This window comes from Lutra lutra, chromosome 8 (assembly GCF_902655055.1).
Source record: "Lutra lutra chromosome 8, mLutLut1.2, whole genome shotgun sequence".
Classification (NCBI taxonomy): domain Eukaryota; kingdom Metazoa; phylum Chordata; class Mammalia; order Carnivora; family Mustelidae; genus Lutra; species Lutra lutra.
Window position 1 is genome coordinate 34,719,513 of NC_062285.1, and position 144,179 is coordinate 34,863,691.

Genomic DNA, 144,179 nt, shown 5'->3' on the forward strand with positions numbered 1-144,179 from the left:
GTGTGTGTGTGTGTGCACAGGCGCGTGTGCTTGTGCTCTGAGTGCTGTGTGGGGTGTTCACTGGTTTTCACAGTCTATGTGTTTGTGTGGCATATTGTGGGTAGCCGTCTCTAGGGGTCTTTCCCGTGTTGGTGTCGTAGGTTTGGTGTGACTCTGGAGGGTATTGTGTGTTCCGTTTCTTGAATTTCTTCGTGGTATACATGCTTGGCGTCGTGGGACGTTTTGTGGGTCCTGTGTGTGTCCTGCCTATGTAGTGGTGTGGTGCATGGGTGAGGTCTGCCTGTGTGTGTGTGTGTGTGGCGTATTCCGTTTTTGCGGAGTGGAGTCCAGTAGGCATTGTTTGGTTGTTTGACCACGTGCTCTTGTGACATCCGTGTTGTGTGTGTGAGGTGTACGTGTGATGTGTTTGTGGGTCCAGGCGAGTGGTTTGTTCCGTCCATGAGGTAGGAGTGTGGTGTCGGTCGTGCGTGTTAGTTTTGGTAGGATATGGACTCTGTGTGGCTTCGATGTGTTTGCATGTAACATCGACGTTCCATACCCGTGGTCAATACGTGAAGAACGTATGGGGCGTTTTGGGTGTGACTCTGTTGCATGGAGATCGATGAAGTGGGTGTGAACGCTGTATGTGTGCCGTGAACGGTTTTGGAAGGGTGTGTGTCGTACATTGTGTTTTGCACGCATTGTGTGTGTGGGTGTGTGCGTGGGTGTGTGTGTTTGTGAGTGTCGTGAATTTGGGGCTTGTTTTCTATGTTTCCCTGCAAGGCTTATGCTCCGTTTGTCCTGCAAGAGACACAGGTGTGGCCGTTGTGGGGTGTGGGATGCATCGGGGCCCTCTGTGTGGTGACGGGGTGGTTATATGCATTCGTGTGCGTGTGGTGTAGGTTTGCGGTGTGTGGAGTACGTGCCGTCTGTGAATTTTCAGTGTGACGAGTGAGGGACGTGTCTATGTCAGTGTTCTCCCAGGGAGGGGTGTGTGTGTGGTGTATGCCTGTATGGGTAGCTCTCTCTGTAGCCTACGGGTGTAGGTTGTATGTGTTCTGTTTGTGTGATCTCGGTGTGATGTCTGCAGGCGATGGGTTGTGCATGGTGGGTATGCGCAGTTGTTGCTGTGGTGCGTGATGGAATGCGTCTGTGTACAGGGCCATGCAGGGTCTCGCGGGGTGTGCCTCGCTATGTGTCCTATCCAGGGCAGTCAGTGAAAAACAGCTTGTGTTTGGGGATTGTATGGCTAATCCTTGGTGGCCTAAGTGCTGGAACTTACATGGAGCCTGCACTGGGTTGGAGGACCATGGTTTGCTGGGGCAATATCAGACACCAACTGTGGTGGCTGAACTGAGAAAGAAAGCGAGGATTCATCAAAACCGGGGACCATTCTGTGAGAGTGAGAGCTCCATGAACCCTGAATGGGAGCCAGGACACAGTTCGAAATATGGAAGGGGACGGGAGTGCCTTTTATGGGGATCTGCCCAGAAAGGGACACAAACAGAAAATTCAACCAGGGAAGGGGACATCTAAGTTCGTTTCCCCTTGCCCCAAGAATCAGGCCAGCTCTCATCCAAACCGCTCCTTTGGCCCATACACCAATGTTTCCTGCCGAGCCTCTTCAGACACCTGCCTTTTCCGCATGTGCCAGGTGTTCCGAAACCCAACTGGGAGGGGCCCTGTGCTGCCACAGAACCACAGTCCTGAGAAGTCTGTGGGTGTCTCCTCTTTCATGGGACCATATGGCTCTTTGACACGGACACGGAATGATTCGTAGGGCCCCTCTAGTTTCATAAAAGAGAAAGAGAGAGCAGCACCTGGTGGGCTCAGTGCCTTCAGTATCTGACTCTTGGTTGCAGCCGAGGTCACGGTTTTCTGGGTGGTGGGATGGAACGTCCTTGTCCTGCTGCGTGCTCTGTGGGGGAGTCTCCACGAGGATTCTGTCACTCTGCCACTCCCCCACGTCGTGCGCTCCCCCCCCAACCCTGCCTTTCCAATGAAACAACGATGTTCACAATGGAAACACTAGCCCAGTCTCCGTACGAGTTGACTTTGTCAGGACTAAGACACAAGTCTGGATTCAGGCGACGGGAAATCTCCACTGGCTACACCAGAGAGTTGGTCAGCCAGAGGCTTCCATTCCACTTTTAGAAAGAAGAGGAACCACGTGCATCTGGCCTTGGATATTTCCCTGCCCTTCAAGCCCATGAAAGAGATAGCAGTCGTTCTGGGGAAGCAGTGGGGGATTCCTCTCTGTGGAAGCTCCTGTGCCTGCAACTGGGCCTTCGGTCAATATTCCCTCATTATGTTCGGAAAAAGGCCTCACCAGGACCGGCAGAATCCTCTGCCCGCCCTCGACATCCGGTCTTCAGATCGGAGGCATCAGAGGCAGTCAAGGAATAGAGTCAGCGGACCACCCATTCCAGTCCTTACTCCATGCAGCCATGCAGCATGCAGTCACAAGCAGGGGCCAAAGATTCCTTGGCAATATCTGACTCTGACTGCTCACGCGGAGCACAGGACCACCAGGGAGCCTGGCCACCTACTCGTGAGAGCTGGCTGTGTGCATGAGAGCTCCATATCCCAGGAATAGAAGCCAAGGGAAGGTTCGAAATTCAGCAAGCTTGGGAGAAGAGCTACAGGAGGGCCACTGTGGTCCATTCCAATGGGAATGAAGTCAGTCTGACAATTGTATTAACTCCGTTCCCCTTGGATTTGGAAATGTGACCAGGTGTCTCTGAGAACCTCCAGCCCAGCCTCTGATGCCATTGGACAATCCCCTATCCCTCCCCATGTCCATGTATTTCTGAGACCAGATTGCTGCGGATCCTGGGGCCCAACAGAATGTACAGGCCCAAGGTCTCGGCCAGACTCCCGGGTTTCCTGAGACACAGGATTCGAATGGCCTCAGGCCTGAAGCCTGTATGGAATGAGAAGCAATGCACGGAAGAGGATAGCGAGGGCCAGATTTCTTCAGTACACAGGAGCCTGGGATGTTGTCCAAAAAAAATGGACTAGCAAGCACACTTTCCTAGCGAGCTCCCCATATCATGAATAAGAAACATCTGTGGGCTCGCGAAAAGGGAACGCCCAGAGGCTACACCTGGGAGCCCTGTCAGCAAGCGGCCTGGGTCTTTTCTGCCAAAAGACAATGAAAGCTTCTGGCCCTGGCTCCGTATCCTGTCCTTCCCATACTAACTCCCATTAGGAGGGACTCAGGGAGAGCTGGGGTGCTTTGGTGGGCGACCCTCAAGAGTATGGCACTGGGACTCAGTGCACTCTACCAGGCAAGGGCTCTTGCAGAGCAGGCCCTGCCTTGCAGCATTCTGGCCAGGCGTGAACAATCTTTTCTTCCTCATGAAGGCATGTCAGTCAGCCTGGGGAAGGAGTCAAGTGGCTATGCATAAGCTGGCTGACACCAGCCATCCAAGAAGGAAGCCGAACTCTGTGTGAGTGTGTGTGTGTGAGTGTGTGTGTGCGTGCATGACTGTGTGGTTGGTGTTGTTAGTGGAGGGTCTTGGTTTTGCGGTGGTGCGTTTGTGTTTTGGATGGGTGGTGGGTGAAAGAGATATGTGTTCTGGATGGAATAGGTGCCGTGAGTGCGGAGCATAGAGTCGTGTGTGTGGTCTCCCTGATGTGAGTAGGTGTGTGTGTGTGATCTCTAGGTTCTCTGTGTCCTGTGTATATGGTTTGTGATGGACATGGGCCAGAGAGGACAAAGATGAGTGGTATGAATCGGTTGGATGTGTGTTCCAGAGGTGGTTTCAGTGTGGTGTGTGTGGGAGTGATTTTGCTGGGCATAGTTTGGATGGCATGAGGTGTGTATTGGCGCTGTAGGGATGGCGTCTGCTGCAGGTGGCCTATGCCAGTGAGAGATATGTAGCATGTGTCTACTGTCCTTCTGGGGTGTGTGTGTGTGTGTGTGTGTGTGTGCACAGGCGCGTGTGCTTGTGCTCTGAGTGCTGTGTGGGGTGTTCACTGGTTTTCACAGTCTATGTGTTTGTGTGGCATATTGTGGGTAGCCGTCTCTAGGGGTCTTTCCCGTGTTGGTGTCGTAGGTTTGGTGTGACTCTGGAGGGTATTGTGTGTTCCGTTTCTTGAATTTCTTCGTGGTATACATGCTTGGCGTCGTGGGACGTTTTGTGGGTCCTGTGTGTGTCCTGCCTATGTAGTGGTGTGGTGCATGGGTGAGGTCTGCCTGTGTGTGTGTGTGTGTGGCGTATTCCGTTTTTGCGGAGTGGAGTCCAGTAGGCATTGTTTGGTTGTTTGACCACGTGCTCTTGTGACATCCGTGTTGTGTGTGTGAGGTGTACGTGTGATGTGTTTGTGGGTCCAGGCGAGTGGTTTGTTCCGTCCATGAGGTAGGAGTGTGGTGTCGGTCGTGCGTGTTAGTTTTGGTAGGATATGGACTCTGTGTGGCTTCGATGTGTTTGCATGTAACATCGACGTTCCATACCCGTGGTCAATACGTGAAGAACGTATGGGGCGTTTTGGGTGTGACTCTGTTGCATGGAGATCGATGAAGTGGGTGTGAACGCTGTATGTGTGCCGTGAACGGTTTTGGAAGGGTGTGTGTCGTACATTGTGTTTTGCACGCATTGTGTGTGTGGGTGTGTGCGTGGGTGTGTGTGTTTGTGAGTGTCGTGAATTTGGGGCTTGTTTTCTATGTTTCCCTGCAAGGCTTATGCTCCGTTTGTCCTGCAAGAGACACAGGTGTGGCCGTTGTGGGGTGTGGGATGCATCGGGGCCCTCTGTGTGGTGACGGGGTGGTTATATGCATTCGTGTGCGTGTGGTGTAGGTTTGCGGTGTGTGGAGTACGTGCCGTCTGTGAATTTTCAGTGTGACGAGTGAGGGACGTGTCTATGTCAGTGTTCTCCCAGGGAGGGGTGTGTGTGTGGTGTATGCCTGTATGGGTAGCTCTCTCTGTAGCCTACGGGTGTAGGTTGTATGTGTTCTGTTTGTGTGATCTCGGTGTGATGTCTGCAGGCGATGGGTTGTGCATGGTGGGTATGCGCAGTTGTTGCTGTGGTGCGTGATGGAATGCGTCTGTGTACAGGGCCATGCAGGGTCTCGCGGGGTGTGCCTCGCTATGTGTCCTATCCAGGGCAGTCAGTGAAAAACAGCTTGTGTTTGGGGATTGTATGGCTAATCCTTGGTGGCCTAAGTGCTGGAACTTACATGGAGCCTGCACTGGGTTGGAGGACCATGGTTTGCTGGGGCAATATCAGACACCAACTGTGGTGGCTGAACTGAGAAAGAAAGCGAGGATTCATCAAAACCGGGGACCATTCTGTGAGAGTGAGAGCTCCATGAACCCTGAATGGGAGCCAGGACACAGTTCGAAATATGGAAGGGGACGGGAGTGCCTTTTATGGGGATCTGCCCAGAAAGGGACACAAACAGAAAATTCAACCAGGGAAGGGGACATCTAAGTTCGTTTCCCCTTGCCCCAAGAATCAGGCCAGCTCTCATCCAAACCGCTCCTTTGGCCCATACACCAATGTTTCCTGCCGAGCCTCTTCAGACACCTGCCTTTTCCGCATGTGCCAGGTGTTCCGAAACCCAACTGGGAGGGGCCCTGTGCTGCCACAGAACCACAGTCCTGAGAAGTCTGTGGGTGTCTCCTCTTTCATGGGAGCATATGGCTCTTTGACACGGACACGGAATGATTTGTAGGGCCCCTCTAGTTTCATAAAAGAGAAAGTGAGAGCAGCACCTGGTGGGCTCAGTGCCTTCAGTATCTGACTCTTGGTTGCAGCCGAGGTCACAGTTTTCTGGGTGGTGGGATGGAACGTCCTTGTCCTGCTGCGTGCTCTGTGGGGGAGTCTCCACGAGGATTCTGTCACTCTGCCACTCCCCCACGTCGTGCGCACCCCCCCAACCCTGCCTTTCCAATGAAACAACGATGTTCACAATGGCAGCACTAGCCCAGTCTCCGTACGAGTTGACTTTGTCAGGACTAAGACACAAGTCTGGATTCAGGCGACGGGAAATCTCCACTGGCTACACCAGAGAGTTGGTCAGCCAGAGGCTTCCATTCCTCTTTTAGAAAGAAGAGGAACCCCGGGCGTCTGGCCTTGGATATTTCCCCGCCCTTCAAGCCCATGAAAGAGATAGCAGTCGTTCTGGGGAAGCAGTGGGGGATTCCTCTCTGTGGAAGCTCCTGTGTTTGCAACTGATCCTTCGGTCAATATTCCCTCATTATGCTCCGAAAAAGGGCTCACCAGGACCGGCAGAATCCTCTGCCCGCCCTCGACATCCGGTCTTCAGATCGGAGGCATCAGAGGCAGTCAAGGAATAGAGTCAGCGGACCACCCATTCCAGTCCTTACTCCATGCAGCCATGCAGCATGCAGTCACAAGCAGGAGCCAAAGATTCCTTGGCAATATCTGACTCTGACTGCTCACGCGGAGCACAGGACCACCAGGGAGCCTGGCCACCTACTCGTGAGAGCTGGCTGTGTGCATGAGAGCTCCATATCCCAGGAATAGAAGCCAAGGGAAGGTTCGAAATTCAGCAAGCTTGGGAGAAGAGCTACAGGAGGGCCACTGCGGTCCATTCCAATGGGAATGAAGTCAGTCTGACAATTGTATTAACTCCGTTGCCCTTGGATTTGGAAATGTGACCAGGTGTCTCTGAGAACCTCCAGCCCAGCCTCTGATGCCATTGGACAATCCCCTATCCCTCCCCATGTCCATGTATTTCTGAGACCAGATTGCAGCGGATCCTGGGGCCCAACAGAATGTACAGCCCAAGGTTTCGGCCAGACTCCCGGGTTTCCTGGGACACAGGATTCGAATGGCCTGAGGCCTGAATCCTGTATGGAATGAGAAGCAATGCACGGAAGAGGATAGCGAGGGCCAGATTTCTTCAGTACACAGGAGCATGGGACCTTTTCGAAAAAGTAGGGACTAGCAAGCACACTTTCCTAGCGAGCTCCCCATATCATGAATAAGAAAGAGCTGTGGGCTCGGGCACAGGGAACGCCCAGAGGCTACACCTGGGAGCCCTGTCAGCAAGCGGCCTGGGTTTTTCCTGCCAAAAGACAATGAAAGCTTCTGGCCCTGGCTCCTTTTCCTGTCCTTCCCATACTGACTAATATTAGGAGTGTCTTAGGGAGAGCTGGGGTGCTTTCGGGGATGACTCTCGCGTGTTTGGCCTTGGGACTCAGTGCACTCTACTGGTCAAGGGCACTTACAGAGCATGCCCTGCCATGCCGCATTCTGGGCAGTCGTGAACAATCTTTTCTTCCTCATGAAGGCATGTCAGTCAGCTTGGGGAATGTGACAACCTGGCTATGCATAAGCAGGCTGACACCAGCCAACCAAGAAGGAAGCACAACACTCTGTCTGTGATGTGTTGTGTGTCTGTGTGTGAGTGTGTGTGTGTGTGTGTGTGTGTGACTGTGTGGTTGGTGTTGTTTCAGCGTGGTTAGAATCTGACAGTTGTTCTGACTCTTGAAGTGGTTGTGTGTTTTCCATAGTTGTGCTATACCAATGAATGTATCTCTGTGCTAGAGGTGCATTGAGTGCAGGCAGTGCCGGACTCCGATGGATATGGTATGTGTTTTGTGTGTTTTACGTGGCATTGGTGTGTGATGGAGATGTGTTTCCTATGGTGGATATTTGATGTTTCTCCAGTGCATAGGTGTGGGGGTATGTGGTGTGTATGTATGATATCCATGCACTGTGTTATTAGGGTATGTGTTGTGTGTGGGTTGTCTGTGTTCTTTTCTTCTGGTGTGTGCGGTGCAGATTAGGGTTTACTATGTTAGCTGAGTTTGGGGTATCTACGGTGTGTGCGTGGTGTGTGGGGGTTGCCCATTTATGTGGTCTCTGTGTGGTATGCTTGTGGGAGATGCCTGGTGTGCATGGTGAATCGTGGTGTATGTATGGTGTTTGTGTTGTGTGTGCAAGATGTACTTGTAGGTGGCTTAAGTGTTGTGTGCCTCTGGTGTAGAAGTGGTGTGTGTCATGATGGGACTCCTGTATATGGAGTGTATGCACGTAATTTATGCTGTCTGTGCATTGTGCATTGATCCATGTAACAGATGGCTGTATGTGTTGCTCTTGGCCTGGGTTCACTGTGTGTGTTTGGCATATGCCTGGGGTGTGTGTGATGGATAAGAGGAATTCCTGTGGTACATGTGTAGTGATGTGAGGTGTGGGTGAGTGTTAGAGTTGTGGTATATAGGCAGTGGATGCACGGATCGTGGGTGCCGAATGTGCCGTGATTCCTTTGTTGCCGGTGGAATTGTGTGAGGGGAGCAGGTGGACTGGAGGGTCTTGGTGGTGCGGTGGTACGTTTGTGTTTTGCATGGGTGGTGAGTCAGGAGATATGTGTTCTGGGTGGAAAGGGTGTCGTGAGGGTGGAGCATTGGGTCGTGTGTGTGGTCTCAATGATGTGTGTAGCTGTGTGTGTGTGTTCTCTAGGTTGTCTGTCACATGTGTATATGGTTTGTGGTGGACATGCGCCAGATGGGATAATGATGAGTGGTATGAATGGGTTGGATGTGTGTTCCAGAAGTGGTTTTAGTGTGGGGTTTGTGGGAGTGATTTTACTGGGTATAGTTTGGATGGCATGAGGTGTGTGCTGGCACTGTAGGGATGGCATCTGTTGCAGGAGACATGTGCCAGTGAGAGATGTGTTGCATGTGTCGGCTGTCCTTCCGGTGTCTGTGTGTATGTGCTCTGAGTGCTGTGTGTGGTGTTCGTGGGTTTTCACAGTCTATGTGTGGGTGTGGTTTATGGTGGTTCCTGTCTCTAGGGGCCTTTCCGTGTTGGTGTTGTAGGTTTGGTGTGACTCTGGAGGGTATTGTGTGTTCCGTTTCTTGAATTTCTTCGTGGTATACATGCTTGGCATCGTGGGACGTTTTGTGGGTCCTGTGTGTGTCCTGTCTATGTAGTGGTGTGATGCATGGGTGATGTCTGCCTGAGTGTGGAGGGTGTATATCGTTTATGAGGAGTGGACACCTGTAGGCTTTGTTGGGTGTTTGACCACGTGTCCTTGTGACATCCGTGTTGTGTGTGTGAGGTGAATGTGTGATGTGTTTGTGGGTCCAGGCGAGGGGAGTGTGCCATCCATGAGGTAGGAGTGTGGTGTCGGTCGTGCGTGTTAGTTTTCGTAGGATATGGATTCTGTGTGACTTCAATGGGTTTGCGTGTAACATCGACGTTCCATCCCGTGATCTATACGTGAAGAACCTATGGGGCATTTGGGGGGTGACTCTGATGCATGGAGATCGATGAAGTGGGTGTGAAAGCTGTATGTGTGCAACGAATGGTTTTGGATGTGTGCGTGGTGTGCATTGTGTTTTGCACGCATTGTGTGTGTGGGTGTGTGCGTGGGTGTGTGTGTTTGTGAGTGTCGTCAATTTGGGGATTGTTTTCTATGTTTCCCTGCAAGGCTTATGCTCCATTTGTCCAGCAAGAGACTCAGGTGTGGCCGTTGTGCGGTGTAGGTTGCATCGGGGCCCTGCGTGTGGTGACGTGGTGGTTATATGCATTTGTGTGCGTGTTGTGTAGGTTTGCTGTGTGTGGTGTACGTGTCTTCTGTGAGTTTTCTGTGTGACGAGTGAGGGCCGTGTCTGTTAGTGTCCTCCCAGTGAGGGGTGTGTGTATGGTGTATGCCTGTATGGGTGAGCTCTCTTTGTAGCCTATGGGTGTAAAGGTTGTATGTGTGCTGTTTGTGTGATCTCTTGGTGTGGTGTCGGCAGGCAATGGGTTGTGAATGATGGGTATGTGCCGTTGGTGCTGTGGCGTGTGATGGAATGCGTCAGTGTACAGGGCCTTGCTGGGTCCCGCGGGGTGTGCCTTGTTATGTGTCCTATACAGTGCAGTCAGTGAAAGACGGCCTGTGTTTGGGGATTGTATGGCTAATCATTGGTGCCCTAAGCTCTGGACCTTACGCAGAGCCTGCACTGGGTTGGAGGAACATCGTTTGGTGTGGCAATATCAGACAGCAACTGTGGTGGCTGAACTGAGAAAGAAAGCGAGGATTCATCAACATCGGGGACGATTCTGTGAGTGAGAGCTCCATGACCCGTGAATGTGATCCATGACACAGTTCGAAATATGGAAGGGGACAGGAATGCCTTTTATGGGGATCTGCCCAGAAAGGGAAACAAACAGAAAATCCAACCAGGAAAGGAGACATCTAACTTTGTTTCCCCTTGCCCCAGGAATCAGGCCAGCTCTCATCCAAACCGCTCCTTTGGCCCATACACCAATGTTTCGTGCCGAACCTCTTCAGACACCTGACGTTTCCGCATGTGCCAGGTGTTCTGAAACCCAACTGGGAGGGGCCCTGCGCTGCAACATAACCACAGTCCTGAGAAGTCTGTGGGTGTCTCCTCTTTCAAGGGAGCATATGGCTCTTTGACACGGACATGGAATGATTCATAGGGCCCTTCTAGTTTCAGAAAAAGAGAAAAAGAGAGCAGCACCTAGTGGGCTCTGTGCCTTCAGTATCTGACTCTTGGTTGCAGCCGAGTTCATGGTTTCCTGGGTGGTGGGATGGAACGTCCTCATCCTGTTGGGTGATCTTTGGGGGAGTGTCCACGAAGATACTGTCACTCTGCCCCTCCCCCAAGTCGTGCGCACGCCCCCAACCCTGCCTTTCCAACGAAACAACGATGTTCACAATGGCAGCACTAGCCCAGTCTCCGTACGAGTTGACTTTCTCAGGACTAAGACACAAGTGTGGATTCAGACGATGGGAAATCCCCACTGGTTACACCAGAGAGTTGGTCAGCAAGAGACTTCCGCTCCTCTTTTAGAAAGAAGAGGAACCGCGGGCATCTGGCCTTGGATATTTCCTCGCCCTTCAAGCGAGTGACTAGAGATAGCAGGTGTTCAGGGGAAGCAGTGGTGGATTACTCTCTGTGGAAGCTCCTGTGTTTGCAACTGGGTCTTCGGTCAATAGTCCCTCATTATGCTTGGAAAAAGACCTCACAGGGACCGGCAGTGTACTCTGCCCGCCCTGGACATCCAGTCTTCAGATCGGAGGCATCAGAGGCAGTCAAGGAATAGAGTCAGCGGACCACCCATTCCGGTCATTACTCCATGCAGCCATGCAGCATGCAGTCACAAGCAGGAGCCAAAGTTTCCTTGGCAATATCTGACCCTGACTGCTCTCACTGAGCACAGGACCACAAGGGAAACTTGCCACCGACGAGTGAGATCTGGCTGTGTGCATGAGAGCTCCATATCCCAGGAATGGAAGCCACGGGACGGTTCGAAATTCAGCAAGCTTGGGAGAAGAGCTACAGGAGGGCCACTGTGGTCCATTGCAATGGGAATGAAGTCAATCTGACAATTGTATTAACTCCGTTCCCCTTGGCTATGGAAATGTGACCAGGTGTCTCTGAGAACCTCCAGCCCAGCCTCTGATGCCATTGGACAATCCCCTATCCCTCCCCATGTCCATGTATTTCTGAGACCAGATTGTATCGGACCCTGTGGCCCAACAGAATATACAGGCCCAAGGTCTCGGCCAGACTCCCGGGTTCCCTGAGACACAGGATTCGAATGGCCTCAGGCCTGAAGCTAGTATGGAATGAGAAGCAATGCATGGAGGTGGATAGCGATGGCCAGATTTCTTCAGTACAGAGGAGCATGGGATGATGTCGAAAAAGAAGGGACTAGCAAGCACACTTTCCTAGTGAGCTCCCCATATCACGAATAAGAAACAGCTGTGGTCTCGGGCGAAGGGAACGCCCAGAGGCTACACCTGGGAGCCCTGTCAGCAAGCGACCTGGGTCTTTTCTGCCAAAAGACAATGAAAGCTTCTGGCCCTGGCTCCTTTTCCTGTCCTTCCCATACTGACTCCCATTAGGAGGGTCTCAGGGAGAGCTGGGTTGCTTTGTGGGACGACTCTCAAGTGTTTGGGACTCGGACTCAGTGCACTCTACCAGTCAAGGTCTCTTTCAGAGCAAGCCCTGCCATGCATCATTCTGGGCAGGCGTGAACAATCCTTTCTTCCTCATGAAGGCATGTCAGTCAGCCTGGGGAAGAGACAACCTGGCTATGCATAAGCAGGCTGACACCAGCCACCCAATAGGAAGCAGAACTGTGTGTGTGTGTGTGTGTGTGTGTGTGTCTGACTGTGTGGTTTGTGTTGTTTCAGCGTGGTTTGAATCTGACAGGTATTCTGACTCTTGAAGGGGTTGTGTGTTTTCCATAGGTGTGCTGAACCAGTGAGTGTATCTTTCTGCTAGAGATGTATGAGTGCATGCAGTTCACAAGTCCGATGGATATTGTGTGTGTTTTGTGTGTTTTACGTGGCATTGGAGTGTGATGGAGATATGTTTCCTATGGCGGATATTTGATGTTTCTCCAGTGCATATGGGTGGGGCGTAGGTGGTGTGTATGTATGATATCCATGTGCTGTGTTAGTGAGGTATGTGTTATTTGCGGGTTCTTTCTGTTCTTTTTTTCTAATGTGTGTGCTGTGCAGATTATGGAGGACTAGGTGGGCTGAGTTTGGGTTATCAATGGTGTGTGCGTGGTATGTGGGCATTGCCCATTAATGGGATCTCTGTGTGGTATGCTTGTGGGAGATGCCTGGTTTGCTTGGTGAATTGCGGTGTGTCTATGGTGTTTGTGTTGTGTGTGCATGGTGTGCTTGTGGGTGGGCTAAGTGTTGTGTGCTTCTGGTATAGAAGAGGTGTGTGTCGTGATGTGACCCCTGCTTATGGAGTGTATGCACATAATTTATGCTGTCTGTGCAGTGTGCATTGATCCATGTAACAGATGGCTGTATGTGTTGCTTTTGGCGTGGGTTCACTGTGTATGTTTGGCATATGTCTGGGGTATGTGTGATGAATATGAGGAATTCCTGTGGTACATGTGTAGTGATGTGAGGTGTGGGTGAGGGGTAGAGTTGTGGTATGTAGGCAGTGGATGCACTGCTTGTGGGTGCCAAATGTGCCATGATTCCCTTATTGCCTGTGGAGTGTATGTGAGGGTGTAGGTGACTTGAGTGCTCAAGTTGAAGGGGAGTGTCTTGTTGGTGGGGGTTGCATTTGTATTTTGTATGGATGGTGGGTGCAGGAGATATGTGTTCTGGGTGAAATAGGTGTAGTGAATGTGGAGTTGTAGTGAGTGTTGGGTGGTCGTGTGTGTGGTCTCAATGATGTGGGCAGGAGTTTTTGTGTGTGTTCTCTAGGTTGTCTGTGTCATGTGTATATGGTTTGTGATGGACATGCGTCAGACAGGACAATGATGAGTGGTATGAATCGGTTTGGTGTGTGTTCCAGAAGTGCTTTCAGTGTGGGGTGTGTGGGGGTGATTTTACTGGGCATAGTTTTGATGGCATGAGGTGTGTGTTGGCGCTTTAGCGATGCGTGTGTTGGAGGTGTCATGTGCCAGTGAGAGTAGTGTTGCTTGTGTCTGCTGTACTTCTGGGGTGTGTTGGGGGGGGCTCTGAGTGCTCTGTGTTGTTCATGGGTTTTCACAGTCTATGTGTGGGTGTGGTATACGGTTGGTACCTGTCTCTGGGAGCCTTACCCATGTTGGTGTTGTAGGTTTGATGTAACTCTTCAGGGTATTGTGATTTCGGGTTCTCGAATTTCTTCGTGGTATACATGCTTGTATTCTAGGGATGTTTTTTGGATCCAGTGTGTGCCTGCCTATGCAGTGGTGTGCTGCATGGGTGATGTCTACCTGTGTGTGTGTGGCGTATTTCATTTTTGTGGAGTGGACACCTGTAGGCTTTGTTTGGGTGATTGACCACGTGTCCTTGTGACATACGTGTTGTGTGTTTGAGATGTACGTGAGATGTGTTTGTGGGTCCAGGGGAGGCGAGTGTGTCGTCCATGAGATAGGAATGTGGAGTCTGTCGTGCATGTGAGTTTTGATAGGATATGGACTCTGTGTGCCTTTGATGAGTTTGCGTGTAACATCGACGTTCCATACCCGTGATCTATATGTGTAGAACGTATGGGGCGTTTTGGTGGTGACTCTGTTGCATGGAGATTGATGAAATGGGTGTGAACGCTGTATGTGTGCAGTGAACGGTTTTGGATGGGTGTGTGGCGTGCATTGTGCTTTGCACGCATTGTGTGTGGGGGGGTGTGCGTGGGTGTGTGTGTTTGTGAGTGTCATGAACTTGGGGCTTGTAGTCTATGTTTCCCTGCAAGGCTTGTGCTCCGTTGCCCTGCAAAAGACTTGGGTGTGGCAGTTGTGCGGTGCAGGTTGCATCGGGACCCTACGTGAGGTGACGGGGTGGTTATACGCATTCGTGTGCATGCAGTGTAGGTTTGCCATGTGTGGTGTACGTGTCTTCTGTGAGTTCTTTGTGGGACGAGTGAGGGCCTTGTCTATGTCAGTGTTCTCCATGGGAGGGGTGTGTGTGTGGTGTATGCCTGTGTGGGTGAGCTCTCTTTGTGGCCTATGGGTGTAGTTTGTATGTGTGCTCTGTGGGATCTCTTGGTGCGGTGTCGGCAGGCGATGGGTGTACATGGTGGGTATGTGCAGTTGGTGCTTGGCGTGTGATGGAATGCGTCAGTGTACAGGGCCTTGCTGCGTCCAATGGGGTGTGCCTTGCTATGTGTCCTATACAGTGCAGTCAGTGAGAGACGGCATGTGTTTGGGGATCGTATGGCTAATCATTGGTGCCCTAAGCACTGGACCTTACACAGAGCCTCCACTGGGTTGGAGGACCATCGTGTGGTGGGGCCATATCAGACACCAACTGTGGTGGCTGAACTCAGAAAGAAAGTGAGGAATCATCCAAACCGGGGACCATTCTGTGAGAGTGAGAGCTCCAGGAACCCTGAATGCGAGCCAAGACAGTTCAAAATATGGAAGGGGACGGGAGTGCCTTTTATGGGGATCTGCCCAGAAAGGGAAACAAACAGAAAATCCAACCAGGGAAGGAGACCACTCTGTTTCCCCCTACCCCAGGAATCAGGCCAGCCCTCATCCAAACCGCTCCTTTGGCCCATACACCAATGTTTCGTACCAAGCCTCTTCAGAAACCTGAGGTTTCCGCATGTGCCAGGTGTTCTGAAACCCAACTGGGAGGGGCCCTGCACTGCAACATAACCACAGTCCTGAGAAGTCTGTGGGTGTCTCCTCTTTCAAGGGAGCATATGGCTCTTTGGCACGGACATGGAATGATTCGTAGGGCCCCTCTAGTTTCAGAAAAAGAGAAAAAGATAGCAGCACCTGGTGGGCTCTGTGCGTTCAGTATCTGTCTCTTGGTTGCAGCCGAGGTCATGGTTTCCTGGGTGGTGGGATGGAACGTCCTTGTCCTGCTGCCTGCTCTGTGGGGGAGTCTCCACGACGATTCTGTCACTCTGCCCCTCCCCCAAGTTGTGCGCACCGCCCCCAAACCTGCCTTTCCAACGAAACAATGATATTCAGAATGGAAGCACTAGCCCAGTCTCCGAACGAGTTGACTTTGTCAGCACTAAGACACAAGTCTGGATTCAGGCGAAGGGAAATCCGAACTGGCTACACCAGAGAGTTGGTCAGCCAGAGGCTTCTGTTCCTCTTTTAGAAAGGAGAGGAAACGCGTCTGGCCTTGGATATTTCCCCGCCCTTCAAGCCAGTGACTAGAGATAGCAGGCGTTCACAGAAGCAGTGGTGGATTACTCTCTGTGGAAGCTCCTGTGTTTGCAACTGGGCCTTCGATCAATAGTCCCTCATTATGCTCGGAAAAAGGCCTCACCAGGACTGGCAGAATACTCTGTCTGCCCTCGACATTTGAAGCTTTTTGCACAGAGGTAGACACTTTGAATGACCAAGTCTTGCTCATCTTATATATGTTTTTGAAGCCTCAGCACTGCAGCCTGCATTTGACTCACAGGATCCAAACTACCTAGAGTCCGTCCTTGTTCTATCTTCTTTCTTCAAGTGGGATGACAGTGCCGAGAATGGGTGTCCATCTTAAGAAGTTAAACTGAACACAGACCTTCCATGGTCATCGGTATGGACATCCGAGACTAGGGCCCTGTATGCGACTCTTAATGATTTCAACACAGTCAGTTACAACAGCTTCCACCTTTCAACAGCATCAACCCTGCCATGAGTCCAATCTAAAGCACACGTCCCTCATGTCGTTTGAAGCATTTTCGACAGAGGTAGACAGTCTGGATGATCAAAGGTAGTGCTCTGCCAATATATGATCCGATGCCTATGAGCCGTAGATGTCACCTCACACACAATATCCAACCTGCCCCAAGTCCGTCCTTGTTCTATCTTCTTTCCTCAAGTGGGAAGACACTGCCATGAATCCGTGTCTGCCTGAAGGATTTTCACTGAAAAGAGACCATCCTATGGTCACCGGTAGTGCCCTGTACGCCACTCTTCATATTTCAACACAGAGAGGTCCAACAACTTCCAACTTTGCACAGCTTCAACCCAGTAGTGAGTCCGTCCTAATGGACACATCCCCGAGGACATTTGAAGCATATTCCACAGAGGTAGACAGTGTTGATGACCAGAGGTCGTGCTCAGCCTATATAGGATTCGATGCCTAAGATCTGTAGACAGCACCTCACACGCAGTATGCAACCTACCCAGAGTCCGTCCTTCTTCTCTTATTTACACAACTGGGAAGACACGGCCATGAATGGGTGTCCACCTGAAGGAATTTTCCTGAACATAGACCTTTCTTCATCATTTGTATGGACGTCCGAGACTAGGACCCTGTACGGGACTCTTCATGCTCTCAACACTGTCGCGAGTCCATCCTAAAGGACACTTCCCTCATGACGTTTGAAGCATTTTCGACAAAACTAGTCAGTGTGGATGACCACAGGTGGTGCTCTGCCAAAATATGTTTCGGACGTCTAAGAGCCATAGCCTGCACTTCACTCACAGTTTCCAAACTGCCCAGAGTCCGTCTTTGTTCTATCTGCTTTCCTCAACTGGGAAGACACTGTCATGAATGGGTGTCTGCCTGAAGTAGATTCCCTGAACACAGACCTTCCTATCGTCACCAGTATTAATGTCCGAGACTGGGTCCTGTATGCGACTCTTTATGTTTTGAACAAGTCAATTCCAGCCAGCATCCAGCTTTCAACAGCCTCAACCCTTTCACGATTCCGTCCTAAAGCACAATTCTCTCACGACGTTTGAGGCGTTTTCAACATAAGTAGACAGCGTGGATGACCACAGGTTGTGTCTGCCAATATACGTTTTGGACCCCTAAGAGCCGTAGCGTGCACTTCACTCACAGTATTCAAACTGCCCAGAGTCCGTCCTTGTTCTATCTTCTTTCCTCAACTTAGAATACTCTGCCATGAATGGGTGTCCGTCGGAAGGAATTTTCCTGAACAGGGACCATCCTATGGTCACCGGTAAGGGCCCTGTATGTGACTCTTCATGTTTTCAACACAGTCAGTTCCAAAAGCTTCTAACTTTCCACAGCTTCAATCCTGTCATGAGTCTGTCCTAAAGCACACTTCCCTCATGACTTTTGAAGCATTTTTGACAGAGGTAGACAGTGTGGATGACCACACATCTTGACCTGCCAATATACGTTTTGGACTCACAAGAGCCATAGCCTGCACTTCACTCACAGTAATCAACTTGCCTAGAGTCCATCCTTGTTCTATCTTCTTCCTTAACTGAGAAGACACTGCCATGGATGGGTGTCTGCCTGAAGGAGTTTCCCTAAATGGAGACCTTCCTATGGTCACCAGTAAGGGCCCTGTATGCAACTCTTCATTTTCTGAACACAGACAGTTCTAACAGCTTCCAACTTTCCACAACCTCAACCCTGTCAAGAGTCCGTCCTAAAGCACACTTCCCTCATGACGTTTGAAGAGTTACCAACTGATGTAGACAGTGTGGATGAGCACAGGTTGTGCTCTGCCACTATAAGTTTTGGACTCCTTATAGCTGAAGCCTGTACTTAACTCACAGTATTCAACCTGCCCACAGTCTGTTCTTATTCTATTTTCTTTCCTCACCTGGGAAGACACTGCCACAAATTGGGGTCCACATGAAGGAGTTTCCTGAACACAGACCTTCCTATGGTCACCAGTATGGATGTCTGAGACTGGGGCCCTGTACATGCCTATTCATGTTTTCAGCACAGTCAGTTCCAATACCTTCTACCTTCCGACAGCCTCAACCCTGTCGCTAGTCCGTCCAAGAGCACACTTCCCTCACAACGTTTGAATTGTTTTCGACAAAGGTAGACAGTGTGGATGACCACAGGTGGTCCTCTGCCAATATACTATTTAGATGCTTAAGAGCCATAGATGGTGCTTCACTCCCAGTACTAAACCTGCCCAGTGTCCGTCCTTGTCCTATCTTCTTTCTGCAACTGGGAAAACACAGCCACAAATGGGTGTCTGCCTGAAGGAGTTCCCGAGAACACAGACCTTTTATGGTCACTGTAATGGAATATTCAGGCTAGGGTTCTCTACGTGATTCTTCATGTTCTCAACACAGTCATTTCCAACAGCTTCCAACTTTGCACAACCTCAACCGAGTTGTGAGTCTGTCCTAAACCACACTTGGCTCACGACATTTGAAGTGCTTTCGACAGACATAGATAGTGTGGATGACCACAGGCCATGCTCTGGCAATATACGTTTTGGAGGCCTAAGAACTGTAGCCTGAACTTCACAGACATTAACCAACCTGCCCAGAGTCCATCCTTGTTCTATCTTCTTTCTGCAACTGAAAGGACTCTGCCATGAATGGGTGTCTGACTGAAGGAGTTTTCCTGAGAACAGACCTTCCTACAGTAGCCATTATGGAAGTCCTAGACTAGGTCTCTGTATGTGACTCTTCATGTTTTCCACTCAGTCATTTCCAACAGCTTCCAACTTTTTACAGACTCAACGCAGTCGCAAGTCCGTCCTAAAGCACACATCCCCCATGACATTTGAAGCACTTTCGACAGAGGTGAATAGTGTGGATGACCACAGGTCGTGCTCTGCCAATATTCAATTTAGATGCCTAAGAGCCAATGACTGCACTTCACTCAGAGTACGCAACCTGCAGAGTGTCCGTCCTTGTTCTGTCTTCTTTCCTCAACTGAGAGGACACAGCCATGAATGGTTGTACACCTGAAGGAATTTCCCTGAACAGAGACCATCCTATGGTCACTGGTAAGGGCCCTGTACACGACTCTTCATGTATTCAAAACCGTCAGTTCCAACAGCTTCCAACTTTCCACAGCCCAACCCTGTTGAGTGTCCATCCTAAAGTACACTTCCCTCACGACGTATAAAGTGTTTTCCACTGATGTAGACAGTGTGGGTGTGCACAGGTCATGCTCTGCCACTATACATTTTGGATACCTAAGAGCCGTAGCCTGCACTTCACTCACAATATCCAACCGGCCCAGAGTCGTTTTTTTTCTATCTTCTTTCCTCAACTGGGAAGACACTGCCACAAATTGGTGTCCACATGAAGGAGTTTCTTGAACACAAACCTTCCTATGGACACCGTTGGCTGTCTGAGACTGGGGCCCTGTAAGCAAGTCTTCATGTTTTCAACAATCAGTTCGAGCACCATCAACCTTCCAACAGCCTCAACCCTATCACTAGTCCTTCCACGAGCACACTTCCCCCAAGACATTTGAAGCATTTTCTACACAGGTAGACAGAGTGGATGACCACAGGTGGTGGTCTGCCTTTATACTACCTAGACACCTAAGAAACGTAGACTGCACTTCACTCACAGTAACCAACCTGCCCAGTGTTCGTCCTTGTTCTATCTTCTTTCCTCAACTGGGAAGACACTGCCACGAATGTGTTTCTGACTGAAGGAGTTTCCCTGAACACAGACCTTCCTATGGTCACTGGTATGGACATCAGAGACTAGGGCCCTGTACTCGCCTATTCATGTTTTCCACACAATCAGTTCCAACAGATTCCACATTTCGACAGCCTCAACACTTTCACGAGTCCCTCCTAAAGCACACTTCCCTCACGATGTTTGAAGCATTTTCGACACAGGAAGACAGTGTGGATGACCACAGGACGTGAACTTTCAGTATATGTTTTGGACGCCTAAGAGTAGTAACATGCACTTTACTCACAGTATCCCACCTGCCCAGAGTCCATCCCTGTTCTATCATCTACGACAACTGGGAGGACACTGCCACAAATGGGTGTCTGATTGAAGCAGTTTTCCTGAACACAGACCATCCTATGGTCACTGTTATGGAAGTCCTAGGCTAAGGCTCTGTACGTAACTCTTCATGATTTCCACTAAGTCAGTTCCAACAGCTTCCAACTTTCCATAGCCTTTATCTGTCATGAGTCTGTCCTAAATCACACTTCCCTCACGACGTTTGAAGCGTTTTCGACACAGAAAGACAGTGTGGATGACCACTGGTCGTGACCTGCCAAAATACATTTTGGACCCTTATGAACCATCTCCTGCCCTTTACTCACAGTATCCAACCTGCCCAGAGTCCGTTCTTGTTCTATCTTCTTTCCTCAACTGGGAAGACACTGCCATGAATGTGTGTCCATCTGATGTTGTTTCCCTGAACACAGAACTTCCTATGGTCACCGGTGTAGACATCCGACACTGGGGACCTGTATGTGACTCTTCATGTTTTCCACACAGTCATTTCCAACAGCTTCCACCTTCCAACATCCTCAACCCTCTCGCTAGTCCCAGAGCACACTTCTCTCACGACTTTTAAAGCATTTGTGACAGAGGTAGACAGTGTGGAAGACCATAGGTCGTGCTCTGCCTATAAACATTTTGGATGCCTAAAACCCGTAGCCTGCACTTCACCCACATTATCCATTCCCCCCGGACTCCATCCCTGTTCTGTCTTCTTTCCTCAACTGAGAAGATACTGCCATGAATGGGTGTCCGCCTCAAGGAATTTTCCTGAGCAGAGACCATTCTATGGTCACCGGTAAGTGCCCTGTAAGCAAGTCTTCATGTTTTCAACAGAGTCAGTTCCAAGAGTTTCCAACTTTCCATAGACTCAATCCTGTTGCGAGTCCATCCTAAAGCACACTTCCATCACAACATTTGAAGCATTTTCGCCAGAGGTAGAGAGTGTGCATGACCACTGGTCTTGCTCTGCCAATATATGATTTGGATGCTTAAGAACGGAAGCCTGGACTTCCCTCACAGTATCCAACCTGCCCCAAATCCAGCCTTGATCTACTTCTTACCTCAACTGGGAAGACACTGCCACGAATGGGTGTCTGCCTGAAGGAGTTTCCGTGAACACAGACCTGCCTATGGTCCCCGTTATGGAAGTCCCAGACTACTGCTCTGTACGTGACTCTTCGTGTTTTCAATGCAGTCATTTCCAACAGCTTCCTACTTTTTACAGCCTCAACTCAGTTGAGAGTACGTCCTAAAGCATACTCCTCTCACGACGTTTGAAGAGTTTTCAACAGAGGTAGACCATTTGCATGACCACAGCTCATGCTCTGCCATTCAATGTATTGGACGCCTATTGGCCATGGCCTGCACTTAACCCAGAGTATCCATCCTACTCAGAGTCCGTCCTTGTTCTATCTTTTTTCCTCAATTGGAAAGACACTGCCCCAAAAGTGTGTGTGCTGGAAGATGTTTCACTAAACACATACCTTCCTATGGGAACCAGTATGGATGTTGGAAACCAGGGCACTGTATGCAACTCTTCATTTTTGCAACATAGTTAGTTTTATCAGCTTCTATGTTTCGACACTCTCAACACTGTCGTGAGGCCGTTCTAAAGCTCACTTCCTTCATTTCGTTTGAAGAGTTTTTGTCAGTGGTAGACTGTTTGGATGACAATAGTTCGTGCTCTGCCATTCCATGTTTTGGACGTGAAAGGACAGGGGCCTGCACTTAACTCAGAGTATTCAACTGCCCAGAGTCCATCCTTGCTGTGTCTTCTTTACCCAACTGTGAGACACTGCCCGGAATGGGGGTCCACCTGAAGAAGTTTCACTGAACACAGCCCCTCATATGATCACCGGTAAGGACGTCCAAGACTAGGGCCCTGTAGGCAACTCTTTATGTTTTCAGCACAGTCAGTTCCAACAGATTCCATTGTCGACCCTCTCCAAACTGTCACAACTCCGTCCAAAAGCACACTTCCTCACTAGGTTGGAAGAGTTTCCAACAGAGGTAAGCTGGTTGACCACTGGTTGTGCTCTGCCATTCCATGTTTGGGAAGCCTAAGGGCCATGGCCTACACTTAACTCAGAGTATACAACCTGCCTAGAGTCTGCCCTTGTTCTATCTTCTTCCCTCAACTTTGAATACACTGCCACGAATGGGGGTCCGCTGGAAGAAATTTCGCTGAACACAGACCTTCCTATGGTCACCGGGATGGATGTCCGAGACTAGGGCCCCATATGCGACTCTTCATGTTTTCCACACAGTCATTTCCAACAACTTCCATGTTTTGAACCTCTCAAACTCTCGCTATTCCGTCCTGACGCACACATCCCTTTCCAGGTTTGAAGCCCGTTGAAGAGAGATAGACAGTTTGGGTGACCACAGTTCGTGTTCTGCCATTTCACGGTTTGTTACGCTAAGGGCCGTGTCCTGCACGTAACCCTGAGTATCCAACCTGCTCAGAGTCCGTCCTTGTTTTATCTTCTTTCTTCAACTGGGAAGACAGTGCCACGAATGGAGGTCCACCTGAAGAAGTTTCACTGAACACAGACCTTCCTATCTTCACCGGGATGGATGTCCGAGACTAGGGCCCTGTTCACGACTCCTCATGATTTCAACAGAGTCTGTTCCAACAGCATCCATGTTTTGATGCTCTCCAAACTGTCATGAGTCCATCCTAGAGCACACTTCTCTCACCACATTTGAAGTGTTTTCGAAAGAGGTAGACAGTTTCGATGAAGACAGGTCGTGCTCTGACATTCCACGTTTTGGAAGCCTAAGGGCCGTGGTCACCACTTAACTCAGAGTATACAGCCTGCCTAGAGTCCATCCTTGTTCTATCTTCTTTCCTCAACTGCGAAGACACTACCGCAAATGGGGGTCCGCCTGAAGAAAGTTCACTGAACACAGACTTTCCTATGGTCACCGGGATGTACGTCTGAGACTAGGTCCCTGTCCGTGACTCTTCATGTTTTCAACACAGTCATTTCCAACAGCTTCCATGTTGGACCCTCTCAAAACTGTCGTGAATCCTTCCTAAAGCACACTTCCCTTACCAGGTTTGAAGCCTTGTTGAAAGAGGTAGTCATTTTGGATGACCACAGTTCGTTCTCTGCCATTCCACAATTTGGAAGCCTAGTGGCCGTGTCCTGCACTTAACTCAGAGAATATCCAACCTGCCTAGAGTCCGTTCTTGTTCTTTCTTCTTCCCTCAACTCAGAAGACACTGCCACGAATGGGAGTCGGCCTGAAGCAGCTTTACTGAACACACACCTTCCTATGGTCACAGATATGGTCATCCGAGACTAGGGCCCTGTTCGCGACTCTTCATGATTTCAACAGCATCCATGTTTTGACCCTCTCCAAAGTATCATGAGTCCATCCTAGAGCACACTTCTCTCACCACATTTGAAGTGTTTTCGAAAGAGGTAGACAGTTTCAATGACCAGAGGTAGTGCTCTGACATTCCATGTTTTGGAAGCCTAAGGGCCGTGGTCACCACTTAACTCAGAGTATACAGCCTGCCTAGGGTCTGTCCTTGTTCTATATTCTTTCCTCAATGGCAAAGACAGTGCCGTAAATGGGGGTCCGCCTGAAGAAGTTTCACTGAACACAGACCTTCCTATGGTCACCGGGATGGACTTCCGAGACTAGGGCCCTGTGCGCGACGCTTCATGTTTTCAACAAAGTCATTTCAAACAGCATCCATGTTTTGACCTCTCAAAACTGTCATGAATCCTTCCTAAAGCAAACTTCCCTTTAAGATGGACTCGAGACAGAGTTGAGGCTGTGCAAATTTGGAATCTGTTGGACCTATCTGTGTTGAAACATGAAGAGTCGCTTACAAAACCCTTAGTGGGGACAATAGGAAGGTTTCTGTTCAGGGAAACTCCTTCAGTCCAACACCCATTCATGGCAGTGTCTTCTCAGTTGAGGAAGGATGATAGAACAAGAATGGCCTTTGGGCTGGTTGGATACTGTGAGTGAAGTGCAGGCTATGGCTATTTGGCATCCGAAACATATATTGGCAGGTCACGACTGTGGTCATCCAAACTTTCTCCCTCTGTTGAAAGGCTTCAAATGTCACGAGGGAAGTGTGCTTTAGGACGTACTTGTGACAGGGTTGAGGCTTTGGAAGGTTGGAAACTGGTGGAACTGACTGTGCTGAAAACATGAATAGTCGCAAACAGGGCCCTGGTATCGGACATCCAAACCGGTGACCATAGGAAGTTCTGCGTTAATGGAACTCCTTCAGGCGGAAACACATTCATGGCAGTCTCTTCCCAGTTGAGGAAAGAAGAAAGAACAAGGATGGACTCTGTGCAGTTTGGATACTGAGAGTGATGTGCAGGCTACGGCTCTTTGGGTCCAAAACCTATAGTGGCAGAGCACCACCTGTGCTCTCCCACACTTTCTAACTCATTTGAAAACCCTTCAAACGTCGTGAGGGAGGTGTGCATTAGGACGGACTCGAGACAGGGTTGAGGCTGTGGAGAGTTGGAAGCTGTTGGACCTCTCTGTGTTGAAAACATGAAGAGTCACGTACAAGGCTCTTACCAGTGACCATAGGGAGGTCTGTGTTCAGGGAAACACCTTCAGGTGGACACCCATCCATGGCATTGTCTTCTCAGTTGAGGAAAGAAGATAGAACAAGGATGGACTCTGGGCCGATTGGATACTGTGAAGGAAGTGCTGTCTACAGCTCTTAGGCTTCCAAAATGTATATTGCCAGAGCACGATCTATGGTCATCCACACTATCTACCTCTGTCGAAAGCACTTCAAACGTCATGAGGGAAGTGTGCTTTAGGACGGACTCGTGACTGGTTTAAGGCAGTGCAAAGTGGGAAACTGTTGGAAATGACTGTGTTGAAAACATGAAGAATCGCATACAAAGCCATAGTCTGGGACTTCCATAATGGTGACCATAGGTAGGGCTGTGTTCAGGGAAACTCCTTCAGGTAGACACCCATTCGTGGCAGTGTCTTCCCAGTGGAGAAAGAAGATTGAACCAGGATGGACTCTGGGCAGGTTGGATACTGTGAGTGAAGTGCAGGCTACAGCTCTTAAGCTTCCAAAACATATATTGGCAGAGCAAGACCAGTGGTCATCCACCCTGTCTACTTCTGTTGAAAACTCTTCAAATGATGTGAGGTACCTGTGCATTAGGACGGACTCGCCACATTATTTAGGCTATGGAAAGTTGCAAGCTGTTGGAACTGAATGTGTTGAAAAGATGAGTCATGTACAGAGCCCTTACTGGTGACCATCGGATGGTCTCTGTTCAGGGAAATTCCATCAGGCGGACACCCATTCATGGCAGTGTCTGCTCAGTTGAGGAAAGAAGACAACAAAGATGGACTCTGGGCAAGGTGGATACTGTTAGTGAAGTGCAGGCTAAGGCTCTTTGGGGTCTGAAACGTATAATAGAGGGCATCACCTGTGGTCAACCACACTACCAAGCTAGTCGTAAGTACTTCATACATCGTGAGGGAAGTGTGCTTTAGGATGGATTCACGACAGTGTTGAGGCTGTGGAAAGTTGGAAGCTTTTGGAACTGACTGAGTGGAAAACATGAAGGGTCACTTGAAGAGACCAAATTGGGGACTTCCATACTGGTGACTATGCAAAGGTCTGTGTTCAGCAAAACTCCTCAGTCAGACACCCATTCGTGGTAGTGTCTTTCCAGTTGAGGAAAGAAGATAGAACAAGGACGGATTCAGGGCAGGTTGGATACTGTGAGTGAAGTGCAGGCTATGGATCTTAGGCCTCCAAAGCATATATTGGAAGGGCACACCTGTGGTCATCCAAACTGTCTTCCGGTATCAATAAGGATTTAAACATTGTAAGGGAAGTGTTCTTTAGGAGGGACTTGCAACAGGAATGAGGCTGTCGAAAGGTGGAAGATGTTAGAAATGACTGTGGAAAACATGAATAGGTGTGTACAGGGCACTAGTCTCAGAAGTCCATACCAATGTCAATAGGAAGGTCTGTGTTCAGGGAAACTGCTTCATGCGGACACCAATTTGTGGCAGTGTCTTCCCAGTTGAGGAAAGAAGATAGAAGAACAACGGACTCTGTGCAGGTTGAATTCTGTGAGTGAAGTGCAGGCTATGGCTATTAGGTGTCCAAAATGTATAGTGGCAGAGCACGACCTGTGCTCATCCACACTGTCTACCTCAGTTGAAAACAATTCAAATGTAGTGAGGGAAGTGTGCCTTAAGACGGACTCACAACAGGTTTGAGGCTGTGGAAAGTTGGAAGCTGTTGGACGTCTCTGTGTTGAAAATATGAAGAGTCGCGTACAAGGCCATAGTCTGGGACTTCCATAATGGTGACCATACGTAGGGCTGTGTTCAGGGAAACTCCTTCAGGCAGACACCCATTTGTGGCAGTGTCTTCCCAGTAAGAAAAGAAGATAGAACAAGGACGGACTCTGGGCAGGTTGGATACTAAGAGTGAAGTGCAGGCTATGGCACTTAAGCTTCCAAAACATATATTGGCAGAGCAAGACCAGTGGTCATCCACACTGTCTACCCTTGTTGAATATGCTTCAAACACCTGAAGGAATTGTGCTTTAGGATGGATTTGCAAGTGGATTGAGGCTATGGAAATTTGGAAGCTGTTGGAACTGAGTGTGTTGAAAACATGAGTTGCGTACAGGGCCCTTACTGGTGACAATCGGATGGCCTCTGTTCAGGGACATCCTTCAGTTGTACACCATTCATGGCAGTGTCTGCTCAGTTGAGGAAAGAAGACAGATCAGAGATGGACTCTGGGCAGGTTGGGTACTGTAAGTGAAGTGCAGGCTAAGGCTCTTAGGGGTCGAAAACGTATATGGGCAGGGCACGACCTGTGGTCAACCACACTGCCAAGCTCAGTCAAAAGCGCTTCAAACATTGTGAAGGAAGTGTGCTTTAGGATGGACTCGTGACAGGGTTGAGTCTGTGGAAAGTTAGAAGCTCTTGGAACTGACTGAGTGGAAAACATGAAGGGTCATGTACCGAGCCCCAGTCGGGGACTTCCATACCGGTGACCATGAAAAGGTCTGTGTTCAAGAAAATCCTTCAATCAGACACCTATTCGTGGCAGTGTCTTCCCAGGTGAGGAAAGAAGATAGAACAAGGACAGACTCTGGACAGGTTGGATACTGTAGGTGAAGTGCTGGCTATGGCTCTTGGGGTCCAAAACATATAGTGGCAGAGCACGACCTGTGCTCATCCACACTGTCTACCTCAGTTGAAAACACTTCAAATGTTGTGAGGTAAGTGTGCCTTAAGACGGACTCGTGACAGAGTTGAGGCTGCAGAAAGTTGGAATCTGTTGGACCTGTCTGTGTTGAAACATGGAGAATCACTTACAAAGCCCTTACTGGGGACAATAGGAAGGTTTCTGTTCAGGGAAACTCCTTCAGGCTGACACCCATCCATGGCAGTGTCTTCTCAGCTGAGGAAAGAAGATAGAACAAGGAAGGTCTCTGGGCAGGTTGGATATTTGAGTGAAGTGAAGGCTACAGCTCTTAAGCTTCCAAAACATATATTGGCAGAGCAAGACCAGTGGTCATCCACACTGTCTACCTCTGTCAAAAACACTTCAAATGACATGAGGGAACTGTGCTTTAGGATGGACTCGCCACATTATTGCAGCTAAGGAATGTTGGAAGCTGTTGGAACTGACTGTGTTGAAAAGATTAGTCGTGTACAGAGCCCTTACCAGTGACCAAAGGATGGTCTCTGTTCAGGGAAATTCCTTCAGGCGGACACCCATTCATGGCAGTGTCTGCTCAGTTGAGGAAAGAAGACAGAATAAAGATGGACTCTGGGCAAGGTGGATATTGTTAGTGAAGTGCAGGCTAAGGCTCTTTGGGGTCCGAAACGTATAATAGAGGGCATCACCTGTGGTCAACCACACTACCAATCTCAGTCGAAAGCGCTTCATACATCGTGAGGGAAGTGTGCTTTAGGATGGAATCATGACAGGGTTGAGGCTGTGGAAAGTTGGAATTCTTGGAACTGACTGAGTGAAAAACATGAAGGGTCACATACAGAGCCCCAGTAGGGGACTTCCATACCAGTGACCATGAAAAGGTCTGTATTCAGGAAAACTCCTTCAGTCAGACCCCCATTTGTGGCAGTGTATTCCCAGTTGAGGAAAGAAGATAGAACAAGGACGGACTCTAGACAGGTTGGATACTGTGAGTGAATTGCAGGCTATCGCTCTTACGCATCCAAAACATATATTGGAAGGGCACAACCTGTGGTCTTCCAAACTGTCTCCCTGTGTTGAAAAGGATTCAAACATCATGAGGGAGGTGTGCCTTAGGAGGGACTTACGACAGGGTTGAGGGTGTTGAAAGGTGGAAGATGTTAGAACTGTCTGTGTGGAAAACATGAATAGGCACGTACAGGCCCTAGTCTCGGATGTCCATACTGGTGACCATGGAATATCTGTATTCAGGGAAACTCCTTCATGCGGACACCAATTTGTGGCAGTGTCTTCTCAGTTGATGAAAGAAGATAGAAGAACAAAGGACTCTGTGCATGTTGGATACTGTGAGTGAAGTGAAGGCTACGGCTCTTTGGGGTCCAAAATGTATAGTGGCAGAGCACGACCTGTGCTCATCTGCACTGTCTTCTTCAGTTGAAAACACTTCAAACGTCATGAGGGAAGTGTGCATTAGGACGGACTTGCAACAGTGTTGAGGCTGTGGAAAGTTGGAAGCTGTTGGACCTCTCTGTGTTGAAAACATGAAGAGTCGCATACAAGGCCCTTACCAGTGACCATAGGAAGGTCTGTGATCAGGGAAACTCCTTCAGGCAGACACCCATCCATGGCATTGTCTTCTCAGTTGAGCAAAGATGATAGAACAAGGACGGACTCTGGGCCAGTTGGATACTGTGAGGAAGTGCAGGGTACGGTGCTTAGGCCTCCAAAACATATATTGGAAGGGCACAACCTGTGGTTATCCAAACTGTCTCTCTGCGTCGAAAAAGATTCAAATATCTTGAAAGAGGTGTGCATTAGGAGGGACTTGTGACAGGGTTGAGGGTGTCAAAAGGTGGAAGATGTTAGAACTGTCTGTGTGGAAAACATGGATAGGCACGTACAGGACCCTAGTCTCAGACGTCCATATCAGTGACCATAGAAAGATCTGTGTTCAGGTAAACTCCTCAGGTGGAGCACATTCGTGGCAGTGTCTTCCCAGTTGAGGAAAGAAGATAGAACAACGACAGATTCTGTGCAGGTTGGATACTGTGAGTGACGTGCAGGCTACGGCTCTTAGGGGTCCAAAACCTATAGTGGCAGAGCACGAACTGTGCTCATCCATACTATCTACTTCAGTTGAAAACACTCAAACATCATGAGGGAAGTGTGCATTAGGACGGATTCGTGAAAGGGTTGAGGCTACAGAAAGTTGGAAGCTGTTGGAACTGACTGAGTGGAAAATATGAAGAGTCACGAACAGAGCTCTAGTCTGGGACTTCCACGCCCGTGACCATGAAAAGGTCTGTGTTCAGGAAAACTCCTTCAGTTAGACACCCATTCGTGGCAGTGTCTCCCCAGTTGAGAAAAGATGATAGAACAAGGACGGACTCTGGGCAGGTTGGATACTGTGAGTGAAGAGCAGGTTACAGCTCTAGGGCCTCCAAAACGTATATTGCCAGAGCACGACCTGTGGTCATCCACACTACCTCTGTTGAAAGCATTTCAAACGTTGTGAGGGAAGTGTGCTTTAAGACAGACTCACGACTGGTTTAAGGTGGTGCAAAGTTGGAAACTGTTGGAAATGACTGTGTTAAAAACATGAAGAGTCGCGTACAAAGCTGTAGTCTGGGACTTCCATAACGGTGACCATAGTAGGGCTGTGTTCACGGAAATTCCTTCAGGCAGACACCCATCCATGGCAGTGTCTTCTCATTTGAGGAAAGAAGATAGAACAAGGACGGACTCTGGCCTATTGGATACTGTGAGGAAGTGCAGACTATGGCTCTTAGGCCTCCAAAACATATATTGCCAGAGCATGACCTTGGTCATCCACACTATCTACCTCTGTCGAAAGCACTTAAAACGTCGTGAGGGAAGTGTGCTTTATGACGGACTCACGACTGGTTTAAGGCCATGTAAAGTTGGAAAGTGTTGTAAATGACTGTGTTGAAAACATGAAGAGTCGTGTACAAAGTCGTAGTCTGGGACTTCCATAAGAGTGACCATAGGTAGGGCTGTGTTCATGGAAACTCCGTCAAGCAGACACCCATTCGTGGCAGTGTCTTCCAAGTTGAGGAAAGAAGATAGAACAAGGATAGATTGTGTGCAGGTTGGATACTGTGAGTGACGTGCAGGCTATGGCTCTTAGTGGTCCAAAACGTATAGTGATGGAGCACGACCTGTGCTCATCCACATTGTCTAACTCAGTTGAAAACACTTCAAACATCGTGAGGGAAGTGTGCATTAGGATGGATTCATGAAAGGGTTGAGGCAATGGAAAGTTGGAAGCTGTTGGAAATGACTGAGTGGAAAACATGAAGAGTCACGAACAGAGCTCTAGTCTGGGACTTAAATACCGGTGACCATGAAAAGGTCTGTGTTCAGGAAAACTCCTTCAGTCAAACACCCATTCGTGGCAGTGTCTCCCCAGTTGAGGAGAGAAGATAGAACAAGGACGGACTCTGGGCAGGTTGGATACTGTGAGTGAAGTGCAGTCTACGGCTCCTAGGTATCCAAAACATATATTGGAAGGGCACAACCTGTGGTCACCAAACTGTCTCCCTGTGTTGAAAATGATTAAAACATTGTGAGGGAGGTGTGCTTTAGGAGGGACTTGCAACAGGGTTGAGGGAGTCGAAAGTTGGAAGATGTTAGAACTGTCTGTGTGGAAAACATGACTAGGCGCATACAGGGCCCTAGTTTCAGAAGTCCATACCGGTGACCATAGGAAGATCTGTGTTCAGGAAACATGGGTTCACTGTGTGTGTTTGGCATATGTCTGAGGTGTGTGTGATGAATATGAGGAATTCCTGTGGTACATGTGTAGTGATGTGAGGTGTGGGTGAGGGGTAGAGTTGTGGTATGTAGGCAGTGGATGCACGGATTGTGGGTGCCAAAAGTGCCGTGATTCCTTTGTTGCCTGTGGAGTGTGTGTGAGGGGAGTAGGTGACTTGAGTGCTCATAGTGGAGTGGAGGGTCTTGGTGGTGCGGTGGTGCGTTTGTGTTTTGCATGGGTGGTGGGTGCAGGAGCTATGAGATCTGGGTGGAATAGGTGTCATGAGTGTGGAACATAGGGTCGTGTGTGTGTTCTCAATGATGTGGGTAGGTGTGTGTGTGTGTTCTCTAGGTTGTCTGTGTCATGTGTATATGGTTTGTGATGGACATGCACCAGATGGGACAATGATGAGTGGTATGAATTGGTTTTGTGTTTGTTACATAAGTGGTTTAGTGTGGGGTGTGTGCGCGTATTTTTTCTGGGCAGAGGTTGGATGGCATGAGGTGCGTGTTGGCACTGTAGCGATGGCGTGTGTCGGAGGTGCCATGTGCCAGTGAGGGAGGTGTTGCCTGTCTCTGCTGTCCTTCTGGTGTGAGTGTGTGTGTGTGTGTGCTCTGAGTGCTGTGTGGTGTTCATGGGTTTTCACAGTCTATGTGTAGGTGTGGTATATGGTTGGTACCTGATTCTGGGGGCCTTACCCGTGTTAGTGTTGTAGGCGTTGTGTGACTCTTCAGGGTATTGTGTGTTCTGTTTCTCGAATTTCTCCGTGGAAAGCATGTTTGGCGTCGTGGGAAGTTTTGTGTGTCCTGTGTGTGTCCTGCCTATGTAGTGGTGTGGTGCAAAAGTTATGTCTGCCTGTGTGTGTGTGGTGTACTTCATTTTTGTGGAATGGACGCCTGTAGGCTTTGTTTGGGTGTTTGACCATGTGTCCATGTGACATACGTGTTGTGTCTGTGAGGTGTATGTGTGATGTGTTTGGGAGTCCAGGCGAGGGGAGTGTGTCCTCCATGAGGTAGGAATATGGTGTCTGTCGTACGTGCGAGTTTTGATAGGATATGGACTGTGTGTGCCTTCGATGAGTTTGCGTGTAACATTGATGTTCCATGCAGGTGATCTATATGTGTAGAATGTATGGAGCATTTTGGGGGTGACTCTGTTTCATGGAGATCAATGAAATGGATGGGAATGCTATAGGTCTGCAATGAATGGTTTTGGATGGGTGTGTGTCATACATTGTGTTTTGCATGCATTGTGTGTGTGTGTGTGTGTGTGTGTGTGTGTGTGTGTGTGTGTGTTTGTGAGTGTCGAGAACTTGGGGCTTGTAGTCTGTTTCCTTACAAGGCTTGTGCTCCGTTTGTCCTGCGAGAGTCTTGGGTTTGGCACTTGTGTGGTGTAGGTAGCATCAGGACCCGGCGTGTGGAGATGGGGAGGTTATATGCATTCGTGTACATGGGGTGTAGGTTTGCCTTGTGTGGTGTATGTGTCTTCTGTGAGTTCTCTGTAGGACGAGTGAGGGCCTTGTCTATGTCAGTGTTCTCCCTGGGAGGGGTGTGTGTGTGGTGTATGCCTGTGTGGGTGAGCTCTCTTTGTGGCTTATGGGTGTAGTTTGTATGTGTGCTGTGTGGGATCTCTTGGTGCGGTGTCAGCAGGCGATGGGTTGTGCATGGTGGGTATGTGCAGTTGGTGCTTGGCGTGTGATGGAATGCTTCAGTGTACAGGGCCTTGCTGGGTCCCACGGGGTGTGCCTTGCTATGTGTCCTATACAGTGCAGTCAGTGAGAGACGGCCTGTGTTTGGGGATTGTATGGCTAATACTTGGTGCCCTAAGCACTGGACCTTACACAGAGCCTCCACTGGGTTGGAGGACCATCATTTGGTGGGGTCATATCAGACACCAACTGTGGTGGCTGAACTCAGAAAGAAAGCGAGGATTCATCCAAACCGGGGACCATTCTGTGAGAGTGAGAGCTCCATGAACCCTGAATGGGAGCCAAGACACAGTTCGAAATATGGAAGGGGACGGGAGTGCCTTTTATGGGGATCTGCCCAGAAAGGGACACAAACAGAAAATTCAACCAGGGAAGGGGACATCTACGTTTGTTTCCCCTTGCCACAGGAATCAGGCCAGCCCTCATCCAAACTGCTCCTTTGGCCCATACACCAATGTTTCGTGCTGAGCCTCTTCAGACACCTGACGTTTCCGCATGTGCCAGGTGTTCTGAAACCCAACTGGGAGGGGCCCTGTGCTGCAACATAACCACAGTCCTGAGAAGTCTGTGGGTGTCTCCTCTTTCAAGGGAGCATATGGCTCTTTGACACGGACATGGAATGATTCATAGGGCCCCTCTAGTTTCAGGAAAAGAGAAAAAGATAGCAGCACCTGGTGGGCTCTGTGCCTTCAGTATCTGTCTCTTGGTTGCAGCCGAGGTCATGGTTTCCTGGGTGGTGGGATGGAACGTCCTTGTCCTGCTGCGTGTTCTGTGGGGGAGTCTCCACGAAGATTCTGTCACTCTGCCCCTCCCCCAAGTCGTGCTCACCCCCCAACCCTGCCTTTCCAATGAAACAACGATGTTGAGAATGGGATCACTATCCCAGTCTCCGTACGAGTTGACTTTCTCAGGACTAAGACACAAGTCTGGATTCAGGCAAAGGGAAATCCGCACTGACTATACCAGAGAGTTGGTCAGCCAGAGGCTTCCGTTCCTCTTTTAGAAAGAAGAGGAACTGCAACTCTTCATATTTTCTACACAGTCAGTTCCCACAGCTTCCATATTTTGACAATCTCTTAACTGTCGCCAGTCTGTCCTAAAGCTCACTTCCCTCACAATGTTTGAAGCATTTCAACCGACGTAGTGAGTTGGGGTGAGCATGGGTCAGGTTCTCCCAGTATACGTTTTGGTAGCCTACAAGCCTTAAACTTCACTTCATTCACAGTATCCAACCTGCCCTGTGTCAGTCTTTCTTCTATCTTTTTCCTCACCTGGGAAGACACTGCCACAAAAGGGTGTCCGTCTTAAGGACTTTCACTGAACACAGACTTTCCTATGGTCACCGGTATGGACTTCAGAGAATAGGGTTCTGTGCACAACTCTTCACGTTTTCAACACAGTCAGTTCCATGGCTTCCATGTTTTGATAGTCTCAGAACTGTCTATGAGACCGTCCGAAAGCAGACTTCCCTCACGTCGTTTTAAGTGTTTTCAACAGAGGTAGAGAGTTGGGATGACCACTGCTCATGCTCTTCCAGTACACGTTTGGAAGCCTAAGAACCGTAGCCGGCACTTAACTCACAGTATCCAACGTGACCTGGTCAGTCCCTGTTCTATCTTCTTTCCTCACCTGGGAAGACACTGCCACGAAGAGGTGTCCACCTGAAGGAGTTTCACTAATCACAGACCTTACTGTGGTCACCGGTATGGACTTCCTAGACTAGTGCCCTGAACGGGACTCTTCTTGTTTCCAACACAGTTAGTTAGCACAGCATCCATGTATTGTCAGTCTCAAAACTGTCACGAGTCCATCCTAAAACACACTTCCATCACTTCGTTTTAAGAGTATTCGACATAGGTAGAGAGTTTGGATGACCACAGATCATGCTCTTCCAGTATAAGTTTTGGAAGCCTAAGAGCCATAGCCTGCACTTAACTCACAGTTTCCAACCTGCCCTGAGTCCGTCCTTCTTCTATCTTCTTTCCTCACCTGGGTAGACACTGCCACGAAAGGGTGTCCACCTGAAGGAGTTTCACTAAATGCAGACTTTACTATAGTCACTGGTATGGTCTTCTGAGACTAGGACCCGGAACCCAACTCTTCATGTTTTCAAAACAGTCAGTTCCCAAAGCTTCCATGTTTTGATAGTCTCAAAACTGTGGTGATTCTGTCCTAAAGCACACTTCCCTCATGTTGTTTTAAGCATTTTCGACAGAGCTAGAGAGTGGGCATGGCCCTGTTCATGCTCTTCCAGTACACGTTTTGGATTCCTAAAAGCCATAGCCTACACTTAACTCACAGTATCCAACCTGCCCTGAGTCCGACCTTGTTCCATCTTCTTTCCTCACCTGGGAAGACACTGCCACGAATGGGTGTCCACCTGAAGGAGTTTCACTGAACACATACCTTCCTTTTGTTACAAGAATGGACGTCGGAGACTAGGGAGTGCCCTGTATGTGACACTTCATGTTTTCTACACAGTCAGTTCCCACAGCTTCCATGTCTTAACAGTCTCAAAACTGTCGCGAGTCTTTCCTAAAGCACACTTCCCTCACGACTTTGAAGCATTTTCTTTTTTTTTTTTAAGATTTTATTTATTTATTTGACAGAGAGATCACAAGCAGGCAGAGAGGCAGGCAGAGAGAGAGGAGGAAGCAGGCTCCCTGCTGAGCAGAGAGCCCGATGCGGGGCTCGATCCCAGGACTCTGAGATCATGACCTGAGCCGAAGGCAGCGGCTTAACCCACTGAGCCACCCAGGCGCCCCGAAGCATTTTCAACAGATGTAGTGAGTTGGGATGAGCATGGGTCATGTTCTCCCAGTATACGTTTTGGAAGACTAAGAGCCTTAGACATCACTTCACTCACAGTATCCAACCTGCCCTCAGTCCGTCCTTTTCTATCTTCTTTTCTCACCTGGGAAGACACTGACATGATTGTGTGTCCATCTGAAGAAGTTTCACTGAACTTGGACAGTCCTTAGGTCACCAGATGGACATCTGAGACTAGGGTCTTGTATGCGACTCTTCTTGTTTTCAACACAGTCAGTTCCCACAGCTTTCATAATTTGACAGTCTGAAACTGTCGAGAGTCCGTGCTAAAGCACACCTCCCTCACGACATTTGAATCATTTTGACAGAGGTAGTATGCTATGATGACCACTGGTCATGCTCTCGTGATATACGATTTGGTAGCCTAAGAGTCATAGGCTGCCCTTAGCTCACATTATAAAACCTGCCCTGAGTCTGTCCTTGTTCTATCTTTTTCCTCACCTGGGAAGACACTGCCAAGAATGGGTGTCCAACTGAAGATATTCCACTGAACAGAGGCCTCCCTCTGCCACTGATATGGACTTCTGAGACTAGGGCCCAAAACGTGACTCTTCATGTTTTCAACACAGTCAGTTCCCACAGATTCCATGCTTTGACAGTGTCAAAACTGTCGCGAGTCCATCCTGAAGCACACTTCCCTCACGTCGTTTGAAGCATTTTTGACAGAGGTAGAGAGTTGGGATGACCAAAGATCATGCTCTTACAGTATAATTTTTGGAAGCCTAAGAGCCATAGCCTGCACTTAACTCACAGTATCCAACCTGCCGTGAGTCCATATTTGTTCTATCTTCCTTCCACACCTTGGAAGACACTGCCACGCAAGGGTGTCCGACTGAAGGAGTTTCACTGAACACAGACTTTCCTATGGTTATTGGTATGGACTTCCAAGACTAAGGTTCTGAATGCGATTCTTCATGTTTTCAGCACAGTCAGTTCCCACAGCTTCCATGTTTTGACAGTCTCAGAACTGTTGCAAGTCCATCCTAAAGCACTCTTCCATCATGTTGTTTTAAGCATATTCAACTGAGGTAGAGAGTTGGGGTGTCCACAATCATGCTCTTCCACTATAAGTGTGAATCCTAAGAGTCGTTGACTGCACTTAGCTCACAGTATCCAACCAGCCCAGAGTTCGTCCTTGTTCTATCTTCGTTTGTCACCTGGGAAGACACTCCAATGATTGTATGTCTGTCTGAAGAAGTTTCAGTGAACACGGACCTTCATAAGGTCCCTGGGATGGACGTCCGAACTGGGATCCTGTACACAATTCTTCATGTTTTCAACCCAGTGAGCTCCCACAGGTTCCATATTTTGAGAGTTTCAAAAGTGTCACGAGTCAGTCCTAAAGCACAGTTATCTCACAATGTTTGAATCCTTTTCGACAGAGGTCGAGAGTTGGGATGACCACTGCTCATGCTCTCCCAGTATACCTTTTGGAAGCCTAAGAGACATAGCCTCCACTTAACTCACAGTATCCAGCCTGACCTGAGTCCGTCTTCATTCTATCTTCTTTCCTCACTTGGGAAGACACTGCCATGAAGGGGTGTCCATCTGAAGGAGTTTCACTGAACACAGATTTTACTATGATCACTCATATGGATTTCCGAGACTAGGGTTCTGAACGCGACTCTTTATGTTTTCAGTGCATTCAGTTCCCACAGCTGCCATATTTTGACAGCCTCAAAACTGTTGGGAGTCTGTCCTAAAGCACACTTTCCTCACGTCATTTTAAGTATTTTCGACAGAGGTAGAGAGTTAGGATGACCACTGGTCATGCTCTTCCAGTACACGTTTTGGAAGCCTAAGAGCCATAGGCTGTACTTAACTCACAGTATCCAACCTGCCCTGAGTCCGTCCTTGTTCTATATTCTTTCCTCACCTGGAGGTGAGGAAGACACTGCCACGGAAGGGTGTCTGTCTAAAGGAGTTTCACTGCACAGAGATATTCCTATGGTCATTTGTATGTACCTCCAAGACTAAGGTACTGAACGTGACTCTTCATGTTTTTAGCACAGTACGTTCCCATAGCTTCCATATTTTGACAGTCTCAAAACTGTCACAAGTCTGTCGTAAACCACACTTATCTCACAATGTATGAAGCATTTTCGACAGTGGTAGAGAGTAGGGACGACCTCTGCTCATGCTCTCCAGTATATGTTTTGGTACCTAAGAGCCATAGCCTCCACTTAACTCACAGTATCCAACGTGACCTGAGTCAGGCCTTGCTCGATCTTCTTTCCTCACCTGGGAAGACATTCCCACGAATGGGTGTCTGCTTGAAGGACTTTCACTATACACAGAATTTTCCATGGCCACGGTATGGACTTCAAGCCTAGGGCTCTGAACGGGACTCTTCATGTTTCCAACACAGTTAGTTAGCACAGCATCCATGTTTTGACAGTCTCAAAACTGTCATGAGTCCCTCCTAAAGCACACTTCCCTCACATCATTTTAAGCGTTTTTGACAGAGGTAGAGAGTTGGGATGACCACTGGTACATGTTTTGGAAGCCTAAGAGCCGTCAGCTGTATTTAGCTCAAAGTATCCACTATGCCCTGAGTCAGTCCTTGTTCTATATTCTTTCCTCACCTGGGAAGACACTGCCATGAATGGGTGTCTGTCTGAAGGAGTTTCACCGAACACTGTCCTTCCTATGATCACAAGCATGGATGTCCGAGACTAGGGAGGACCCTTGATGTGACACTTTATGTTCTCAACACAGTCAGTTCCCACAGCTTCCATATTTTGACAGTCTCAAAACTGTCCCGAGGCTGTCCTAAAGGGCACCTATATCACGACATGTGAAGCGTTTTCGACAGAGGTAGAGAGTTGGGATGACCACTGCTCATGCTCTCCCAGTACACTTTTTGGAAGCCTAAGACCAGTAGCCTGCACTTAGCTCACAGTATCAAACCAGCCCTCAGTCCATCCTGTTCTATCTTCTTTCCTCACCTGGGAAGAAACTGCTCACAATTGTGTGTCTGCCTGAAGAAATTTCAGTGAACACAGACCTTCCTAAGGTCCCCGGATGGACGTCCAAGACTAGGATCCTATACACAATTCTTAGAGCTTTCAACACAGTCAGTTTCCCACTGCTTCCATGGTTTGACAGTCTCAAAACTCGCGAGTCCTTCTGAAATCACACTTACCTCTTGTCGTTTTAAGCATTTTGGACAGAGGTAGAGAGTTAGCATTACCACTTCTCATGCTATCCCAGAATATCTTTTGGAAGCCAAAGAGTTGTAGCCTCCACTTCACTCACTGTTTCCAACCTGCCCTGAGTCCATCCTTGTTCTATCTTCTTTCCTCACCTGGGAAGACACTGCAATGAAAGGATGTCCATCGAAAGGAATTACACTGAACACAGACTTTCCTATGGTCACCAGTATGGACTTCCGATACTAGGATTCTGAATGCACCTCTTCATGTTTTCAACACAATCAGTTCCCACAGCTTCAATGTTTTGACAGTCTCAGAACTGTCGCAAGTCCGTCCTAAAGCATTCTTCCATCACATCATTTTAAGCATTTTAGACAGAGGTAGAGAGTTGGGATGACCACTGCTCATGCTCTCCCAGTACACTTTTTGGAAGCCTAAGACCAGAAGCCTGCACTTAGCTCACAGTATCCAACCAGCCATGAGTCCGTCCTTGATCTATCTTCTTTCCTCACCTGGGAAGAAACGGCTCACGATTGTGTGTCTGCCTGAAGAAAGTTCAGTGAACACGGACCTTCCTAAGGTCCCTGGATGGACGTCCGAGACTAGGATCCTGTACACAATTCTTAGAGTTTTCAACACAGTAGTTCCCACAGTTTTTATATATTGACAGTCTCAAAACTGTCGTGAGTCTGTCCTTAAGCACACTTATCTCATGACGTGTGAAGCATTTCAACAGTGGTAGAGAGTTGGGAAGACTTCTCCTCATGCTCTCCCAGTATATATTTTGGAAGCCTAAGAGCCATAGCCTCCACTTAAGTCACAGTATCCAACCTGCCCTGAGTCCTCACCTGGGAAGACATTGCCACGAATTGATGTCTGCTTGAAGGAGTTTCACTGAACACATACCTTCCTATGCTTACAAGAATGGATGCCGGAGACTAGGGAGGGCCCTGTACGTGACACTTTATGTTTTCAACACAGTCAGTTACCACAGCTCCATGTCTTAACAGTCTCAAAACTGTCGCAAGTCCGTTCTAAAGCACACTTCCCTCACGACGTTTGAAGCATTTTTGACTGACATAGTGAGTTGGATGAGCACGGGTCATGTTCTCCCAGTATACGTTTTGGAAGCCTAAGAGCTTTAGACTTCACTTAACTCAAGATATCCAACCTGCCCTGAGTCCATCCTTGATCCATCTTCTTTCCTTACCTGGGAATACACTGCCAAGAAATGCTGTGTGTTGAAGGTCTTTCACTGAACACAGACTTTCCTATGGTCACTTGTATGGACTTCCTAGACTAGGGTTTGATCGCGTCTCTGCGTGTTTTCAACACAGTCAGTTCCCACAGCTTCCATGTTTTGACAATCTCAAAACTGTCTGGAGTTTGTCCTAAAGTACACTTCCCGCACGTCCTTTTAGCATTTTCAGCAAAGGTAGAGAGTGGGATGACCACTGCTCATGCTCTCCCAGTACACATTTTGGAAGCCTAAGAGCCGTAGCCTGCACTTAGCTCACAGTATCCAAGCTGCAGTGAGTCTGACCTTGTTCTATCTTCTTTCCACTTGGGAAGACATTGTCACAAAGGAGTGTCCGCCTGGAGGAGCTTCTCTGAATACTGTCCTTCCTATGGTCACAAGAATGGATGTCCGAGACTAGGGAGGGCCCTCTACGAGACAATTTATGTTCTCAACACAGTCAGTTCCCACAGCTTCCATGTTTTGTCAGTCTCAAAACTGTCGTGAGTCTGTCCTAAAGCACAATTCTCGCATGACGTATGAAGTGTTTTTGACAGAGGTAGAGAGTTGGGATGACCACTGGTCATGCTCTCCCAGTATACATTTTGAAAGCCTAATGGCCATATCCTATACTTAACTCACGGTATCCAACCTGCCCTGAGTCCGTCCTTGTTCTATCTTCTTTCCTCACCTGGGAAGTGTGTTTTAGGATGGACTTGCGACAGTTTTGAGACTGTCAAAACATGGAAGCTTTAGGCACTGACTGTGTTGAAAACTTGAAGAATAGCTTACACGACCCTAGTCTCGGACGTCCATGCTGGGGACCTTTGGAGGTCCGTATTCACTGAAACTTCTTCAGATGGACACACAATCATTGCAGTGTCTTCCCAGGTGAGGAAAGAAAATAGATGAAGTACAGACTCAGGGCAGGTTAGATACTGTGAGTTACGTGCTGGCTATGGCACTTAGGCTTCCAAAACTTATACTGGGACGGCATGACCAGTGGTCATCCCAACTCACGACCTCTGTCAAAAACATTTCAAACGTCGTGAGGGGAGTGTGCTTTCAGATGGACTCGTGACAGTTTTGAGACTGACAAAATATGGAAGCTGTGTGAACTGACTGTGCTGAAAACATGAAGAATCGTGTACAAGTCCCTAGTCACAAAAATCCATACCAGTGAAATTGAGAAGGCCTGTGTTCAGTGAAACTCCTTCAGGTGGACACCCGTTTGTGGCAGTGTCATCCCAGGTGAGGAAAGAAGATAGAAGAAGGATGGACTCAGGGCAGGTTGGATACTGTGTGCTAAGTACCGTCTATGGCTCTTAGGCTTCCAAAATGTGTATTGGGAGGGCATGACCAGTGGTCATCCCAACTCTCGACCTCTTTCGAAAATGGTTCAAGCGTCGTGAGAGAAGTGTGCTTTAGCACGGACTTGTGACAGTTTTGAGAATGCCAAATCTGGAAGCTGTAGGAACGGACAGTGTTGAAAACATGAAGAGTCGCATACAGGCCCCTAGTCTCAGACGTCCATGCCAGGGACCTTTGGAATGTCTGTGTTCTCTGAAACATCTTCAGACAAACACCCAATCATGGCAGTGTCTTCCCAGGTGAGGAATGAAGATAGAAGAAGGACGGACTCAGGGCAGTTTAGATACTGTGAGTTAAGTGCAAGCTACGGATCTTGGGCTTCCAAAACTTATACTGGGAGAGCAGGACCCTTGATCATTCCAATTCATTAACTCTGTCGAAAATGTTCCAAACGTCGTGAGGGAAGCGTGCTTTATGACAGACTCACGACAGCTTTGAGACTGTCAAATTATGGAAGCTGTGGTGCTGACTGTTGAAAACAAGGAATCGCGTACAGGACCCTCATCTCGAACTCCATTCCGGGGACCTTAGGAAGGTCCGTGTTCACTGAAACTTCTTCAGACTAACCCCGAAACCTGACAGGTTCTTCCCAGATGAGGAAAGAAGATAGAATAAGGACGGACTCAGGTCAGGTTGGATAGTATGAGTTAAGTGCAGGCTATGACTCTTAGGCTTCCAAAACGTATACTGGAAGAGAATGACCAGTGGTCATCCCAACTCACTACCTCTGTCGAAACCGCTTCAACATCGTGAGCGAACTGTGCTTTAGGTCAGACTTGTGACAGTTTTTAAACTGTCAAAACATGGAAGTTGTGGGAACTGACTGTGTTGAAAACATGAAGAGTCGCATACAGGGCCCAGTCTCAGAAGTCCATAATGGAGACTATAGAAAGGTCTGTGATCAGTGAAGCTCCTTCAGGCGGATAACCAATAGTGGCAGTGTCTTCTCAGGTAAGGAAAGAATATAGAAGAAGAACAAAATCAGGGCAGGTTGGATACTGTGAGATAAGTAAGGCTAAGCTCTTAGGCTTCCAAAACGTAATCTGAGAGAAGATGACAAGTGGTCATCCCAAAACTCTACCTCGATCAAAAACGCTTCAAACGTCATGAGAGAAGTGTGCTTCAGGACAGAACTATGACAGTTTTGAGACTGTCAAAATATGTAAGGTATGGTATCTGACTGTGTTGAAAACATGAATAGTCACGTTCAGGACCCTAGTCTCTAAAGTCCATAACGGTGGCAATAGGAAGGCTCTGTTCAGTGAAACTCCTTCGGGCGGACACCCATTTATGCCAGTGTCTTCCCAGGTGAGGAAAGAAGATAGAACTAGGACGGACACAGGGCAGCTTGGATATCATGAGTCAAGTGCAGGCTACGGCTCTTAGGCTTCCAAAAGGTACACTGTGAAAGCATGACCAGTGGTCACACCAACTCACTACCACTGTTGAAAACGTTTAGCGTCGTGAGGGAAGTGCTTTTTGGGACGAACTCACGAGAGTGTGGAGACTGTCAAAATATGTAAGCTGTGGTATCTGACTGTGTTGAAAACATGAATAGTCACGTTCACGGCCCTAGTCTCTAAAGTCCATACCGGGCTCGATAGGAAGGCTCTGTTCAGTGAAACACCATCGGGCGGAGACCCATTCATGACAGTGTCTTCCCAGGTGAGGAAAGAAGAAAGAACTAGGATGGACTCAGGGCAGATTGGATATCGTGCGTCAAGTACAGACTACAGTTCTTAGATTTCCAAAAGGTACACTGTGAGAGCATGACCAGTGGTGATAACAACTAACTACCTCTGTTAAAAACATTTAAAGCATCGTGAGGGAAGTGCTCTTTAGGACGAACTCACGAAAGTTTTGAGACTGTCAAAATAGGGAAGGTGTGGGAACTGACTGTGTTGAAAAAAAGATGTGTCACGTACAGGACCCTAACTAGTCTTGATAGAACAAGGAGGGAATCCGCACAGATTGGATACTGTGAACTAGGTGCAGGCTATAGCTCTTGGGCTTAAATTACCTATACTGGGATAGCATGAGCATTGATCATCCCAAATCTCTACCTCTGTCGAACATGCTTCACACGTGGTGACAGAAGTGTGCTTTAGGACAGACCGCGCCATTGGAGACTGTCACGATATGGAAGCTATGGGAACTGACTGTGTTGAAAACATGAAGTGTCACGTCCAGGGCCCTCCATAGAGATGGTGGTCCAGACTTGTGACCAAGAGAGGATATTGTTCAGTGAAATTTCTAAAGGCATACACCCATTCGCGGCAGTGTTTTCACAGGTGAGTAGAGAAGATAGAACAAGGACGGACTCAGGGCACTTGGATACTGTGAGCTAAGTGCAGGTTACGGCTCTTAGGATTTCAAAACTTGTCTGGGAGAGCCTGAACAGTGGCCATCCCAACCCTCTACCTCTGTGGAAAACACTTCAATGTCGTGAGAGAAGTGTACTTGAGGATGGACTTGCGACAGTTTTGAACCCTCAAAACATGGAAGCTGTGGGAACCGACTGTGTTGAAAACGTGAAGAGTCGTGTTCAGAGCCATCCTCTCCGAATTCCATACCGGGGACCATAGGAACGTCTGTGTTCAGTGAGAATTTTCAGACGGATGGCCATTCGTGCAGTGTCCACCCGGGTGAGGAAACAAGATAGAACAAGTAGGGACTCACGACATGTTGGATACTGTGAGTTTAGTGCAGGCTACGGCTCGTAGACTTCCAAAACTTATACTGGATAGCCTGACCAGTGGTCATCCCAACTCTCTACCTCTGTTAGAAACAACTCAACCGTCGTGTGAGAAGTGTGCTTTAGGACAGAAATGCAAGAGTTTTGAGGCTGTCAGAATATGGAAGATGTGGGAACTGGCTGTGTTGAAAGCCTGAAGAGTCGTCTTCAGAGCCCTAGTCCATGAAGTCTATGTCGGTGACCATGGGTAGGTCTGTGTCCAGTAAAACTCCTTCAGGCGGACACCCATTCATGGCAGAGTCTTCACAGGTGAGGAAAGAAGGTAGAACAAGGAGGGACTCATTGCTGATTGGATACTGGGAGTTCAATGGGGATTCCGGCTCTCAGGCTTCCAAATCTTCTAATGAGAGAGCATGATCAGTGGTCATCATAACTCTCTACTTCTCTTGAAAATGCTTCAAAGGTCCTGAGAGATATGTTCTTTAGGACAGACTCGTGACAGTTTTAAGACTGTCAAAATAGGGAAGCTGTGAGAACGGAATGTGTTGAAAACATGATGTGTCACGTCCAGGGCTTTCCCTAGTCCTGGATGTCGATAATTGTGACCATAGGCAGGACAGTGTTCAGTGAAACACCTTTCGACAGACAGCGCGTGGTGGCACCGTCGGTCCAGGTGAGGAAAGTAGATAGAACAAAGACAGACTCAGTTCAGGTTGGATACTGGGAGTTAAGTGCAAGCAACGGCTCTTAGGATGCCAACACGTATACTGGGAGAGCATGGCCAGTGGTCATTCCAACTCTCTACCTCTGTTGAAAATGCATCAAACGCCATGAGGGAAGCATACTTTTGGACGGACTCATGACAGTTTTGAGACTGACAATACATGGAAGCTCTGGGAACTGACTGTGTGGAAAACATGAAGAGTTGCGGTCCGTGCCCAGGTCTGAGAAGTCCATACCAGTGGCCATAGGAAGACCTGTGTTCCATGAAACTCCATCAAGCTGACACCCATTCGTGGCAGAATATTCCCAGGGGAGGAGAGAAGATAGAACAAGGAGAGTAAGGGCAGGTTAGATAGTGTGAGTTCAGAAAAGGCTACCGCCCTTAGGGTTCAAAACAGTTATTGGGAGAGCTTGAACTGTGGTCATCCCAAAACTCTACCTCGATCAAAACCGCTTCAAACGTCATGAGAGAAGTGTGCTTCAGGAGAGAACCATGACAGTTTTGAGACTTTCAAAATATGTAGCCTGACCAAAATATGTATCTGACTGTGTTGAAAACAGGAATAGTCACGTTCAGGGCCCTAGTCTCTAAGTCCATACCGGTGGCGCTAGGAAGGCTCTGTTCAATGAAACTCCTTCGGGTGGCACCCATTCATGGCAGTGTCTTCCCAGGTGAGGAAAGAAGATAGAACGAGGACGGACTCGGGGCAGCTTTGATATCGTGAGTTAAGTGCGGGCTACGACCCTTAGGCATCCAAAAGGTACACTGTGAGAGCATGACCAGTGGTCATACCAACACCTACCTCTGTCGAGAACGTTTAAAGCATCGTGAGGGAAGTGTTCCATAGGAAGAACTCACGACAGTTTTGAGACTATCAAAATATGGAAGGTGTGGGAACTGACGTTGTTGAAAAAAAGATGTGTCGCGTACAGGACCCTAACAAGTCTTGAACATCACTGCTGGTGACCATAGGAAGGATAATGCTCAGTGGAACTCCTTCAGGCAGACACCCATTCGTGGCAGTGTCTTCCGTGGTGAAGAAAGGAGATAGAACAAGGACGGACTCAGCACAGATTGGATACTGTGAGCTAGGTGCAGGCTACGGCTCTTGGGCTTAAATTACCTATACTGGGATAGCATGAGCATTGATCATCCCAACTCTCTAACTCTGTCGAAAATGCTTCACACATCGTGGGAGAAGTGTGCTTTAGGACAGACTGCGCCATTGGAGACTGTCACGATATGGAAGCTATGGGAACTGACTGTGTTGAAAACATGAAGTGTCACGTCCAGGGCCCTCCCTAGTGTCGGAGGTCCAGACTTGTGACCAAGAGAGGACATTGTTCAGTGAAATTTCTTCAGGCATACACCCATTCACGGCAGTGTTTTCACAGGTGAGGAGAGAAGATAGAACAAGTACAGACTCAGGGCAGGTTGGACACTGAGAGATAAGTGCAGGCTACGGCTCTTAGGATTTCAAAAATTGCCTGGGAGAGCCTGACCAGTGGCCATCCCAACTCTCTACCTCTGTGGAAAACACTTCAATGTCGTGAGAGAAGTGAACTTGAGGATGGACTAGCGACAGATTTTAGACTGCCAAAACATGGAAGCTGTGGGAACCGACTGTGTTGAAAACGTGAAGAGTCGTGTTCAGAACCATCCTCTCCGAATTCCATACCGGTGAACATAGGAACGTCTGTGTTCAGTGAGATTCTTCAGACAGACGCCCATTCGTGCAGTGTCCACCCGGGTGAGGAAACAAGACAGAACAAGTAGGGACTCACGGCATGTTGGATACTGTGAGTTTAGTGCAGGCTACGGCTCTTAGGCATCCAATACGTATACTGTATAGTTTGACCGTGGTCATCCCAACTCTCTACCTCTGTGGAAACGCCTCAACCGTTGTGAGAGAAGTGTGATTTAACAGAAATGCAAGAGTTTTGAAGCTGTCAGAATATGGAAGATGTGGGAAATGACTGCGTTGAAAACCTGAAGAGTCGACTTCAGAGCCCTAGTCTCTGAAGTATATACCGGTGACTATAGGAAGGTCTGTGTTCAGTGAAACTCCTTCAGGTGGACCCCCATTCATGGCAGTGTCTTCCCAGGATGGGAAAGAAGGAAGAACAAGGAGGGACTCATTGCTGATTGGATACTGGGAGTTCAATGGGGATTCCGGCTCTCAGGCTTCCAAAACTTCTAATGAGAGAGCATGATCAGTGGTCATCATAACTCTCTACCTCTCTTGAAAATGCTCCAAAGGTCCTGAGAGATGTGTTCTTCAGGACAGACTCGTGACAGTTTTAAGACTGTCAAAATAGGGAAGCTGGGAGAACTGACTGTGTTGAACACATGATGTGTCACGTCCAGGGCTTTCCCTAGTCCTGGATGTCCATGCTTGTGACCATAGGCAGGACAGTGTTCAGTGAAACACCTTTCGAGGGACAGCCCATGGTGGCTCCATCGTTCCAGGTGAGGAAAGTAGATAGAACAAAGACAGACTCAGTTCAGGTTGGATACTGCGAGTTAAGTGCAAGCAACGGCTCTTAGGATGCCAACACGTATACTGGGAGAGCATGGCCAGTGGTCATTCCAACTCTCTACCTCTGTTGAAAATGGGTCAAACGTCGTGAGGGAAGCGTACTTTTGGACAGACTCATGACAGTTTTGAGACTGACAAAACAAGTAAGCTCTGGGAACTGACTGTGTTGAAAACATGAAGAGTTGCGGTCGGTGCCCTAGTCTGTGATGTCCATTCCGGTGGCCATAGGAAGTCCTGTGTTCCATGAAACTCCTTCAGGCCGACACGCATTCGGGGGAGTGTATTCCCAGGGGAGGAGAGAAGATAGAACAAGGACAGAGTAAGGGCAGGTTGGATAGTGTGAGTTCAGTAGAGGCTACCGCCCTTAGGGTTCCAAACAGATACTGGGAGAGCTGGACCTGTGGTCATCGCAAAACTCTACCTCGATCAAAAACGCTTCAAAGGTCATGAGAGAAGTGTGCTTCAGGACAGAACCAGGACAGTTTTGAGAATGTGAAAATATGTAGGCTGTGGTATCTGACTGTGTTGAAAACAGGAATAGTCACGTTCAGGGCCCTAGTCTGTAAAGTCCATACCGGTGGTGCTAGGAAGTCTCTGTTCACTGAAACTCCTTCGGGCGGACACCCATACATGGCAGTGTCTTCCCAGGTGAGGCAGGAAAATAGAACGAGGACGGACTCGGGGCAGATTGGATATCGTGAGTTAAGTGCGGGCTAAGGCTCTTAGGCTTCCAAAAGGTACACTGTGAGAGCATGACCAGTGGTCATACCAACTCACTACCTCTGTCGAGAACGTTTAAAGCGTCGTGAGGGGAGTGCTCTTTATGACGAAATCACGACAGTTTTGAGACTGTCAAAATATGGAAGGTGTGGGAACTGACTGTGTTGAAAAAAAAATGTGTCACGTACAGGACCCTAAAAGTCTCGAACATCCCTGCTGGTGACCATAGGAAGGATAATGTTCAGTGGAACTCCTTCAGGCAGACACCCATTCGTGGCAGTGTCTTCCGTGGTGAAGAAAGGAGATAGAACAAGGACGGACTCAGCACAGATTGGATACTGTGAGCTAGGTGCAGGCTACGGCTCTTGGGCTTAAATTACCTATACTGGGATAGCATGAGCATTGATCATCCCAACTCTCTAACTCTGTCGAAAATGCTTCACACATCGTGGGAGAAGTGTGCTTTAGGACAGACTGCGCCATTGGAAACTGTCACGATATGGAAGCTATGGGAACTGACTGTGTTGAAAACATGAAGTGTCACGTCCAGGGCCCTCCCTAGTGTCGGAGGTCCAGACTTGTGACCAAGAGAGGACATTGTTCAGTGAAATTTCTTCAGGCATACACCCATTCACGGCAGTGTTTTCACAGGTGAGGAGAGAAGATAGAACAAGTACAGACTCAGGGCAGGTTGGACACTGAGAGATAAGTGCAGGCTACGGCTCTTAGGATTTCAAAAATTGCCTGGGAGAGCCTGACCAGTGGCCATCCCAACTCTCTACCTCTGTGGAAAACACTTCAATGTCGTGAGAGAAGTGAACTTGAGGATGGACTAGCGACAGATTTTAGACTGCCAAAACATGGAAGCTGTGGGAACCGACTGTGTTGAAAACGTGAAGAGTCGTGTTCAGAACCATCCTCTCCGAATTCCATACCGGTGAACATAGGAACGTCTGTGTTCAGTGAGATTCTTCAGACAGACGCCCATTCGTGCAGTGTCCACCCGGGTGAGGAAACAAGACAGAACAAGTAGGGACTCACGGCATGTTGGATACTGTGAGTTTAGTGCAGGCTACGGCTCTTAGGCATCCAATACGTATACTGTATAGTTTGACCGTGGTCATCCCAACTCTCTACCTCTGTGGAAACGCCTCAACCGTTGTGAGAGAAGTGTGATTTAACAGAAATGCAAGAGTTTTGAAGCTGTCAGAATATGGAAGATGTGGGAAATGACTGCGTTGAAAACCTGAAGAGTCGACTTCAGAGCCCTAGTCTCTGAAGTATATACCGGTGACTATAGGAAGGTCTGTGTTCAGTGAAACTCCTTCAGGTGGACCCCCATTCATGGCAGTGTCTTCCCAGGATGGGAAAGAAGGAAGAACAAGGAGGGACTCATTGCTGATTGGATACTGGGAGTTCAATGGGGATTCCGGCTCTCAGGCTTCCAAAACTTCTAATGAGAGAGCATGATCAGTGGTCATCATAACTCTCTACCTCTCTTGAAAATGCTCCAAAGGTCCTGAGAGATGTGTTCTTCAGGACAGACTCGTGACAGTTTTAAGACTGTCAAAATAGGGAAGCTGGGAGAACTGACTGTGTTGAACACATGATGTGTCACGTCCAGGGCTTTCCCTAGTCCTGGATGTCCATGCTTGTGACCATAGGCAGGACAGTGTTCAGTGAAACACCTTTCGAGGGACAGCCCATGGTGGCTCCATCGTTCCAGGTGAGGAAAGTAGATAGAACAAAGACAGACTCAGTTCAGGTTGGATACTGCGAGTTAAGTGCAAGCAACGGCTCTTAGGATGCCAACACGTATACTGGGAGAGCATGGCCAGTGGTCATTCCAACTCTCTACCTCTGTTGAAAATGGGTCAAACGTCGTGAGGGAAGCGTACTTTTGGACAGACTCATGACAGTTTTGAGACTGACAAAACAAGTAAGCTCTGGGAACTGACTGTGTTGAAAACATGAAGAGTTGCGGTCGGTGCCCTAGTCTGTGATGTCCATTCCGGTGGCCATAGGAAGTCCTGTGTTCCATGAAACTCCTTCAGGCCGACACGCATTCGGGGGAGTGTATTCCCAGGGGAGGAGAGAAGATAGAACAAGGACAGAGTAAGGGCAGGTTGGATAGTGTGAGTTCAGTAGAGGCTACCGCCCTTAGGGTTCCAAACAGATACTGGGAGAGCTGGACCTGTGGTCATCGCAAAACTCTACCTCGATCAAAAACGCTTCAAAGGTCATGAGAGAAGTGTGCTTCAGGACAGAACCAGGACAGTTTTGAGAATGTGAAAATATGTAGGCTGTGGTATCTGACTGTGTTGAAAACAGGAATAGTCACGTTCAGGGCCCTAGTCTGTAAAGTCCATACCGGTGGTGCTAGGAAGTCTCTGTTCACTGAAACTCCTTCGGGCGGACACCCATACATGGCAGTGTCTTCCCAGGTGAGGCAGGAAAATAGAACGAGGACGGACTCGGGGCAGATTGGATATCGTGAGTTAAGTGCGGGCTAAGGCTCTTAGGCTTCCAAAAGGTACACTGTGAGAGCATGACCAGTGGTCATACCAACTCACTACCTCTGTCGAGAACGTTTAAAGCGTCGTGAGGGGAGTGCTCTTTATGACGAAATCACGACAGTTTTGAGACTGTCAAAATATGGAAGGTGTGGGAACTGACTGTGTTGAAAAAAAAATGTGTCACGTACAGGACCCTAAAAGTCTCAAACATCCCTGCTGGTGACCATAGGAAGGATAATGCTCAGTGAAACTCCTTCAGGCAGACACCCATTTGAGGCAGTGTCTTCCGTGGTGAAGAAAGAAGATAGAACAAGGACGGACTCAGCACAGATTGGATACTGTGAGCTAGGTGCAGGCTACGGTTCTTGGGCTTAAATTACCTATACTGGGTTAGCATGAGCATTGATCATCCCAACTCTCTAACTCTGTCGAAAATGCTTCACACATCGTGGGAGAAGTGTGCTTTAGGACCGACCGCGCCAGTTGGAGACTGTCACGATATGGAAGCTATGGGAACTGACGGTGTTGAAAACATGAAGTGTCACATCCAGGGTCTTCCCTAGTGTCGGAGGTCCAGTTTTGTGACCAAGAGAGTACATTGTTCAGTGAAATTTCTTCAGGCATACACCCATTCGTGGCAGTGTTTTCACAGGAGAGGAGAGAAGATAGAACAAGACGGACACAGGGCAGGTTGGATATTGTGAGCTAACTTCAGGCTATGGCTCTTAGGATTTCAAAACGTGTCTGGGAGAGCCTGACCAGTGGCCATCCCAACTCTCTACCTCTGTGGAAAACACTCCAATGTCGTGAGAGAAGTGTACTTGAGGATGGACTCGCGACAGTTTTGAGACTGTCAAAACATGGAAGCTGTGGGAACTGATTGTGTTCAAAACGTGAAGAATCGTTTTTAGAACCATCTTCTCCGAATTCCATACCGGGGACCATAGGAAAGTCTGTGTTCAGTGAGATTCTTCAGACGAACGCCCATTCGTGCAGTGTCCATCCGGTGATTAAACAAGATAGAAATAGTAGGGACTCACGGCATGTTGGATACTGTGAGTTTAGTGCAGGCAACGGCTCTTAGGCATCCAATTCATATACTGTATAGCCTGACCATGGTCATCCCAACTCTATACCTCTATTGGAAACGCCTCAACCATCGTGAGAGAAGTGTGATTTAGGACAGAAATGCAAGAGTTTTGAGGCTGTCAGAATCTGGAAGATGTGGGAAATGACTGCCTTGAAAACCTGAAGAGTCGACTTCAGAGCCCTAGTCTCTGAAGTCTATACCAGTGACCATAGGAAGGTCTGTGTTCAGTGAAACTCCTTCAGGTGGACCCCCATTCATGGCAGTGTCTTCCCAGGATGGGAAAGAAGGAAGAACAAGGAGGGACTCATTGCTGATTGGATACTGGGAGTTCATAGGGATTCCGGCTCTCAGGCTTCCAAAACTTCTAATGAGAGAGCATGATCAGTGGTCATCATAACTCTCTACCTCTCTTGAAAATGCTCCAAAGGTCCTGAGAGATGTGTTCTTCAGGACAGACTCGCGACAGTTTTAAGACTGTCAAAATAGGGAAGCTGGGAGAACTGACTGTGTTGAACATGATGTATCACGTCCAGGGCATGCCTAGTCTTGGAAGTCTATGCTTGTGACCATAGGCAGGACAGTGTTCAGGGAAACACCTTTCGACGGACAGCCCGTGGGCGCACCATCGTTCCAGGTGAGGAAAGTAGGTAGAACAAAGACAGACTCAGTTCAGATTGGATACTGGGATTTAAGTGCAAGCTACGGCTCTTAGGATGCCAACACGTATACTGGGAGAGCATGGCCAGTGGTCATTCCAACTCTCTACCTCTGTTGAAAATGCCTCAAAATTCGTGAGGGAAGAGTACCTTTGGACGGACTCATCATAGTTTTGAGACTGACAAAACATGGAAGCTCAGGGAACTGACTGTGTTGAAAACATGAAGAGTTGCGGTCGGTGCCCTAGTCTGTGAAGTCCATGCCGGTGGCCATAGGAAGACCTGTGTTCCATGAAACTCCTTCAGGGCGACACCCATTTGTGGCAGTGTATTCCCAGGGGATGAGAGAAGATAGAACAAGGACAGAGTAAGGGCAGGTTGGATAGTGTGAGTTCAGTAAAGGCTACCGCCCATAGGGTTCCAAACAGACACTGGGAGATCTTGACCTGTGGTCATCACAAAACTCTACCTCGATCAAAAACGCTTCAAACATCATGAGAGAAGTGTGCTTCAGGACAGAACCATGAAATTTTTGAGACTGTGAAAATATGTAGGCTGTGGTATCTGACTGTGTTGAAAACAGGAATAGTCACGTTCAGGGCCCTAGTCTCTAAAGTCCATACCGGTGGCGCTAGGAAGTCTCTGTTCACTGAAACTCCTTCGGGCGGACACCCATTCATGGCAGTGTCTTCCCAGGTGAGGAAAGAAGATAGAACTAGGACTCAGGGCAGCTTGGATATCGTGAGTTAAGTGCGGGCTAAGGCTCTTAGGCATCCAAAAGGTACACTGTGAGAGCATGACCAGTGGTCATACCAACTCACTACCTCTGTCGAGAACGTTTAAAGCGTCCTGAGGGAAGTGCTCTTTAGGACGAACTCACGACTGTTTTGAGACTGTCAAAATATGGAAGGTGTGGGAACTGACTGTGTTGAAAAAAAGATGTGTCACGTACAGGACCCTCACTAGTCTCGAACATCCCTGCTAGTGACCATAGGAAGGATAATGTTCAGTGGAACTCCTTCAGGCAGACACCCATTCTTGGCAGTGTCTTCCGTGGTGAAGAAAGGAGATAGAACAAGGATGGACTCAGCACAGATTGGATACTGTGAGCTAGGTATAGGCAACGGCTCTTGGGCTTAAGTTACCTATACTGGGATAGCATGAGCATTGATCATCCCAAATCTCTACCTCTGTTGAAAATGCTTCACACATCGTGGGAGAAGTGTGTTTAGGACAGACCGCGCCAGTTTGAGACTGTCGAGATATAGAAGCTATGGGAACTGACTGTGTTGAAAACATGAAGTGTCACGTCCAGGGCCCTCCCTAGTGTCGGAGGTCCAGACTTGTGACCAAGAGAGGACATTGTTCAGTGAAATTTCTTCAGGCATACACCCATTCGCGGCAGTGTTTTCACAGGTGAGGAGAGAAGATAGAACAAGGACGGACTCAGGGCAGGTTGGATACTGAGACCTAAGTGCAGGCAACGGCTCTTAGGATTTTGAATCTTGTCTGGGAGAGCCTGACCAGTGGCCATCCCAACTCTCTACCTCTGTGGAAAACACTTCAATGTCGTGAGAGAAGTGTACTTGAGGATGGACTTGCGACAGTTTTGAGACTGCCAAAACATGGAAGCTGTGGGAACCGACTGTGTTGAAAACGTGAAGAGTCGTGTTCAGAACCATCTTCTCCGAATTCCATACCGCTGACCATTGGAACGTCTGTGTTCAGTGAGAATGCGTCAGACGGATGGCCATTCGTGCAGTGTCCACCCGGGTGAGGAAACAAGACAGAACAAGTAGGGACTCACGGCATGTTGGATACTGTGAGTTTAGTGCAGGCTACGGCTCTTAGGCTTCCAAAACTTATACCGTATAGCCTGACCCGTGGTCATCCCAACTCTCTACCTCTGATGGAAACGCCTCAACCGTCATGAGAGAAGTGTGCTTTAGGACAGAAATGCAAGAGTTTTGAGGCTGTCAGAATAGGGAAGATGTGGGAAATGACTGCCTTGAAAACCTGAAGAGTCGACTTCAGAGCCCTAGTTTCTGAAGTCTATACCGGTGACCATAGGAAGGTCGGTGTTCAGTGAAACTCCTTCAGGCGGACCCCCATTCATGGCAGTGTCTTCCCAGGTGAGGAAAGAAGGTAGAACAAGGAGGGACTCATTGCTAATTGGATACTGGGAGTTCAATGGGGATTCCGGCTCTCAGGCTTCCAAAACATCTAATGAGAGAGCATGATCAGTGGTCATCATAACTCTCTACCTCTCTTGAAAATGCTCCAAAGGTCCTGAGAGATGTGTTCTTCAGGACAGACTCACGACAGTTTTAAGACTGTCAAAATGGGGAAGCTGGGAGAACTGACTGTGTTGAACACATGATGTGTCACGTCCAGGGCTTTCCCTAGTCCTGGATGTCCATGCTTGTGACCATAGGCAGGACACTGTTCAGTGAAACACCTTTCGACGGACAGCCCGTGGTGGCACCGTCGTTCCAGGTGAGGAAAGTAGGTAGAACAAAGACAGACTCAGTTCAGGTTGGACTCTGGGAGTTAAGTTCAAGCTACGGCTCTTAGGATGCCAACACATATACTGGGAGAGCATAGCCAGTGGTCATTCCAACTCTCTACCTCTGTTGAAAATGGGTCAAACGTCGTGAGGGAAGCGTACTTTTGGATGGACTCATGAGAGTTTTGAGACTGACAGAACATGGAAGCTCTGGGAACTGACTGGGTTGAAAACATGAAGAGTTGCGGTCGGTGCCCTAGTCTGTGAAGTCCATACAGGTGGCCATAGGAAGACCTGTGTTCCTTGAAACTCGTTCAGGCCGACACCCATTCGTGGCAGTGTATTCCCAGGGGATGAGAGAAGATAGAACAAGGACAGAGTAAGGGCAGGTTGGATCATGTGATTTCAGTAAAGGCGACCGCCCTTAGGGTTCCAAACAGATACTGGGAGAGCTTGACCTCTGGTCATCGCAAAACTCTACCTCTATCAAAAACGCTTCAAACGTCATGAGAGAAGTGTGCTTCAGGACAGAATCATGACAGTTTTGAGACTGTCAAAATATGGAAGCTGTGGTATCTGACTATGTTGAAAACAGGAATAGTCACGTTCAGGGCCCTAGTCTCTAAAGTCCATACTCGTGGCGCTAGGAAGTATCTGTTCAGTGAAACTTCTTCGGGTGGACACCCATTCATGGCAGTGTCTTCCCAGGTGAGGAAAGAAGATAGAATGAGGTCGGACTCGGGGCAGCTTGGATATCGTGAGTTAAGTGCGGGGTACGGCACTTAGGCTTCCAAAAGTTACACTGTGGGAGCATGACCAGTGGTCATACCAACTCAGTACCTCTGTCAAAATCGTTTACGGCATCGTGAGGGAAGTGTGCTTTACGACTTTCTCTCAAGATTTTGGAGTGTCAAAACATGGAAGCTGTGGGAACTGACTGTTTTGAAAATATGAAGTATCACATTCAGAAGCCTAGTCTTAGAAGTAAATACCAGTTACCATAGAAATCTGTGTTCAGTAAAACTCCTACAGATGGACACACGTTCGTGGCACTGTCTTCCCAGGTGATGAAAGAAGATAGAGCAAGGAAGCACTCATTGCTGATTGGATACTGTGTGTTAAGGTGAGGCTCCGGCTCTTAGGCTTCCAAAACCTACACTGAAAAAGCATGAAGAGGTCATCACAACCGTCTACCTCTGTTGAAAACGCTTCAAACAACGTGAGGTAGTGTGCTATAGGAGGGACAAGTGACAGTTTTCATACTGTCAAAACATAGAAGCTTGGGAACTGACACATTTGAAAATATGTATAGTTGCGTACATGGCCCTAGACACAGAAGTCTTTATCGGTCGCCACAGAAGGTCTGGGTTCAGTAAAACTCCTTCAGGCATACACCCATTCGTGGCGTTGTCTCCCCAGGTGAGGAAAGAAGATAGAACAGAAATGTACTCAGTGACGTTTGGATACTGTGAGTTAAGTAGAGGTTACGACTGTTAGACTTCCAAAAGAATACTGGGATAGTGTGATCAGTAGTCATCCTAACTCACTAACTCTGTAGAAAATGCTTCAAACGTCATGAGAGAAGTGTGCTTTAGGACAGACTCATGACACTTTTGAGACTGTCAATATATGGAAGCTGTGGGAACTGACTGTGTTGAAATCATGAAGAGTCGCATTCAGATACCTAGTCTCATAAGTCCATACCAGTGACTTTAGGAAAGACTGTGTTCAGTGAAACTCCTTCGAGGGACACCCTTCGTGGCAGTGTCTTACCAGGTGAGGAAAGAAGATAGAACAAGAATGGACTCATGGCAGGTTGGATCCTTTGAGTTAAGTGCAGGCTACGGCTCTTAGGCTTCCATAACGTATACTGGAAGAGCATGATCTGTGGTCATCCCAACACTACCTCTGTCAAAAATGCATAAAACGACATGAGGGAAGTGTGCTTTAGGACAAACTCATGAAAGATTTGACACTGTCAACACATGGAAGCTGTGGGAACTGACTGTGTTGAAAACATGAAGAGTCGCATACAGGGCCCAGTCTCGGAAGTCCATACCGGTGACTGTAGGAAGGTCTGTGTTCAGTGACGCTCCTTCAGGCGGACACCTATTCCTGGCATTTTCTTCCCAGGTGAGGAAATAAGATAAAACACAGATGCAATCAGGGTAGGTTGGACACTGTATGTTAAGTGGATGCTACAAATCTTAGGCTTCAAAAACTTATACTGGAATAGCATGACCTTTGGTCATCCCAACCCTCTAGCTCTGCTGAAAAAGCTTAAAGCTACGATAGGGAATTGTGTGTTAGGACAGACTCACGACAGTTTAGATAGTGTCAAAACATGGAAGTTGTGGGAACTGACTGTGTTGAACACATGACGAGTAACCTACAGGTCCCAAGTCTGGGAAGACTATACCGGTGACCATAGGAAAGTCTTTGTTCAGTGAAACTCCTTCAAGCAGACACTCATTCGTGGCAGTGTCTACCCAGGTGATGAAAGAAGATCGAACAAGAAAGGAATCAGGACAGGTTGTTCACTGTAAGTTAAACGGAGGCTACATCTCTTAGGCTTCCAAAACGTATACTGGAAGAGCATGATCTGTGGTCATCCCAACCCTCTACCTCTGTCATAAAAGCATAAAGCGACATGACGGAGGTGTGCTTTAGGACGGTCGAGTGACAGTTTGGGGACTGTCAAAACATCGAAGCTGTGGGACCTGACTGTGTTGAAAACATGAAGAGTCGCCTTCAGAACCCTAGTCAGAAGTCCATACCGGTGACTAAAGGAAAGTCTGTGTTCAGTGAAATTTCTAAAGATGGACACCCATTCGAGGTAGTGTCTTCCCAGGTGAGGAAAGATCAAACAAGGACGGAATCAGGGAACGTTGGACACTATAAGTTAAGTGGAGACTATGGCTTTAGGCTTACTAAACTTATACTGGAAGAGCATGATCTGCGGTCATCCCAACCATCTACCTCTGTTGAAAAAGCTTAAAGTGACATGAGGGAAGTGTGCTTTAGGACCGACACACGATAGTTTGGGGACTGTCAAAACATGGAAGCTGTGGGAACTGACTGTGTTGAAAACATGAAGAGTCGCGTTCAGAACCCTAATCTTGGAAGTCCATACCGGTGAACAAAGGAATGTCTGTGTTCAGTGAAACTCCTTCAGATGGACATCCATTCGTGCCAATGTCTTCCAAGGTAAGGAAAGAAGATAGAACAAGGATGGACTCAGGGCAGACTGGATACTTTGTGTTAAGTGCTGGCTATGGTTCTTGGGCTTTCAAAACTTACACTGGGATAGCATGACCAATGGACATCCCAACTCTCTACCACTGTAGAAAACGCTTCAAATGTCATGAGGGAAGTGTGCTTCAGGACAGATTTGCTACAGTTTTGAGACTGCCAAAATATGGAAGCTGTGGGAACTGACTGTGTTGAAAACATGAAGAGTTGCGTACAGGGCCCTCGTCTCTGAAGTCTATACTGGTGACCATAGGAAGGTCTGTATTCAGTGAACTCCTTCAGGCAGGAACCCATTCGTGGCAGTCTCTTCCCAGTGAGGAAAGAAGATCGAACAAGTACAGATCAGGGCATTTTGATACTGCGAGCTATGTGCCAGTTACGGCTCTTAGGCTTCCAAAATGTGTCCTGGGAGAGCATGACCATTCATCATCCAACCTCTCTACCTCTGTCGAAAATGCTTAAAATGACGTGAAGGAAGTGTGCTTTAGGACGGACTCACGACAGTTTTGAGACTGTCAAAACATGGAAGCTGTGGTAAATGACTGTGTTGAAAACATGAAGAAATGCTTTTGGGGCCCTAGACCCAGAAGTCCATATCGGTGACCATAGGAAGGTCTGTTTTCAGTGAAACTCCTACAGGCGGACACCCTTTCAAGGCAGTGTCTTCACAGGTGAGGAAAGAAGATAGAACAAGGATGGACTCAGGCCAGGTTGGACACTGTGAGTTAAGTGCAGGCTACAGCTCTTAGGCTTCCAAAACTTATACTGGAATAGCATTATCTGTGGTCATCCCAACACTACAGCTGTCGAAAATGCATAAAACGACATAAGGGAAGTGTGCTTTAGGACTGACTTGTGAAAGTTTTGAGACTGTCAACACATGTTAGCTGTGGGAAGTGACTCTGTTGAAAACATGAAGAGTCGCCTTTAGGGCCCAAGTCTCAGAAGTCTATACTGGTGACCACAGGAATGAGTGTGTTCAGTGAAACATCTTCAGGCAGACACCCATTCATGGCAGTGTCTTCCCAGGTGAGGAAAGTAGATCGAACAAGGACGGAATCAAGGTAGGTTGGACACTGTATGTTAAGTGGAGACTACAAATCTTAGGCTTCCAAAACTTATACTGGATGGAACTAGAGGGTATCATGCTTAGCGAAATAAGTCAATTGGAGAAAGACAACTATCATATGGTCTCCCTGATATGAGGGAGAGGAGATGCAACATGGGGGGTTAAGGGTGTAGGAGAAGAGTAAATGAAACAAGATGGGATTGGGAGGGAGACAAACCATAAGTGACTCTTAATCTCACAAAACAAACTGAGGGTTGATGGGAGAGGGGGGTTGGGTTATGGATATTGGGGAGGGTATGTGCTATGGTGAGTGCTGTGAAGTGTGTAAACCTGGCGATACGCAGACCTGTACCCCTGGGGATAAAAATATATGTTTATAAAAAATAAAATTAAAAAGGAGGAGTCAAGATGGCGGAGAAGTAGCAGGCTGAGACTACTTCGGGTAGCGGGAGATCAGCTAAATAGCTTATCTAAAGATTGCAAACACCTACAAATCCAACGGGAGATTGAAGAGAAGAAGAACAGTAATTCTAGAAACAGAAAATCAACCACTATCTGAAGGGTAGGACTGGCGGAAAAATGAATCCAAAGCGATGGGAAGATAGACCGCGGGGGGAGGGGCCGGCTCCCGGCGAGCGGCGGAGCAACGGAGCAAAATCAGGACTTTTAAAAGTCTGTTCCGCTGAGGGACATCGCTCCAGAGGCTTAACTGGGGTGAAGCCCAGGCGGGGTCAGCGAGGCCTCAGGTCCCGCAGGGTCGCAGAAGGATCGGGGGTGTCTGAGTGTCACAGAGCTTACCGGTATTAGAACGGGGAAGCCGGCTACAGAGACAGAGCCGAGGAGTGACTCTCAGCTGGGGGTTGCCTTGAACCGGTTGCAGGCTCAGTCAGCTTGGAGCGCGGCCAGAGGCCAGGGTGACGGGAGTCATTGGGCGCTTCTCTGAGGGCGCACTGAGGAGTGGGGCCCCAGGCTCTCGGCTCCTCCGGGCCGGAGACTGGGAGGCCGCCATCTTCACTCCCGCCCTCCAGAACTCTACGGAAAGCACTCAGGGAACAAAAGCTCCCGAAAGCAAACCCGAGCGGATTACTCAGCGGGGCCCCGGGAAGGACGGTGCAACTCCGCCTGGGGCAAAGATGCTTGAGAATCACTACAACAGGACCCTCCCCCAGAGATCAATGGGAAACCCAGCCAGGACCAAGTTCACCTACCAAGGACTGTAGTTTCAATACCAAGGAGAGCGGCGGAATTCCAGAGGAGAAGAAAGCAAAGCACGGAACTCATGGCTATCTCCCCATGATTTTTTAGCCTTGCAGTTAATTTAATTTTTTTTTCTTTTTCAATGTTTTTTTCTCTTCTTCTTCTAAATTTTTTTAACTTTTACCGTTTTCTTTTTTAACGTTTTTTAAATAGTTTATCTAATATATATATTTTTTTTCCTCTTTTTATATTTTTTCTTTATCGGCTTTCTTTTTTTTAATAGTTTCTTTTTTTTTTCTTTCTTTCTTTCTTTTAGAACCCCTTTTTATCCCCTTTCTCCCCCCTCACATTCGGGATCTCTTCTGATTTGGCTAAAGCATATTTTCCTGGGGTTGTTGCCACCCTTTTAGTATTTTACTTGCTCCTTCATAAACTCTTATCTGGACAAAATGACAAGGCGGAAAAATTCACAACAAAAAAAAGAACAAGAGGCAGTACCAAAGGCTAGGGACCTAATCAATACAGACATTGGTAATATGTCAGATCTAGAGTTCAGAATGAAGATTCTCAAGGTTCTAGCCGGGCTTGAAAAAGGCATGGAAGATATTAAAGCAACCCTCTCGGGAGATATAAAAGCCCTTTCTGGAGAAATAAAAGAACTAAAATCTAACCAAGTTGAAATCAAAAAAGCTATTAATGAGGTGCAATCAAAATGGAGGCTCTCACTGCTAGGATAAATGAGGCAGAAGAAAGAATTAGCGATATAGAAGACCAAATGACAGAGAATAAAGAAGCTGAGCAAAAGAGGGACAAACAGCTACTGGACCACGAGGGGAGAATTTGAGAGATAAGTGACACCATAAGACGAAACAACATTAGAATAATTGGGATTCCAGAAGAAGAGGAAACAGAGAGGGGAGCAGAAGGTATATTGGAGAGAATTATTGGAGAGAATTTCCCCAATATGGCAAAGGGAACAAGCATCAAAATTCAGGAGGATCAGAGAACCCCCCTCAAAATCAATAAGAATAGGTCCACACCCCGTCACCTAATAGTAAAATTTACAAGTCTTAGTGACAAAGAGAAGATCCTGAAAGCACCCCGGGAAAAGAAGTCTGTAACGTACAATGGTAAAAATATTAGATTGGCAGCAGACTTATCCACAGAGACCTGGCAGGCCAGAAAGAGCTGGCATGATATATTCAGAGTACTAAATGAGAAAAACATGCAGCCAAGAATACTATATCCAGCTAGGCTATCATTGAAAATAGAAGCAGACATTAAAAGCTTCCAGGACAAACAAAAACTGAAAGAATTTGCAAATACCAAACCAGCTCTACAGGAAATATTGAAAGGGGTCCTCTAAGCAAAGAGAGACCCTAAAAGTAGTAGATCAGAAAGAAACAGAGACAATATACAATAACAGTCACTTTACAGGCAATACAATGGCACTAAATTCATATCTCTCGATACTTACCCTGAATGTTAATGGGCTAAATGCCCCAATCAAAAGACACAGGGTATCAGAATGGATAAAAAAACAAAACCCATCTATATGTTGCCTACAAGAAACTCATTTTAAACCCGAAGACACCTCCAGATATAAGGTGAGGGGGTGGAAAAGAATTTACCATGCTAATGGACATCAGAAGAAAGCAGGAGTGGCAATCCTTATATCAGATCAATTAGATTTTAAGCCAAAGACTATAATAAGAGATGAGGAAGGACACTATATCATACTCAAAGGAACTGTCCAACAAGAAGATCTAACAATTTTAAATATCTATGCCCCTAACGTGGGAGCAGCCAACTATATAAACCAATTAATAACAAAATCAAAGAAACACATCGACAAGAACACAATAATAGTAGGGGATTTTAACACTCCCCTCACTGAAATGGACAGATCATCCAAGCAAAAGATCAACAAGGAAATCAAGGCCTTAAATGACACACTGGACCAGATGGACATCACAGATATATTCAGAACATTTCATCCCAAAGCAACAGAATACACATTCTTCTCTAGTGCACATGGAACATTCTCCAGAATAGATCACATTCTTGGTCCTACATCAAGTCTCAACCGGTATCAAAAGATTGGGATCATTCCCTGCATATTTTCAGACCACAATGCTCTAAAGCTAGAACTCAATAACAAGAGGAAATTTGGAAAGAACCCAAATACATGGAGACTAAACAGCATCCTTCTAAAGAATGAATGGGTCAACCAGGAAATTAAAGAAGAATTGAAAAAATTTATGGAAACAAATGATAATGAAAACACAACAGTTCAGAATTTGTGGGACACAACAAAGGCAGTCCTGAGAGGAAAATATATAGCAGTACAAGCCTTTCTCAAGAAACAAGAAAGATCTCAGGTACACAACCTAACCCTACACCTAAAGGAGCTGGAGAAAGAACAAGAAAGAAACCCTAAACCCAGCAGGAGAAGAGAAATCATAAAGATCAGAGCAGAAATCAATGAAATAGAAACCAAAAAAACAATAGAACAAATCAACGAAACTAGGAGCTGGTTCTTTGAAAGAATTAATAAGATTGATAAAACCCCTGGCCAGACTTATCAAAAAGAAAAGAGAGAGGACCCAAATAAATAAAATCATGAATGAAAGAGGAGAGATCACAACGAACACCAAAGAAATACAGACAATTATAAGAACATACTATGAGCAACTCTACGCCAACAAATTTGACAATCTGGAAGAAGTGGATGCATTCCTAGAGACATATAAACTACCACAACTGAACCAGGAAGAAATAGAAAGCCTGAACAGACCCATAACCAGTAAGGAGATTGAAACAGTCATCAAAAATCTCCAAACAAACAAAAGCCCAGGGCCAGACGGCTTCCCGGGGGAATTCTACCAAACATTTAAAGAAGAACTAATTCCTACTCTCCTGAAACTGTTCCAAAAAATAGCAATAGAAGGAAAACTTCCAAACTCATTTTATGAGGCCAGCATCACCTTGATCCCAAAACCAGACAAGGATCCCAACAAAAAGGAGAACTACAGACCAATATCCTTGATGAACACAGATGCAAAAATTCTCGCCAAAATACTAGCCAATAGGATTCAACAGTACATTAAAAGGATTATTCACCACGACCAAGTGGGATTTATTCCAGGGCTGCAAGGCTGGTTCAACATCCGCAAATCAATCAATGTGATACAACACATTAATAAAAGAAAGAACAAGAACCATATGATACTCTCCATAGATGCTGAAAAAGCATTTGACAAAGTACAGCATCCCTTCCTGATCAAAACTCTTCAAAGTGTAGGGGGAGACGGCACATACCTCAATATTATCAAAGCCATCTATGAAAAACCCACCGCAAATATCATTCTCAATGGAGAAAAACTGAAAGCTTTTCCGCTAAGGTCAGGAACACGGCAGGGATGTCCGTTATCACCACTGCTATTCAACATAGTACTAGAAGTCCTAGCCTCAGCAATCAGACAACAAAAGGAAATTAAAGGCATCCAAATCGGCAAAGAAGAAGTCAAACTATCACTCTTCGCAGATGATATGATACTCTATGTGGAAAACCCAAAGACTCCACTCCAAAACTGCTAGAACTTGTACAGGAATTCAGTAAAGTGTCAGGATATAAAATCAATGCACAGAAATCAGTTGCATTTCTCTACACCAACAACAAGACAGAAGAAAGAGAAATTAAGGAGTCCATCCCATTTACAATTGCACCCAAAACTATAAGATGCCTAGGAATAAACCTAACCAAAGAGACTAAGAATCTATACTCAGAAAACTATAAAGTACTCATGAAAGAAATTGAGGAAGACACAAAGAAATGGAAAAATGTTCCATGCTCCTGGATTGGAAGAATAAATATTGTGAAAATGTCTATGCTACCTAAAGCAATCTACACATTTAATGCAATTCCTATCAAAGTACCATCCATTTTTTTCAAAGAAATGGAACAAATAATCCTAAAATTTATATGGAACCAGAAAAGACCTCGAATAGCCAAAGGAATATTGAAAAAGAAAGCCAAAGTTGGTGGCATCACAATTCCGGACTTCCAGCTCTATTACAAAGCTGTCATCATCAAGACAGCATGGTACTGGCACAAAAACAGACACATAGATCAATGGAACAGAATAGAGAGCCCAGAAATGGACCCTCAACTCTATGGTCAACTCATCTTCGACAAAGCAGGAAAGAATGTCCAATGGAACAAAGACAGCCTCTTCAATAAATGGTGTTGGGAAAATTGGACAGCCACATGCAGAAAAATGAAATTGGATCATTTCCTTACACCACACACGAAAATAGACTCAAAATGGATGAAGGATCTCAATGTGAGAAAGGAATCCATCAAAATCCTCGAGGAGAACACAGGCAGCAACCTCTTCGACCTCAGCCGCAGCAACATCTTCCTAGGAACATCACCAAAGGCAAGGGAAGCAAGGGCAAAAATGAACTTTTGGGATTTTATCAAGATCAAAAGCTTTTGCACAGCAAAGGAAACAGTGAACAAAACCAAAAGACAACTGACAGAATGGGAGAAGATATTTGCAAATGACATATCAGATAAAGGGCTAGTGTCCAAAATCTATAAAGAACTTAGCAAACTCAACACCCAAAGAACAAATAATCCAATCAAGAAATGGGCAGAGGACATGAACAGACATTTCTGCAAAGAAGACATCCAGATGGCCAACAGACACATGAAAAAGTGCTCCATATCACTCGGCATCAGGGAAATACAAATCAAAACCACAATGAGATATCACCTCACACCAGTCAGAATGGCTAAAATGAACAAGTCAGGAAATGACAGATGCTGGCGAGGATGCGGAGAAAGGGGAACCCTCCTACACTGTTGGTGGGAATGCAAGCTGGTGCAACCACTCTGGAAAACAGCATGGAGGTTCCTCAAAATGTTGAAAATAGAACTACCCTATGACCCTGCAATTGCACTGCTGGGTATTTACCCTAAAGATAAAAATGTAGTCATCCGAAGGGGCACGTGCACCCAAATGTTTATAGCAGCAATGTCTACAATAGCCAAACTATGGAAGGAACCTAGATGTCCAACTACAGACGAATGGATAAAGAAGATGTGGTATATATACACAATGGAATACTATGCAGCCATCAAAAGAAATGAAATCTTGCCATTTGCAACGACGTGGATGGAACTAGAGGGTATCATGCTTAGCGAAATAAGTCAATCAGAGAAAGACAACTATCATATGATCTCCCTGATATGAGGGAGAGGAGATGCAACATGGGGGGTTGAGGGGGTAGGAGAAGAGTAAATGAAACAAGATGGGATTGGGAGGGAGACAAACCATAAGTGACTCTTAATCTCACAAAAGAAACTGAGGGTTGATGCGGGGAGGGGGTTGGGAGAGGAGGGAGGGGTTATGGATATTGGGGAGGGTATGTGCTATGGTGAGTGCTGTGAAGTGTGTAAACCTGGTGATTCACAGACCCGTACCCCTGGGGATAAAAATATATGTTTATAAAGCTGTAAAAAAAAATAAAATTAAAAAAAAAAACTTATACTGGAAGAGCATGATGTGGTCCTCCCAACCCTCTATCTCTGTTGCAAAAGCTTAATGCTACTTTTGGGGATTGCACTTTAGGATGGACTCACGACAGTTTTGAGACTGTCAAAACATGGAAGCTGTGGGAACTGACTCTGTTGAAAACATGAAGAGTCACCTCAGGGACCAAGTCTCAGAGTCTATACCAGTGGGCATAGGAATGTCTGTGTTCAGTGAAACTCCTTCAGCGGACATCTATTTGTGGCAGTGTCTTCCTAGGACAGGAAAGAAAATAGAGAAAAGACGGACTCCGGACATGATGGATTATGCAAGGTAAGTGCAAGCTTCGGCTCATAGGCTTCCAAAAGGTATACTGTGAGAGTATGACAGTGGTCATCCCAACTCACTACCTCTGACGAAAACACTTCAAATGACATGAGGGAGGTGTGCTTTAGGACGGACTCGTGACAGTTTTGAGAGTGTTAAAACATGGAAGCTGTAAAAACTGTCTGTGTTGAAAAGATGAAGAGTCACGCTCAGTACCCTAGCCTTGGAAGTCCATACCGGTTCCAATGGAACGACTGTGTTCAGTGAAACTCCTTCAGACAGACACCCATTTGTGGCAGTGTCTTCCCAGGTGAGGAAAGAAGATAGAACAAGGATGGACTCAGGGCATGTTGGACACTGTGAGTTAAGAGGAGGCTACGAATCTTAGGCTCCCAAACTTACACTGGAAGAGAATGATCTGTGGTCATCACAACCCTCTACCTCTGTCAAAAACTCTTAATATGACATGAAAGAATTTTGCTTTAGGATGGACTTGTGGCAGTTTTGAGACTGTCAAAACATGGATGCTGTGGGAGCTGACTGTGTTGAAAAAATGAAGAGTTGCATTCAGGGCCCTAGTCTCCGAAGTCCATTCCAGTTGTCATAGGAAAGTCTTTGTTCAGTGAAACTCCTTCAGGTAGACACCCATTCGTGGCAGTGTCTTCCCCGGTGAGGAAAGAACATAGAACTAGGATGGACTCAGGGCAGGTTGCATACTGTAATTTAAGTACAGGCTATGGCTCTTAGGTTTCCAAACGGTACACTGTGAGAGCATGATCAGTGGCCATCCCAACTCACCACCTCTGTCAAAACGCTTAAAACTTCCTGATATAAGTGTGCTTTAGGACAGACCGCAACAGTTTGAGACTGTCAAAATATGGGAGCATTGGGTACTGACTGTGTTGAAAACATGAAGTGTCACGTCCCGGACCCTCCCTAGTCTCGGATGTCCATACTTGTGACCATAGGAAGGACAGTGCTCAGTGAAATTTCTTCAGACATACACCCATTCATGGCAGCATCTTCACAGGTGAGGAAAGAAAATAGAACAAGGACGGACTCAAGTCAGTTTGGATACTGTGATCTAAGTACAGGCTACGGCCCTTACGCTTCCAAAATATGTACTGGGAGAGCATGACAGTGGCCATCCGAGCTCTCTACCTCTGTCAAAAACACTTAGAATGCCGTGAGAGAAGTGTGCTTTAGGACCGATTCACAATAGTTTTGAGACGGTCAAAACATGGAAGCTGTAGGAACTGAGTGTGTTGAAAACATGAAGAGTCATGTTCAGAACAATAGTCTCAGAATTCCATTCCAGGGACCATAGGAAAGGCTGTGTTACATGAAACTCCTTCAGGTGGAAATCCATTCGTAGAAGTATCTTCCCAGGTGAGGAAAGAAGTTAGAACAAGGACGGACTCAGGGCAGGTTGGATACTGTGTGTTCAGTGCAGTCTAAGGCTCTTGGACTTCCAAAACTTATACACGGATAGCATCACCAGTGGTGATCCCAACTCTCTACCTCTGTCGAAAACAGTTCAAACCTCTTGAGAGAAATGTGCTTTCGGACAGATTTGCGACAGTTTTGAGACTGTCAAAATATGGATGCTGTGGTAACTGACTGTGTTGAAAACATGATATGTCATGTACAGGGCCCTGACTAGTCTCGGACATCCATGCTTGTGACCATAGGAAGGTCTAGGTTCAGTGAAACTCCTTCAGGCGGAGTCCCATTCATGGCAATGTCTTCCAAAGTAAGGAAAGAAGATAGTACAAGGACGAACTCAGGGCAGGTTGGATACTTTGTGTTAAGTGCTGGCTACCGTTCTTAGGCTTTCAAAACTTATACTAGGAGAGCATGACCAGTGGTCATCCCAACTCTCTACCTCTGTAGAAAACGCTTCAAACTTCATGAGGGAAGTGTGCTTTAGGACAGACTCGCTACAGTTTTGAGACTGTCAAAATATGGAAGCTGTGGGAACTGACTGTATCAAAACATGAAGAGTTGCATACAGGACCCTCATCTCTGAAGTCTATACCGGTGACCATAGGAAGGTTTGTGTTCAGTGAACTCCTTCAGGTGGGAACCCATTTGTGGCAGTCTCTTCCCAGGTGAGGAAAGAAGATAGAAAACGGACGGACTCAGGGCAGTTTGGATACTGTGCTTTAAGTGCAGACTACAGCTCTTAGGCTACCAAATTGTATACTGGGATAGCATGACCAGTGGTCATCCCACCTCTCTACCTCTGTCAAAAACTTTTCAAACGTCGTGAGAAAAGTGTGTTTTGGACAGACTCACGAAAGGTTTGAGACTGTCAAAATATGGAAGCTGTGGGAACAGACTGTGTTGAAAACATGATGTGTCACGTAAAGTGCCCTGACCAGTCTCGAATATCCATGCTTGTGACGATAGGAAGGATAGTGTTCGGTGAAACTCCTACAGGTGGACAGCCATACGTGGCAGTGTCTTCCCAGGTGAGGAAAGAAGATAGAAAGGATGGACTCAGGGCAGGTGGAATATTGTAAGCTACGTCTGTACTGTACTGTAAGCTAAGTCTCTTAGGCTTCCAAAACTTATACTGGGATAGCATGACCAGTGGTCATGACATCTCTCTACCTCTGCTGAAAACGCTTCAAACGCTGTGAGAAAACTGACCTTTAGGACTGGCTCACAACAGTTTTGAGACTTTCAAATATGGAAGCTCTGGGAAGTGACTGTGTTAAAAACATGAAGTGTCATGTAAAGGGCCCTCCCTAGTCTCGGATGTCCATGCTTGTGAACATAGGAAGGACAGTGCTCAGTGAAACTCCTTCAGGTGGACACCCATTTGTGACAGTGTCTTCCCAGGTGAGAAAAGAAGATAGAACAAGAAAGGACTCAGGGCAGGTTGGATACCATGAGCTAAGTGCAGGCTACAGCTCTTATGCTTCCAAAACTTATACTGGAGGAAATGATCTGCGGTCATCCCAACTCTCTACCTCTGTCAAAAATGCTTCAAAGGACATGAGGGAAGAGTGATTTAGGACGGACTCATGACAGTTTTGAGACTGTTAACACAAGGAAGCTGCAGGACCATACTGTGTTGAAACCATGAAGAGCTGTGTTCATGGCCCTCGTCCGGAATTCCATACTAGTGACCATAGGAAGTTCTGTGTTCATTGGAACTACTTCAGGTGGGCACTGATTCGTGGCAGTGTCTTCTCTAGTGAGGAAAGAAGATAGAACAAGGACGGACTCATCGCACATTGGATAAGGTGAGTTATGTGTAAGCTACGACTCTTAGGCTTCCAATATGTATACTGGGATAGCATGAGCAGTGGTCATCCCAACTCTATACCTCTGCCAAAATCACTTCAAATGTTGTTAGAAAAGTGTGCTTTAGGACAGCCCACACAGTTTGAGACTGTCAAATATGGAAGCTGTGGGAACCGTCTGTGTTGAAAGCATGAAGTGTCACTTCCAGGGCCCTCCCTAGTCTCGGATATCCATACTTGTGACAATAGGAAGGACAGTAGTCAGTGAAATTTCTTCAGACATACACCCATTCGTGTCATTGTCTTCACAGGTGAGGAAAGAAGATAGAACAAGGACGGACTCAGGCCATGTTGGATACTGTGAGCTAGGTGCAGGCTATGGCTCTTAGGCTTCCAAAACGTGTCCTGGGAGAGCATGACCAGTGGTCATCCCAAATCACTACCTCTATCGAAAACGCTTAAAATGACGTGAGCGAAATATGCTTTAGGAAAGACTCGCAACAGTTCTGATACTCTCAAAACATGGAAGCTGTGGGAACTGACTGTATTGAAAACAGGAAAAGTCGCTTTCAGAACCGTAGTCTCAGAGTCCATACCAGTGACCATAGGAAAATCTGTGTTCAATGAAAGTCCTTCAGACAGACACCCAATTGTGGCACGGTCTTCCCAGGTGAGGAAAGAAGATACAACACAGAGGGAATCAGGGCTGGTTGGATACAATGAGTTAAGCAGAGGCTACGGCTCTTAGGCATCCAAAACGTACATTGGGATAGCATGACCAGTGGTCATCCCAACTTTTTACCTATGTCGAAAATGCTTAAAACGACATGAGGGAAGTGTGCTTTAGGACAGACTCATGACAGTTTTGAGACTGTAAAAACATGGAAGCTGTGGGAATTGATTGTGTCAAAAACATGAAGAGTCCCATTCAGGACCCTATTCTCGGAAGTCCATACCGGTGGCCATAGGAAGGTCTGTGTTCAGTGGAACTCCTTCAGGCAGACACCCATTTGTGGCAGTGTCTTCCCAGATGCGGAAAGAAGATAGAACAAGTACGGACTCAGGGCAGGTTGGATACTGTGAGTTAAGTGCAGGCTACGGCTCCTAGGCTTCCAAAATTTATACTGGGATATCATGACTAGTAGTCATCCCAACTTTCTACCTCTGTCGAAAACCCTTCACACGTTGTGAGAGAAGTGTGCTTTAGGATGGACTCGTGACTGTTTTGAGACTGTCAAGACATTTAAGCTGTGGGAACTGACTGTTGAAAACATGAAGTGGTGTGTTCAGGGCCCTAGTCTGGAAGTCCATACTGGTGGCCAAAGGAAGGACTGTGTTCAGTGGAACTCCTTCAGGTGGACACACATTCATGGCAGTGTCTTTCCAGGTGAAGAAAAAAGATAAAACAAAGGCGGACTCGTGGCAGGTTGGATACTGTGAGCTACGTACTGGCTACAGCTCTTAGGCTTCCAAAACATGTACTGGGACAGCATGACCAGTGGTCATCCTAACTCTATACCTCTGTTGAAAACGCTTCAAACGTCGTGAGGGAAGTGTGCTTCAGGATGGACTCCCCACAGTTTTGAGACTGTCAAATTATGGAAGCTGGGGGAACAGACTGGGGTGAAAACGAAGAACTGCATACAGGACCCTAGTCTCATACATCCATGCCGGGGACCTTAGGAAGGACCGTGTTCACTGACACTACTTCAAACGGACACCCAATCATGGCAGTGTCTTCCCAGGTGAGGAAAGAAGTAGAAGAAGGAAGTACTCAGGGCAGGTTGCATACTTTGGTTAAGTCCAGGCTAAGGCTCTTAGGCTTCCAAAACTTATACTAAGAGCATGATTTGTGATCATCCCCACTCTCTACTCTGTTGAAAATGCTTAGAACAACGTGAGGGAAGTGTGCTTTAGGACCAACATGCAACAGTTTTGAACTGTCAACACATGGAAGCTGTCAGAACTGTCTGTGTTGAAAATATGATGAATCGTGTCAGGACCCTAGTCTCAGAAGTCCATACCGATGACCATAGAAAGGTATGCGTTCAGTGAAACTCCTTCAGGCAGACACCCATTCTTGGCAGTGTCTTCACAGGTAAGGAAAGAAGATAGAGTTAAAACAGACTCAGGGCAGGTTGGATACTGTGTGTTAAGTGCAGGCAACGGAACTTAGGCTTCCAAAAAGTATACTGGGACCCCATGACCAGTGATCATCCCAAGTCTCTACCTCTGTTGAAAACGCTTAGAACGTTGTGAGGGAAGTGTGCTTTAGGACGGGCTCACGACGGTTTTGAGACTGTAAAACATGGTAACTGTGGGAACTGACTTTGTTGAAAATATGAAGAGTAGCATTCAGGGCCCAAGTCCTGTACGTCCATACCGATGGCCAAAGGAAGGTCTCTGTTCAGTGAAATTCCTTCTGTCGGACACCCATTCATGGCTGTGTTCTCAGCTGAGGAAAGAAGACAGAACAAGGAGGGACTCAGTGCCACTTGCATACTGTGAGTTAAGTGGAGGCTACGGCTCTCAGGCTTCCAAATCATGTACTGGAAGAGCATGACCATTAGTCATCCTAACTCACTACCTCTGTCGAAATGCTTCAAACGTTGTGAGGGTAGTGTGCATTAGGATGGACTCGCGACAGATTTGAGACTGTCAAAACATGGAAGCTGTGGGAACTGACTGTGTTGAAAACATGAAGAGTTGCGTTCAGAACCCTAATCTCGGAAGTCCATACCAGTGACCATAGGAATGTCTGTGTTCAGTGAAACTCCTTCAGATGGACACCCTTTCTTGGCAATGTCTTCCCAGGTAAGGAAAGAAGATAGAACAAGAACGGACTCAGGGCAGGTTGGATAATGTGAGTTAAGTGCCGGCTATGGCTCTTAGGCTTCCAAAACTTATACTGGAAGAGCATGAGCAGAGATCACCACCACTCTCTACCTCTGTTGAAAATGCTTCAAATGACGTGAGGGAAGTGTGCTTTAGGATGGACTTCCGACAGTTTTGAGACTGTCAAAACATGGAAGCTGAGCTTACTGACTGTGTTGGAAACTCTAAGAATCGTGTACAGGACCCAAGTCTTGGACGTCCATCCTGGGGACCTTAGGAAGGTTCGTGTTCACTGAAATGTCTTCAGACAGACACACAATCGTGACAGTTTCTTCCCAGGTGAGGAAAGAAGATAGAACAAGGACGGACTCAGGGCTGGTTGGATATTGTGAGCTAAGTGCAGGCTACGGGTCCTGGGCTTCCAAAAAGTGTGCTGGGAGAGCATGAACATTATTCATCCCAACTCTCTACCTCTGTCGAAAAAGCTTAAAACAACGTGATGGAAGAGTTCTTTAGGATGGACACGCAACAGTTCTGAGATTGTCAAAAGTGGTAGCTGTAAATGACAGTACAGACAAAAGGTTGATATCCAGGATCTATAAAGAACTCCTCAAACTCAACACACACAAAACAGACAATCATATAAAAAAATGGGCAGAAGATATGAACAGACACTTCTCCAATGAAGACATACAAATTGGTATCAGACACATGAAAAATGTTCATCATCACTAGCCATTAGGGAGATTCAAATTAAAACCACATTGAGATACCACCTTACACCAGTTAGAATGGCCAAAATTAGCAAGACAGGAAACATCATGTGTTGGAGAGGATGTGGAGAAAGGGGAACCCTCTTACACTGTTGGTGCAAATGCAAGTTGGTGCAGCCACTTTGAAGAACAGCGTGGATATTCCTCAAGAAATTAAAAATAGAACTTCCCTATGGCCCTGTAACTGCACTACTGGGTATTTACCCCAAAGATACAGATGTAGTGAAAAGAAGGGCCATCTGAACCCCAATGTTTATAGCAGCAATGGCCACGGTCGCCAAACTGTGGAAAGAACCAAGATGACCTTCAACGGACGAATGGATAAGGAAGATGTGGTCCATATATCTATGGAGTATTATGAGTCCATCAGAAAGGATGAATACCCAACATTTGTAGCAACATGGATGGGACTGGAAGAGATTATGCTGAGTGAAATAAGTCAAGCAGAGAGAGTCAATTATCATATGGTTTCACTTATTTGTGGAGCATAACAAAGAGCATGGAGGACAAGGGGAGATGGAGTGGAGAAGGGAGTTGAGGGAAATTGGAAGGGGAGGTGAACCATGAGAGACTATGGATTCTGAAAAACAATCTGAGGGTTTTGAAGGGGGGTGGAAGGTTGGGGCAACCAGGTGGCGAGCATTGGAGAGGGCACGGATGGCATGGAGTACTGGGTGTGGTGCAAAAACAATGAATACTGTTACGCTGAAAAGAAATTTTTAAAAAATGGAAGCTGTGGGAACTACTGTGTTGAAAACATGAAGAGTTGCGTTCGGAACCCTAGTCTCGGAAGTCCATACCGATGACCATAGGAAAGTCAGTGTTCAGTGAAATTCCTTCCAACGGACATCCTTTCATGGTAGTGTCTTCCAGGTGAGGAAAGAAGATAGAACAAGGATGGACTCAGGGCAGGTTGGATACTGTGAGTTAAGTTCAGGCTACGGCTCTTAGGCTTCCAAAAAGTGTACTCTAAGAGCTTGGTCTTTGGTCATCCCAACTCTACCTCTGTCAAAAAAAGCTTAAAACGAAGTGATGGAAGTGTGCTTTAGAATGGACTCGCGACGGTTTTGAGAATGTCAAAACATGGAAGCTGTTGGAACTGTCTTGAAAACGTGATGAGTCTGGTTCAGAGCCCTAGTCTCAGAAGTCCATACCAGTGGCCATAGGAAGGTCTGTGTTCAGTGAACCTCCTTCAGGTGGACACCCATTTGTGGCAGTGCTTCCCAGGTGAGGAAAGAAGTTAGAACAAGGAAAGACTCAGGGCATGTTGGATACTGTGAGTTAAGTGGAGGCTATGGCTCTTAGGCTTTTAAACGTATACTGGCAGAGCATGAGCAGTGGTCATCCCAACTCTCTACCTCTGTTGAAAATGCTTCAAACGTCGTGAGATAAGTGTGCTTTAGGACAGACTCACGACAGTTTTGAAACTCTCAAAATATGGAAGCTGTGGGAACTGTTTTGAAAACATGAAGAATTGTATACAGGATCCTAGTCTCGGACGTCCAGCCCGGGGATCTTAGGAAGGTCCGTGTTCACTGAAACTTCTTCAGACAGACAAAATCGTGGCAGTGTCTTCCCAGGTAAGGAAAGAAGATAGAGTTAAAACGGACTCAGGGCTGGTTGGATACTGTGAGCTAAGTGCAGGCTATGGATTTTCGTGAACCCTGCAAGGCTTGTGCTCCATTTGTCCTGCAAGAGACTTGGGTGTGGCACTTGTGTGGTGTAGGTTGCGTCGGGGCCTGCGTGTGGTGATGGGGTGGTTATATGCATTCGTGTGTGTGTGGTGTAGGTTTGCTGTGTGTGGTGTATGTGTCTTCTGAGAGTTTTCTGTGTGACGAGGGCCTTGTCTATGTCTGTGTTCTCTCTGGGAGGGGTGTGTATGTGGTGTATGCCTGTATGGGTGAGCTCTCTTTGTAGCCTATGGGTGTAAAGGTTGTATGTGTGCTGTTTGTGTGATCTCTTGGTATGGTGTCGGCAGGCGATGGGTTGTGCATGGTTTGTACATGCAGTTGGTGCTGTGGCGTGTGAAGGAATGCATCAGTGTACAGGGGCTTGGTGGGTACTGCGGGGTGTGCCTTGCTATGTGTCCTATACAGTGCAGTCAGTGAGAGACGGCCTGTGTTTGGGGATTGTATGGCTAATCATTGGTGCCCTAAGCACTGGACCTTATGCAGAGCCTGCACTGGGTTGGAGGACCATCGTTTGGTGGGGCAATATCAGACAGCAACTGTGGTGGCTGAACTCAGAAAAAAAGCGAGGATTCATCAAAATCGGGGACGATTCTGTGAGAGTGAGAGTTCCATGACCCCTGAATGTGAGCCAAGACACAGTTCAAAATATGGAAGGTTACAGGAGTGCCTTTTATGGGGATCTGCACAGAAAGTGAAACAAACAGAAAATTCAACTAGGGAAGGAACATCTAAGTTTGTTTCCCCTTGTGCCAGGAATGAGGGCAGCTCTCATCCAAACCACTCATTTGGCCTATACACCAATGGCTCCTGCCGAGCCTCTTCAGACACCTGACGTTTCCACATGTGCCAGGTGTTCTGAAAACCAACTGGGAGGGGCCCTGCGCTGCAACATAACCACAGTCCTGGGATGGTCCGCCAGAGCCTCCTTGTTCTATCTTCTTTCCTCAACTGGGAAGACACTGCCACGAATGAGTATCTGACTGAAGATATTTCATTGAACCCAGACATTCATATGTTCACTGGTATGGAGGTCCAATACTAGGGCCCTGTACGGGACTCTTCATATTTTTAACACAGTCAGTTCAAACAGCTTCCACATTTTCACCTACTCAAAACTATCGCATCTCCGTCCTAAAGTACACTTCCCTCATGACGTTTGAAGCATATTCAACAGAGATAGACAGTTTGGATGACCACAGTTCATTCTCTTCAAATATGCCTTTTGGAATTTAAGAGCCATACTTGGCACTTAACACAGAGTCTCCAACCTGCCCAGAGTCCGTCCTTGTTCTATAGTCGTTCCTCAACTGGGAAGACCAGCCACGAGTGGGTGTCCACCTGAAGAAGTTTCCCTTAACACAGACCTTCCTATGGTCAACGATATGGATGTCTGAGACTAGGGCCCTGAACGCGATTCTTCATGCTTTCAACAAGTCAGTTCCAACAGCTTCCACTATTTGTCATCTCAAAACTGTCATGAATCTGACCTGAAGCCCACTTTCCTCACGACATTTGAAGCTTTTTGCACAGAGATAGACACTTTGGAGGACCAAAGTTCTTGCTCGTCTAATATACATTTTTGAAGCCTCACTGCCACAGCCTGCACCTGACTAACGGGATCCAAACTACATAGAGTCAGTCCTTGTTCTATCTTCTTTCCTCAAATGGGACGACAGTGCAGAGAATGGGTGTCCATCTTAAGAAGTTTCACTGAACACAGACCTTCCATGGTCACTGGTATGGATGTTCTTGACTAGGGCTCTGTAAGCAACTCTTCATGATTTCAACACAGTCAGTTACAACAGCTTCCACCTTTCAACAGCTTCAACCCTGCCATGAGTCCAACCTAAAGCACACTTCCCTCACGACGTTTGAAGCATTTTCGACAGAGGTAGACAGTGTGGATGATCACAGGTAGTGCTCTGCCAATATACGATTCAATGCCTATGAGCCGTAGACGGCACCTCACACACAGTATCCAACCTGCCCAGAGTCCATCCTTGTTCTATCTTCTTTCCTCAAGTGGAAGACACTGCCACAAATCGGTGTCTGCCTGAAGGAGTTTCACTGAATAGAGACCATCCTATGGTCACCGGTAGGGCCCTGTACACCACTCTTCATGTTTTCAACACAGAGAGGTCCAACAGCTTCCAACGTTGCACAGCTTCAACCCAGTCGCGAGTCTGTCCTAACTGACACATCCTCAGATATTTGAAGCATATTCAACAGAGATAGACAGTGTGGATGACCAGAGGTCGTGCTCTGCCAATGTACAATTCGACGCCTAAGAGCCATAGACAGCACCTCAGACACACTATCCAACCTGCCGTTGGACAAGAGTCCGTCCTTGTTCTCTTATTTCCTCAACTGTGGTGACACGGCCATGAATGGGTATCCACCTGAAGGAGTTTCCCTGAACACAGACCTTTCTTCATCACTGGTATGGACGTCCAAGTCTAGGCCCCTGTACGCGACTCTTCATGCTCTCAACACTGTCACGAGTCCATCCTAAAGCACACTTCCCTCACGACGTTTGAAGCATTTTCAACAAAACTAGACAGTGTGGATGACCACAGGTGGTGCTCTGCCAAAATATGTTTTGACGTCTAAGAGCCATAGTCTGCACTTCATTCACAGTTTCCAAACTGCCCAGAGTCCGTCTTTGTTCTATCTTCTTTCCTCAACTGGGAAGACACTGTCTCGAATGGGTGTCTGCCTGAAGTAGATTCCCTGAACACAGACCTTCCTATCGTTTTACCAATATTGATTTCCGAGACTGGGTCCTGTACACAACTCTTCATGTTTTCAACAAGTCAATTCCAACAGCATCCACCTTTTGACAGCCTCAACCCTTTTGTGATTCCGTCCTAAAGCACACTTCTCTCACAACGTTTGAGGCATTTTTGACATAAGTAGACAGCGTGGATGACCACAGTTTGTGCTCTGCCAATATACGTTTTGGACCCCTAAGAGCCGTAGCCTGAACTTCACTCACAGTATTCAAACTGCCCAGAGTCCGTCCTTGTTCTATCTTCTTTCCTCAACTGGGAAGACACTGCCACAAGTGTGTGTACGCCTAAAGGATTTTCCCTGCACACAGACCTTCCTATGGTCACCGGTATGGATGTTTGAGATAGGGCTCTGTACGCACCTATTCATGTTTTCCACACAGTCAGTTCCAACAGCATCCACCTTTCAACACCTCAAACCTGTCACGAGTACGTCCTAAAGCACACTTCCCTCATGACGTTTGAAGTGTTTTCAACAGAGGTAGACAGTGTGGATGAGCACAGATTTAGACCCCTACAAGCCGTAGCCTGCATTTCACTCACAGTATCCAACCTGCCCAGAGTCTGTTCTTGTTCTATCTCCTTTCCTCAACTGGGAAGACTCTGCCACAAGTTGGTGTCCACATGAAAGAGTTTCCCTGAATACAGACCTTCCTATGGTCACCAGTATGGTCTTCTGAGCCTGGGCTCTGTATGCCACTCTTCATATTTTCCACACAGTCAGTTCCAACAGATTCCACATTCTGACAGCCACAACCCTGTCGCTAGTCTGTCCAAGATCACAGAACCCTCACGACGTTTGAGCGTGTTCGAAAGGTAGACCCCAGGTGGTGCTATGCCTATATACAATTTAGACGCATAAGAGCCATTGACAGCACTTCACTCCCAGTACCCAACATTCCCTGTGTCTGTCCTTGTTCTATCTTTCTGCAACTGTGAAGACTCTGCCACGAATGGGTGTCTGCCTGAAGGAGTTTCTGTGAACACAGACCTTCCTATGGTCACCATAATGGAAGTCCCAGGCTAGGATTCTGTTCGCGGCTCTTCAGGTTTTCAACACAGTCATTTCCAACAGCTTCCAACTTTGCATAGCCTCAACCCTGCCACGAGTGCGTCCTAAAGCACACTTCCCTCATGACGTTTGAAGCGCTTTTGACTAAGTTAGACAGTGTTGATGACCAGAGATCATCCTCTGCCACTATACGTATTGGACCCCTAAAAGCCGTAGCCTGCACTTCACTCACTGTATCCAAACTGCCCAGAGTCCGTCCTTGCTCTATTTTCTTTCCTCAACTGAGAGGACACTGCCATGAATGGTGTATGCCAGAAGGAGTTTGACTGATCAGAGACCTTCCTATGTCACCTGTTTGGACGTCCAAGACTGGAGCCATATATGAGACTCTTCATGTTTTCAACAAGTCAGTTCCAACACCTTCCACCTTCCAACAGCCTCAACCCTGTCGCGAGTCTCTCCTAAAGCAAACTTCCTTCATGATGTTTGAAGCGTTTTGACACAGGAAGACAGTGTGGGTGACCACAGGGTTTGCCCTTCCAATATGTTTTTGATGCAATGGATCCATAGCCTGCACTTCACTCACAGTATCCAAACTGCCCAGAGTCCGTCCTTTTTCTATCTTCTTTCCACAACTGGGAAGACACTGCCATGAATGGGTGTCTGACTGTAGGCGTTTTCCTGAACACAGAACTTTTTATGGACACTGGTATGGAAATCGCAGACGAGGGCTCTGTACGGGACTCTTCATGTTTTCCACTCCATCAGTTCCAACAGCTTCCAACTTTCCACAGCCTCAAACCTGTCATGAGTCCATCTTAAAGCACACGTGCCTCACGAGGTTTGAAGCACTTTCGACTGAACAAGATAATGTGGATGACCACAGGTCGTGCTCTCGCAATATACGTTTTGGAGGCCTAAGAGGCGTAGCCTCCACTTCGAAGACATTATCCAACCTGCCCAAAGTCTGTCCTTGTTCTACCTTCTTTCCTCAACTGAAAGGACACTGCCATGAATGGGTGTGCGCCTGAAGGAGTTTGCCTGATCAGAGACCTTCCTATGGTCACCGGTATGGATGTCCGAGACTGGGGCCCTGTACACGACTCTTCATGTTTTCAACAAGTCAGTTCCAACACCTTTCACCTTCTGACAGCCTGAACCCTGTCGCTACTCCATCCAAAGCACACTTCCCTCACGACACTTGAAGCTTTTTTGACATAGGTAGACAGTGTGGATGACCACAGGTCGTGTTCTGCCTATATATGTTTTTGACGCCTAAAAGCCGTAGCCTGCACTTCACTCACATTATCCAACCTCCCCAGAGTCCGTCCCTGTTTTGTCTTCTTCCTCAACTGGGAAGACACTGCCATGAATGGGTGTCAGCCTGAAGGAATACTCCTGAGCAGAGACCATTGTATGGTCACCGGTAAAGGCCCTGTACGTGAGTCTTCATGTTTTCAACAGAGTCAGTTCCAAGAGCTTCCAACTTTCCATAGACTCAATCCTGTTGCGAGTCCGTCCTAAAGCACACTTCCCTCATGATGTTTGAAAAGTTTTTGACAGAGGTAGACAATGTGGATGACCAGTGGTCTTGCTCTGCCAATACATGTTTTGGATGCTTAAGAGCCATAGCCTGCACTTCACTCACAGTATCCAACCTGCCCAAAATCAGTCCTTGATCTATCTTCTTACCTCAACTGGGAAGACACTGCCACGAATGGGTGTCTGCCTGAAGGAGTTTCCATGAACACAGACCTGCCTATGGTCCCTGTTATGGAGATCCCAGACTACGGCTCTGTACGTGATTCTTCAGTTTTCAACGCAGTCATTTCCAACAGCTTCCTACTTTTTACAGCCTCAACACAGTCGAGAGTGCCTCCTAAAGCACATTTCCCTCACGACGTCTGAAGCGCTTTCGACAGAGTTAGATAGTGTGGATGACCACAGGTCATGCTCTGCCAAGATACGATTTAGACGCCTAAGAGCTGTAGAAGGCACTTCACTCCCAGTACCCGACCTTCCCAGTGTCCATCCTTCTTCTATCTTCTTTCCACAACTGGGAAGACACTGCGATGAATGGGTGTCTGCCTGTAGGAGTTTCCGTGAACACAGACATTCCTGTGGTCACCGTAATGGAAGTCTCAGGCTAGGGCTCTGTATGCGACTCTTTATGTTTTAAACACAGTCATTTCCAACAGCTTCCAACTTTGCACAGCCTCAACCCTGTCATGAGTCCGTCCTAAAGCACACTTCCCTCACGACGTTTGAAGCACTTTCGACTGAGGTAGACAGTGTTGATGACCACAGGTCGTGCTCTGTCAATATACATTTTGGAGGCCTAAGAGCCATAGCTTGCACTTCACAGACATTATCCAACCTGACCAGAGTCCGTCCTTGTTCTATCTTCTTTCCTCAACTGAGAGGACAATGCCATGACATGGTGTATGCCTGAAAGTGTCTGCTTAATCACAGACCTTCCTATGGTCACTGGTATGGATGTCCAAGACTCAGGCCCTGTACTCGAATCTTCATGTTTTCAAGAAGTCAGTTCCAACACCTTACACCTTCCAAGAGGCTCAACCATGTCACTAGTCCATCCAAGAGCACACTTCTCTCACGACGTTTGAAGCATTTTCGACAGAGGTAGACAGCGTGGAAGAACACAGGTGGTGCTCTGCTAATATAAAATTTTGACGCCTAAGAGACATAGACTGCACTTCACTCACAGTACCCAACCTGGCTAGTGTCCGTCCTTGTTCTATCTTCTTTCCTCCACTGGGTAGACACTGCCATGAATGTGTGTCCACCTGAAGGAGTTTCCCTGAACACAGAACTTCGTATGGTCACCAATATGGACGTCTGAGAGTAGGGCCCTGTATGAGCCTATTCATGATTTCCACACAGTCAATTCCAACAGCTTCCACATTTCGACAGCCTCAACCTTGTCATGAGGACCTCCTAATGCACACTTCCCCCACGATATTTGAAGCGTTTTTCACACAGAAAGACAGTGTGGATGACCACAGGTCGTGCCCTTCCAATATATGTTTGGAGGCCTAAGAGTCGTAGCCTGCCCTTCACTCACAGTATCCAACCTGCCCAGAGGCCGTCCTTGTTCTATCTGCTTTCCTCAACTGGGAAGACACTGCCACGAATGGGTGTCTGACTGAAGGAGTTTTCCTGAACACAGACCTTCCTGTGGTCACCGTTATGGAAGTCGCAGACTAGGCCTCTGTATGTGACTCTTCATGTTTTCCACTCAGTCAGTTCCAACAGCTTCCAACTTTCCACAGTCTCAACCCTGTCATGAGTCCATCCTAAAGCACACTTCCCTCACGACGTTTGAAACATTTTCGACATAGCTAGACAGTGTGGATGACCACAGGTCATGCTCTGCCAATATACATTTTGGACGCCTAAGAGCCGGAGCCTGCACTTCACTCACATTATCCAACCTGCCCCGAGTCCGTCTTTGTTCTGTCTTCTTTCCTAAACTGAGAAGACACTGCCATGAATGGGTGTCTGCCTGAAGGAATTTCCCTGAACAGAGACAATCCTGTGTTCGCTGGTAAGGGCCCTGTACACGACTCTTCATGATTTCAACACAGACAGGTCCAACACTTCCAACTTTCCAAAGCCTCAACACTGTCTCAGGTCCATCCTATAGCAAACATCCCTCACAACGTTTGAAGTGTTTTCAACTGAGTTAGACAGTGTAGATGAGCACAGGTCGTGCTCTGACACTATAAGTTTTGGACCAATAAGAGCCATAGCCTGCACGTCGCTCACAGTATCCAACCTGCCCAGACCTTCCTATGGTCACTGATATGGACGTCCGAGACTGGGGCTCTGTATGCAAATCTACATGTTTTCCACACAGTCAGTTCCAACAGCTTCCAACTTTTGACAGCCTCAATCCTGTCGTGAGTCCCTCCTAAAGCACACTTCCTTCACGATGTTTCAAGCATTTAAGACACAGGATGACAGTGTGGATGACCACAGGTCGTGCCCTTCCAATATATGTTTTGGATGTCAAAGAGCCATAGCCTGCATTTCACTCACAGTATCCAACCTGCCCAGAGTCCGTCCTTGTTCTATGTTCTTCTCTCAATTGAGAGGACACTGCCATTATTGGGTGTCCACCTGAAGGAATTTGCCTGACCAGAGACCTTCCTATGGTCACCAGTATGGACGTCTGGGACTAGGGCCCTTATGCACCTATTCATGTTTACCACACAGTCAATTCCAACAGCTTCCACCTTTCGACAGCCTCAACGCTTTCACAAATTCCTCCTAAAGCACACTTTCCTCACGATGTTTGAAGCATTTTCGACACATGAAGACTGTGTGGATGACCGGAGGTCGTGAATTTCCAATATATGTTTTGGACGCCTTAGAGCCGTAGCCAGCACTTCACACACAGTATCCAACCTGCCCAGAGTCCGTTCTTGTTCTATCTTCTTTCCTCCACTGGGAAGACACCGTCATGAATGGTTTCTGACTGAAGGAGTTTTCCTGAACATAGACCTTCCTATGGTCACCGTTATGGAAGTCCCAGACTAAGACTCTGTACGTGACTCATCATGTTTTTCACTAGTCAGTTCCAACTGCTTCGAACTTTTCATAGACTCAAACCTGTTGTGACTCCATCATAAAGCATACTTTCCTCATGACGTTTGAAGCATTTTCGACAGGGGTAGACAGTGTGGATGAGCACAGGTTGTGACCTGCCAATATATGTTTTGGACCCCTAAGAGCCGTAGACAGCACTTCACTCACAGTATCCAACCTGCCCAGAGTCCGTTCTTGTTCTATCTTCTTTCCTCAACTGGGAAGACACTGCCACAAATTGCTGTCCGCATGAAGAAGTTTCCCTGAACACAGACTTTCCTATGGTCACCAGTATGGATGTCTGAGACTGGGGCCCTGTACGTGACTTTTCGTGTTTTCAACAAGTCAGTTACAACACGTTCCACCTTCCGACAGCCTCAACCCTGTTACTAGTCCGTCCAAGAGCACACTTCCCTCAAGATGTTTGAAGAGTTTTAGTCAGAAGTAGACAGTGTGGATGACCACAGTTTCTGCTCTGCCAATATATGATTTAGACGCATAAGAGCCATAGACAGCACTTCATTCACAGTACCCAAAGTGCCCACTGCTGTCCTTATTCTATCTTCTTTCCTCAACTGGGAAGACACTGCCAGGAATATGTGTCTGCCTGAAGGAGTTTCCCTGAACACAGACCTCCCTATGTTCACCAGTATGGACATCTGGGGCTAGGGACCTGTACGCGCCTACTCATGTTTTCCACACAGTCAGTTCCAACAGCTTCCACATTTAGACAGTCTCAACCATGTCGAGAGTCGCTCCTAAAGCCCACTTCCCTCAGGATGCTTGAAGCGTATTCAACACAGGAAGACAGTGTGGATGACCACAGGTCCTGCCCTTCTAATATGTATTTTGGACGCCTTCAGCCATAGCCTGCACTTCACTCACAGTATCCAACCTGCCCAGAGGCCGTCCTTGTTCTATCTGCTTTCCTCAACTGGGAAGACACTGCCATGAATGGGTGTCTGACTGAAGGAGTTTTCCTGAACGCAGACCTTCCTATGGTCACTGTTATGGAAGTCCCCGACTAGGGATCTCTATGTGACTCCTCATGTTTTCCACTCAGTCAGTTCTAACAGCTTCCAACTTTCCATAGCCTCAACCTTGTCACAAGTCTATCCTAAAGCACACTTCCTTCACGACGTTTGAGGCATTTTTGACATAGGTAGACAGTGTGGATGATCACAGATAGTGACCTGCCAATATACCTTTTGGACCCCAAATAGCCATAGCCTGCACTTCAGTCGCAGTATCCAACCTGCCAAATGTCCATCCCTGTTCTGTCTTTTTTCATCATCTGAGAAGACACTGCCATGAATGGGTGACTGCTTGAAGGAATTTCTCTGAACAGAGACCATCCTATGGTCACTGGTAAGGGCTCTGTACGCAACTCTTCATGTTTTCCACACAGTCAGTTCCAGCAGCTTCCTACTTTCCATAGCCTTAATCCTGTCACTAGTCCATCATAAAGCACACTTCCCTCATGACCTTTGAAGCATTTTCGACAGAGGTAGACAGTGTGGATGACCACAGGTAGTGACCTGCTAATATACGTTTTGGACCCCTAAGAGCCATAGCCTGCAATTACTCACAGTATCCAAACTGCCCAGAGTCCGTCCTTGTTCTATCTTCTTTCCTCAACAGAGAAGACAGTGCCATGGATTGGTGTCTGGCTGAAGGAATTTCCCTGAACACAGACCCTCCTATTTTCACTGGTAAGGGCCCTGTACTCGAGTCTTCATGTTTTCAACACAGTCAGTTCCAACAGCTTCCAACTTTCCACAGATTCAACCCTATTGTGAGTCCATCCAAAAGCACACCTCCCTCAGGACGTTTGAAGTGCTTTTGACTGAGGTAGACAGTTTGGATGACCACAGGTCATGCTCTGGCAATATACGTTTTGGTGGCCTAAGAGCTGTAGCCTGCACTTCAAAGACATTATCCAACCTGTCCAGAGTCTGTCCATCTTCTATCTTCTTTCCTCAACTGAGAGGACACTACCATGAATGGGTGTACGCCTGAAGGAGTTTGCTTGATCAGAGACATTCCTATGGTCTCCAGTATGGACGTCCGAGATTGTGGCCCTGTACGCGATTCTTCATGTTTTCAACAAGTCATTTCCCACACATTCCACCTTCCGACAACCTCAAACCAGTCACTAGTCTGTCCAAGAGCACACTTCCCTCACGACGTTTGAAGCATTATCGACAGAAGTAGATAGTGTCAATGACCACAGATGGTGCTCTGCCAATATAGGATTTAGACGCCTAAGAGCCGTAGACTACACTTCACACACAATACCCACACTGCACAGTGTCCATCCTTGTTCAGTCTTCTTTCCTCAACTGGAAGAAATTACCATGAATGCGTACCCGCCTGAGGGAATTTCCCTGAACAAGGACCATCCTATGGTCACTGGTAAGGGCCCTGTATGTGACTCTTCATGTTTTCCACACAGTTCCAACAGCTTCCAACTTCCATACCTTCAAACCTTTTGTGAATCCATTCTAAAGCTCACTTCCCTCACGTCATAAAGCATTTACAACAGAGGTAGACAGTGGGGATGACCACAGGACAGAACCAGCCAGTATAAGTTTTGGACCCCCAAAGAGCCATAGCCTGCACTTCACTCACAGTATTCAATTTGCCCTGAGTCCATCCTTGTTCTATCTTCTTTCCTCACCTGGGAAGACACTGCCATAAAAGGGTGTCCATCTGAAGGAGTTTCACTGAACACAGACTTTCCTAGGGTCATGAGTATGGACTACTGAGACTAGGGTCCTGAACGCTACTCTTCATGTTTTCAACACAGTCAGTTCCCACAGCATCCATGTTTTGACAGTCTCAAAACTGTCACAAGTCTGTCCGAAAGCACAATTCGCTCATGTCGTTTTAAGCGTTGTTGACAGAGGAAGTGAGTCGGGATGACCACTGGTCATGCTATCCCAGTATCTTTTTTGGAAGCCTAAGAGCCATAGTCCCCACTTCACTCACTGTATACACCCTGCCCTGAGTCCATTCTTCTTCAACCTTCTTCCCTCACCTGGGAAGACACTGCCATGAGAGGATGTCCGTCGGAAAGAATTTCACTGAATACAGACTTTCCTATGGTCACCGGTATGGACTTCCAAAACTAGGGTTCTGAACGCGACTCTTCATGTTTTCAGCACAATCAGTTCCCAGGGCTTCCATGTTTTGACAGCTCAGACCTGTCGCGGGTCCGTCCTAAAGCACTATTCCATCACGTCATTGTAAGCGTTTTCAACAGAGGTGGAGAGTTGGGATGACCACTGCTCATGCTCTCCCAGTCAACTTTTTGGAAGCCTAAGAACTGAAGCCTGCAGTTAGTTCACATTATCCAACGAGCACTGAGTCCTTCCTTGTTTTATCTTCTTTCCTCTCCTGGGAAGACACTGCCACATGTGGTTGTCCCTCTGAAGAAGTTTCACTGAACGCTGTCCTTCCTATGATCACAAGCATGGAGTCAGAGACTAGGGAGGGCCTTGGACAAGACACTTCATGTTTTCAACACAGTGAGTTCCCACAGCTTTCATGTTTTCATAGTCTCAAAACTGTCTTGAGTCTGTCCTAAAGCACACTGATATCAAGCGTTTTCAACAGAGGTAGAGAGTGGGGATGGACACTGGTCATGCTCTCCCAGTACCCTGTTTGGAAGCCCAAGACCCGTAGCCTGCACTGAGCTCACCGTATCCAACCAGCCCTGAGTCCGTCCTTGTTCCATCCTCTTTTCTCACCTGGAAAGACACTGCCACAATGGGATGTCTGCCTGAAGAAGGTTCGTGCACACAGACATTCCTAAGGTCCCCGGGATGGACGTCCGAGACGAGGATCCTGGACACAGTTCTTAGAGTTTTCAGAACAGTCAGTTCCCACAGCTTCCATATTTTGACAGTCTCAAAACTGTCGTGAGTCTGTCCCAAAGTGCACTTATCTCATGACGTTTGAAGCATTTTTGACAGTGCTAGAGAGTTGGGACGACCTCTGCTCATGCTCTCCCGGTATATGTTTTGAAAGCCTAAGAGCCATAGCCTCCACTTAACTCACAGTGTCCGTTCTTGTTCTATCTTCTTTCCTCACCTGGGAAGACACTGCCACGAATGGGTGTCCGTCCGAAGAAGTTTCACTAAACCCGGACAGTCCTCGGGTCACGGGATGGACATCTGAGACTAGGGTCCTATACGCGATTCTTCATGTTTTCAATACCTTCAATTCACACAGCATCCATGTTTTGACAGTCTGAAACTGTCGAAAGTTTGAGCTATAGAACACCTCCCTCAAGACATTTGAGTTGTTTTCAACAGAGGTAGTGTGGTGGGAAGACCACTGGTCATGCTCCTCCAGTACATGTTTTGGAAGCCTAAGAGCCGTAGGCTGTACTTAGTCACAGTATCCAACCTGACCTGAGTTCATCCTTGTTCAATCTTCTTCCTCACCTGGGAAGACACTGCCACGAATGGGTGACTTCTTGAAGGAGTTTCACTGTACACAGAATTTTTATGGCCATGGTATGGACTTCAGAGCCTAGGGCTCTGAATGGACTCCATGTTTCCAACACTTTTAATTTTACAGCATCCATGTTTTGACTATCTCAAAACTGTCATGAGTCCCCCCTAAAGCACACTTACATCACTTCGGTTTTAGCGTATTGGAATTAGGTAGAGTGTTGAGATAACTACAGATCATGCTTTTCCAGTATAAGTTTTGGAAGCCTAAGAGCCGAACCAGCATTTAACTCACTGTATCCAACCTGCCCTGTGTCCACCCTTCTTCTATATTCTTTCCTCACCTGGAAGACACTGCCACGAAAGGGTGTCCTTCTGACAGAGTTTCACTGAACACAGACTTTCCTATGTTCACCGATATGGACTTCCGAGACTAGGGTTCTGTGCGCGACTCTTCATGTTTTCAACATGGTCAGTTTCCACGGCTTCTATGTTTGACAGTCTCAAAACTGTCACGAGTCCTTCCTACAGCACACTTCCCTCACGTCGTTTTAAGTGTTTTTGACAGAGGTAGAGAGTGGTCATGCTTTTCTAGTACATGTTTTGGAAGCCTAAGAGCCGTAGGCTGTACTTAGCTCATAGTATCCAACCTGACCTGAGTCCGTCCTTGTTTTATCTTCTTTTCCCACCAGGGAAGACATTGCCACAAATTGGTGTCCACATGAAGGTGTTTCCCTGGAACAGACCTTCCTATGGTCACCGGTATGGACATCTGAAACTGGGGCCCTGTAAGTGACTATTCGTGTTTTCAACAATCAGTTCCAATACCATCAACCTTCTGACAGCCTCAACTCTGTCGTAGTCTGTCCAAGAGCACACTTCCCTCAAGACGTTTGAAGCGTTTTCAACAGAGGTAGACAGTGTGGATGACCACTGGTGGTGCTGTGCCAATATACTATTTAGACGCCTAAGAGCCGTAACTGCACTTCACTCACATTACTCAACCTGCCCAGTGTCTGTTCTTATTCTATCTTCTTTCCTCAACTGGGAAGACACTGTGACAAATGTGTGTCTGCCTGAAGGAGTTTCCCTGAACAGAGACCTTCCTATGGTCACCGTTATGGAAGTCCCAGATTAGGACTCTGTACGTGACTCTTCATGTTTTCCAATCAGTATGTTCCAACAATTTACCACATTCCAAAGCCTCAACCCTTCTGTGAGTCCATCCAAATGCACACTTTTCTCATAATGTTTGAATCATTTTCGACGTAGGTAGACAGGGTGGATGACCTCAGGTCGTGCTCTGCCAATATATGTTTTGGACCCCTAAGAGCCGTAGCCTGCACTTCACTCATACTATCCAACTTGCCCAGGGTCCGTCCTTATTCTATCTTCTTTCCTCAACTGGGAAGACACTGCCATGAATGGGTGTCTGACTGAAGGAGTTTTCCTGAACACAGACCTTCCTATGGTCACCGTTATGGAAGTCTCAGACTAGGGCTCTGTATGTGACTCTTCATATTTTCCCCTAAGTCAGTTCCAACTGCTTCTGACTTTCCACAGCCTCAAACCTGTCTTGAGTCCATCCTAATGCACACTTCCCTCAGGACGTTTGAGGCATTTTCGACATAGGTAGACAGTGTGGATGACCACAGGTAGTGCTCTGCCAATATATGTTTTGGACCCCAAGAGCCGTAGCCTGCACTTCACTCGCAATATCCAACCTGCCCAGTGTCCATTTCCGTTCCGTCTTCTTTCCTCAACTGAAAAGACAATGCCATGAATGGGTGTCCAACTGAAGGAATTTCGCTGAACAGAGACCATCCTATAGTCACTGGTAAGGGCCCTGTAAACGACTCTTCATGTTTTCATCACAGTCAGTTCCAACAGCTTCCTACTTTCCATAGCCTCAATCCTATCACCAGTCCATCGTAAAGCACACTTCCCTCATGACGTTTGAAGCGTTTTCGACAGAGGTAGACAGTGTGGATGACCACAGGTCGTGACCTGCCAAAATACCTTTTGGGCTTTTATGAGCCGTAGCCTGCACTTCACACACAGTATCCAACTTGCCCAGAGTCCGTTCTTGTTCTATCCTCTTTCCTCAACTGGGAAGACACTGCCACGAATGTGTGTCCACCTGACGTTGTTTCCCTGAGCACAGACCTTCCTATGGTCACCGGTGTGGACGTCTGAACCTGGGGCCCTGTATGCGACTATTCATGTTTTCCACACAGTCAGTTCCAACAGCTTCCACCTTCCGACATCCTCAACCCTCTCGCTAGTTCATCCAAGAACACACTTCCCTCACGATGTTTGAAGCATTTGTGACAGAGGTAGACAATGTGAAAGACCACAGGTCGTGCTCTGCCTATATACGTTTTGGATGCCTAAAAGCCGTTGCCTGCACTTCACTCACATTATCCATCCTTCCCGGAGTCCGTCCGTGTTCTGTCTTCTTTCCTCAACTGAGAAGACACTGCCATGAATGGGTGTCCACCTCAAGGAATTTTCCTGAGCAGAGACCATTCTATGGTCACTGGTAAGGGCCCTGTACGTGACTCTTCATGTTTTCAACAGAGTCAGTTCCAAGAGCTTCCAACTTTCCATAGACTCAATCCTATCGAGAGTCCATCCTAAAGCACACTTCCTTCACAACATTTGAAGCATTTTCGACAAAGGTAGACAGGGTGGATGACCACTGGTCTTGCTCTGCCAATATATGTTTTGGATGCCTAAGAGCCGTAGCTCTTCACTCACAGTATCCACCCTGCCCAAAATCCGTCCTTGATCTACCTTCTTACCTCAACTGGGAAGACACTGCCACCAATGGGTGTCTGCCTGAAGGAGTTTCCGTGAACACAGACCTGCCTATGGTCCCCATTATGGAAGTCCCAGACTACTGCTCTGTACGCGACTCTTTGTGTTTTCAACGTAGTCATTTCCAACAGCTTCCTACTTTTTACAGCCTCACCCAGTCACGAGTCCCTCCTAAAGCACACTTCCCTCACAGCATTTGAAGATTTTTTGACAGAGGTAGACCGTTTGGATGACCACAGCTCGTGCTCTACCATTCGATGTTTTGGACGCCTATTGTCCGTTGCCTGCACTTAACCCAGAGTATCCATCCTGCCTAGAGTCTGTCCTTGTTCTATCTTTTTTCCTCAATTGGAAAGACACTGCCCCAAAAGGGTGTGTGTTTGAAGAAGTTTCACTAAACACACACCTTCCTATGGGAACCGGTATGGATGCTGGAAACTAGGGCACTATATGCGACTCTTCATTTTTTCAACACAGTTAGTTTTATCAGCTTCCATGTTTCGACCCTCTCAACACTGTCATGAGTCCATTTTAAAGCACACTTCCTTCCTTACATTTGAAGAGTTTTGGTCAGTGGTAGACTGTTTGGATGACAACAGGTCGTGCTCTGCCATTCCACATTTTGGAAGCGAAAGGGCCATGACCTGCACTTAAATCAGAGTATTCAACCTGCCCAAAGTCCATCCTTGTTGTGTCTTCTTTACCCAACTGCACAGACACTGCCCGGAATGCGGGTCCGCCTGAAGAAGTTTCACTGAACACAGCCCCTCATATGATCACCTCTAAGTACGTCCAAGACTAGGGCCCTGTATGCGACTCTTCATGTTTTCAGCACAGTCAGTTCCAACAGATTCCATTGTCGACCCTCTCCAAACTGTCGCGACTCCGTCCTAAAGCACAATTCCTCACTACATTGGAAGAGTTTCCGACAGAGGTAAACTGGTGAACCACTGGTTGTGTTCTGCCATTCCATGTTTGGGAAGCCTAAGGGGGCCGTGGCCTACACTTAACTCAGAATATACAACCAGCCTAGAGTCCGCCCTTGTTCTATCTTCTTTCCTCAACTTCGAAAACAATGCCACGAGTGGGGGTCCACCAGAAGAAATTTTGCTGAACACAGACCTTCCAACGGTCACTGGGATGGACGTCCAAGACTAGGGCCCCGTACGCAACTCTTCATGTTTTCCACACAGTGAGTTCCAACTGCTTCCATGTTTCAACCCTCTCAAACTGTCGCTATTCTGTCCTAAGGCACACATCCCTTTCTGGGTTTGAAGCCCATTCAACAGAGGTAGACAGTTTGGATGACCACAGTTCGTGCTCTGCCATTTCATGGTTTGTTACCCTAAGGGCCATGGCCTGCACGTAACCCTGAGTATCCAACCTGCTCAGAGTCCGTCCTTGTTCTATCTTCTTTCTTCAACTGGGAAGACACTACCGCAAATGGGGGTCCACCTAAAGAAGTTTCACTGAACACAGACCTTCCTATCGTCACCGGGATGGACGTCCGAGACTAGGGCCCTGTGTGCAACGCTTCATGTTTTCAACACAGTCATTTCCAACAGCTTCCATGTTTCGACCCTCTCAAAACTGTCGTGAATCCTTCCTCAAGCACACTTCCCTTTAAGATGGACTCGCGACAGAGTTGAGGCTGTGGAAAGTTGGAAGCTGTTGGACCTCTCTGTGTTGAAACATGAAGAGTCACTTACAAAACCCTTACCGGGGACAATAGGAAGGTTTCTGTTCAGGGAAACTCCTTCAGGCCGACACCCATCCATGGCAGTGTCTTCTCACTTGAGGAAAGAAGATAGAACAAGGACAGCCTTTGGGCAGTTTGGATACTGTGAGTGAAGTGCAGTCTATGGCTATTTGGCATCCAAACATATATTGGCAGGTCATGACCTGTGGTCATCCAAACTTTTCTTTCTCTGTTGAAAAGGCTTCAAACATCGTGAGGAAAGTGTGCTTTAGGAAGGACCTGCGACAGGGTTGAGGCTTTGGAAAGTTGGAAGCTGGTGGAACTGACTGTGCTGAAAACATGATTAGTCGCAAACAGGGCCCTGGTGTCAGATGCCCAAACCAGTGACCATAGGAAGTTCTGTTAATGTAAACTCCTTCAGGTGGAAACACATTCATGGCAGTGTCTTCCCAGACTCGCAACAGGGTTGAGGCTGTGGAAAGTTGGAAGCTGTTGGACCTCTCTGTGTTGAAAACATGAAGAGTCATGTACAAGGCCCTTACCAGCGACCATAGGAAGGTCTGTGTTCAGGGAAACTCCAGGCAGACACCCATCCATGGCATTGTCTTCTCAGTTGAGGAAAGAGGACAGAACAAGGACGGATTCTGGGCAGGTTGGATACTGTGAGTGAAGTGCAGGCTATGGCACCTTAAGCTTCCAAAACATATATTGGCAGAGCAAGACCAGTGGTCATCCACCCTGTCTACCTTTGTTGAAAACACTTCAAACGACGTGAGGGAACTGTGCTTTAGGACGGACTGGCCACATTATTGAGTCTATGGAAAGTTGGAAGCTTTTGGAACTGACTGTGTTGAAAACATGAAGAGTCTCGTACAGGGCCCTTACCAGTGACCATCAGATGGTCTCTGTTCAGGAAAATTCCTTGAGGTGGACACCCACTCATGGCAGTGTCTGCTCAGTTGAGGAAAGAAGACAGATCAGAGACGGGCTCTGGGCAGGTTGGATACTGTTAGTGAAGTGCAGGCTAAGGCTCTTAGGGGCCCAAAACGTATATTGACAGGGCACGACCTGTGGTCAACCACATTGCCAAGCTCAGTAACAGCGCTTCAAACATCATGAGGGAAGTGTGCGTTAGGATGGATTCGCAACAGGGTTGGGGCTATGGAAAGTTGGAAACTGTTGGAACTGACTGAGAGGAAAACATGAAGAGTCATGAACACAGCTCTACTCTGGGACTTCCATACCGGTGACCATGAAAATGTCGGTGTTCAGGTAAACTCCTCAGTCAGACACCCATTCGTGGCAGTGTCTTTCCAGTTGAGGAAAGAAGATAGAACAAGGACGGATTCTGGGCAGATTGGATACTGTGAGTGAAGTGCAGGCTATAGCTCTTAGACGTCCAAAACATATATTGGAAGGGTACAACCTTTGGTCATCCACACTGTCTTCCTGTGTCAAAAAGGATTCAAACATTGTGAGGGAAGTGTGCTTTAGGAGGGACTTGTAACAGGGATGAGGCTGTCTAAAGGTGGAAGATGTTAGAACTGACTGTGTGGAAAACATGAATAAGTGGGTACAGGGCGCTAGTCTCGGATGTCCATACCGGTGACCATAGGAAGGTTTCTGTTCAGGGAAACTGCTTCATGCGGACAACAATTTGTGGCAATGTCTTCCCAGTTGAGGAAAGAAGATAGAAGAACAATGGACTCTGTGCAGGTTGGATTCTATGAGTGAAGTGCAGGCTATGGCTATTAGGGGTCCAATACATATAGTGACAGAGCACGACCTGTGCTCATCCACACTGTCTACCTCAGTTGAAAACAATTCAAATGTAGTGAGGGAAGTGTGCATTAAGATGGACTCATGACAGGTTTGAGGCTGTGGAAAGTTGGAAGCTGTTGGACGTCTCTGTGTTGAAAACATGAAGGGTCGCATACAAGGCTGTAGTCTGGGACTTCCATAATGGTGACCATAGGTAGGGCTGTGTTCACGGAAATTCCTTCAGTCAGACACCCATTGGTGGCAGTGCCTCCCCAATTGAGGAAAGAAGACAGAACAAGGACGGACTCTGGGCAGGTTGGATACTGTGAGTGAAGTGCAGGCTACGGCTCTTAGGCATCCAAAACATATATTGGCAGAGCAAGACCAGTGGTCATCCACCCTGTCTACCTTTGTCGAAAATGCTTCAAACATTGTGAGGGAAGTGTGCTTTAGGACGGACTCTCGACAGGATTGAGTCTATGGAAAGTTGGAAGCTCTTGGAACTGACTCTGTTGAAAACATGAAGAGTCACATACAGGGCCCTTACCAGTGACCATAGAATGGTCTCTGCTCAGGAAAATTCCTTAAGGCGGACACCCATTCATGGCAGTGTCTGCTCAGTTGAGGAAAGAAGAAAGAACATAGAAGGCCTCTGGGCAGGTTGCATACTGTTAGTGAAGTGCGGCCTATGGCTCTTAGGGATCCAAAACGTATATTGGCAGGGCACGACTTGTAGTCAACCACACTGCCAAGCTCAGTCAAAAGTGCTTCAAACTTCGTGAGGGAAGTGTGTTTTAGCATGGACGCATGACAGGGTTGAGTCTGTGGAAAGTTCGAAGCTGTTGGAACTCACTGAGTGGAAAACATGAAGAGTCACGTACAGAGCCCCAGTCTGGAACTTCCATAACAGTGACCTTGAAAAGGTCTGTGTTCAGGAAAACTCCTTCAGTCAGACACCCATTCGTGGCAGTGTCTTCGCAGTTGAGGAAAGAAGATAGAACAGGAACGGACTCTGTGCAGGTTGCATACTGTGAGTGAAAGGCAGGCTACGGCTATTTGGGCTGCATACAGAGCCCTTACCTGTGACCATCGGATGGTCTCTCTTCAGGGAAATTCCGACAAGCACTGTGCCACCTCACAGCTTGGGAAAGCAAATAGCACGTAGCCTGTAGCAAAGGCCAAGAACCCGAGGTGCCTGCAACTTAACCCTCCAGCAACAGCTCATTTCCTGAAGATACAAGCATTCTCAGGAGCAACTTTGGCATGTGGAAGCAAAGGTTTAAGCTGCAAACTCTAGGAAACCAACACCATCTCACCACCGGTTTTTCACCCCCATTGCTGATCTGAAGGTAGACAGGGTTTCCACAAATTTCCTTAAGCAACATAGAGGGCCCAAAAATAACGAAGCCCATACCTGACCTTTTCCTAAGGCTGGGTGAAGGAACGACACAAAGGCCCAGACTTCCCTCACTGTGCGAAACAATCCTCTCTGTGAGGAAACTTCCCATTCAGGGCTTCTGTCCTGAACATAGAATCAAAACTGGGGTACAAGACTCCCTAGGCTGAATCATTCTCCTTCCCGAATTTTAGGCAGTCAGGAGACATCTGCTGCTGACCTGACGAGCACTGCACCTCATCACAGCTTCGGAAAACAAATGGCATGTGGCCTGGAGCGAAGGCCAAGAACAAGGTCCGTCTGGAACTTAACCCTGCAGAAACAGCTCATTTCGTGAAGAAACAAGGGCTCTCCTGAGGAAGTGCAGCATCAGAAAGAAAGGGCAGCGCTGCAAACCCTAGGAAACCAGCACCCTGTAACTTGAGCTGTCACCCCCATTGCTGATCTTAAGGTAGACAGGGTTTCCACAGCTTTCCTTAAGCGACAAGAGAGGGCCCCAAAGTAGAACAAAGCCTGCACCTGACCTTTTCCCTAAGGCTGGGTGAACAAAGGATGCAAGGGCCCCAGACTTCCCACACTGTGTGAAGCAAACCTCTCTGTGAAGAAACTTTCCACTCAGGGCTTCTGTCCTGAACAAAGAACCAAATCTGGGCTACAAGACTCCCTAGGCTGAATCATTCTCCCTCCCACTTGTTTTAGGCAGTCAGAAGACATCTGCTGCTGACGCGACAAGGACTGTACCTCCTCACAGCATGGGAAAGCGAACAGGACGTGGCCTCTAGTGAAGGCCAGGAACCCGGTGTGCCTGCAACTTCACCCTGCACCAACAACTCATTTCGTGAAGAGACAAGCGTTCTCCTGAGCAAGTGCGGCATGCAGAAGCAAAGGTTGAAGCTGCAAACTCTAGGAAACCAACACCCTCTCACCACCGGCTTTTCACCCCCATCACTGATCTGAAGATAGACAGGGTTTTCAAAGCTTTCCTTAAGGAACAGGAAAGGGCCCTAAAATGACCAAAACCCAGGCCTCACCTTTACCACAAGGCTGTGTGAGCGAACGACGCAAGGGCCCCAGACTTCCCTCACTGTGCAAAGCAAACCCCTCTGTGAGGAAACTTACCACTGACGTCTTCTGTCCTCAGCGTACATTCCAATCTGAGCTACAAGACTCTCTGGGCTCCATCACTCTCCTTCCCTCTTCATTCCATCAGTCAAGAGACTTCTGACCCTGAAATGACAAAGCCCTGTGCCTCCCCACAGCGTGGGAAAGCGAGTGGCACGTGACCTCGAGCGAAGGTCGAGAACCCAGTCTGGCTGGAATGGAACCCTCCAGGAGCAGTTTGTTTCTTGAAGACAGAAGCGTTCTGTTGAAGAAGTGCGGCCACAGAAGTAAAGGGCGATGCTGCAAACCCTAGGAAACCACCACACTCTCACCACTGCTTTTCACCTCCATCGCTGATCTGAAGGTAGGTAGGGTTTCCAAAACTTTCCTTGAGCAACAGGAGAGGGCCCTAAATGACTAAAGCCATGCCTCACCTTTTCTCCAAGGCTGTGTGAACGAACGAGGCAGGGGCCCTAGTCTTCCCTCACTGTGCACAGCAAAGCTCTCTCTGAGGAAACATTCCACTCAGGTCCTCTGTCCTGAACCTAGAATCCAATCTGCTACAAGACTCCCTAGGCTGAATCATTCTCCCTCCCGCTTGTTTTAGGCAGTCAGAAGACATCTGCTGCTGACGCGACAAGCACTGTGCCTCCTCACAGCTTGGGAAAGCAAATGGCACGGTCCCGCAGCAAGGCCAGGGACCCGGTGTGCCTGCAACTTCACCCTGCAGCAACAACTCGTTTCATGAAGAAACAAGCATTCTCCTGAGGAAGTGCGGCCACAGAAGGAAAGGACAATGCTGCAAACTCTAGAAAACCAATACCCTCTCATGACCGGCTTTTCACCCCCATCACTGATATGAAGGTAGTCAGGGTTCCAAAGCTTTCCTTAAGCAACAGGAGATGGCCCTATAGTGACTTCTGCCCATGCTTCCCCTTTTCCAAAGGCTGTATGAACAAATGAGGCAAGGGCCCTAGTCTTCCCTCATTTTGCACAGCAATCCTCTCTGTAAGGAAACCTTCCGCTGACAGCTCTTGTCCTGAACGTAGAATCATATCTGAGCTACAGGAATCTCCTGGCTGAATCATTCTCTCTCCCTCTTTGTTTTTGACAGTCAGGAGATATCTGGTGCTGACGCGACAAGCACTGTGCCTCCTCACAGCATGGGAAAGCAAATGGCATGTGTCCTGAGTGAAGTCTGAGAACCCGGTCCAGCTTCAACTTAACCCTGCAGAAACACCTCCTTTCGTAAAGAAACAAGGGTTCTCCTGAGGAAGTGCAGCGTCAGAAAGAAAGGGTGGCGCTATAAACCCTAGTAAAGCAGCACCCTCTCACGTTGAGCTTTTACCCCCTTGCTGATCTGAAGGTAGATAGGGTTTCCACAGCTTTCCTTAAGCAACAAGAGAGGGCCCAAAAAAGAACAAAGCCTGCACCTGACCTTTTCCCTAAGGCTGGGTGAACGAACGAAGCAAGGGCCCCAGACTTCCCACACTGTGCGTGCGAAGCAATCCAGTCTGTGCAGAAACTTTCCACTCAGGGTTTCTGTCCTGAACATAGAATCAAATCTGGGCTACAAGACTCCCTAGGCTCAATCATTCTCCTTCCCACTTTTTTGCTTGCAGGAGATATCTGTTGCTGATGCGACAAGCACTGTGTCTCCTCACAGCTTGGGAAAGCAAATAGCACGTGGCCTCTAGTAAAGGCCGAGAACCCGGTGTACCTGCAACTTAACCCTCCAGCAACAACTCGTTTCATGAAGAGACAAGTGTTCCCTGAGCACGTGCTGCATGCAGTAGCAAAGGTTGAAGCTGTAAACTCTAGGAAACCAACTCCCTCTCACCACCGGCTTTTCACCCCCATTGCTGATCTGAAGGTGGGCAGGGTTTCCAAAGCTTTCCTTAAGGAACAGGAGAGGACCCTAAAATGTTCAAAATCCAGGACTCACCTTTACCCCAAGGCTGTGTGAGCAATCGACGCAAGGGCCCCAGACTTCCTTCACTCTGGACAACTAACCCCTCTGTGAGGAAACTTTCCACTCAGGGCTTCTATCCTGAATGTAGAATCAAATCCGTGTTACAAGACTCCCTCTGCTGAATCTTTTTCCTTCCTGCTTTTTTAGGCAGGTGGAGATATCTGCTGCTGTCGCGACAAGCACTGTGCTTCCTCACAGCTTTGGAAAGCGAATGGCACATGTCTTGTAGCAATGGCCAAGAACCCGGTTTGCCTGCAACTTAACCCTCCAGCAACAACTCGTTTCGTGAAGAGACAAGCATTCTCGTGAGCATGTGTGTCATGCATAATCAAAGCACGAAGCTGCATACTCTCAGTAACCAGCACCCTGTCACGATCGGCTTTTCACCCCCTTCACTGATCTGAAGGTAGGCAGGATTTCCAAAGCTTTCCTTAAGCAACAGGCGAGGGCCCTAAATGACCAAAGCCCATGCCTCACCTTTACCCCAAGGCTGTGTGAACGAATGACACAAGAGCAATAGGAGTTTCCTAAATGTGGGTGATAGCAGAAGGAAACGGCCCTAGGATGAATGAGGCCTGAGCCTCACCTTCTTACAAATGCTGTGTGAAGGAACTTGGCCAGTGCCATGTACTTACTTACTTTAGCAACCTAGTCTGGACATTCTGCCTCTTTCTGCTGAAGTCTTCCCGCTCTGAAAATATAGTCACAATTTAAATGGGTGGCAGAGGGGTGGAGCGTATCAAAACTGTCATATACTTCACCCCATGAAATAAGACTCTTTAGACTGTTCTTGTTTCTCACCCAACATCTAGTTTCAGTGAGCCAGGATACTTTTTTGAATGGACCTGTGGAAGCCTAAGGAATGTGGCATGTACTGAACCCCATCCAAGACTCAAACCTTGAGAGGAAAGAGCCTTGCAAGTCACATCACTCCCGCACACCAAGGCAATGTCTGAACGCATGGGAAAGCTTAATAGAGGTGACCTCCGAGAACCCATGCTGTCTAGGAATGCAGCGCTACAGGAATAACCCGGTTTGTGTAAATAGAGCGCTTTCTAGTTTGTAGAGGCATACGGAAAGTGGGATGCACTGAACTCCAAAAAGATATCAACAGTTTAGGGCTCCGGCTTTCCATGACCATCACTGAGCTGACTGAGAAGGAATTTCAAAAGTGTTTCTTAAACAGGAGTGGCCATATAATTACCAAAGCCCGAGCATCACCTTTTCTCCACAGCCTGTGTGAATGAATAAGGCTAGTGCCATTTATTGCCTCAGATTCACTTCTTCACACCTCCTATCTTGCAGAAACTGGATGCTTTTCTATTTCTAGAGTTGCAGCTATTATTTTCTTAGATCTCTAGTTGAGTTTGCAGGTATTCATAATGACTCAATAGCTAGCTATTTAGCTGAACTCTTGACAGTGGAAAATACTAAGATTATCTACTCCTCCACCACCTTGGGCTCCTCCCATAGTATATAGATTTTTTTATAAATTTTTATATATTTTTTTAATTTTTTTCAGTGTTCCAGTATTCACTGTTTATGCACCACACCCAGTGCTCCATGTAATATGTGCCCTTCATAATAGCCACCACCAGGCTCACCCAACCTCCCACCTCCCTCCCCTCTAAAATCCTCAGTTAGTTCCTAAGAGTCCAAAGTCTCTCATGGTTTGTCTCCCCCTCCAATTTCCCCCAACTCACTTCTCCTCTCCATCTCACCATGTCCTCTATGTTATTCCTGATGCTCCACAAGTAAGTGAAACCATGTGATAATTGACTTTCTGTTTGACTTATTTCACTCAGCATAATCTCTTCCAGTCCCGTCCATGTTGATACAAAAATTGGGTATTCATCCTTTCTGATGGGGCATAATACTCCATTGTATATATGGAATAATACTTCTTTATCCATTCATTTGTTGAAGGGCATCTTGGTTCTTTCCACAGTTTGGTGACTGTGGCCATTGTTGCCATGAACTTTGGGGTACATTGGCCCTTCTTTTTACTACTTCTGTATCTTTGTGGTAAATACCCAGTAGTACAATTGCATGGTCATACAGTGAGTCTATATTTAATTTCTTAAGTAATCTCCACACTGTTTTCCAAAGTGGCTGCACCAACTTGCATTTCCACCAACGGTGTAAGAGGGTTCCCCTTTCTCCACATCCTCTCTAACACATATTGTTTACTATCTTGTTAATTTTGGCCATTTTAACTGGAGTAAGGTGGTATCTCAATGTAGTTTTGATTTGAATCTCCCTGATGGCTAATGATGAACATTTTTTCATGTGTCTGTTAACCATTTGTATGTCTTCTTTAGAGAAGTGTCTGTTCATGTCTTCTGCCCATTTTTGGACATGATTATCTGTTTTGTGCGTGTTGAGTTTGAGGAGTTCTTTATAGATCTTGTATATCAGCCCTTCGTACTGTCATTTGCGAATATCTTCTCCCATTCTGTGGTTGCCTCTTTGTTTTGTTGACAATTTGCTGTGCAGAAGCTTTTGATCTTGATGAGGTCCTAAAAGTTCTTTGTTGTTTTTTTGTTTGTTTGTTTGTTTGTTTGTTTGCCTTTAGGGACCTATCTTGAAAGAAGTTGCTGTGGCCAATGTCAAAGAGGTTACTGCCTATGTTCTCCTCTAGGTTTCTGATGGATTCCTGCTTCATGTTGAGATCTTTTATCCATTTTGAGTTTATCTTTGTGTATGACATGAGAGAAGGTCAAGTTTCATTATTCTACACAGACTGTCCAAGTTTCCCAGCACCATTTATTTTGAGACTGTCTTTTTGCCACTGGATATTTTTTTCCTGCTTTGTCAAAGATTAGTTGAGGGTCCATATCTAGGGTCTCTGTTCTGTTCCATTGGTCTATGTGTCTGGTTTTGTGCCAGTACGATGCTGTCTTGGTGATCACAGCTTTGTAGTAAAGCTTGAAATCAGGCAACATGATGCCCCCAGTTTTTTTTTTTCTTTTTCAACATTTCCTTATCAATTCAGGCTCTCTTCTGGTTCCATTCAAATTTTAGGATTGTTTGCTCCAAGTCTTTGAAAAATGCCAGTGGAATTTTGATTGGAATGGCGTTGAAAATATAGATTGCTCTAGGCTGTATAGACATTTTAACAATGTTTATTCTTCTAATCCAAGAGCATGGAATGGTCTTCCATCCTTTTGTGTCTTCTTTAATTTCTCTCATGAGTGTTCTTTAGTTCCTTAAGTATAGATCTTTTACCTCTTTGGATAGGTTTATTCCCAGGTTTATTCTCTTTGGTTCTTGGAGCTATGGTAAATGGAATCAATTCTCTAATTTCCCTTTTTGTATTTTCATTGTTAGTGTATAAGGAAGCAACTGATTTCTGACAATTGATTTTGTATCGTGCCACATTACTGAATTGCTGTATGTGTTCTAGCAGTTTGGGGGTGGAGTCTTTTGGGTTTTCCATATAAAGTATCATGTGATCTGTGAAGAGAGAGAGTTTGACTTCCTCACTGACAATTTGAATACCTTTTATTTCTCTTTGTTGTCTGATTACTGTTGCTAGGACTTCTGATAATATGTTGAAGATTATTGGTGCAGTGGGAATCCTTCTAATGTTCCTCATCTTAAAGGGAAGGCTGTCAGCTTTTCCCCATTGAGGATGATATTCACTGTGGGTTTTTCATAGATAGATTTTATGAAGCTGAAGAATGTTCCCTCTATCCCTATACTTTGAATCATTTTTTTTAATTTTTTTATTTTTTCAGCATAACAGTATTCATTATTTTTGCACCACACCCAGTGCTCCATGCAATCTGTGCCCTCTACAATACCCACCACCTGGTGCCCCCAACCTCCCACCCCCCACCCCTTCAAAATTCTCAGATCGTTTTTCAGAGTCCATAGTCTCTCATGGTTCACATCCCCTTCCAATTTCCCTCAACTCCCTTCTCCTCTCCATCTCCCCTTGTCCTCCATGCTATTTGTTATGATCCACAAATAAGTGAAACCATATGATAATTGACTCTCTCTGCTTGACTTATTTCACTCAGCATAATCTCTTCCAGTCCCGTCCATGTTGCTACAAAACTTGGGGATTCATCCTTTCTTTCTTTTTTTTTTTTTTTTACAGCTTTATAAACATATATTTGAATCCCCAGGGGTACAGGTCTGCGAATCACCAGGTTTACACACTTCACAACACTCACCATAGCACATACCCTCCCAAATATCCATAACCCACCCCCCTCTCCCAACCCCCTCCCCCCATCAACCCTCAGTTTGTTTTGTGAGATTAAGAGTCACTTATGGTTTGTCTCCCTCCCAATCCCATCTTGTTTCATTTACTCTTCTCCTACCCCCTCAACCCCCCATGTAGCATCTCCTCTCCCTCATATCAGGGAGATCATATGATAGTTGTCTTTCTCTGATTGACTTATTTCGCTAAGCATGATACCCTCTAGTTCCATCCACGTCGTCGCAAATGGCAAGATTTCATTTCTTTGATGGCTGCATAGTATTCCATTGTGTATATATACCACATCTTCTTTATCCATTCGTCTGTAGTTGGACATCTAGGTTCTTTCCATAGTTTGGCTATTGTAGACATTGCTGCTATAAACATTCGGGTGCACGTGCCCCTTCGGATCACTATGTTTGTATCTTTAGGGTAAATACCCAGCAGTGCAATTGCAGGGTCATAGGGTAGTTCTATTTTCAACATTTTGAGGAACCTCCATGCTGTTTTCCAGAGTGGTTGCACCAGCTTGCATTCCCACCAACAGTGTAGGAGGGTTCCCCTTTCTCTGCATCCTCGCCAGCATCTGTCATTTCCTGACTTGTCATTTTAGCCATTCTGACTGGTGTGAGGTGATATCTCATGGTGGTTTTGATTTGTATTTCCCTGATGCGAGTGATATGGAGCACTTTTTCATGTGTCTGTTGGCCATCTGGATGTCTTCTTTGCAGAATGTCTGTTCATGTCCTCTGCCCATTTCTTGATTGGATTATTTGTTCTTTGGGTGTTGAGTTTGCTAAGTTCTTTATAGATTTTGGACACTAGCCCTTTATCTGATATGTCATTTGCAAATATCTTCTCCCATTCTGTCAGTTGTCTTTTGGTTTTGTTCACTGTTTCCTTTGCTGTGCAAAAGCTTTTGATCTTGATAAAATCCCAAAAGTTCATTTTTGCCCTTGCTTCCCTTGCCTTTGTGATGTTCCTAGGAAGATGTTGCTGCGGCTGAGGTCGAAGAGGTTGCTGCCTGTGTTCTCCTCGAGGATTTTGATGGATTCCTTTCTCACATTGAGATCCTTCATCCATTTTGAGTCTATTTTCGTGTGTGGTGTAGGAAATGATCCAATTTCATTTTTCTGCATGTGGCTGTCCAATTTTCCAACACCATTTATTGAAGAGGCTGTCTTTGTTCCATGGGACATTCTTTCCTGCTTTGTCGAAGATGAGTTGGACCATAGAGTTGAGGGTCCATTTCTGGGCTCTCTATTCTGTTCCATGATCTATGTGTCTGTTTTTGTGCCAGTACCATGCTGTCTTGATGATGACAGCTTTGTAATAGAGCTGGAAGTCCGGAATTGTGATTGCACCAACTTTGGCTTTCTTTTTCAATATTCCTTTGGCTATTCGAGGTCTTTTCTGGTTCCATATAAATTTTAGGATTATTTGTTCCATTTCTTTGAAAAAAATGGATGGTACTTTGATAGGAATTGCATAAATGTGTAGATTGCTTTAGGTAGCATAGACATTTTCACAATATTTATTCTTCCAATCAGGAGCATGGAAATTTTTCCATTTCTTTGTGTCTTCCTCAATTTCTTTCATGAGTACTTTATAGTTTTCTGAGTATAGATTCTTAGTCTCTTTGGTTAGGTTTATTCCTAGGCATCTTATAGTTTTGGGTGCAATTGTAAATGGGATGGACTCCTTAATTTCTCTTTCTTCTGTCTTGTTGTTGGTGTAGAGAAATGCAACTGATTTCTGTGCATTGATTTTATATCCTGACACTTTACTGAATTCCTGTACAAGTTCTAGCAGTTTTGGAGTGGAGTCTTTTGGGTTTTCCACATAGAGTATCATATCATCTGCGAAGAGTGTAGTTTGACTTCTTCTTTGCCGATTTGGATGCCTTTAATTTCCTTTTGTTGTCTGATTGCTGAGGCTAGGACTTCTAGTACTATGTTGAATAGCAGTGGTGATAACGGACATCCCTGCCGTGTTCCTGACCTTAGCGGAAAAGCTTTCAGTTTTTCTCCATTGAGAATGATATTTGCGGGGGTTTTTCATAGATGGCTTTGATAATATTGAGGTATGTGCCGTCTCCCCCTACACTTTGAAGAGTTTTGATCAGGAAGGGATGCTGTACTTTGTCAAATGCTTTTCAGCATTCTATGGAGAGTATCATATGGTTCTTGTTCTTTCTTTTATTAATGGTTGTATCACATTGATTGATTTGCGGATGTTGAACCAGCCTTGCAGCCCTGGAATAAATCCCACTTGGTCGGGTGAATAATCCTTTTAATGTACTGTTGAATCCTATTGGCTAGTATTTTGGCGAGAATTTTTGCATCTGTGTTCATCAAGGATATTGGTCTGTAGTTCTCCTTTTTGTTGGGATTCCTTGTCTGGTTTTGGGATCAAGGTGATGCTGGCCTCATAAAATGAGTTTGGAAGTTTTCCTTCTATTGCTATTTTTTGGAACAGTTCAGGAGAGTAGGAATTAGTTCTTCTTTAAATGTTTGGTAGAATTCCCCGGGAAGCCGTCTGGCCCTGGGGCTTTTGTTTGTTTGGAGATTTTTGATGACTGTTTCAATCTCCTTACTGGTTATGGGTTGTTCAGGCTTTCTATTTCTTCCTGGTTCAGTTGTGGTAGTTTATATGTCTCTAGGAATGCATCCACTTCTTCCAGATTGTCAAATTTGTTGGCGTAGAGTTGCTCATAGTATGTTCTTATAATTGTCTGTATTTCTTTGGTGTTCGTTGTGATCTCTCCTCTTTCATTCATGATTTTATTTATTTGGGTCCTCTCTCTTTTCTTTTTGATAAGTCTGGCCAGGGGTTTTATCAATCTTATTAATTCTTTCAAAGAACCAGCTCCTAGTTTCGTTGATTTGTTCTATTGTTTTTTTTGGTTTCTATTTCATTGATTTCTGCTCTGATCTTTATGATTTCTCTTCTCCTGCTGGGTTTAGGGTTTCTTTCTTGTTCTTTCTCCAGCTCCTTTAGGTGTAGGGTTTAGGTTGTGTACCTGAGATCTTTCTTGTTTCTTGAGAAAGGCTTGTACTGCTATATATTTTCCTCTCAGGACTGCCTTTGTTGTGTCCCACAGATTCTGAACTGTTGTGTTTTCATTATCATTTGTTTCCATAAATTTTTTTCAATTCTTCTTTAATTTCCTGGTTGACCCATCATTCTTTAGAAGGATGCTGTTAGTCTCCATGTATTTGGGTTCTTTCCAAATTTCCTCTTGTTATTGAGTTCTAGCTTTAGAGCATTGTGGTCTGAAAATATGCAGGGAATGATCCCAATCTTTTGATACCGGTTGAGACTTGATGTAGGACCAAGAATGTGATCTATTCTGGAGAATGTTCCATGTGCACTAGAGAAGAATGTTGTATTCTGTGCTTTGGGATGAAATGTTTGAATATATCTGTGATGTCCATCTGGTCCAGTGTGTCATTTAAGGCCTTGATTTCCTTGTTGATCTTTTGCTTGGATGATCTGTCCATTTCAGTGAGGGGAGTGTTAAAATCCCCTACTATTATTGTGTTCTTGTCGATGTGTTTCTTTGATTTTGTTATTAATTGGTTTATATAGTTGGCTGCTCCCACGTTAGGGGCATAGATATTTAAATTGTTAGATCTCTTGTTGGACAGTTCCTTGAGTATGATATAGTGTCCTTCCTCATCTCTTATTATAGTCTTTGGCTTAAAATCTAATTGATCTGATATAAGGATTGCCACTCCGCTTTCTTCTGATGTCCATTAGCATGGTAAATTCTTTGCCACCCCCTCACCTTATATCTGGAGGTGTCTCGGGTTTAAAATGAGTTTCTTGTAGGCAACATATAGATGGGTTTGTTTTTTTATCCATTCTGATACCCTGGGTCTTTTGATTGGGCATTTAGCCCATTAACATTCAGGGTAAGTATCGAGAGATATGAATTTAGTGCCATTGTATTGCCTGTAAAGTGACTGTTATTGTATATTGTCTCTGTTTCTTTCTGATCTACTACTTTTAGGGTCTCTCTTTGCTTAGAGGACCCCTTTCAATATTTCCTGTAGAGCTGGTTTGGTATTTGCAAATTCTTTCAGTTTTTGTTTGTCCTGGAAGCTTTTAATGTCTGCTTCTATTTTCAATGATAGCCTAGCTGGATATAGTATTCTTGGCTGCATGTTTTTCTCATTTAGTACTCTGAATATATCATGCCAGCTCTTTCTGGCCTGCCAGGTCTCTGTAGATAAGTCTGCTGCCAATCTAATATTTTTACCATTGTACGTTACAGACTTCTTTTCCCGGGCTGCTTTCAGAATCTTTTCTTTGTCACTAAGACTTGTAAATTTTACTATTAGGTGACGGGGTGTGGACCTATTCTTATTGATTTTGAGGGGGGTTCTCTGATCCTCCTGAATTTTGATGCTTGTTCCCTTTGCCATATTGGGGAAATTCTCTCCAATAATTCTCTCCAATATACCTTCTGCTCCCCTCTCTGTTTCCTCTTCTTCTGGAATCCCAATTATTCTAATGTTGTTTCGTCTTATGGTGTCACTTATCTCTCAAATTCTCCCCTCGTGGTCCAGTAGCTGTTTGTCCCTCTTTTGCTCAGCTTCTTTATTCTCTGTCATTTGGTCTTCTATATCGCTAATTCTTTCTTCTGCCTCATTTATCCTAGCAGTGAGAGCCTCCATTTTTGATTGCACCTCATTAATAGCTTTTTTTTATTTCAACTTGGTTAGATTTTAGTTCTTTTATTTCTCCAGAAAGGGCTTTTATATCTCCCGAGAGGGTTGCTTTAATATCTTCCATGCCTTTTTCAAGCCTGGCTAGAACCTTGAGAATCATCATTCTGAACTCTATCTCTGACATATTACCAATGTCTGTATTGATTAGGTCCCTAGCCTTTGGTACTGCCTCTTGTTCTTTTTTTTTGTTGTGAATTTTTCCACCTTGTCATTTTGTCCAGATAAGAGTTCATGAAGGAGCAAGTAAAATACTAAAAGGGTGGCAACAACCCCAGGAAAATATGCTTTAGCCAAATCAGAAGAGATCCCGAATTGTGAGGGGGGAGAAAGGGGATAAAAAGGGGTTCAGAAAGAAAGAAAAAAAAAAGAAAACTATTAAAAAAAAGAAAGCCGAATAAAGAAAAATATAAAAAGAGGAAAATATATATATATTAGATAAACCTATTTACAAAAACGTTAAAAAAAGAAAACGGTAAAGGTTAAAAAAAATTCAGCAGAAGAAGAGAAAAAAGAAAAAAAAAATTGAAAAAGAAAAAAAATTAAATAACTGCAAGGCTAAAAAATCATGTGGGAGAAAGCCATGAGTTCCGTGCTTTGCTTTCTTCTCCTCTGGAATTCCGCCGCTCTCCTTGGTAGGTGAACTTGGTCCTGGCTGGGTTTCCCATTGATCTTCTGGGGGGAGGGGCCTGTTGTAGTGATTCTCAAGCGTCTTTGCCCCAGGCGGAGTTGCACCGCCCTTACCCGGGGCCGCGCTGAGTAATCCGCTCGGGTTCGCTTTCGGGAGCTTTTGTTCCCTGAGCGCTTTCCGTAGAGTCCGGAGGACGGGAATGAAGTTGGCGGCCTCCCGGTCTCCGGCCCAGAGGAGCCGAGAGCCTGGGGCCCCACTCCTCAGTGCGCCCTCAGAGAACAGCGCCCAATGACTCCCGCCACCCTGGCCTCCGGCCACGCTCCGAGCTGACCGAGCCTGCGGCCAGTTCAAGGCAACCCCAAGCTGAGAGTCACTCCTCGGCTCTGTCTCTGCAGCCGGCTTCCCCGTTCTAATACCGGTAAGCTCTGCGACACTCAGAAACCCCCGTTCCTTCTGCGACCCTGCGGGACCTGAGGCCGCGCTGACCCTGCCTGGGCTTCCAGTTAAGCCTCTGGGAGCGATGTCCCTCAGCGGAACAGACTTTTAAAAGTCCTGATTTTGCTCCGTTGCTCCGCCGCTCGCCGGGAGCCGGCCCCTCCCCCCGCGGTCTATCTTCCCGTCGCTTTGGATTCACTTCTCCGCCAGTCCTACCTTGCAGAAAGTGGTTGATTTTCTGTTTCTAGAATTGCTGTTCTTCTCTTCAATCTCCCGTTGGCTTTGTAGGTGTTTGCAATCTTTAGATAAGCTATTTAGCTGATCTCCCGCTACCCGAAGTAGTCTCAGCCTGCTACTTCTCCGCCATCTTGACTCCTCCACTTTGAATCATTTTAATCAGGAACAGATGCTGTATCTTGTCAAATGCTTTTTCTGCATCAATTGAGAGGATCTTGTGGTTTTTCTTTCTCTTATTGATCTGTTCTATTGTATTGATTGATTTGCAAATGCTTAACCACACTTGCAACCCAGGGATAAATCCCACCTGGTCATGGTGGATAATCTTTTTAATGTACTGTTGGATCCTATTAGCTAGGATCTTGTTCAGAATCTTAGCATCTATATTCATCAGTGATATTGGTCTGAAATTATCCTTTTGGTGGGGTCTTTGCCTGGCTTGGGGATAAGGGTAATGCTGACTTCATAAAAAGAGTCTGGAAGTTTTCATTCTGCTTCAATTTTTTGAAACATCTTCAGGAGAATGGGTACCATTTCTTCCTTGAACATTTGGTAGAATTCTCCAGGGAATCCATCAGGTCCTGGGATCTTTTGAGGGGGGAGGTTTTTGATCACTACTTCAATCTCATTAGCAGATATTGGTCTATTTAGGTTGTCAATTTCTTCCTGATTCAGTTTTGGGAGTTTATAGGTTTCCAGGAAAGCATCCATTTCATCTAGGTTGCTTAATTTATTGGCCTATAACTGTTGATAATAATTTCTGATGATTGTTTCTATTTCCTTGATGTTAGTCATTCATAATTTTATTAATTATTTGGCCAATGGTTTATTGATCTTATTCTTTCAAAAAACACCTTCTTCTAGTTTCATTCATTCTACTGTATCTCTAGTTTCTAGCTCATTGATCTCTTCTCTCATCTTGATTACTTCCCTTCTTGTGTGTGGGTTGAGTTAATTTATTGTTGATCCTCTAGCTCTTTAAGGTGTAAAGACAGCTGATATATTCTCATGTTTTTTTTTTTTTTTCAATTTTTTTGAGGGAGGCTTGGATGGCTATGTATTTCCATCTTAGGACCACCTTTGCCATATCGCATAGGTTTTGGACCAATGTGTCTTCATTTTCTTTTGTTTCCATGAATTGTTTAAGTTCTTCTTTGATTTCCTGGTTGATCCAAACATCTTAAGCAGGTGGTCCTTAGCTTCCAAGTGTTTGAATTCCTTCCAAATTTTATTGTGGTTGAGTTACAGTTTCAAAACATTGTGGTCTGAGAATATGCAGGGAATAATCTCAATCTTTTGTTATCAACTGAGTCCTGATTGTGACCCAGTATGTGGTCTATCCCAGAGAAGTTCATGTGCCCTCGAGAAGAATGAGTATGCTGTTGTTTTAGGGTGGAATGTTCTATATATATCTATGAGGTTCTCTGGTCCAATGTGTCATTCAAAGTTCTTGTTTCTTATTGATTTTCTGCTTGGATGATCTGTCTGTTACTGAGAGTGGTGTGTTAAAAATCCCCTACTATTAATGTATTCATACCAATATGACTCTTTATCTTGATTAACAGTTATCTTATTTAGTTGGCTGTTCCATATTGGGGCATAAATATTTACAATTCTTAGATCTTCTTGATGGATAGACCCCTTAAGAATGATGTAGTGTCCTTTTGTGTCTGATTACAGTCTTTAGCTTAAAATATAATTTATCTGATATGAGAATTGCTACCTCAACCTTCTTTTGAGGTCTACTGGCATGAAAAATTCTTCTCCATCCCTTCACTTTTAGTCTAGATGTATCCTTAGATTCAAAATGGGTCTCTTGTAGACTACATATGGATGGTTCCTGTTCCCTCCAATCTGCAACCTTGTGCCATTTATGGGAGTGTGTAGGCCGTTCACGTTGAAAGTGATTTTTGAGAGATATATTTTTATTGACATCGTGTTCCCTGTGAAGTCCTTGTTTCTATAGATTGTCTTCACAAATTTTTGTTCTATGACACTCTTGGGTTCATTATTCTTTTATAGACCCCCTCCCTTAATATTTCATGAAGTGCCAGCTTGGTCTCACATACTCTTTTAAACCTTGCCAGTCTTGGAAGCTCTTTATCTCTCCATCCATTTTGAATGTCAGCCTTGTTAGATAAAGTATTCTTTATCCTGCATGTTCTTTTCATTTAGTGCCCTAAATAAGTCTTGCCAGCTCTTTCTGGCTTGTCAGGTTTCTGTGGACGGGCCTGACATTATTCTGATGGGTCTTCCTCTGTACCTAAGAAATCTCTTCCCCCTAGCTGTTTTCAAGAGCTCCTGCCTAAAATTATGATTCATCAGTTTCAAATGAAGTGTCTTGAGGTCTTTCTAGATTCTATGATCTTGGGGGGAGATCTTTCTGCCTATAGGACATGAACCCTGGTTCCATCCCCCCAGATTGGGAAAATTTTCATGGAGAATGTGTTCAACTATATCCTCTAGTCTTCTTTCTTTCTCCTCCCCCTCAGGTATCCCAATAGTTCTGACGTTGGAACGTTTCATGGCGTCATTTATTTCCCTAATTCTGTTTTCATGGTTTCTAAGCTATTTGTTCCAGGCCTCCTCCTGATCCTTTTCTCTATCAATTTGTCCCCTACATCACTAATTCTGTTTTCTGCCTCAGTTACCCTAGCTGTTAGAGAATTTAGACTAGATTGGAACTCATTGATAGCTTGTTACATCTTCCTAGTGGCTTTCACTTCTGCCCTAATTGATCCCATATTGGTCATAATGGTTTTCTCCAACCTAGCCAACAATTTCCTGAATAATTGTTAGCCTATATTCCCTTTCCCAGGTACTGTCTATGTCCATATCAAATAGCTCTGATGGAGAGGACACAGTCTCTGAATTTTTCCTCTGCTGGACATTCCTCCTCCTAGTCACTTTGGTGAGAGATGGCTGAGGGGATGTGTAGCTGAATGTATCAACTGTGACCCAGGCAAGGTGCATCCTGGAACCCTTTTGAGCAATCAGGGTTTGCCACCAAAATGAAAGAAAAAAGAAAAAACGAGAGAGAAAGAGATTGACAGGAAAAGAAAAAGAGAAAAAAAAGAGAGAGAAGACCCAGCCAGAATGGGCCCCTAAGGTTAGATTTATAAGGTATACAAAGAAAAATAAACAAAAAGACTGACAAAGTAAATGACAAGAAAAAAAAGAAACCCAGCCAAAATGAGCTCCAAGGGAAAGGTTTACATAATAACAGAACAAAAACTAAAACACAGAAACAATAACAGAAGAAAAAGTTGGGAGGCTGGTTATAACTCCTCAGTGTGGTCGAAGGTTATTTTTATTTTTCCTGGGTGTATCCTGATATCTTTGTTAAAGTGATGAAGTTCCAGAACCCAGGTCAGGTTCGGTGAGGTGAGGTTCAGAGCCCACGGCTAATAAAGAATTCTTAAGACGTCTCTGGTGCAAAAAGGTGGTTTATTAAAGCACTGGGACAGAACCCGTGGGCAGATGGAGATGCAGCTGCCCCGGGTTGTGAGAGATGGCAGGTTATGTGCCCTGTGGTTGGGGGAAGGTGAGGGGAAGGGAGGTTTCAACGGAGTTTTCATATGCTAAAGAGGGCCTACAAGGTGCCAGGATACCAAGGGATACCGGAGGCCTACCTGAGGCCTACTGGAGGCCTTGCAGCTTGATCAGTGTTGTCTTTTGGCCAGCCATTAACATCAAGATAGTTGGGAGATTCTTGGTGGGATGTCACAATCCTGCTATCAAGCATCTTTGTTAGTGAGATTTAGGTTCAGAAGAAATTTAACTATATTTACATTTCCTTCTAACTCAGCCTCCTTCCGTTTTGTTTATGGAGGGAGGGAGACACTAGGGCCTGAGGAACTGAGTTATTTGCCTCTGGAAATTGTGCTAAGGTAACTTCTTTGTTTGTATATCTCTAGGACATTTGTAAACCAAGGGAGACTCCTGTTTTGCAGGATTGTGATCTCTGCAAGTTAACTATTTGTTTCTTGTTTATGGCAGTCAGGGGAGCCTGAGGAATGCTACACATATTACCCAGGGGGAGCAGATGGAGAGGGGGTGCAAGGTGCCAGCTTTTGCTTTGTCCTCAGTCAGCCTCCAGCTCCCTCATCAAAAGGACTCAACTTTCCAGAGATAAAGGGGGATTAAAATTAGTTTATATATAGGGGTGTAGTGTATTGATTGGGGAAAGAGGATTACCTTGAAGCTTCTCTCTATATGAGTATTTAAAAAGGAAAAGCTAAAGAAAAACACAGGTAATATGTATCAAAAAAGTTCAAGTTAAAAGGTTATTATGGGATTTGTTGTATTGAACCTCTCGTTGTGATGCTAAATAGGTTATAAAAATCTTTGAAATTTCTTGAGGAATCTCCACACTGTTCTCCAAAGAGGCTGCACCAACTTGCATTCCCACCAACAGTGTAAGAGGGTTCCCCTTTCTCCACATCCCCTCCAACACATGTTGTTTCCTGTCTTGCTAATTTTGGCCATTTAACTGGTGTAAGGTGATATCTCAATGTGGTTTTGATTTGAATCTCCCTGATGGCTAGTGATGATGAACATTTTTTCATGTGTCTGATAGCCATTTGTATGTCCTCATTGGAGAAGTGTCTATTCATATCTTCTGCCCATTTTTTGATATTATTATCTGCTTTGTGTGTGTTGAGTTTGAGGAGTTCTTTATAGATCCTGGATATCAATGTTTTGTCTGTACTGTCATTTGCAAATATCTTCGCTCCCATTCCGTGGGTTGCCTCTTTGCTTTCTTGACTGTTTCCTTTGCTGTGCAGAAGCTTTTGAGCCCTGCAATTGCACTACTGGTATTTACCCCAAATATACAGAGTAGTGAAAAGAAAGGCCATCTGGAACCCCAATGTTTATAGCAGCAATGGCCACGGTCGCCAAACTGTGGAAAGAACCAAGATGCCCTTCAATGGACGAATGTATAAGGAAGATGTGGTCCATATACACTATGGAGTATTATGCCTCCATCAGAAGGATGAATACCCAACTTTTGTAGCAACATGGATGGGACTGGAAGAGATTATGCTGAGTGAAATAAGTCAAGCAGAGAGAGTCAATATCATATGGTTTCACTTATTTGTGGAGCATAACAAATAGCATGGAGGACATGGGGATTTAGGAGAAGGCATTTGGGGGGAAATTGGAAGGGGAGGTGAACAATGAGAGGACTATGGACTCTGAAAAAACAATCTGAAGGGTTTGAAGCGGTTGGGGGTGGGAGGTAGGGGGAACCAGGTGGTGGGTATTAAAGAGGGCACGGACTGCATGGAGCACCGGGTGTGGTACAAAAACAATGAATACTGTTATGCTGAAAATTTTTTTTTAAAAAATGATTTAAAAAATCTTTGAAATTTAAAACAAACAATAGTGGGAATGAATTTAAAATAAAAGTTGTATCTATCAAGTATACAAGTTTAGGGCAATACTGGGAGTTTAATATCTTCTTTTCCCCTGATATTGGGGTTTTACAGTTTTGGGGGGGACCCTGTGGTGGTTTTCCTCTCTCTCCTTTATCTTTTTTCTTTTTTTTTTGGCTGACCTTATGGGGGAGAGGCCTGCCACATTGTTTTTCAGGCAGTCTTGCTTGGGTTGAGTCCTCCAGTCCCCTATCAAGGGGCTGCGCTCTGAGGAAACCGGTTTTTCAGGCTTTTGTTCTCTGCAGGTTTTTTCTTTTTTTTCCCCTCTGGCAGCTTTTGTTGGTGGTTCTTAGGAGGTTTAGAGGGAAAGGCAAACTGCACCCAGACCTCCATCTCAGAGAGAAGCCTCAGTCTGTTCCCCTCTGGGTGTCCAGAGCACACAGACACCCCCTCTGACACCTCCCACGACAGAGCACATCTCCACCCATCTTTTCAGAGGTTGCAGGAGTTCCAGCTTGTCTCTGCACCCCGGTGCTACTAAAACCGCCATATTGGTCCAGGGAGCTCGCTTCCAGTGGCTGCCTTTTCTGGGATGCTCTCTGGGAAGAGACCTAAAGATATCAAACAGAGACAGCATGCTGATATTTTCACACCCACCCAGGCTGGGAGTATTCAGACTTTAGGCCAGTCCCGGTGCCCACAGGCTAGCACCTGCTCAGACATTTCTCAGGGGTGGGTTTGCAGCATGGCTCAGGCCCCAGTCACACAGAGAGCATTTAGAGTGCACAAGGCTGTGGTTTTAGAGAGTGCAGGCTGCTATCCACATCAACTCTTTCACAGGCGAGCCATAGGCTCAGGGACCACCACTTGGAGGCTTCACTGCACTCTTCCTGGCAGGGGTAGTCACCAGCGGTGGCCATCCTGGGTCCGTGGGCTTAAGCCCGTGCTCCTGACTGCCTGATTTGACCAGTTGCCCCTTAATATCTTTTCCTCTTTTTGAGTGCTTTTAACCAGACTCCATGTTAATTCTGGTCCCAACCATTGGGCACTTTTGTATTAGGGTATTACTTTCCAATGGGTAGCTTCTGGTGGCTTCCTCCACCTACTGTTTATCTTCTGATATTAATCTGACGTTCCCACTCTGCTTTACCTGTCCACTGGTGTCTTCTGCCCCCATAGAGATCCAGAAGTGTATAATCCTACATCTCAGGCTGATTTCATGTGTGTTCAGAGTGTTCTGGTAGATAATCAGCTCACTTTAGGGGACGAGTTGAAACAGCGTCTCCTACTTCTCTGCCATCTTGCCCCCCTCCTCTATAATATATACTTTTAATCAGTCTTTCTTCTTCCAATCCGTGAGCATGGAATAGTTTTCCATTTCTTTGTGTCATCTTGAATTTCTTTCATCACTTTGTCATATTTTCGGTGTACAGGTCTATCACCAGTTAGGTTTATTCCTAGGTGTCTTATTATTTTGGGTGCAGTTGTAAAGGAAATTGCTTTTCTTAATTTATCTTTATGAGCCATTATTTCTGGCATATTGAAGTGCAATAGATATCTGTACAATTATTTTAAATCCTGTGACTGTTAGGGTCTGTGATCAAAGGAGTGAGACTGATACAAAGTGAAGGTCAAGCAAAGGCTTTATTTCACGCCAGCACCGAGAATCAAACCGACTGGTAGGGGCCGTCCCTTATGGAGAGAGTGACCCCTCCCAGCCTCACAGACTAACTTTAATAGAGCAAAGGCCATGTGGTTAAGCCTGGCCACACATAGGTGGCCAATGAGATTGTAACACACAGAGAAAGTTACATAGTCATGCTAGGTCACACACAGGTGGCCAATTGAATTACAATTCACCCTATAGTAGCTATTTGAACTAGCCTATCACCTTGGTCAGAATTGGTGCCCAAAAGGCGGGGCCCACATTCCTTGGTAGTTAGGGAGATAGTATGTGTGCTTTACTGATTGGATGTCTCCACCTGGCCTGACTCATCCTTATATTCTGGGCTCTGTTATCAGGAACTGGTCGACCATATTTTACTGGTTTCCCAGACTTGCTTTTAAGTAAGTTCTCCTGGGGAGAGGGGCAGGGTCAGTTTAAGTTTTACTGCATAAACAACAAAATCACTGTTTAACCAAGATGGAATCGGTCTGGCTAAATAGGCCCTTACAGTGACTTTACTGAATATCAGTTCTAGATTTTTTTTTTTTTTTGTGGAGTCTTTCAGACTTTCTATATTGGATATCATTGCATCAGCAAATAGTGAAAGTCTTACTACTTCCTTGCCATTCTGGATACTTTTTATTGTCTTATTGCTATGGCTAGGACTTCTAGGACTATGTTGAATAAAACAGGCAAGAGTAGAAATCCTTGTCTTGTTCCTGACAGTAGAGGAAAAGTTCTTTTTCCCATTAAAGTTGATGTTAGCTGTGGGTTTTTCATAAATGACCTTTCTTATAGTTAATGTATATTCCCTCTAACCCCTTTTATAAAAAGATTTTTTTTTACTTATTTGAGAGAGAAAACATATGCATAGATAAAGCACAAGCAGGTGGGAGAGGGGAGAAACAGGCTCCCCACCAAGCGGGGAGCCTGACATGGGGCTTGATCCCAGTGATGAGGGAGCAGGAGGCTGGCTGAAGACAAAGCAAAAGCTAGCACCTTGCACCCCCTCTCCACCCGCTCCCCTCGGTAATGTGTGTGACATTCCTCAGGCACCCCTGACTGCCATAAACGAGAAACAAATAGTTAACTTGCAGAGATCACATCCTGCAAGACAGGAGTCTCCCCTGGTTTACAAATGTCCTAGAGATATACAAACAAAGAAGTTACCTTATCAATAGCACAATTTCCAGAGGCAAATAACTCAGTTCCTCAAGCCCTAAATAAAAGTTAAATTTCTTCTAAACCCAAATCTCACTAACAAAGACACTTGATAGCAGAAATGTGAATGGCTTTCCAAAAGACAACATTGATCAAGCCGCAAGGCCTCCGGTATCCCCGGCACCTTGTAGGCCCTCTTTAGCATATGAAAGTTCCGTTGAAACCTCCCTTCCCCTCACCTTCCCTCAACCACAAGGTACATAACCTGCCATCCCTCACAACCCAGGGCAGCAGCTCTTCCTGCCCACGGGTCATGTCCCCGTGCTTAATAAACCACCATTTGCACCAAAGATGTCTCAAGAATTCCTTCTTGGTCATTGGCTCTGGACCTCAGCCCACCGAACCTCACCTAGGTTCTAGAACTTCATCACCAGGACTCCAGAATCATGACTGTAACTGTCCCTCAGAACAATATACTGCTTAAAATATAACATAAGAAATTATACTAGTTACCAAGCATTGTTTAGATACAGTCTTAAGAAAAACATGTACTGGTAACAGCCCTCTGGGGGAGAGGACAATATACAGCCTTGACACAGAGCAGCTGGTGATCCCCGCTTGCTAAGGTGGAATGCTACTTGTTTCATGGAAGCTGAGCAGCCATGAACGCCTGGCCAGCTCAGGGTGGAACACCACCTGCTTCATTTTTCTTTTATCTCCACAACTCTAGAGACCACCTGTGGCTAATTAGATGATTCCTTTGAATGGGCTTGCTCACTATAGGTCATGGACTATGTGACCAGATATATTTTGCCTTTCTTCTTACTTATTGACAAGGCATATGACGAATGTGTAGCCTTCTTTGGCTCCTTTACTGATTACTGTCTAATATCTAATTAATGTCAGGCTGAGGAGTTGTTCGGGATGACAATCTTTACTACTGTCCACCTCTACTCCCTCTGTCTTGCAGCTCACTGGTTTGTGCCTCATTCTTCTTCTGTGCACCATCAGGAAGTGGCAATGAGTCAAAGGCAGAAACTTAAACAACTGAGCTACCCAGACATCCATAACCCTACCTTGTTAAGGATTTTTATCAAGAGTGGATGTTGTGCTTTGTCAAATGCTTTTCCTGCATCTATTGAAATGATCATATGGCTCTTATCCTTTCTTTTATTAATGTGCTTTGTCAAATGCTTTTCCTGCATCTATTGAAATGATCATATGGCTCTTATCCTTTCTTTTATTAATGTGGTGTATCATGTTGATTTATTTGCAAATACTGAAACAAACTTGCAACCCAGGAATAAATCCCATTTGATCATAATGAATTATTTTTTAAAGTACTGTTGAAGTCAGTCTGCTCATGTTTTGCTGAGGTTGTTTGTATTTATGTTCCTCAGCAATAAATGGCCCTTTCTGTTTTGTTTTTGTTTTTGATATTTGGTGTCTCTATTGTTGTTATTGCTGTTACAATCAGGGTAATACATGCCACATATATTAGGAGAAGGAAAGGAAAATCGAATGGGGGAATTGGAGGGGGAGATGAAACAAGAGAGACTGTGGACACTGAGAAAGAAACTGAGGATTTTAGAGGGGAGGGGGGGGGGGGTTGAGTGAGCCTGGTGGTGGGTATTAAGGAGGGCACATATTGCATGGAGTACTGGGTGTGATACATAAACAATGAATCATGGCATACTGGGAAAAAGTATATAATTAATTTAAAACTTTTCTTTCCTATTCTAGTTTTTGGAATGGTTTGAGAAGAATTGGTATCAATTCTTCTTCAACTATTTGATAGAATCCTCTTGTGAAGCTATCTGGTCCTGGACTATTGTTTGAGATTTTTTTATTACCAATTCAACTACTTTGCTTGTTGTCAATCTGTTCAAATTTTCTGTTTCTTTTTATTTCAGTTATGGTAGAATAGATATTTTTAAGAATTTACCAATTTCTTCTATGTTCTCCATTCCAGTTTTTGGGGATGTAGTTTTTTCATAATATTCCTTTATGATTGCTTGTATTTCTAGGGTGTTTGTTATTTCTCCTCTCTCACTTGTGATTTTATTTAAGTCTTTTCTCTTTTGTTCTTGATAAGTGTGGCCAGAGGCTTATCAATTTTCTTGATTTTTTTCAAAGAACAAGCTCCTGGTTTCATTGATCTGTTCTATAGTGTTTTAAAAAAATGTATAACATTTATTTCTGCTCTAATCTTTACTATTTCTTTTTTGTCTCTGTCTCCAGTTCAGATAAAAGCTGTCTCTGCTATGTTATTCCTATGTTAAGGGCCTCACTCATGTCTTTCACTCTTTTCTCTAGTTCAGTGAGTATCCTTATGATCATTGCTTTAAATTCCCTATCAGGTATGTTACTTATATTTGTTTTGCTTAGATCTCGACCTGTGACTTTGTCCTGTACTTTTATTTGAGATAAATTTCTCTGTCTTCTCATTTAGTCCTCCTCTCTGTGTCTATTTCCATATGTATAGAAACCATGTCTTTTCTTGACATCAGGGACTTTATGAAGAAGAGGTCCTGGAGTGCCCTGCAGTGCATTATTCCCTGTTCACCAGAACCTAGCACTCCAGGAGAGTATCCTATGTGTGTTCCTTGTGATCTGCTATGTGTCTGAGTCACTTTTCCTTTAAATGCAGTTGTCTGCACTCTCTTTCTGCATGCTGTGGATGTGCTTTCAATCTGTGGTGCTGGTGGAATATAAGCAGGCCAACTCTGAGGTGGTATGTATGTCAAGGAACTTGGAGGTGGGGCATTAGTGTTATCAAAATTTGCACTGGGCCATTAGTCCTATGCTCGATCTCCTGAAGCACTGAGGTGGCTGGGGTGGCCAGTGGTGCAAGCCTGGGTGAGCTTAAGCCTGCACACAATGGTGGCTGGTATCATGTGCCTGGGCATAGTACAGAGATTGAGCTCCTGTGTTGGATGAGTGTGGTGTTCAGTTACAACTAGGCATGTGATAGATTCAATAAAAGAGCATATGCTTTTGCTGTGCAGAAGCTTTGGATCTTAATGAAGTCCCAAAAGTTCATTTTTCTTTTGTTTCCTTAACCTTTGAGACATGTCTTGAAAGAAGTAGCTGTGGCTGATGTCAAAGAGGTTACTGCCTATGTTGTTCTCTAGGATTTTGATGGGTTCCTGTCTCACATTGAGGTCTTTCATCATTCTAGAGTTTATCTTTGTGTACGGTGTAAGAGAATGGTCGATTTTCATTCTTCCATATATAGCTGTCCAATTTTCCCAACACGATTTATTGAAGATACAGTCTTTTTTCCACTGGATATTTTTTCCTGCTTTGTCGAAGATTATTAGACCATAGACTTGGAGGTCCATATCTGGGCTCTCTACTCTGTTCCACTGATATATGTGTCTGTTTTTGTGCCAGTACCATGTTGTCTTATTGATCAGAGCTTTGTAGTAAAGCTTGAAATCAGGCAATGTGATGTCCCCAGCTTATCAAGATCAAAAACTTTTGCACAGCAAAGGAAACAGTCAACAAAACAAAGAGGTAACCCATGGAATGGAAGATATTCCAAATAACACTACAGACAAGGTCTGATATCCAAGATCTATAAATAACTTCTCAAACTCAACACACACAAAACAGATAATCATGTCCAAAAATGGGCAGAAGATATGAACACTTTTCCAAAGAAGACATAAATGGCCAACAGACACATGAAAAAATGGTCATCACCATTAGCCATCAGGGAGATTCAAATGAAAACCACATTGAGATACCACCTTACATCAGTTAGAATGACCAAAATTAACAAGACAGTAAACAACAAATGTTGGAGAGGATGTGGACAAAGTGGAACCCTCTTACACTGTGGGTGGGAATGCAAGTTGGTGCATCCACTTTGGAAGACAGTGTGTAGATTCCTTAAGAAATCAATAATAGAGCTTCCCTATGACCCTGCAATTGCACTGCTCTGTATTTACCACAATGATACAGATGCAGTGAAAAGAAGGGCCATATGTACCTCAGTGTTCACAGCAGCAATGGCCACAGTCACCAAACTGGAAAAAACCAAAATGCCCTTCAATGGACGAATGGATAAGAAAGATATGGTCCATATATCTATGGTCCATATATTTATGCCTTCATCAAAAAGGATACCCAACTTTTTAATCAACATGGACGGGCCTGAAAGAGATTATGGTTTTTTTTTAAAGATTTTATTTATTTATTTGACAGAGAGAAATCACAAGTAAGCAGAGAGGCAGGCAGAGAGAGAGGAGGAAGCAGGCTCCCCACTGAGCAGAAAGCCCGATGCGGGGCTCGAACCCAGGACCTGGGATCATGACCTGAGCTGAAGGCAGCGGCTTAACCCACTGAGCCACCCAGGCGCCCCTGAAAGAGATTATGTTAAGTGAAATAAGTCAAGCAGAGAGAGTCAATTATCATATGGTTTCACTTATTTGTGGAGCATGAGGAATAACCTGGAGGCCATGGGGAGATGGAGAGGAGAAGGGAGTTGGGGGAAATTGGAGTGGGAGACGAACCATGAAAGACTGCGGACTCTGAGAAACAAACTGAGGGATTTGGAGGGGAGAAGGGTAGGGTGTTGAGTGAGCCTGGTGGCATATATAGAGGGCATGTATTGCATGGAGTACTGGGTGTGTGCATAAACAATGAATTCTTGAACACTGAAAAGAAATTAAAAAAAGAAATAGAGGGGAAAAATAAAATAAAGCAATTTTTTTTAAAGGAGGGCACATATTTCATGGAACACTGGGTGTGGTGCATAAACAATGAATCTTGGAACATTGAAAAAATGAAATAAATGTTAGAAAAAAGAGAATATGCATTAACTCTTTACCAAAACAGGAATTAGGAGACAGCTTCATTCTCTGGTTATTCTTTGGGTCTATAAGCATCTCTTAGAATAAGATGATCAATTAACAAAAAGCCATAAACCCCCAAAGTAAGATAACTTAATCAGGGTTTTAGATATAGGAAAATATCCATTTTGTCGGCTGAAAGCATTTTGCTTATATTTATTCAAATTTTAATCAATTTTATTAATAACCAGATGATCTGAGAAAAATTCATGTAAAATGCAGGGCCTGATATGGTGCTTATATGGAGAATGACAGACCCAAGAGAATAACGTATTTCAAGTAGAAATAATTTTAACATCATTATCATCAATGTCCTGACTTTTATCACTGATGCTGCTATTTCTACCAAATGGGATAGGCTACTCATTTTAAGATTTTTGCTGAAAGCATCTTATTTGTTTCTACTTTTCCATGACTTTCTAATTTTTTCAACCTAATCTTAGGGTGAATACTTCTTAAATGCTATTCCAAAGGCAAATTCTAAATATTTTACTGAAAATGCTACATATGTGGAGTGTGCTATATATACTGAACTAGGCACTACAGAGAGATAATAAAGGACTATAGGGAGATAATAAAGGATAAGACATAATTTCGAATCTTAATGAGAGTTAGTGCTATGTTTGCAATGCAAGAGAGAACCCTATAAGTTGACAGTGTCAGTGGAAAATTAATTCGAAAGATCCAGCAAGTTTGGAAATCTGTACACAGAAGTCAGTTCAGATAAAAAGTGTAAAAGCTCTGTATTGCTACATGTAATTATATCCTTTCTCATAAATCTCACTCTAAGCATACAAATATAAAAATAAGTTTTAAAATTTAAGGAGCAATGTGTACCTGAGAATCTATATAACATAATTTTTACTTTCATACCACTTCCCCTAAAGTCCCACACAAGATGAGAAGAAAATGCATCAATACTTGTGGTGTCTCTCTAATTGTTACATCCACATTTTAGAGATACTTTAGTAGTTTGTGTGTTTATTGAAAAGACAATGCTTCTTTCAGGCTCACGATGCTTAGCTTTCTATTCTTCCCTGTCACAGTCATTTCTGTATTTGTTAGAGCTTTTGCTGCATAACAACAAAAACTTAGTGAATTTAAATAATTATTACACAATTCGTAATTCTTCAAGGGAGCAATTTGGATTGTGCTCACCTGGGTTGTTCTTCTGGTCTCAGCTGGACTCATTCTTGCTGCCAGGTCTACAAAGGGATAGGTAGACAAGGATGACCTCAGATGGGATGGAATTTTTCTGATTCATGTGGCTGTTTTATCCCCCAGTAGACAGTCCTGGAGTGGTCAACATTTTGGCTGGGAAGAACTATTAGAGGACAAGTAAAATCACTCAAGATTTTTTAGCCTGAGGTCCCAAACTGGCACATTGTCCTTTATAGTATCTTCCATACATCCACTGATACAAATTATGAGACTAACATAAATTAAGGAAGAAGGGAACAGACTTCTTTGATGGGGAGATTTGAAGAGTTATAGTTGACAATGACACAGATACTGGTAGAAGTGAAGGATTGTAGTCAGGCTTGCAATCTCTCTGACCTGATCTGGTTCCTTTTCCTCAGTAACTAAAAACTTTTCCCTGGATTCATTTCCCTATAATCATTGATCAATCTTACTGACATTCATATGTCCATACAGCACTCTAAGTTCCCAGGATCTTAGTCTGTTCATCACCAAAAACCTTCACCTGATACCACATTGGTCATATGTTCACTTGCCATATACTGGACCTATTCTACAATGAAACAGATCCACCTTGGAAATATTGAATGTAAACACTCCATTTCCTGACATAATCTCAATTTTGGATCTCATTATAACCTGGCCCTTATTCACTGACATTCTTAGCCTTTCTTGTAGCCCTTTAACACTTCTCCCTGTATATTAGCTCCTCTGTATATTTACTTCCTCTATTTCTTAGATTCTACACTAAATCATTTTAATCACTATTCTGGCTATGTTGGTGGGTATTAAGGAGGCAATGTGATGTGATGAGCAGTGGGTATTGTATGCAACAAATGAATCATTGAATGCTACATCAAAAATTATTCACTCTATGTTGGCTAATGAATTTAAATTAAAAATGTTAATCAGAGGGGGAAATGAACCATGAGAGACTGTGGACTCTGAGAAACAAACAGAGTTTTGGAGGGGAGAGGTTTGGGGGGGTTGGGTGAGACTTGTGATGGGTATTAAGAAGGGCACATATTAAAAGAAAGAAAGAAAGAAAGAAAGAAAGAAAGAAAGAAAGAAAGAAAGAAAGAAAGGCGGGCACATATTGCATGGAGGAATATGCAACATCATGGTGTGTGATGCATAAACAATGAATCTTGGAACACTGAAAAAATAAAGTTTAAATAATGTTTATTTGGAAAAAAATAAATTAAAAAATACATATCCGCAATCTTGCAGTTTAGATGTTCTTCCTTAAAGAAAATAAATGTCCACAAGGAAAATTAACATTCAATAGGACATTAGGGACAAAACTGTACTTGTAAAGCCACACAGCTTAAAATATGTCCTATGCAATATCAAAAGAAAGCTGAGGTGGCAATCCTTATATCAGATGAATTAGATTTTAAGCCAAAGACTATAATAAGAGATGAGGAAGGACACTATATCATACTTAAAGGATCTTTCTAACAAGAAGGTCTAACAACTTCAATTATCTATAAATATGGGAGCATCCAACTATATAAACCAGTTAATAACAAAATCAAAGAAACACTTTGACAATAACATGATAATAGTAAGGGACTTTAACACCCCCTCACTGAAATGGACAGATCATCTAAGCAAAAGATCAACAAGGAAATAAAGGCTTTAAATGACATAATGGACCAGATGTACATCACAGATATATTCAGAACCTTCCATCCCAAAGCAATAGAATACTCATTCTTCTCGGGTGCACATGGAACATTTTCTAGAATAGATCACATCCTGGGTCACAAATCAGGTCTCAGCCCAGTACCAAAAGATTGGGATTATTCCCTGCATATTTTCAAACCACAGCACTTTGAAACTAGAACTCAACCACAAGAGGAAAATTGGAAATAAATAAAATACATGGAGGCTAGAGAGCATCCTACTAAAGAATGAGTGGGTCAACCATGAAATCAAAGAGGAATTTTAAAAATTCATGGAAGCAAATGAAAATGAAACCACAACTGTTCAAAATCTTTGGGATGCAGCAAAGGTGGTCCTGAAAGGAAATTATATAGCAATACAAGCCTTTCTCAAGAAACAAGAAAGGTCTCAAATATAAATCTTAACCCTACACTTACAGGAGCTAGAGAAAGAACAGCAAGTAAATTCTAAATCCAGCAGGAGAAAAGAAATCATAAAGATCAGAGCAAAAATCAAAGAAATAGAAACCAAAAGAACAGTAGAACAGATCAACAAAACTAGGAGCTGATTCTTTGAAAGAATTAATAAGATCGATAAACCCCTGGCCAAACTTATCCAAAAGAAAGGAGAAAGGGTCCAAATTAATGAAATAATGAATGAAAAAGGAGAGATCACAACCAAAACCAAAGAAATACAAACGATTATAAGAACATACTATGAGCAACTATATGCCAGCAAATTTGACAATCTGGAAGAAATGGATGCATTCCTAGAGACATACAAACTACCAAAACTGAACTCGGAAGAAAAAGAAAACCTGAACAGACCCATAACCAGCAAGGGGATTGAAGCACTCATCAAAAATGTCCCAACAAACAAGAGCCCCCAGGGCCAGACAGCTTCCCAGGGGGAATTCTACCAAACATTTAAAGAAGAATTAATACCTAGTCTCCTGAAACTATTCCCCAAAAAATGAAATGGAAGGAAAACTTCCAAACTAATTTTATGAGGCCAGCATTGCCTTGATCCCAAAACCAGACAAAGACCCCATCAAAAAGGAGAATTACAAACCAATATCCCTGATGAATAGGGGTGTAAAAATTCTCATTGAAATACTAGCTAATAGGATCCAACAATACATTACAAGGATTGTTCACCAAGACCAAGTGGGATTTATTCCTGAGCTGCAAGGTTGGTTCAAATTTGCAAATCAGTCAATGTGATAAAATATATTAATAAAAGAAAGACAAGAACCATATGATCCTCTCAATAGATGCTGAAAAAGCATTTGACAAAGGACAGAATCCTTTCTTGATCAAAACTCTTCAAAGTGTGGGGATAGAGGTTATATACCTCAATATCGTAAAAGCCACCAGTGAAAAACCCACAGTAAATTCTCAATGGGGAAAAACTGAGAGCTTTTCCCTTAAGGTCAGGAACATGACAGGGCTGTCCACTATCACCACTGCTACTGAACAGAGTACTAGAAGTCCTAGCCTCAGCAATCAGACAACAAAAAGAAAATAAGAGGCATCCAAATTGGCAAAAAGTAAAACTCTCACTCTTTGCAGATGATATGATACTTTATGTGGAGAACTCAAAAGACTCCACTCCAAAACTGCTAGAATCTCATAGAGAACTTCAATAAATGTCAGGATATAAAATCAATGCACATAAATCAGTTGCATTTCTATACATAAAACAACAAGACAGAAGAAAAGGAAATTAAGGAGTCGATCCCATTTACAATTGCACCCAAAATCATAAGACGCCTAGGAATAAACCTAACCAAAGAGGCAAAGAATCTGTACTCAGAAAACTATAGAGTACTCATTAAAGAAGTTGAGGAAGACACAAGAAATGGAAAAATATTCCATGCTCTTGGATTGGAAGAACAAATACTGTGAAAATGTCTGTATTACCTAGAGCAATCTAGACCTCTAAATGTAATCTCTATCAAAATACCATCAACTTTTTTCACCAAAGTGGAACAAATAATCCTAAAATTTATGTGGAACCAGAAAAGACCCCGAATAGCCAGAAGAATATTGGAAAAGAAAACCAAAGTTGAAAGTATCACAATTCCAGACTTCGAGCTCTATTATGAAGGTGTATTACACCAGTATGATACTGGCAAAAATAAATGGAACAGAATAGAGAGCCCAGAAATAGAACCTCAACTCTGTGATCAACTAATTTTCGACAAAGCAGGTAAGAACATCCAATGGAAAAAAGTCTCTTCAACAAATGGCTTTGGGAATATTGGACAGCCAGATGCAGAAGAATGTAACTGGACCATTTCCTTACACCACACGCAAAAATAGACTCAAAATGGATGAAAGACCTCAATGTGAGGCAGTAATCCATCAAAATCCTTGAGGACGGGCGCCTGGGTGGCTCAGTGGGTTAAAGCCTCTGCCTTCAGCTCAGGTCATGATCTCAGGGTCCTGGGATCAAGCCCCGCATCAGGCTCTCTGCTCAGCAGTGAGCCTGCTTCCTCTTCTCTCCCTCTCTGCCTGCCTCTCTGCCTACTTGGGATCTGTCTGTCAAATAAAAAAAAATCCTCAAAATCCTTGAGGAGAACACAGGCAGCAATCTCTTCGACCTCAGCCACAGCAACTTCTTCCTAGAAATATTGCCAAAGGCAAGGGAAGCAAGGGCAAAAATGAACTATTGGGACTTCATCAAGATAAAAAGCTTTTGCACAGCAAAGGTGATGATCAACAAAACCAAAAGACAGCTGACAGAATGGGAGAAGATATTCACAAAGGACATATCAGATAAGGGGCTAGTATCCAAAATCTATAAAGAACCTATCAAACTCAACACCCAAAGAACAAATAATCCTATCAAGAAATGGGCAGAAGACTAGAACAGACATTTCTGCAAAGAAGACATCCAAATAGCCAACCGACACATGAGAAAGTGCTCAACATCACTTGGCATCAGGGGAATACAAATCAAAACAACAATGAGATACTACATCACACCAGTCAGAATGGCTAAAATTAACCAGTCAGGAAATGACAGATGTTGGCGAGGATGCAGAGAAAGGGGAAACCTCCTACATTTTTGGTGGGAATACAAGCTAGTGTAGCCACTCTGGAAAACAGTATGAAGGTTCCTCCAAAAGTTGAAAATAGAGCTACCTTATGACCCAGCAACCGCTCTACTATTTACCCTAAAGATACAAACATAGTGATCCGAAGGGGCATGTGCACCCAAATGTTTATAGCAGCAGTGTCCACAATAGCCAAACTATGGAAAGAGCCTAGATGACCATCAGCAGATGAATGGATAAAGAAGATGTGGTATATATACACGATGGAATCATCAAAAAAAAACAAAATCTTGCCATTTGCAATGACGTGGATGGAACTAGAGTGTATTGTGCTAAGGGAAATAGGTCAGAGAGAGAACAATTATCATATGAGCTCACTGATATGAGGAATTTGAGAAACAAGATAGAGGATCATAAGGGAGGGAAAAATGAAAGAAGATGAAACCAGAAAGGGAGACAAACCACAAGAGACCCTTAATCTCAGGACTGAAACTGAGGGTTGCTGGAGGAGGGGGTAGGAGAGATGGGGTGGCCGGGTGATGGACATTGGGGAGGGTACGTGCAATGGTGAGTGCCATGAATTGTTTAAGACTGATGAATCACAGACATGTACCCCTGAAACAATACATTATATGTTAATTTTAAAAAATATGTCTGATGCAGATTTAGCTCTCTTCTGCTTTCAGATCATTCACTGACCTCTGTCACAGCATTTGTTACTGTTTTAGAGTATATGGATGTATTTGTTTGTTTGTTTATTCTATTTTAGCTCAACCAGGAGATTATTAAAGCAAAAGAAGAGTAAGTGTATTTACAAAAAGATATAGGAAATAAAACTTTCCCTGTGATCTTTTGGCACATTGATTTGAAACTGCACCAGCAATATTTGATGATTTCCCCTTCACCCTCCTAACCCTCCTACCATGCTATCTTACCTCACCTACTTGGAGAAGCCTGAAAGAGCACAGTAAATCCTTGGATATTTCCTGAGCCAGTAGTCATTTTTAACTTCTCAGAAATAGAGGAACAAATTACTAACAACCTATACAAAAACACAAATCCTGAGAATGAGTTTCTATTCATGGAGGCCCAGTGGTAAAATATGGCATTTAAGAGGGACAGAATGACAGCCCAAGTTACATCACCCATAACTGAATGTGTTGAAATTCTTAGACTGGTGAAATCTTCTGGTTATACAAGTACAAAATCTCCTTGTAAAAAATGTATTTATTTTCTACATCTGATGCTACATGCTACCAGGCACTTATTTCACTTTTAGAAACAAATGCACTTTGTTCTTTACCTCAAACATCTTTATTTCATTTACATTTCTGGATAAACAAACAAAGCACTTAAGACATAAAAGGGCACTCAGGTTCATGAAAATCATCCTTTTATCCAGGTCACAGTGCTAATAAATTTTATATTCAATTTCAACATAAATTTTCCAGTACTTAAACTTTCTATTCCCTATACTACAAGATCAGAATTAATCAAATCACATATCCTTAAAAAATAGTTATTTTCCTTTATTGTATTGTTCTTCTTAGTAGCTAGACACATAAGCATCATTGTTTAAGCCAAATCAACAAACAAAATAAAATAAAACAAAATGATATTTTTCCCCATTCTACCACTGCTTCAACTTTATTACTTGGTGCCTTATGAATTCTTGTTCATCTTCTGATGAATTATGAATTCTTGTTCATCTTCTGAAGCAGAGCTATCTTGAAAGGAAATGATCATCTATTAATGCTTACTCCACCATCCTTTGATGGACTCACCATAGGGTCAGTGACCCAATTAGTAGAAATATGCCCTTTAAAAAATAACTATAATATAGTAAACAAATGAGACTCCAATGAAAAATAGAAGGGGACATTACAAGTAATCTAGCTTAGAAATGGGCTACAATAGGAGTGCCTGGGTGGCTCAGTTAAGCATCTGCCTTCAGCTCAGGTGATGATCCCAGTGTCCTGGGACTGAGCCTTGCATTGGGCTCCCTGCCCAATGGGGAGTCTGTTTCTCTCTGCCCCTTAGCCCCTCTTCCTTCTCATCATCTATCTCTCTCTCTCTCAAGTAAATAAATAAAACATTAAAAAAGAGATATGGGCTATAATATAAGCCTTTGTGTTTTATTCACTATTTTAAACAGAAATGTTCCTCTTCTTTTCAAATTAAGAGCCTTTTCAATCACCATAGTTTTCTATATCAACCATAGAATGGTGTCTACAGTGATGGACAGTATTTGAACCAAACTGATTTCTGGGTTGGCATTTTTTCAAAATATGATCCACTTATGTTGTAATTACTTTCAGGGGAGTAATAAAAAGTGGCTCCAAGCCAATAGCAGACTGACTGGATTAAAACTTCCTGGTAAATCCAGTGTGTGTGAAGGTATGGATGTAGGGTGGGGTAAATACCTTAAAAAAATCCTTGTCAGAGAAAGTGTGGAAAACTAGTCACTTGTGGCATCACTCTAGTTTATTTCTATCTCAGATATTGTATGTATTTTATTTTACAGAGAGTGAGGTTATTAAGTTTGAAAGGACACTACCTCACAATCACATAAAGGATACATTGATGATTTGAATATTTATAATTTGTAAATTGCCTCTACATAGAAATCTTTATTTTTAAAAAATTTTTTTAAATTTATTCTAGGGGCGCCTGGGTGGCTCAGTGAGTTAAAGCCTCTGCCTTCGGCTTGGGTCGTGATCCCGGGGTCCTGGGTTCGAGCCCTACATTGGGTTCTCTGCTCAGCAGGGAGACTGCTTCCCCCTCTCTCTCTGCCTGCCTCTCTGCCTACCTGTGATCCCTCTGTCAAATAAATAAATAAAATCTTTTTTAAAAATAAATAAATAAAATAAAATTTATTCTACTTTCTTTATGTATGAATAAAATTTTATTGAGAAAAGGTACAGAATAGAAACATTCCTATTTAAAGAACTTTATCTGATAAAATTAGCTTTGAATTAAAAATCTGTAAGGTATATGAATGCTAATCAAAAATATGGGCATTGTTAACAGTGGAAATTGCCTAATAGCAAATAATCTATTTTTTTTTAATTTTTTTTATTTTTTCAGCATAACAGTATTCATTATTTTTGCACCACACCCAGTGCTCCATGCAATCTGTGCCCTCCACAATACCCACCAACTGGTGCCCCAACCTCCCACCCCCCACCCCTTCAAAATTCCCAGATCGTTTTTCAGAGTCCATAGTCTCTCATGGTTCACCTCCCCTTCCAATTTCCCTCAACTCCCCTCTCCTCTCCATCTCCCCTTGTCCTCCATGCTATTTGTTATACTCCACAAATAAGTGAAACCATATGATAATTGACTCTCTCTGCTTGACTTATTTCACTCAGCATAATCTCTTCCAGTCCCGTCCATGTTGCTACAAAACTTGGGTATTCATCCTTTCTTTCTTTCTTTTTTTTTTTTTTACAGCTTTATAAACATATATTTTTATCCCCAGGGGTACAGGTCTGCGAATCGCCAGGTTTACACACTTCACAACACTCACCATAGCACATACCCTCCCCAATATCCATAACCCCACCCCCTCTCCCAACCCCCTCCCCCCATCAACCCTCAGTTTGTTTTGTGAGATTAAGAGTCACTTATGGTTTGTCTCCCTCCCAATGCCATCTTGTTTCATTTACTCTTCTCCTACCCCCTCAACCCCCCATGTTGCATCTCCTCTCCCTCATATCAGGGAGATCATATGATAGTTGTCTTTCTCCGATTGACTTATTTCGCTAAGCATGATACCCTCTAGTTCCATCCACGTCGTCGCAAATGGCAAGATTTCATTTCTTTTGATGGCTGCATAGTATTCCATTGTGTATATATACCACATCTTCTTTATCCATTCGTCTGTAGATGGACATCTAGGTTCTTTCCATAGTTTGGCTATTGTAGACATTGCTGCTATAAACATTCGGGTGCATGTGCCCCTTCGGATCACTATGTTTGTATCTTTAGGGTAAATACCCAGCAGTGCAATTGCAGGGTCATAGGGTAGTTCTATTTTCAACATTTTGAGGAACCTCCATGCTGTTTTCCAGAGTGGTTGCACCAGCTTGCATTCCCACCAACAGTGTAGGAGGGTTCCCCTTTCTCTGCATCCTCGCCAGCATCTGTCATTTCCTGACTTGTTCATTTTAGCCATTCTGACTGGTGTGAGGTGATATCTCATGGTGGTTTTGATTTGTATTTCCCTGATGCCGAGTGATATGGAGCACTTTTTCATGTGTCTGTTGGCCATCTGGATGTCTTCTTTGCAGAAATGTCTGTTCATGTCCTCTGCCCATTTCTTGATTGGATTATTTGTTCTTTGGGTGTTGAGTTTGCTAAGTTCTTTATAGATTTTGGACACTAGCCCTTTATCTGATATGTCATTTGCAAATATCTTCTCCCATTCTGTCAGTAGTCATTTGGTTTTGTTCACTGTTTCCTTTGCTGTGCAAAAGCTTTTGATCTTGATAAAATCCCAAAAGTTCATTTTTGCCCTTGCTTCCCTTGCCTTTGGTGATGTTCCTAGGAAGATGTTGCTGCGGCTGAGGTCGAAGAGGTTGCTGCCTGTGTTCTCCTCGAGGATTTTGATGGATTCCTTTCTCACATTGAGATCCTTCATCCATTTTGAGTCTATTTTCGTGTGTGGTGTAAGGAAATGATCCAATTTCATTTTTCTGCATGTGGCTGTCCAATTTTCCCAACACCATTTATTGAAGAGGCTGTCTTTGTTCCATTGGACATTCTTTCCTGCTTTGTCGAAGATGATTTATTCCAGGGCTGCAAGGCTGGTTCAACATCCGCAAATCAATCAATGTGATACAACACATTAATAAAAGAAAGAACAAGAACCATATGATACTCTCCATAGATGCTGAAAAAGCATTTGACAAAGTACAGCATCCCTTCCTGATCAAAACTCTTCAAAGTGTAGGGATAGACGGCACATACCTCAATATTATCAAAGCCATCTATGAAAAACCCACCGCAAATATCATTCTCAATGGAGAAAAACTGAAAGCTTTTCCGCTAATGTCAGGAACACGGCAGGGATGTCCGTTATCACCACTGCTATTCAACATAGTACTAGAAGTCCTAGCCTCAGCAATCAGACAACAAAAGGAAATTAAAGGCATCCAAATCGGCAAAGAAGAAGTCAAACTATCACTCTTCGCAGATGATATGATACTCTATGTGGAAAACCCAAAAGACTCCACTCCAAAACTGCTAGAACTTGTACAGGAATTCAGTAAACTGTCAGGATATAAAATCAATGCACAGAAATCAGTTGCATTTCTCTACACCAACAACAAGACAGAAGAAAGAGAAATTAAGGAGTCCATCCCATTTACAATTGCACCCAAAACTATAAGATGCCTAGGAATAAACCTAACCAAAGAGACTAAGAATCTATACTCAGAAAACTATAAAGTACTCATGAAAGAAATTGAGGAAGACACAAAGAAATGGAAAAATGTTCCATGCTCCTGGATTGGAAGAATAAATATTGTGAAAATGTCTATGCTACCTAAAGCAATCTACACATTTAATGCAATTCCTATCAAAGTACCATCCATTTTTTTCAAAGAAATGGAACAAATAATCCTAAAATTTATATGGAACGAGAAAAGACCTCGAATAGCCAAAGGAATATTGAAAAAGAAAGCCAAAGTTGGTGGCATCACAATTCCGGACTTCAAGCTCTATTACAAAGCTGTCATCATCAAGACAGCATGGTACTGGCACAAAAACAGACACATAGATCAATGGAACAGAATAGAGAGCCCAGAAATGGACCCTCAACTCTATGGTCAACTCATATTCTACTTTTTCAGTATCCCAAGATTCATTGTTTATGCACTACATCTGGTGTTCCATGCAATACGTGCCCTCCTTAATACCCACCACTAGGCTCACCTATCCCCCACCCCTCCCCTCCCAAACCCTCAGTTTGTTTCTCAGAGTCCACACTCTCTCATGCTTCATCTCCCCTTCCAATTTCCCCCAACTCACTTCTCCTCTCCATCTCCCCATGTCCTCTATGCTATTCCTTATGCTCCACAAGTAAGTGAAACCATATGATAATTGGCTTTCTCTGCTTGACTTATTTCACTCAGCATAATCTCCTCCAGTCCCGTCTGTGTTGATACAAAGGTTGGGTATTCATCCTTTCTGATGGAGGCATAATATTCCATTGTATTTTTGGACCATATCTTCTTTATCCATTTGTCTGTTGAAGGGCATCTTGGCTCTTTCCACAGTTTGACAATTGTGGACATTGCTGCTGTGAACACTGGGGTACATATGGCCCTCCTTTCCACTACATCTGTATCTTTGGGGTAAATACCCAGTAGTGCAGTTGCAGGGTCATGGATAGCACTATTTTTAGTTTTTTGAGGAATCTCCACACTGTTTTCCAAAGTGGCTACACCAACTTGCATTCCCACCAACAGTGTAAGAGGGTTCCCTTTCCTCCACATCCTCTTCAGCAATTGTTGTTTACCATCTTGTAAATTTTGGCTATTCTAACTTGTATAAGGTAGTACCTTAATGTGGTTTTGATTTGAATCTCACTGATGGCTAATGATGATGACCATTTTTTTCATGTGTCTGTTAGACATTTGTATGTCTTCATTAGACAAGTGTCAGTTCATGTCTTCTGCCCATTTTTTTGACATGATTTCCTATCTATGTACCTCAATTACTCCAAACCCATCCCTACCTTAACAATGCCAGCTTTATTAGAAGCAATCAAGAGGAGAAGGGAGTTGAGGGAAATTGGAAGGGGAGGTGAACCATGAGAGACTATGGACTCTGAAAAACAATCTGAGGGTTTTGAAGGGGTGGGGGGTGGGAGGTTGGGGGAACCAGGTGGTGGGTATTGGAGAGGGCACAGATTGCATGGAGCACTGGTTGTGGTGCAAAAACAATGAATACTGTTATGCTGAAAATAAATTTTAAAAAATGATTAAATAAATAAATAAATAAAGATTGCTGGGGAACAAAGGAAAAAAAATGAATACTGTTATGCTGAAAATAAAATAAATAGGTAAATAAATAAATAAATAAAAATAAAAATTAAAAAATCTATTAAATTTTTTTAAAAAATAAAATATTCAATATATTGACTATAAAAAATAAAATAAAATAAATGTGAGTTTGGTATCATAATTTAAACCATTGGTTAATTGCAGAAAACAAGGATGCTGTAGACCCTAATATAACAATAAAACTATCATACAGAGAGGGGAGCATGGGAAGATGGCAGAGTAGAAGTATCCTAAGCTCAAGTCATCCCACAAGTACATCTAGATAACAGCCACATCAGTACAACTCACCCAGAGAACAACCCAAAGCCTGATGGAAAAACTCCCCATGGTTAATCATAGAGAGAAGGCCACAATAAAAGGTTAGGAGTAGCACAGATGCAGTCTGGAACTAAACTCCTGAAGAGACTGACCACAAACAGGAGGGACACTACAAACACAAGGAAGGGACAAGAACAGACCCCACACCAAGCACACAGATAGGGAAGACCTGGAAAGATCAGTTCCTATAACATCTGGCTTTGAAAACTGGTGGGGCTTAACTCTGTGATTTTGTATGATCCGTTCACTTAACTCCAGGTATTTTAAAAATCAGCAGGATTAGCTCTGGGAGAGCTGGAAGGTAATGGAATACTGAGCACCCACCTTTAAAGAAACAGCATAACAAAAATTCTGCCAAGATACAGCATGGGAGCAGCAGTTTGAAAAGTGCCTAGGATATACAGGAGGGAGATTTATTTACTTATCTCAGAACATGCACTAAAGGAAGAGGGATATTTAGGAGACTTCCTTAGAAGAACAATAACAAGAAAAACAACAACAAAAAACTGGCAGGCATAATTTCTCCCTTTCACCTTTGGCATAGATAACCAGGCACCTGTGGGAACCAACCAGAACATTCTCCAAGTAGCTTGCTAATACAACATGCCTTGCTTCTGCATTATCTTGTGAACCCACCTCATACAACCTTCCCCAGTTGGCAGGTGTTCCTACAAAAAAAAGCACCAGCTAAGCCCCCTCCTGCAGCCTTGGTTGGAACTGGCAGCATACTCTCTACTGACCCTGCTAACATCATGTGTCCTGCCTTTGTGCTCTCCTTCAAAGCAGTTCCTGACATGTCTCATTCTATAAAGAATCATGACAGTGAAAGGCATCACTGCAAACTGACATCTCCTGGGAGAGGGGAAGATAACCAAACACATCAGTCCCACTACAGCCATAGCAATGGACGGGGCAGACATCTGATCTGACTACTGACACCATCCATTAACCAAAACCTTAGAGGGGTAAGCTAGAAGAGAGAGACCTGGAGTTCCCTGAAAACACAGCCCCAGCAAAAAGTCTGGGGTAAGCATCTAGTCTGACCCAATTACAACTGAAAGTGGCCTCAGACTGGCCCCTTAACAGCACAGAGACCAAATTCTGTCCAAAACAGACAAAGTAATACATTGAAGCTGACTGGACTGAAGGCAAATACAATTCAGCCACAATAGTAAGGTGCATGCAGCACAGAAAGGAGACACCATCAAAGCATCTTGTTTTGTTGAATAAGGGACTCAGGGCACTACAGGACCTCTTCTCCATAAAACTATTACTCTCAAGAGCAGGAGACATGGCTGGCTTTCCTAAGACATAGAAACAAACACAGACAGATCACATGAGGTGACAGAGGAGTATGTCCTAGATGATTAAAAAATAAAAGGACAAAATCACACCAAAAGAGCTAAATGAAATGGAGATAAGCAATATGCCTGAGAAAGAGTTTAAAGACATGGTCATAAAGATACTGACTGAACTTGAGAACAGAGTGGAGGATCTCAGGGAAACTTTAAACAAAGAGAAAATATAAAAAGAGCCAGTCAGAGAAAAGAACTCAATTACTAAAATTTAAAATGCACTGGAGGGAATAAATAATAAGCTAGAGGAGTGCATGGGTGGCTCAGTTGGCTGAGTATCTGCCTTCAGCTCAGGTCATGATCCTAGGCTCCTGGTATCAAGTCCCATGTGGGGCTCCCTGCTCAGCGGGGAGCTTACTTCTCCCTCTCGCTCTGCCCCTTCCCCCAACTTGTGCTCTCTCTCCCTAAAATAAATAAATAAAATCTTAAAAAAAAAATAATAGAGGGGCGCCTGGGTGGCTCAGTGGGTTAAGCCGCTGCCTTCGGCTCGGGTCATGATCTCAGGGTCCTGGGATCGAGTCCCACATCGGGCTCTCTGCTCAGCAGGGAGCCTGCTTCCCTCTCTCTCTCTGCCTGCCTCTCTGTCTACTTGTGATCTCTGTCAAATAAATAAATAAAATCTTTAAAAAAAATAGACTAGAGAAAGAAGAAAAATCAATCAGTGAACTTGAAGACAGAATAATGGAATGTAACCTAGCTGGACAGCAGACAGAAGAAAAGATTAAAACATGAGAATAGGTTATTTTTTTATTATTATTATTATGTCATGCTAGTCACCATACAGTACATCATTAGTTTTTGATGTAGTGTTCCATGATTCATTGTTTGTGTATCACACACAGTGCTTTATGCAATACAGGCCCTCCTTAATACTCATCACAGGGTTCATGAATTCCCCCACACCCCTTATGCTCTAAAACCCTCAGCTTGATTCCTGGAGTCCATAGTCTCTCATGATTCATCTCCCACTCTGAATTCTCCCCTTTCATTATTCCCTTCCTTCTCCTACTTCCTTCCTTCTCCCACTCTGAATTCTCCCCTTTCATTATTCCCTTCCTTCTCCTACTCCTTCTCCATGTTATTCCTTATGTTCCTAAAATAAGTGAAAGCATATGATAATTGACTTTCACTACATGGCATATTTCACTCACCATAACCTCCTCCAGTACCATCCATATTGATGCAAAAAGTTGGGAATTCATTCTTTCCAATGGCTGAGTAAAATTCCATTGAGTACATCTGCTTTATCCATTCATTTATTGAAGGGCATCTTGGCTCTTTCCAACAATTGGCTATTGTAGACATTGCTGCTATGAACACTGGGGTACATATGGCTCTCCTTTTCACTCCATCTATATCTTTGGGGTTAAATATCCAGTATTGCAGTTGCTGGGTCATACGGGTAGCTCTGTTTTTAATTTTTTGAGGTATCTCCACACTGTTTTCCAAGGTGCCTGCACCAACTTGCATTCCCATCAACAGTGTAAGAGGATTCCCCTTTTTCCACATCCTCCCCAACATTTGTAGTGTCCTCCCATGTTAATCTTTGCAATTTTTTTTTTTAAATTCCAACTGGTTTAAGGTGGTATCTCAATGTTGTTTTGATTCAGATTTCCCTGATGACTAATGATGATGAACAATTTTTCATGTGTCTGTTAGCCATTTGTATGTCTTCATTGGACAAGCATCTGTTCATGTCTTCCGCCCATTTTTTGACTTGAAAATCTGGGTTTTTTGGGGTGTTGAGTTTGAGAAGTTCTTTATAGATCTTGGATATCAGCCCTTGGTCTGTGGTGTCATTTGCGAATATCTTCTCCCACTCCATGGATTACCTCTTTGTTTTCTTGACTGTTTCCTTTGCTGTGCAGAAGTTTTTATCTTGAGGAAGTCCCAAAACTTCATTATCACGTTTGTCTTCCTTGCCTTTGGAGACGTGTATTGAAAGAAGTCGGTGTGGCCGATGTCAAGGAGGTTACTGCCTATGCTCTCCTCTAGGATTTTGATGGATTCCTCTCTCACCTTGAGGCCTTCCATCCATTTAGAGTTTATCTTTGTGTACAGTATAAGACAATGATGATTTTCATTCCTCTGTAAATAGCTGTCCGATTTTCCCAGCACCATTTATTGAAGAGACTGTCCTTTATCCACTGGATATTCTTTCCTCTTTTTTCTCAAAGCTTAGTTTACCATAAAGTTGAGGGTGTAGATCTGGGGTCTCTATCATCTCTACCCTGTTCCATTGGTCTCTGTGTCTGCTTTTCTGCCAGTACCATGTTGTCTTGGTGATCACAGCTTTGTAATACAGCTTGAAATCAGGCAAGGTGATGCCCCCAGGTTTGTTTTCATCTTTCAACATTTCCTTGGCGATTTGGGGACTCTTCTGTTTCCAGACAAATTTTAGGATGGTTTGTTCCAGCACTTTGAAAAATGCCATTGGTATTTGGATTGGAGTGGCTTTGAAAGTATAGATTGCTCTGGGCAGCATAGAGGTTTTTAATGATATTTATTCTTCCAATCTATGAGCATGGAATGTTTTTCCATCTTTTTGGGTCTTCACTTTCTTTCATGAGGGTTCTGTAGTTCCTCAAGTACAGATCCTTTACCTCTTTGGATAGGTTTATTCCAAGGTATCTCATGTTTTTTGGTGCTATTGTGAATGGAACGTATTTTCTTTTCTTTTTTTTTAATTTTCAGCTTAACATTATTCCTTATTTTTGCACCACATGCAGTGCTCCATGCAATCCCTGCCCTCTCCAACACCCACCACCTGGTTCTCCCAACCTCCCACCCCCCACCGCTTCAAACCTCTCAGATTGTTTTTCAGAGTCCATAGTCTCTCATTGTTCACCTCCCCTTCCAATTTCCCCCAACTCCCTTCTCCTCTCTAACTCCCCTTGTCCTCCATGCTATTTGTTATGCTCCACAAATAAGTGAAACCATATGATAATTGACTCTCTCTGCTTGACTTATTTCACTCAGCATAATCTCTTCCAGTCCCATCCATGTTGCTACAAAAGTTGGGTATTCATCCTTTCTGATGGACTCATAATACTCCATAGTGTATATGGACCACTTCTTCCTTATCCATTCGTCCGTTGAAGGTCATCTTGGTTCTTTCCACAGTTTGGCGACCGTGGCCATTGCTGCTATAAACATTGGGGTACAGATCGCCCTTCTTTTCACTACATCTGTATCTTTGGGGTAAATACCCAGTACTGCAATTGCATGGTCATAGGGAAGCTCTATTTTTAATTTCTTGAGGAATCTCCACACTGTTCTCCAAAGTGGCTGCACCGACTTGCATTCCCACCAACAGTGTAAGAGGGTTCCCCTTTCTCCACATCCCCTCCAACACATGTTGTTTCCTGTCTTGCTAATTTTTGCCATTCTAACTGGTGTAAGGTGGTATCTCAATGTGGTTTTGATTTGAATCTCCCTGATGGCTAGTGATGATGAACATTTTTTCATGTGTCTGATAGCCATTTGTATGTCTTTATTGGAGAAGTGTCTGTTCATATCTTCTGACGATTTTTTTATGATTGTCTGTTTTGTGTGTGTTGAGTTTGAGGAGTTCTTTATAGATCCTGGATATCAACCTTTTTTGTCTGTACTGTCATTTGCAAATATCTTCTCCCATGCTGTGGGTTGCCTCTTTGTTTTCTTGACTGTTTCCTTTGCTGTGCAGAAGCTTTTGATCTTGATGAAGTCCCAAAAGTTTATTTTCGCTTTTGTTTCCTTTGCCTTTGGAGACATATCTTGAAAGAAGTTGCTGTGGCTGATATTGAAGAGGTTACTGCCTATGTTCTCCTCTAGGATTCTGATGGATTCCTGTCTCAAGTTGAGGTCTTTTATGCATTTTGAGTTTATCTTTTTGTACGATGTAAGAGAATGATCGAGTTTCATTCTTCTATATATAGCTGTCCAGTTTTCCCAGCACCATTTATTGAAGAGTACTGTCTTTTTTCCACTGTATATTTTTTCCTGTTTTGTCGAAGATTATTTGACCATAGAGTTGAGGGTCCATATCTGGGCTCTCTACTCTGTTCCACTGGTCAATGTGTCTGTTTTTATGCCAGTACCATGCTGTCTTGGTGATCATAGCTTTGTAGTAAAGCTTGAAATCAGGTAATGTGATGCCCCCAGTTTTATTTTTGTTTTTCAACATTTCCTCAGCTATTCAGGGTCTTTTCTGATTCCATACAAATTTTTGGATTATTTGCTCCAGCTCTTTGAATAATACTGGTGAAATTTTAATCGGAATGGCATTAAAAGTATAGATTGCTCTAGGCAGTATAGAAATTTTAACAATGTTTATTCTTCCAATCCAAGAGAATGGAATGGTCTTCCATCTTTTTGTGTCTTCTTCAATTTCTTTCATGAGTGTTCTGTAGTTCCTCAAGTACAGATCCTTTACCTCTTTGGTTAGGTTGATTCACAGGTATCTTATGGTTCTTGGTGCTATAGTAAATGGAATCGATTCTCTAATTTCCCTTTCTGTATTTTCATTGTTAGTGTATAAGAAAGCCACTGATTTCTGTACATTGACCTTGTATCCTGCCACGTTGCTGAATTGTTCTATGAGTTCTAGTAGTTTTGGGGTGGAGTCTTTTGGGTTTTCCATATAAAGAATCATGTCATCTGCGAAGAGAGAGAGTTTGACTTCTTCACTGTCAATTTGGATACCTTTTATTTCTCTTTGTTGTCTGATTGCTGTTGCTAGTACTTCTAATACTATGTTGAACAAGAGTGGTGAGAGTGGGCATCCTTGTCGTGTTCCTGATCTCAATGGGAAGGCTGCAAACTTTTTCCCATTGAAGATGATATTTGCTGTGGGTCTTTCATAGATAGATTTTATGAAGTTCAGGAATGTTCCCTCTATCCCTATACTTTGAAGCGTTTTAATCAGGAATGGATGCTGGATTTTGTCCAATGCTTTTTCTGCATCAATTGAGAGGACCATGTGGTTCTTCTCTCTTCTCTTATTAATTTTTTTTAAAGATTTTATTTATTTATTTGACAGACAGAGATCACAAGTAGGCAGAGAGGCAGGCAGAGAGAGAGGAAGGGAAGCAGGCTCCCTGCTGAGCAGAGAGCCCGATGCGGGACTCGATCCCAGGACCTGAGCCGAAGGCAGCGGCTTAACCCACTGAGCCACCCAGGCGCCCTTCTCTTATTAATTTGTTCTATCACATTGATTGATTTGCAAATGTTGAACCATCCTTGTAGCCCAGGAATGAATCCCACCTGGTCATGGTGGATAATCTTTTTAATGTGCTGTTGGATCCTATTTGCTAGGATCTTGTTGGGAATCTTAGCATCCATATTCATCAGTGATACTGGTCTGAAATTCTCCTTTTTGGTAGGGTCTTTGCCTGGTTTGGGGATCAGGGTAATGCTGGCTTCATAGAAAGAGTCTGGAAGTTTTGCTTCTGCTTCAATTTTTTGAAACATCTTCAGGAGAATAGGTGTTATTTCTTCTTTGAAAGTTTGGTAGAATTCCCCAGGGAATCCATCAGGCCCTGGGCTCTTGTTTTTTGGGAGTTTTTTTTTTTTTAATTTTTTTTTCAGCATAACAGTATTCATTATTTTTGCACCACACCCAGTGCTCCATGCAATCCGTGCCCTCTACAATACCCACCACCTGGTGCCCCCAACCTCCCACCCCCCCACCCCTTCAAAATTCTCAGATCGTTTTTCAGAGTCCATAGTCTCTCATGGTTCACCTCCCCTTCCAATTTCCCTCAACTCCCCTCTCCTCTCCATCTCCCCTTGTCCTCCATGCTATTTGTTATGCTCCACAAATAAGTGAAACCATATGATAATTGACTCTCTCTGCTTGACTTATTTCACTCAGCATAATCTCTTCCAGTCTTTTGGGAGGTTTTTGATCACTGCTTCAATCTCGTTACTAGATATCGGTCTATTAAAGTTGTCAATTTCTTTTGGTTCAATTTTGGGAGTTTATAGTTTTCCAGGAATGCATCCATTTCATCTAGGTTGCTTAGTTTATTGGCATATAACTGTTGATAATAACTTCTGATGATTGTTTCTCCTTCCTTGGTGTTATTTGTGATCTCTCCCTTTTCATTCATAATTTTATTAATTTGGGCTTTCTCTCTTTTCTTTTGGATTAGTGTGGCCAATGGTTTATCAATCTTATTGATTCTTTCAAAAAAACAGCTTCTAGTTTCATTGATATGTTCTACTGTATCTCTGGTTTCTACCTCATTGATCTCAGCTCTAATCTCGATTATTTCCCTTCTTATGTGTGGAGTTGGTTTGATTTGTTGTTGATTCTCCAGTTCTTTAAGGTGTAAAGACAACTGGTGTGTTCTGGATTTTTCAATTTTTTTTTGAGGGAGGCTAGGATGGCTATGTATTTCCCCCTTAGGACTGCCTTTGCTGTATCCTATAGATTTTGGACTGAAGTGTCTTCATTCTCATTGGTTTCAATGAATTGTTTCAGTTCTTCTTTGATCTTCTGGTTGATCCAAGCATTCTTAAGCAAGGTGGTCTTTAGCTTCCAGGTGTTTGAGTTCCTTCTGAACTTTTCCTTGTGATTGAGCTCCAATTTCAAAGCATTGTGATCTGAGAATATGCAGGGAAAAATCTCAGTCTTTTGGTATCGGTTGAGTCCTGATTTGTGACCCAGTATGTGGCCTATTCTTGAGAAGGTTCCACGTGTACTTGAGAAGAGTGAGTATTCTGTTGTTTTAGGGTGGAATGTTCTGCATATATCTATAAGTTCCATCTGGCCCAAGGTGTCATTCAATGCTCTTGTTTCTTTATTGATTTTCTGCTTCGATGATCTGTCTATTTCTGAGAGAGGTGTGTTAAGATCTCCTTCTATTAATGTATTCATATCAATATGACTCTTTATCTTGATTAACAGTTTTCTTATGTAATTGGCTGCTCCCATATTGGGGGCATAGATATTTACAATTGTTAGATCATCTTGGTGGATAGTCCCTTTAAGAATTATGTAGTGTCCAAAGATACAGATGTAGTGAAAAGAAGGGCGATCTGTACCCCAATGTTTATAGCAGCAATGGCCACGGTCGCCAAACTGTGGAAAGAACCAAGATAACCTTCAACGGACGAATGGATAAGGAAGATGTGGCCCATATACACTATGGAGTATTATGAGTCCATCAGAAAGGATGAATACCCAACTTTTGTAGCAACATGGACGGGACTGGAAGAGATTATGCTGAGTGAAATAAGTCAAGCAGAGAGAGTCAATTATCATATGGTTTCACTTATTTGTGGAGCATAACAAATAGCATGGAGGACATGGGGAGTTAGGAGAAGGCATTTGGGGGAAATTGGAAGGGGAGGTGAACAATGAGAGACTATGGACTCTGAAAAACAATCTGAAGGGTTTGAAGCGGTTGGGGGTGGGAGGTTGGGGGAACCAGGTGGTGGGTTTAGAGAGGGCACGGATTGCATGGAGCACTGGGTGTGGTACAAAAACAATGAATACTGTTATGCTGAAAATAAATAAATAAATAAAAATGATTTTAAAAAAAGAATTATGTAGTGTCCTTCTGTATCTCTGACTACAGTCTTTAGTTTAAAATCTAATTTGTCTGATATGAGAATCGCTACCCTGGCCTTCTTTTGAGGCCCATTGGCATGAAAGATGCTTCTCCATCCCTTCATTTTCAGTCTGGGTGTATCTTTAGGTTCAAAATGGGTCTCTTGTAGAGACCCAACATATGGATGGGTCCTGTCGCTTTATCCAATCTGCAACCCTGTGCCATTTTATGGGTGCATTTAGGTCATTCACATTGAGAGTGATTATTGATAGATACGTTTTTATTGACATCGTGTTACCTTTGAAGTCTTTCTTTCTGTAGATTGTCTCTATATTTCT